The 126724-nt window shown below is 46.7% G+C and overlaps 1 protein-coding gene across 1 annotated transcript; it reads left to right on the top strand.

Annotated features, from left to right (window-relative positions):
- Positions 1–5146: 5146 nt before the first annotated feature.
- GABRA3 (gamma-aminobutyric acid type A receptor subunit alpha3) lies at positions 5147–83460 on the top strand. The gene is made up of 10 exons (XM_040322784.1): positions 5147–5247; positions 31371–31478; positions 46675–46796; positions 62841–62908; positions 65737–65957; positions 67946–68028; positions 73529–73672; positions 74908–75060; positions 78356–78567; positions 82595–83460. Exons 2-10 carry the CDS (start codon positions 31390–31392, stop codon positions 82904–82906), a joined length of 1404 nt encoding a protein of 467 aa, XP_040178718.1. The 5' UTR covers positions 5147–5247; positions 31371–31389; the 3' UTR covers positions 82907–83460.
- The last annotated feature ends 43264 nt before the right edge of the window (positions 83461–126724 follow it).

The following is a 126724-nucleotide window of genomic DNA, read 5'->3' as shown; positions in this document are numbered from 1 at the left end:
GCATGCAACAGTGTTCAAAGCTTCAAGAATCCTATTAAGCTGTTAGAATCTATCCCTTCAACAGGGGAGGGGGCTTTAAGGTGGCCATAAGCAGCAGAGGGCATTCAGACGGGCAGGCGTGACCCAACTGCTCCAGGATCTGTTGCCATAAATGTGCACATTGAGATTGCCTGGGCATGCATGTTTATGGCTGTGGAGGAGGGAGGAAGGGGTGGGAATGGGAAGACATCCCTGAAGCGTACTAATATAGCTACGTCAGGCGGTACCTCCCCAGCGCCCCTGACCCATTATCATTTTAATAAGTTGACCTTAATCAATGGTGTTCTGCTTCTTAGGAGAACTTCCTGGCCACCGCATTGATCTCCGGCCTGTCTCCACCAATTGGGCAACCCTTCTCCATCACTGCCGAGGCACAGCCAGGCAAACATTGGGGAGGTGGGGGCACTGGCTGGATATGAAGATGTGTATGGTTGCATAGGAGGGTCTTGGTGTGTATACATGGCTGGATATGGGGCTTCTAGAATATATACATATAGGCCCAGATTCTTAAAGGGCTTACGACGGCGCAACGCCATGTGCGCCGTTGTAAGTCCTAATCTGGGCCGTCGTATCTATGCGACTGATTCTTAGAATCAGTTACGTATAGATAAGCATTAGATCCGACAGGCGTAAGGCTCTTACGCCGTCGGATCTTACATTTTTTTTTTTTTTGGGCCGCTAGGTGTCGCCTCCGTCGTTTTCCCCGTCGAGTATGCAAATTAGCTAGATACGCAAATTCCCGAACGTACGCGCGGCCGACGCAGTGAAGTTACGACGTTTACGTTAGGCTTGTCCCGGCGTTAAGTTGCCCCTGGGTATTTGAGGCGCAGCCAATGTTAAGTATGGCCGTCGTTCCCGCGTCGAAATTTGTAAATTTACGTAGTTTGCGTAAGTCGTCCGTGAATGGGGCTGGACGCCATTTACGTTCACGTCAAAACCAATGACGTCCTTTCGACGTCATTTGGAGCATTCTTCGGACGGCGCATGCGCAGTACGTTCGGCGCGGGAACGTGCTTAATTTAAATGCTCCACGCCCCCTACCTGGCTAATTTGAATTAGGCGGGCTTGCGCCGGGTGATTTACGCTACGCCGCCGCAACTTTACAGGCAAGTTCTTTGAGCATAAAGCACTTGCCTGTAAAACTTGTGGCGGCGTAACGTAAATCAGATACGTTACGCTCGCCCAGTTTTACGCGATTCTACGAGAATATATATATATGTATGAAACTGGAAACAAGGACGGGGGCTGCCCATGTTTATAAATGGCTGCATTTGAGGTGGAAAGATTCTGATGTATATACAGGGCTGCACATGAGGGGGGGGGGGTGTATATACATGGCTGGTTATGGGGGCTTCCTTAAGATTTTTAAGGGCAAAGTGCAGAACTGGAGTATATACATAGGTGTGCGTACAGGGTGCGCCAGGTGGGCCCAGGCACACCCTAATCACCCTGTGCAGCACCAATCCCCCCCTACTGCCCTAGCTCCTCCCCTTCTCCCCACAGCCCTTCTGGCTTCCCTTCTCTCCTCTCCCGCCGGCTGTTGCTGTGGGGATGTTTTAGTATGAGTGGGGGAAGGGGCCGGTAAATATGTCATTTACTGGCCCCTTCCCTTTCAGAATGAAGATCGTGAGTGATCGGTAGCGTGTGTTTGAGCTTTGGGCTGCACACCCTAATGCAATAGGCAAGCGAACACCTATGAGTATATACATGACTGCATATTGGGGGGGGGGGTCAAATGGTACATATGAGGGGGAGGGGCTATTATTATATGACTGCATATGGGGGTCGGGGGTTGTCAATTGGTATATATGAGGGGGAGGGGCTATTGTTGTATGTACGGAGGTGTGTTATGAAATGGTTCATATGAGGGGGAGGAGCTATTGTATGTTCATGGCTGCATATGGAGGTGTTCGGGGGGGTGGGTTAGAAAATGGTTCATATGAGGGGGAGGAGCTGTTGTTGTATGTACATGGCTGCATATGGAGGTGTGTGTGTGGGGGGGGGGGGGGTTAGAAAATGGTTCATATGAGGGGGAGGAGCTGTTGTTGTATGGGAGTGGGGGGGGGTTGTCAATTGGTACATAAGGAGGGAGGAGCTTGTGTTGTATGTACATGGCTGCATTTGGATGTGGGGGGGGGGGGTATCAAATGGTTCATATGAGGGGGAGGAGCTATTGTTGTATGTATATGGCTGCATATGGGGGTGGGGGTGTCTTTTGGTATATATGAGGGGGAGGGGCTATTGTTGTATGTATATGGCCTGCATATGGGGGTGTCATTTAGTATATATGAGGGGGAGGGGCTATTGTTGTATGTATATGGCCTGCATATGGGGGTGTCATTTAGTATATATGAGGGGGAGGGGCTATTGTTGTATGTATATGGCCTGCATATGGGGGTGTCATTTAGTATATATGAGGGGGAGGGGCTATTGTTGTATGTATATGGCTGCATATGGGGGTGGGGGTGTCATTTAGTATATATGAGGGGGAGGGGCTATTGTTGTATGTACATGGCTGCATATGGAGGTGGGGTGGTTATCAAATGGTTCATATGAGGGGGAGGAGCTAGTGTTGTATGTACATAGATGCATATGAGGGTTGTCAATTGGTATATATGAGGGGGAGGGGCTATTGTTGTATGTGCATGGCTGCATATGGGGGTGGGGTTGTCAATTGGTATATACACAAGGGGAGGAGCTTGTGTTGTATACATATGGCTGCAAAAGGGGTGGGGTTATGATTTGGTATAAACAAGGGGGAGGGGCTATTGTTGTATGTACATGGCTGCATATGAGAAGGGGGCTGGTGCTTGATATGCAGGGGCTGATTTCCAAATATTGCCATGAAAGTAGAGCAGTTGGCCATTTACACTGGTTACGTTTTATATTCTCATATTCAAGTTCATACTATTCTCTTTGAAAACTAAAACAGGGATCTGATTTTGTAGAAAGGAAAAAAAAAAAAAAAATGGCACAGCCGTAAAAATAAAAAAAAATCTCCTCAATATTTCTAATATGTGTATTTCCTATAATTCATCAACTCCATCTAGTGGCCACCATGTGATATTTTCCTGATTGTAGTATTTCAGGAAAATGTCACATTATGGGCACTAGATGGAGCTGATGATCCTTTAGCAAACAAACATATTAGAAAACATTATGGGGATTGTTAGTGCTGTGCAATTATAGGGATTATTAAAGCATTTGCACAGCATATTTTTTTTTAAATAAATAGACATATATACAGTGTGTGTGTGTATTGTGTATGTATGTATATATATATATATGATTTATTTTTATTTTTTAATACTGTAGGGTTGAGGTTGATTTACTAATGGAGCAGAGACTAGATAGATAGATATAGATAGATATAGATAGATATAGATAGATATAGATAGATATCTCTATAGATACCGTATATATTTTTATATTATTTTAATTTTAAATACTGTAGGGTTGATTTACTAATAGAGCAGAAAATGTTCCTTATCAAAGTGAATGACCACTTTCCAAAATGTCTATTTGCTTTGCAAAGTGAATGATTGTAAATAACCTGTGTTCACTTCCAATATCCAATCATGTACCAGAGAAATGAAAAGAAAAAAAAAAAAAACAGGATATTTGCTTTGCTTTTCTGTCTGTTACAGCGTGATGAATGTGCTATCTCCATTACGAACGCTAGTTTTACCAGAACGAGTGCTCCCGTCTCATAACTTGCATCTGAGCAAGCGCGTTATTTTCACGTCGTTAAAGCCCACACACGACCATTTTTTATGGCGTTAAAAACGACAACGTTAAAAACGACGCGAAAATTAAGAGCATGTTCTAAATTTTTAATGCCCATTTTTAACGTCGCGAAACATGCTCTGGAGCCCACATACAATCGTTTTTAATGACATTAAAAAAAATGACTTTTTTTTACATCGCGAGAAACGGTCGTGTGTACGCGGCATTCGACTTTTGCTGCCAATTAAAATGACAAAACAAATGTGTCTTTTAACTGATTGCCGACCAGCCGCCGTAGTTCTACGGCGGCAGGTCGGCTCTCCTGCGCGAGAGCCCGTAGCTCTACGTCACCTCCTGAAGCGGGCACTAGGGGCGCGCACGCCCCCCGCTCGCTCCTGACTCCCGCGCGCGTGCCCGGCGGTCGCGATCACCGCCGGGCACCCGCGATCGCTTCTTACAGAGCGAGGACCGGGAGCTGTGTGTGTAAACACACAGCTCCCGGTCCTGTCAGGGGAGAAATGCCTGACCGTCTCTGTTCATACAATGTATGAACAGCGATCAGTCATTTCCCCTAGTGAGGCCACCCCCCCTACAGTTAGAACACACCCAGGGAACATACTTAACCCCTTCCCCGCCCCCTAGTGTTAACCCCTTCCCCGCCCATTGATTTTTATAGTAATCCAATGCATTTATATAGCACTGATCGCTATAAAAATGACAATGGTCCCAAAAATGTGTCAAAAGTGTCCGAAGTGTCCGCCATAATGTCGCAGTAGCGAAAAAAAAATCACTGATCGCCGCCATTACTAGTAAAAAAAATAATAATAAAAATGCCATAAAACTATACCCTGTTTTGTAAACGCTATAACTTTTGCGCAAACCAATTGATAAACGCTTATTGCAATTTTTTTTAATGAAAAATAGGTAGAAGAATACGTATCGGCCTAAACTGAGGAAAAAAAATGTTTTTTATCTATTTTTGGGGGATATTTATTATGGTAAAAAGTAAAAAATATAATTTTTTTTCAAAATTGTCGCTCTATTTTTGTTTATAGCGCAAAAAATAAAAACCGCAGAGGTGATCAAATACCACCAAAAGAAAGCTCTATTTGTGGGGGGAAAAGGACGCCAATTTTGTTTGGGAGCCACGTCGCACGACCGCGCAATTGTCAGTTAAAGCGACACAGTGCCGAATCGCAAAAAAGTGCTCTGGTCTTTGACCAGCATTATGGTCCGGGGCTTAAGTGGTTAAAGAATATGTACACCCAACATTTCAGTATACTAGCTGGTCAATAATTATTGTTTCCTTTTTAAATCTCCACAGATTAAAAGCCAAAATAAATAGACTAATATGCGCATTTATCTTTCAATTTTTAGGTTGGTAAAAAAAAAAAATTGTTGCTGTGGCGCAACTAACGCCTTCAAGATCGAACTTTTCTCGCCAATCAGACAATGAACACTCACACATAAAAAGAATAAACAGTAAGTTATTCTGTGATAATAAATTCTGGAAAAATATAGACCATATTGTATGTTATGAAATGAGAATTCTGTAAAACTTTTTATTTGAATTATTAACCACTTCCCGACGGCCGTACGACTTTGTACGGCCGCAGGGTGGCTCTACTTCTCTGGGAGGCCGTGTTTTTACGGCCACCCCTTTTCGCGTTCCCCGCGCGCGCTCCCGAGCGCGCAGCGGGGAACTGCTGTGCTGGCCGTGTCCCTTGGACACAGCCAGTCACAGATCGCCGTGAACGGCCAATCGGAGCGGCCGTTTCCTAGGCGATCTGTGCGGCCAATGAGAGACGATCTCATATGTTTACATATGAGATCATCTCTCATTCCCGGCTCTCGCAGACAGCGGTGCTGTCAGGGGAGAGAGGAGACGGATCTGTGTCTCTTGTACATAGAGACACAGATCGGTCACCCCCCCAGTCACCCCCCTCCCCCACAGTTAGAACACACCCAGGATACACATTTAACCCCTTCCTCACCCCCTAGTGTTAACCCCTTCCCTGCCAGTCACATTTATACAGTAATTAGTGCATATTTATAGCACTGATTGCAGTATAAATGTGAATGGCGCCAAAAATGTGTCAAAAGTGTCCGATGTGTCCGCCATAACGTCGCAGTCCCAATAAAAATCGCAGATCGCCGCCATTTCTAGTAAAAAAAAAATTTATACAGTAATTAGTGCATATTTATAGCACTGATTGCAGTATAAATGTGAATGGCGCCAAAAATGTGTCAAAAGTGTCCGATGTGTCCGCCATAACGTCGCAGTCCCAATAAAAATCGCAGATCGCCGCCATTTCTAGTAAAAAAAAAATTTATACAGTAATTAGTGCATATTTTTAGCACTGATTGCAGTATAAATGTGAATGGCGCCAAAAATGTGTCAAAAGTGTCCGATGTGTCCGCCATAATGTCGCAGTCCCAATAAAAATCGCAGATCGCCGCCATTTCTAGTAAAAAAAAAAAAAATAATAATAATAATTCTGTCCCTTATTTTGTAGGCGCTATAACTTTTGCGCAAACCAGTCGCTTATTGCGATTTTTTTTTTTTTTTTTTTTACTAAAAATATGTAGAATACGTATCGGCCTAGACTGAGGATAAAAAAAAAACGTAAAAAAAAAAAATTGAGCTATTTATTATAGCAACAAGTAAAAATATATTTTTTTTTTTCAAAATTGTCGCTCTATTTTTGTTTATAGCGCAAAAAATAAAAACCGCAGAGGTGATCAAATACCACAAAAAGAAAGCTCTATTTGTGGGGAAAAAAGGACGTTAATTTTGTTTGGGAGCCACATCGCACGACCACGCAATTGTCAGTTAAAGCGACGCAGTGCCGAATCGCAAAAAGTCCTCTGGTCAGGAAGGGGTTTAAGTGCCCAGTAAGGAAGTGGTTAATGTTGTTGAAATGTTAAAATACTTATTTGAGGGGCGGGGCGGCAGGGGGTAAGTATTGTTCTAATGCCGCGTACACACGATTGGAAATTTCAACAAGAAAAGTTCGATGTGAGCTTTTGGTCGGAAATTCCAACTGTGTGTAGGCCCCAATCTGCCGTATTTATCGGGGTATACCGCGCGCCGGTGTATAACGCGCACCCCAAGCTGAGAAGGGAAGTTTAAGGAAAAAACTTACATTTTGGATGTCTTGCCCGGCGTCCATCAGCGGCCTTGTCCAGCGTCCGTCTGCGGCCTTGCGTGGGGTCCATCCTGCCTTGTCGGTGTCCGTCTGCTGTCTTGCCCGGCGTCCATCGGTGGCCTTGTCCAGCGTCCCTCTGCGGCCTTGCGCCGGGTCCATCCAGCCTTGTCGGTGTCCATTTGCTGTCTTGCCCGGCGTCCATCAGTGGCCTTGTCCAGCGTCCGTCTGCGGCCTTGCGTGGGGTCCATCCTGCCTTGTCGGTGTCCGTCTGCTGTCTTGCCCGGCGTCCATCGGTGGCCTTGTCCAGCGTCCCTCTGCGGCCTTGCGCCGGGTCCATCCAGCCTTGTCGGTGTCCATTTGCTGTCTTGCCCGGCGTCCATCGGTGGCCTTGTCCAGCGTCCGTGTGCGGCCTTGCGTGGGGTCCATCCAGCCTTGTCGTGTCCGTTTGCTGTCTTGCCCGGCGTCCATCGGCGGCCTTGTCCAGCGTCCCTCTGCGGCCTTGCGTGGGGTCCATCCAGCCTTGTCGTGTCCGTTTGCTGTCTTGCCCGGCGTCCATCGGCGGCCTTGTCCAGCGTCCGTCTGCGGCCTTGCGTGTGGTCCATCCAGCCTTGTCGGTGTCCGTTTGCTGTCTTGCCCGGCGTCCATCGGCGGCCTTGTCCGTCGCGTACGTCTGCCGGGGGTTGCAGCATTGGGTGTTTGAATTTGGCACCTCGGTCGAGCTGTACAGAGACGGATTTCCGGTGTATTCGGCTTCTCTCGGCTCCTCTCGCGTGGCTGCGGGCGTAGCCCAGTGAGGCATGTATAATGGCACAGTGAGGCAGGCATACTGGCACAGTGAGGCAGGCATACCGGCACAGTGAGGCAGGCATACCGGCACAGTGAGGCAGGCATACCGGCACAGTGAGGCAGGCATACCGGCACAGTGAGGCAGGCATACTGGCACAGTGAGGCAGGCATAATGGCACAGTGAGGCAGGCATAATGGCACAGTGAGGCAGGCATAATGGCACAGTGAGGCAGGCATACTGGCACAGTGAGGCAGGCATACTGGCACAGTGAGGCATGTATAATGGCACAGTGAGGCATGTATAATGGCACAGTGAGGGGTCGTCTTATATAGTGAGTATATCCCAAAACCAGCATTTTAGCTGGAAAATTAGGGGGTCGTCTTATACGCCGGCAAATACGGTACATATATATATATATGTGTGTGTGTGTGTGTGTGTAAGGGGGGGGGAGCTGCAGGAGAAGTGCAAGGGCCAAATGAAATGGCCTGGAGGGCCAGATTCACCCCGCAGGCCTTGTGTTTGACACATGTTCTATGGAGACATATACTTTATTCATTTTTTATTTCAGAGATTTACAACCATTTTAATTTGTGTCTTTAATATCTGTCGGAGTTCAGCTGTAAAAAGACGACCAAAGCGTGTGTCTTTGAATGTTAGCTCCATGTAAAGTCCCCATGAAGCGGAATAAAAACTTCCCTCTAAGGATGGACCCTGGATCCTAAATCCTCGTATTCCATTGATACATTATTAAGCTGCTCTTGTAATACATGGATCACACAGTATGTAGTTTCATCGGTAGTGACAAATAACATTGGGCTAAGAGCACTCCTCCAAGTGAAGAATACAAAGTGTGGCCTAATATAAAGATCTCAGAGACCACCGGGCATGTCTTTGGAAGATGATCAGAGGTAAATCATAATCCCCGAGGTTGTTGGGGAATGTGGAAATGTGTAGTACCAAAAAGAAGCCACGATCTCAAAGAAGAGATGAAAAAGAAATAAAAAAAAAAACAAGAACTCTCAATAGTAACCAAGTATACAGTATTTATACCAACATGGTGTATCAATTAGATCAGAGGTTCTTCATTGTTACGAGAGGCCCCTCCAATGGATCACCCAGTATGTCCCCATATCCCCTTCACCAGAGTGTCTAAGTCAGGACCACCATTAGAATTCATGGGGCCTTGTACAGCCTAGCTGTCAGGTCCCCCTTGAACACCCAGAGGACAATCATGAAGCAGCCGCGTCAAGCGTGCCATGGTGGATTGTGGGTGCGGCAACATTTTTGAACCTCCTTAACATCCCATACTTATGGGTGGCGGACAGGGAACAATTAACCTACCTGTAACTGAATGACCCGGGACAAACAGAGACTTTGGAAGGATGAGGGGTACTCCTGTGCCAGCATCATTAATAACTCTTATGTCTAGGGTCACCTTATGTCCGATAGGGCCATAGGGTGACTGAGAAATTATATCCTAAATTACAGGACAGGGGACATTACTGATAGCTCATATTGCAATTGGAGATATTGCAAAGTGTTGGTTTATTCTATGACTCATCTCTCTGTGTAGACTGTTGACATGTTAAATAAGGCTGGCTCTTGAAAGGCCTTTCATTGTGTGATAACACTGTTTAAAGCCTATTGATGCTCAGAGGTGTGAATACCTTTCATGCGGAGACAGAACGTCTGTCTAAAGATGTGGATTGATAGGGATTTTTTTTGTGTGATGATGTTTTGTTTGAATTCTGTTAATGAAGGAATGTGACTAGTGAATACCTAGGGTAATTCACTATTTACATCTACTATACAGTAATGGACTCTTGAAATCCTTTGAGAATATAAACTCCGAGTTCGGTATTCCGTCCTCCAGATTCTACCAATATCTCCAACTTTGACATGTACTGGCAATACAGGCTAGGAATACGTCATTCAGACAGATATATGCTCCCCTTTTAGACCAATTGGCCACTACCCCAGATAAAAAAGGCCTTGTAACTTCCCTATATGGGTCATTATTGTACCGTCGACAAGGCAACGTGCAACTACCAGGCAAGAGAGGTTGGTCTAGGAATATCCCGAACTTAGATGGGGAAATATGGTAATCAGTGCTGAAACAGGTTCCTCTGGTGTCCATCTCACCCAATGCTTATAGCAACTCTTCATTATCCACAGAGTTCACCTCACACCTCAAACATTACATAAACGGTCTCGTAGAGACACCTCAGAGTGTCCTAGATGTGGAGATCTGGAAGCCAACCATATACAGTCCAGGAGACAGGGAAAGCCAAGATGACTAGGCAAGTCCAGGGACTGTGAAATCTGGAGGTGTCGGAGGAGTGAGAGAGCCTGGGCGCCAGGAGATCCCCTATTGAGAGGCCAGGAAGTGGGCCTATGCAGCAACTAAAAGGCTGAGAGAGCCAGGAGAACAGGGTGAGAAGGTCTGAGGGACCACAGAAAAGAGCAGCGGTTTTCTTGAAGAGGGAGCAAGGTGGTTGTGCATTATTTTTGTGCTACTTGCTTTGATGGGGGAATCCCTTGCCTGGGCAAGTTTTCTCTTGAACTTTTAATTTTAGGGGGAATAAAAGTGGTTGACAAGCCCTAAAATGAGGTTCAAACTGGCAGGATCTCACTAAAATTGCTACTACAGCTTTGGGAAGGAAGAATTGTCCAGGTCTTGCTGAAGACCAGCAGGGTGTGAATCAAGGTGCGCACAACCCTTATACCTTATAGCAGGGTTGCCCAACCCCCGTTCCGCGGCCCACTGCCGGGCCGTGGCCTATTTGCAACCGGGCCGCAAAGTGAGGTGCGGCGGCAGGCAAGCAGAGAGATGACATCTCTCACCGCCCGCCCGGATCACGGCACTTTCGCCCACACAGCGGGGCTGCTACACTGCAGCGATGCACGGAAGCAGAGATATGAGATCATCTCTCGCCGCCCGCCCAAAACACGCCACTTCCGCCCACACAGCGGGGCTTGCTTTACTGTGGCGAGGCGCGGGAGCAGAGAGATGAGATCATCTCTCGTCGTCCGCCCCAAACACGGCACTTCTGCCCACACAGCGGGGCTGCAATACCGCATTACCGTTGTTCTCCCTCAATGGCCTGTGCTGCCACCACGGCAGGTGACAAAAAAAATCTAGTGGCAGGTGGCAAACCACATCAGGTGATGTGGCAATCCATACATGGTGGCAGGTGACATGGCAAATATCAATCCACACCTGGTGGCAGGTGACATGGCAAGTAGCAATCCACACCTGGTGGCAGGTGAAGTGGCAAGTGGCAATTCGAACCTAGTGGCAGGCGTTGTGGCAATCCACATCTAATGGAAGATGATGTGGCAATCCCCACCTGGTGGCAGGTGATGTGGCAATCCACATCTGGTGGCAGGCGAGGTCTCAAGCGACGTGGCAATCCACACCTGGTGGCAGGTGTGGCAATCCACATCTGGTGGCAGGTGACATGGCAATCCACACCTGGTGGCAGGTGACATGGCAAGCGACAATCCACACCTGGTGGAAGGCGACGTGGCAAGTGACAAACCGCATCTGGTGGCGGATTCTGCATTATGGTGAGTTTGAACTATTTCATTTTATATTATAATGCAATGACAGAAATAATGTGCTTCAATCATCCCAGCACCATATCAGCCATTGTTCTGTGATGATTGAAGTGCTAACACCAGCCATTTCCCTGACAAATTGCCCGTGAAAAGCTACATAACAACCCAACCCCCCCCCCAGCGGGTCTTGGACCGATTCTATTCCACAACGTCGGTCCTCGGTGCCAAAAAGGTTGGGGACCACTGCCTTATTGTCATGGATATGCAATAATGTCTGGCAGCTTACCTTCTCCTCCATGTGTTCATTAGAGGCCTGGCTCTCTTATCTGGCTGCATTTTATCATCTCTCCTGCCTGTATGGCTCCACCCCAGGCCATCCCAGGAACTCTATATTAACTAGTGCACTGCAGGTCTGCTTTGCTGTTCAATGTTGTTTGTTAGCTTTGTGTTCCTGCTTGCCGTGTGCTATGTTAATCTCTCTGTGTACCGATTTTGGCTTGTCCCCGACTACTTCTGTTTGCCTGTAACCCTGACCCTTGGCTTGTCCCTTGGTTATTCTCGTCTGCCTGTTGCCCCGACCTCGGCTTACCCTTCACGATCCCTTGTGTCCTGATTGGCTGCTTCCCCTCTCTCCCTATGGAGCGTGACCTGGGGGACTCCGGGGGCCGCGACCTGGGTTCAGCGGGTTGCAGCGAAGGCCATCCTCACCACTAGAGGCTCTGGTGAACACCTGCTGGACCTTAGACTCTGCGTCCTGGGGAATCTTGGGCTCACGCTTCCTGTCCATCCGCAGCAGTCTGCTATAGGGTTCACTACCTTGCGGTGCACCCCTGACTCCGACGGGGTGCATTTGTCATCTGGCCACAGGTGACCTGACACTTATAGTGAAGGACTTGGGCAAAGCTCAGGGATCCCTTCAGGAGACCGGTGTGTGCTTCATCCAGACAAGCATACACCCATCAGGGGACTGGTGTGGGCTCCTGTTAGGAGAGGTTCTCCACTCAAAAGACAGCACTCCATACTGGATAAGAGATTCCTTACCCACAGGTCTGGGAGGATCAAGGCAGCTAATCGAAACCCAAGACGACCAGGCAAGTCCAGGGCACTGCTAAAATATGGAGGTCTCAGAGGAATGAGAGAGCCTGGGATGCCAGGAGATCCCCTATTGAGAGGCCAGGGAGTGGGCCAGTGCAGCAGGGTGCTGCAACTGAGAGGCTGAGAGAACCAGGAGAGCTGGGTGAGAAGGTCTGAAGGACCAGGGGAAAAAAAAGAGAGCCAGGTAGCTTTTGATGGTAGAAACCCCTGCGTGGGTGAGTTTTCTCTTGAATTTTTACTTTCGTGTTTAATAAAAGTGGGTTGACAAGTCCTAAAACAAGGTTCGAACTGGCAGGATCTCACAAAAATTGCTACTACAGCTTTAGGAGAGAAGGAATCTTCAACCCAATGTCCAGGTCTTGCTGAAGACCAACAGGGTGTGAATCCAGGTGCACACAACCCTTACATTGAAGGACTTGGGAAAAGCTCAGGGATCCCTTCAGGAGACCAGTGTGTCCTTCATCCAGACAGGCGTACTCCCATTAAGGGTCAGGTGTGGGCTCCCATTTGGAGAGGTGCTCTACTCAAGAAACCACACTACATATTGGAGGAGAGATTCCATACCCACAGGACTCAGTAGGGTCAAGGCAGCTAATTGAGTAAAGGAGACAGTGAAAACCGAGATTACCAGGAAAATCCAGGGCACTGCAAAAATTTGGAGGTCTCAGAGAAATGAGAGAGCCTGGGATGGCAGGAGATCCCCTATTGAGAGGCCAGGGAGTGGGCCCATGCAGCAGGGTTCTGCAACTGAAAAGCTGAAAGAACCAGGAGAGCTGGGTGAGAAGGTCTGAAGGACCAGAGAAAAGAAAGAGCCAGGTGGCTTTTGATGGTGAAAACTCCAGCGTGGGCGAGTTTTCTCTTGAACTTTTACTTTCTTGTGTAATAAAAGTGGGCCGACAAGTCCTAAAACGAAGTGAAGCAATGCTCAGATTGCCTTAACACAGTCCATTCTTAGAAATACATTGTTTTTTTTTTACATTTACTGTAAAACCTGTAGTTGCAGAGAACAGGCTCAATTTACCAAGCTTCCACGTGAGGATAAGTACTGTATCTTTATTTCTGACATGTGACAGTTATTTTCAGCTGACTCCGGCTTGGAAAATAACAGTCACTTTAAAAAAAAAACATAAGTATCTTTATCCCGATGTGTTAGCTTTGAGAATTGAGACAAATCTCTTGCCGATCCCCTGAGAGTCAGATACCCATTACGATCAGCCAGCCTTCATCTTTTTAGTGGCTAAATATAGCATTGTATCTTTTTGGTCCCTTTGAGAAGCTTCCCATTTGCCGGTCTTTTTTTTTTCTTTGCACGAGTTTTATTACAGATCATTCCCAGAAAAAATGTGTTCCAACCTAGTAATCCACTTTTTTTTTGTGATTTTTCTCAGATGCTTTTCATTTTGATTTTAGAACAACCATTCAGGTTATGGCAGAGTAAGGATGCAGAAATAAGTACCTAGCAACTGACCCTAGCAACCATCCACGAGAGCCCCCGTAAGCTTTTCTACATCCTTTGTTTGCATGTGATTGGCAAAAACTGTAAATAGAAAATCAGTACCTCCTTTATTCAGCAAATTAAAAAAAAAAAAAACGCAGTCGCAGGGGCTCGCTTGCCTAACAACCACCACTTTGCTTGAATAATATAGTGGATTTGCAATAGATAACCTGGCTGTAGAAGTAGCAGTGGTCAAATTCTGGATTATATGGACCTTTTGAGTCCTTGGGGTTAATTTATTAAAGGCAAACAGGCTCTTTACTTTGCGAGAGAGATTTTAATTTGTAAGGGAATCTTCCATTGGTTTGAAGTTCACCTTTCAAAGAATACCCAACCACGTGCAAGGACAACCACGTGCTATCTCCATATAGTGTCCCATCATTGGTATCAGTGGGAGGAATAGTGCCCCATCATTGGTATTGGTGGGAGGAATAGTGTCCCATCATTGGTATCAGTGGGAGGAATAGTGTCCCATCATTGGTGTCAGTGGGAGGAATAGTGCCCCATCATTGGTATTGGTGGGAGGAATAGTGTCCCATCATTGGTGTCAGTGGGAGGAATAGTGCCCCATCATTGGTATTGGTGGGAGGAATAGTGTCCCATCATTGGTATTGGTGGGAGGAATAGTGTCCCATCATTGGTGTCAGTGGGAGGAATAGTGTCCCATCATTGGTGTCAGTGGGAGGAATAGTGCCCCATCACTGGTGTCAGTGGGAGGAATAGTGTCCCATCATTGGTATCAGTGGGAGGAATAATGTCCCATCATTGGTATTGGTGGGAGGAATAGTGTCCCGTCATTGGTATTGGTGGGAGGAATAGTGTCCCATCATTGGTATTGGTGGGAGGAATAGTGTCCCATCATTGGTATCGGTGGGAGGAATAGTGTCCCATCATTGGTGCCAGTGGGAGGAATAGTGTCCCATCATTGGTATCAGTGGGAGGAATAGTGTCCCATCATTGGTATCAGTGGGAGGAATAGTGTCCCATCATTGGTATCAGTGGGAGGAATAGTGCCCCATCATTGGTATCAGTGGGAGGAATAGTGTCCCATCAGGGCTCAAGTCCTGCGGGAACGCGTGGGAACGGAGTTCCTGCACTTTTTTCACAGCAGGAAGTCAGTTCCCTTTGCAGGACTAGAGCAGCCAAGAGCAGCCGAGCCAATCCTTCACTAAGCGGCGATGCCCAGCTCGAGTCACTGTCAGGGGCAGGCGAACCTTAGTAACTTGCTTCTTTCTAAATCCCGCGATAACTCGAGACCTCCGCAATGTCTCCTGGGAACAATGACAAAAGCTCCCAGGAGACATTGCGGCATCAAGGAAGTGACGGAATCCATATACAGGAAGCGGCCAGTAACAAAGGATTACTAAGGTACAGTGAATCGGGAAAAAAAAACATGCGGTTTAGTAATTATGCATATGAGCGTATTTTTTATTTATTTTTTGGTGGGGGAGTGGATCTTGGGCGGGAGTTCCCACACTTTTTTCCCCAGAACTTGACCCCTGTGTCCCATCATTGGTGCCAGTGGGAGGAATAGTGCCCCAGAAGCCAGATAAAGGCAAGCAAAGGGGCCTGATTTAGGAGACAGGGGGGGAGTAGCAGAACAGCAGCCTGTAAAGCACTGAGCAGCCCTAAGCAATCAACCCCAGCTGTTTACAGAGGAGTTAGACTAATATGTACCTAGCAGCGTACTCTGAAGGAGGAAGGTGCTACATCCACACTATATCAGGATATGCTCTGTTTATTTTTCATTTCAGGGGTTTACAACCTCTTTAAAACCCACCAAGACCACTTTACATTCCCCTTGCCCATTCACCCAATGCATTTAATGAAAAAGGCGAAATTTCTTCAAAATCTCCTTATTCTTGCAGAAATTTCAGGAAAATAAAAACCTTTAACCACTTCCCGCCCGGTCAATAGTAATTTGACGTCCGGGAAGTGGTTCTGTAATCCTGACTGGACGTCTATTGACTTCCTGCAGGATTACATGCCGGCGCGCGCCTGTGGGGGCGATCGGTGATGCGGGGTGTCAGGCTGATACCCTGCATCTCCAAACTCGGTAAAGAGCCTCCGGCGGAGGCTCTTTACCTTGTGATCAGCCGTGTCCAACCACGGCTGATCACGATGTAAACAGGAAGAGCCGTTGATCGGCTCTTCATCACTCGCGTCTGACAGACGCAAGTAGAGGAGAGCTGATCGGCGGCTCTCCTGACAGGGGGGGTATACGCTGATTGTTTATCAGCGCAGCCCCCCCTCGGATGCCCACACTGGACCACCAGGGAGTGCCCCCCGATGCCCAATAGAAATAAAAGGCAAAAAAAAATAAAACAACAAGAAAAAAAAACATCGAGCACAATCAATGCCAACATGGGCACTGACTGAAGTGATACCCCTCAGTGTCCATCAGTGCCCATCTATGCCCAGTGCCCACCTATCAGTGCCCATCTGTGCCACCCATAAATACCCATCAGTGTCACCCATAAGTGCCGCCCATGAGTGCCCATCAGTGCCGCCAAAGAGTGCCTAGTGCCGCCTATGAGTGCCCATCAGTGCCGCCTATGAGTGCCCATCAGTGCCGCCTATGAGTGCCCATCAGAGCTGCATACCAGCACCGCCTATCAGTGCCCATCAGTGCCGCCCATCAGTGCCGCCTCATCGGTGCCCATCAGTGCCACCTCATCGGTGCCCATCAGTGCCGCCATATCAGTGCCCGCAATTGAAGAAGAAAACTTACTTATTTACAACAAAATGAACAAAAAAATATAAAAACAAAATTTTTTTCTGTTAATTTTTTTGTAAATAAGTAAGTTTTCGGTCTTTTTTTAGTTGTTGCGCAAAAAAATAAAAAATCGCAGAGGTGATTAAATACCACCCAAAGAAAGCTCTATTTGTGGGAACAAAATGATAAAAATGTCATTTGTGTACAGTGTAGCATGACCGCGCAATTGTCATTCAAATTGCGACAGCGATGAAAGCTGAAAATTGGCCTGGGCAGGAAGGTGCGTATGTGCCCGGTATGGAAGTGGTTAAAGCCCAACACCCCTAGTACCCGTTGTAGGAAGGATTGAGTAAAACAAATAAAAATAAACTCCCAGCAGCCAGGTACATGTGATTGTTAAAGTGCATTGGTGTCAGCAGGTGAAAAAAAAAAAAAGGAAGCGTCCCTCGAAATGTGTGTGCGTGCGATTTCAGTGCCTTCTTCTCATTCACAATATTACTAGGCTCGGCTTATTTTCCCTTCTTCTAAGACGTGTCCTGCCAGTGTGGCAGCATACAGTAGACGCACGCAGAAAGCAATGGAGCTTGAAATTGCAGCTGATCTGTGCCTGTGGGGGAGGGATGGAGAGGCCATTACATGTCTCTATGCACAGTAGAGAAGTCTCCGAGGAGATTCAGAGGCCTGCCGCACAAAGTTTAGGGGAAATAATGGAATGCTCGTTCTGCTGTGATTGTTTATCCACTTAAGCCCCGGACCAAAATGCAGCTAAAGGACCCGGCCAGGTTTTGCGATTCGGCACTGCGTGGCTTTAACAGACAATTGCGCGGTCGTGCGACGTGGCTCCCAAACAAAATTGACGTCCTTTTTTTCCCATAAATAGAGCTTTCTTTTGGTGTTATTTGATCACCTCTGCGGTTTTTATTTTTTGCGCTATAAACAAAAATAGAGCGACAGTTTTAAAAAAAATTCAATATTTTTTACTTTTTTCTATAATAAATATCCCCCAAAAATATATAAAAAAAAATGTTTTCCTCAGTTTAGACCGATACGTATTCTTCTACATATTTTTGGTAAAAATAAGCGTTTATCGGTTGGTTTGCGCAAAATTTATAGCGTTTACAAAATAGGGGATAGTTTTATTGCATTGTTATTATTATTATTTTTTTTTACTACTAATGGCGGCGATCAGCGATTTTTTTCATGACTGCGACATTATGGCGGACACTTCGGACAATTTTGACACATTTTTGGGACAAAATTGCAAAAAAAGCATTTAAATTGCATTGTTTACTGTGAAAATGACAGTTGCAGTTTGGGAGTTAACCACAGGGGGCGCTGAAGGAGTTAGGGTTCACCTAGTGTGTGTTTACAACTGTAGGGGGGTGTGGCTGTAGGACTGACGTCATCGATCGAGTCTCCCTATAAAAGGGATGACACGATCGATGCAGACGCCACAGTGAAGCACGGGGAAGCCGTGTTTACATACGGCTCTCCCTGTCCTTCAGCTCCGGGGAGCGATCGCGAGGGGGTGGCTAGAACGAATAGCCGCCCCCTCATCCCGGATCGCTCCCAGGCGATTTCCGACCGCCGCATGTACCGGGGGGGGGGTCCCGATCTGACCCCAGACCCACGTCTAGGCAGGGATGTACTGGTACGCCCATCTGCCTGTACGTGCCATTCTGTGGACGTATATGTACATGCGGCGGTCGTTAAGTGGTTAAGTAGAGAAAACCCATCAGCCTCTTCAAAAGTGGTGGTCGAAATACAAACACAAAACTAAAGCATATCATGGAAAGCCGCAAGGCCACCCACATTCACATTGATGGGAAATTCAGAGAAACCTGGATAGGCTTTGAGAACTCCACCCATGATAAAGACTTGCCGTCATAACTGACAAGGTGGATAATCGACCTACACAACTGTGTGGTGAAAGAGTACAGGAAAATGGAATTCGTTCACATTTCGACTATAACAAAATTAATCTTGGCATCCAAAGCCTGCCAACACCGTACAAGTTGCACATGTGTGGCAAAACATTGGTGGCAGGAAGAAGAGATTTTACAAAATAACGGGCACACCAGGTCTGCTCTGCAATAAATATTCACCATTTTTTTTTTTAACCACTTCCATACCGGGCACTTACGCACCTTCCCGCCCAAGCCAATTTTCAGCTTTCAGCACTGTCGCACTTTGAATGGCAATTGCGCGGCCATGCTACACTGTACCCAAACAAAATTGGCGTCCTTTTTTCCCCACAAATAGAGCTTTCTTTTGGTGGTATTTGATCACCTCTGCGATTTTTTTTTTTGCGCAACAACTAAAAAAAGACTGAAAATTTTGAAAAAAAATACGTTTTTATTTTTTTCTGTAATTTTTTTTGTAAATAAGTACGTTTTCTCTTTCAATTATGGGCACTGATATGGCGGCACTGATGGGCACAGATGAGATGGCACTGATGGACATCGATGAGGTAGTACTGACGGGTACAGATGAGGTGGCACTGATTGGCGGCGCTGGTATGCAGGACTGATGGGCACTCATAGGCGGCACTGATGGGCACACATAGGCGGCACTGATGGGCACTCATGGGCGGCACTGATGGGCACTCATGGGCGGCACTGATGGGCACTCATGGGCGGCACTGATGGGCACTCATGGGCGGCACTGATGGGCACTCATAGGCGGCACAGATGGGCACTCATGGGAGGCACTGTGGGGTGGCACAGATGGGCACTGGTGGGGTGGCACTGATGGACACTGTGGGGTGGCACTGATGGACACTGTGGGGCGGCACTGATGGACACTGTGGGGCGGCACTGATTTACTTATGTTGCCAGTCAGTGCCCATTTGTGGGCACTGATTGACATCTTTTTTTTTCCAGACTTTTTTTTTATTTTTGTTCAGACTTTTTTTAAATTTTTTTCCCAAAAAAAAAATTCCCCTCTTTTTTTTTTATTTTGCCCTTCCCTGGTGGTCCAGGGTGGGCTTCCCTGGTGGTCCAGTGTGGCGATCCGAGGGGGGGGGGCTGTGCTGATAAACAATCAGCACGAACCCCCCCTGTCAGGAGAGCCGCCGATCGGCTCTCCTCTACTCGCGTCTGTCAGACGCGAGTGAGGAAGAGCTGATCAACGGCTCTTCCTGTTTACATCGTGATCAGCCGTGGTTGGACACGGCTGATCACGGGGTAAAGAGTCTCCGTGAGAGACTCTTTACCGAGATCGGTGTTGCGGGGTGTCAGACTGACACCCTGCAACAACGATCGCCGCGATGTGCGCCCCCGGGGGCGCGCAGCGGCTCAGAATCCTGAGGACGTCATATGACGTCCGGTCAGGATTCTACAACCACTTTGCCGACGTCAATTTGTCATTGGCGGGCGGCAAGTGGTTAATTAGACCCCGGTTTCACTCTACAGTAAATATGTTACCCACCCCAATTACCCAATCCTAAGCACCACAGTGACCATGAACCAGATCTTCAGAGCCTTCAAGTGTCCACCCCAATTGCCCAATCCTAAGCACCACAGTGACCATGAACCAGATCTTCAGAGCCTTCAAGTGTCCACCCCAATTGCCCAATCCTAAGCACCACAGTGACCATGAACCAGATCTTCAGAGCCTTCTAGTGTTTTCCCCAATTGCCCAATCCCAAGCACCACAGTGACCATGAACCAGATCTTCAGAGCCTTCAAGTGTCCACCCCAATTGCCCAATCCTAAGCACCACAGTGACCATGAACCAGATCTTCAGAGCCTTCTAGTGTCCACCCCAATTGCCCAATCCTAAGCACCACAGTGACCATGAACCAGATCTTCAGAGCCTTCTAGTGTCCACCCCAATTGCCCAATCCTAAGCACCACAGTGACCATGAACCAGATCTTCAGAGCCTTCAAGTGTCCACCCCAATTGCCCAATCCCAAGCACCACAGTGACCATGAACCAGATCCTCAGAGCCTTCAAGTGTCCACCCCAATTGCCCAATCCTAAGCACCACAGTGACCATGAACCAGATCTTCAGAGCCTTCTAGTGTCCACCCCAATTGCCCAATCCTAAGCACCACAGTAACCATGAACCAGATCTTCAGAGCCTTCTAGTGTCTACCCCAATCCTAAGCACCACAGTGACCATGAACCAGATCTTTAGTGACTCCAAATGTCTACCGCAAGTGCCAAATGTCACATACACATGATCAGAATTTCCGTCAAGAAAAGTTTAATGTGAGCTTTTGGGCGGAAATTCTGACCGTGTGTAGGCCCCATCAGACTTTTTCTGTCGGAATTTCTCACAGCAAAAATTTGAGAGCAGGTTCTCAAATTTTCCGACGGGAAAAGTTATTGTCGGAAATTCAGATCGTCTGTATGCTATTCCGACTCATAAAAAAAAAACTGCATGCTCTGAATCAAGCCGAAGAGCCACACTGCCTATTGAACTTTATTTTTCTCGGCTCATCGTACATGTTGTACGTCACCGCGTTCTTGACGATCAGAATTTATACAACATTTGTGTGAACGTGTGTATGCAACACAAGTTTGAGACAAAATTCCGTCTGGAAAAAATCCACGGTTTTCTTCTCGGAATTTGCGATCGTGTGTACGCGGCATTATCCTAAGAACCACATTGACCATGAACCAGATCTTCAGTGCCTCCAAGTGTCTACCTCAAGTGCCTAATCCTAAATACTACAGTCACCATGAACCAGATCTTTAGTGCCTCCAAGTGTCTACCTCAAGTGCCTAATCCTAAATACTACAGTGACCATGAACCAGACCTTCAGTGTCTCTAAATGTCCACCCCAAGTGCCTAATCCTAAGCACCACAGTGACCGTGAATCAAATCTTTTGGGCCTCCACGTGTCCACACCAAGTGCCTAATCCTAAGCACCACAATGACCATGAACCAGATCTTCAGTACCTCCAAGTGTCCATCCCAATGTGCCTAATCCTAAACACCAAAGTTTAGGATTAGGATCGTGTGTACGCAACATAATCCTAAAAACCACATTGACCATGATGAACCAGATCTTCAGTGCATCCAAGGTTCACCTCAAGGGCCTAATCCTAAATACTACAGTCACCATGAACCAGATCTTCAGTGCCTCCAAGTGTCTACCTCAAGTGCCTAATCCTAAGTACTACAGTGACAATGAACCAGACCTTCAGTGTCTCTAAATGTCCACCCCAAGTGCCAAATCCTAAGCACCACAGTGACCGTGAATAAAATCTTTTGGGCCTCCAAGTTTCTACCCCAAGTGCCTAATCCTAAGCACCACAGTGACCATGAACCAGATCTTCAATGCCTCAAAGTGCCTAACCCAAAATCCTAAATACTACAGTCACCATGAACCAGAGCTTCAGTGTCTCCAAGTGTCGAACCCAAGTGCCTGCATCTAAGTACTACAGTGACCATGAACCAGACCTTCAGTGTCCACCCCAAGTGCCTAATCCTAAGCACCATGAACTAGATCTTCAGTGCCTTCAAGTACCATTTCTGGACACCATAGTGACTATAAACCAGATCTTCAGTGTCTCCAAATGTCCACCCTAAGTGCCTAATCCTAAGCACCACAGTGACCGTGAATCAAATCTTTTGGGCCTCCAAGTGTCCACCCCAAGTGTCTAATCCTAAGCACTAAAGCTACCATAAACTAGATCTTCAATGCCTCAAAGTGCCTAACCCAAAGTACAACAGTGACCATGAGCCAGATCTTCAGTGCCTCCCAGCGTCCTCAAGTGCCTAATCCTAAACACCACAGTGACCATTAACCAGATCTTCAGTGACACCAAGAGCCTAATCCTAAGCACCACAGTGACCATGAACCAGATCTTCAGTGACACCAAGAGCCTAATCCTAAGCACCACAGTGACCATGAACCAGATCTTCATTGACACCAAGAGCCTAATCCTAAGCACCACAGCGACCATGAACCAGATCTTCAGTGACACCAAGAGCCTAATCCTAAGCACCACAGTGACCATGAACCAGATCTTCAGTGACACCAGGAGCCTAATCCTAAGCACCACAGTGACCATGAACCAGATCTTCAGTGACACCAAGAGCCTAATCCTAAGCATCACAGTGACCATGAACCAGATCTTCAGTGACACCAAGTGCCTAATCCTAAGCACCACAGCGACCATGAACCAGATCTTCAGTGACACCAAGAGCCTAATCCTAAGCACCACAGTGACCATGAACCAGATCTTCAGTGACACCAAGTGCCTAATCCTAAGCACCACAGCGACCATGAACCAGATCTTCAGTGACACCAAGAACCTAATCCTAAGCACCACAGTGACCATGAACCAGATCTTCAGTGCCTACTATAAGTGCCTAATCCTAGGAACCTCAGTGACCATGAACCAGATGCCTCCATGTGCCCACCCCAAGTGTTTGATTCTCAGCACCACTGTCACCATGTCCCAGATCTTCAGTCCCTCCACTGACCATGCCACAATCCTCAGTGTTCCCTATGACCAGACCCCTGATCCGAATGACTTTCAAAATAACTAAATGCCAATTTAAATGCTAGACTAGCCTTTCTACGGTATAGAAGAAGCTGTTCAACAGCAGTCTTTCTCTCTTTCAAAGAAATTGCGACATGTAAAAAATGTGCTTTCATTTTCTAAGCACCTGTATTGCTCGGCGCACTATTAAACTCCTTTTATTGCAGCATTACCAAGGAAACAAAACTGCAAGCATTAAGATATCATCGCTAAGCAGAACTGAATTCATGAAAAACAATGTACACCTTCAATACAAGTCTATTCAAATCAAAAGCAAGGGCTGCAACAATAGGGTTTAACCTAAGCCGTTATATTTTCTGTATCTAGAGAGATTAAAAGTACAATGAAATAACATTGAAAATCCCGTCCTTAACTAGGGACTAATCATATATTCAAACTACTTGACTTCATTCAAAGAATCAGGAAAAAAAAAATGAATAAAGAGGTGCACATCAAAAGAAGGCAAATCCTCTCTACATCTAGGTCAAGGCAGCAGGAAGGGGGTTGGCCATGACCGTGGCCAAGGGGGTGCTGCTTGAAAAATGGATGGCGCAGCCATTAGTCTTTCATCTAGGAGGAGATCCCAATGAATGTTGCCTGTCTGCCCTAATATAAACAGAGGCGTCACTAGGGGTGACACCCGCTAGAGGGGTGACACCATCCCGTTTATTTTTTAGCTGACATGCCCAGCCTGCCCTGTGCAATCCCAGCCTGCCCTGTACCACCCCAGCCTGCTCTGTGCCACCCCAGCCTGCCCTGTACCACCCCAGCCTGCCCTGTATCACCCGGCCTGCCCTGTACCACCCCAGCCTGCCCTGTACCACCCCAAACAGCCCTATACCACCCCAGCCTGCCCTGTACCCCCCAAACAGCCCTGTACCACCCCAGCCTGCCCTGTACCACCCAGCCTGCCCTGTACCACCCAGCCTGCCCTGTGCCACCACAGCCTGCCCTGTACCACCCCAGCCTGCCCTGTACCACCCCAAACTTTCCCATGCCACCCCAACTTGCCCTGTGCCACCCTAACTTGCCCTGTACCACCCCAATCTGCCCTATGCCACCATAACTTGCCCTATACCTGCCCAATGCCACCCTAACTTGCCCTGTACCACCCCAACCTTTCCCATGCCATCCCAACTTGCCCTATGCCACTCTAACTTGCACTATACCACCCCAACCTGCCCTGTACCACCCTAACTTGCCCTATACCACCCCAACCTGCCCTATGCAACCCTAACTTGCCATATACCACCCCAAACTACCCTATATCACCCCAACATGCCCTATACCACCTTAACCTGTCCTATACCACCCCACTACACCAACCTGCCACTATACCACTCTATACTACCCTAACCTGCCACTATACTGCCCTATACTATCATTTACAGGGGCTGGTTTGGGGTGCGCCCCGTGCCCGTGCGCTGCCTGCTTGGTGCTGGGCAGCCTAGACAGAGGGGGGGGTGACACCATGTTTTACCGCACCGGGTGACACCAACCCTAGTGACGCCACTAAATATAAATTACATTTTTAAATTCCAAACCCCTTCAGGAGATCGTGAAATAAGATACATTTAAAAAAAAAATAACCTAGTAACCTATAACTTGATGCAGTAGAGGTCATACGCCAGGCCATGGCTTTTCGATAAATCTGCTATAAACGGGAGAACTGACCAACAGATTACATTCTGTAGCAAAATATAAGTCCTTAGCTCTAATACCAAGATGAGTTTAAGTATCCTGAACTCTGGAAAACAGCTGGCCATATGTGATAATCTGTTGAGCCGAAGCTTATTTTAAGCATGTCTTCGCTAAATGTACAGCGGAGCTATATATAGCAACATGACAGACATTATACATTCCGACCATGAAAGATGAAATCGCTTATATCAGCAATTCTTGTGATTTGGTTTGGTACAGTAGCTAAATGCATAACAATGTTATACTGTATATACCGTGTATGTATCTATATATATTGGCCCAGATTCACAAAGCACTTGCGCCGACGTATCTCCAGATACGCCACGCCGGGCCCACAAACTAAGATACGCCTAAAAATAGGCTTCATACGACCGACGTAACTTACCTACGCCGGCGTAGAGTGGGCACATATTTACGCTGGATGCATTTGGCGCTCCCATTGATTTTCTATTTACATATGCAAATGAGGGAGGTACGCCGATTCACGAAACGTACGTGCGCCCGACGCAGTGCGTGTAAAGTCATACGTCCGGCCTAAAGTTATGCCCCATAAAGGAGGTGTAACTCAGCAGCATCTATGCAAAGGGCTGCAGCAGGGAACACAAGTCGACGTATTTTACGTAGGACGTGAATATGACTAGGCGTAGGTTACGTTCACGCCGTAGGCAGTGATCCGACGTATCTTAGGGAGTAGTTCCGATGTGATTCTGAGCATGCGCACTGGGATGCATCCACGGGACGGCGCATGTGCCGTTCGTTATCCATATCTGTCTGGCGCTCGGCCCATCATTTGCATGGGGGTCACGCCTCATTTGCATGGCTCACGCCCACTTCCACCTATGCTGGCTTACGCCTAGGAAACTCAGCGCAGTTTTGGCAGCACTGGCTTTGTTAATTCAGTGCTTGGCTCTCTGTGCTGCATCGGTGTAGCGTAAAGGAGATACGCTTTTTTTGTGCTGAAAATGCCCCCCCTCGGCTTATACTCGAGTCACCTTTTTGCACCTGATCTCCTAATTTTGGGGACCCGGTACCGGCCAGCCTTAGGTCCCCTGGACCCCAAACTGGCACACATGCAGCCCCACTCTTCCTCTACAAGTGTGCAAAGTTTGTTGTCCGGGGGACCTACGGCCCGGAAGCACCGATTTTTCAAAGCTGGGCACCCCTTTCATAGACTCCATTGTTAAATGGTAATTTCTCTGGTGGCTTTGGGGACCCGGTACCGGCCGGTCGTAGGTCTCCTGAACCCCAAACTTGGCATACATGTAGCCCCATTTCTCATCTACAAGTGTGCAAAGTTTGTTGTCAGGAGGATTTACGGCCAGGGGAGCACCAATTTTTCAAACCCGGGCACCCCTTCTATAGACTTCCATGTTAAACGTCAGTCTAGTCATGGACACAGCGAGCAGGGCCGCTGATAGGGGGGGACCACCAGTCCTCCTGTAGGGGGCCCGGGCACACAGGGGGGCCCAAACACCAGAGGGAAGGAGGGGAAATTACAGGACGCCCTGTGCGGCTGAAAACCCTCCCGCCGACTTTTAGCTGTTGCAGGGAGAGACACAGACACAACTACCGGCTTCCTTGTCCTGTTAAAAAATAAATAAATGTAACCCTGTACTGTTTTCATCCCTTGTAAAAAAAAAAAATTGTAAAAATTGTAAAATAAAATAGTTTATTTATTTTTAATTTTTGGTTCAAAAATGTTGAAAACGATTTAAAAAAGGGCTAAATTACACAGCTTCTCTGTTATCTGTGTGTCCGCTAAGAATGATTTTAGTACATTTATTGTGAAAATGTTTTTTTATATATATTTGAGGGGGGCCCTGCCAGGTGGGATGTATGGGGCCCCGACAGCGAGCCCTGACAGCGAGGCATGGGCACAGTGAGGCGTGGACACAGTGAGGCGTGGACACAGTGAGGCATGGACACAGTGAGGCATTGACACAGTGTGGCATGGACACAGTGAGGCATGGACACAGTGAGGCGTGGGCACAGTGAGGCGTGGACACAGTGAGGCATGGACACAGTGAGGCATGCACATGGACACAGTGAGGCGTGGGCACAGTGAGGCATGGACACAGTTAGGCATGGACACAGTGAGGCATGCACATGGACACAGTGAGGCATGCAGATGGACACTCTAGGCTTATACTCGAGTCAATAACTTTTCCCATTTTTTGTGGTAAAATTATGTGCCTTGGCTTATACTCAAGTATATGTGGTATATATATATATACACACAGTAAAAACTTGGATTGTGCGAGCATATTTAGCTTCAGAAACATGCTTGTAATCCAAACCACTTGTATATCAAAGCAAATTTCTCCATAAGAAAAAATGGAAACTCAGATGATTCATTCCACAACCATTTATTCATAGATTCTTTAGTTTATAGTCCATATAAAAAGATTATAGCAATGTGATCGGTTGTGTAACCATAAAATGTCCATCCACAAATGGAAACCTCCACAAGGGGATTAAAAGCAAAATCCAGCAGGAGCTCCAGAGTATAAAATAGAAAGAGAGGCGCCTCTTAATGATCGGAATTTCCGATGAAAAAAGTCAGATGGACTTTTTTCATTGGAAATTCCGATCGTGTATGTGGGCCTCATTGAACTTTTTTCCGTCGGTGTTTAGAAATAGAACAAGTTTTATTTATTTTTTCCGATGGAAAAAAAAAAAAACGATAGAAAATTCCTATCGTCTGTGTGAAATTCTGTGTGAAATTCCTCATGTCGTTTTGCAGAGTCGCCCCTGAAGTCGTGCCGCCGGAAGTGTGAACCGGCTCTTAACAATATTGTTTTATTTTGAATTTTTTTTATTGTTCTTTTTTTGTTTATAGTGCAAAAAAATAAAAACCGCAGAGGTGATCAAATAGCACCAAAAGAAAGCTCTATTTGTGGGAAAAAAGGACGTAAATTTTGTTTGGGTGCCACGTCGCACGACTGCGTAATTGTCAGTTAAAGTGACGCAGTGCCGAATCGCAGAAAATGACCCGGTCATTAAGGGGGAAAATCTTCTGGGGCTAAAGTAGTTAAAGCGGGAGTTCACCCAATTATGTTTTTTTTTCTCCCCTTAGATTCCTGCTCGTTTTGTCTAGGGGAATCGGCTAGTTGTTTTAAAATATGAGCCGTACTTACCGTTTTCGAGATGCATCTTCTCCGCCGCTTCCGGGTATGGGCTGCGGGACTGGGCGTTCCTTCTTGATTGACAGTCTTCCGAGAGGCTTCCGACGGTCGCATCCATCGCGTCACTAGTAGCCGAAAGAAGCCGAACGTCGGTGCGGCTCTATACTGCGCCTGCGCACCGACGTTCGGCTTCTTTCGGAAAATCGTGACGCGATGGATGCGACCGTCGGAAGCCTCTCGGAAGACTGTCAATCAAAATAGGAACGCCCAGTCCCGCAGCCCATACCCGGAAGTGGCGGAGAAGATGCATCTCGTAAACGGTAAGTACGGCTCATATTTTAAAACAAATAGCCGATTCCCCTAGACAAAACGAGCAGGAATCTAAGGGAAAAAGTGTCATGTGCGGGTGAACCTCCGCTTTTGTTAGGTTTTGTTAGTTGTTAGGGCCCATTTTCCTTTCTTTTCATCAAATTACTTTTTTGCTGTAGTAATCACAGACATTTACATATATTTAGGCTGCCCATGCATTACACAATTTTCTTATTCAATTTCCTTTAGATTTACCTTTAACTGTGTAGTGCAAGAAAAAATAATAATAATATCATATAAATCATGATTTAAGTGATATATGACTCATATAACAAAAGTAATCAAGAATGACTAAAGACAACTTCCTCCTAAATCACAAGATAGATATGACAGAATGGGCTGATAGATCCTGAAAAATAATATCACAAATAATCAGAATAAATTCCCTTCCCAATGTTCATATCGCTGTTGATGTTGTAAACAGTAAGGGGTTAAATATGGGATCCCCACTGGGTGATTGTGGAATACAGTTTATACAAGATAAATCTTCAATGAAACGATCCACTGTGACTTCAAACAAACAAAAAAAAAAAAGAAGTGAGGCGATGAGATAGAAAAGAGATCCTCCACCTTTTATATCAATGCCGCTTACCATTTGATTTGATCTCTTTTTAAGGGAGATCGTTTCCACTTGTGGCTATTTCCCCAGCCCTGGGTCTTTGTAATGCACAGCAGGCACTCCTGAATCCCTTGCACTAGTAATCCTCAGTATATTCCATAATCAATGAATCCCCATGTAGGTGAAAAGAACTGACATAGTGCGATACTGCTTAACCACTTGCCGCCCGTCAATGACAAATTGACGTCGGCAAAGTGGTTGTAGAATCCTGAGTGGACGTCATATGACGTCCTCAGGATTTTGAGCCGCTGTGCAGCCCCGAGGGCGCGCATCGCGGCGATCGTTGTTGCAGGGTGTCAGTCTGACACCCCGCAACACCGATCAAGGTAAAGAGGCCGGCCTAGAATATGCAAATGAACACTTACGGCGATCCTAAATCTACGTCGTTTACGTCGAGTTACGCCGTGTAAAAATAGGGCTAAGTCCTATTTGACTAAGCCCTATTAAGTATGGCTGTCGTTCCTGCGTCAAAATTTTAAACTCTACGTCGTTTGCGTAAGACGTCCGTGAATGTCGCTGGACGCCATTTACGTTAATGTCTAAGCAAATGACGTCGGAGCGACGTCTGTTAGCGCAATGCACGTCGGGTAAGTTACCCGACGGAGCATGCGCAGTACGTCCGGCGCGGGAGCGCGCCTAATTTAAATGGGACTCGCCCCATTAGATTCGGCACGCCTTGCGCCGGACACATTTAAGTTACACCGCACCACCGCCTGGGCACTTAGGTAGAAATTTTGCGGCGGTGTAACTTAAATCGGAAGATTTAAGTTACGCAGGATATTTGTGGATCTGGCCCACTATGCTCAGGAATGCCCAGTGATGAACTCCAGGAGTCCCGATATAAAAACCTCCATCTTAGGATAGGGCAATCGCCAGTACTAAACAACCATTTGGCTTAGCCGCACGGTATATATAGTACAGCAATTTGGATCAATATATGTTACCCCTTTCTGTTTACAACATCAACAGTGATATGAACATTGGGAAGGGAATTTATTCTGATTATTTGTGATATTATTTTTCAGGATCTATCAGCCCCATTCTGTCATATCTATCTTGTGATTTAGGAGGAAGTTTTCTTTAGTCATCCTTGATTACTTTTGTTATATGAATCATACATCACTTAAAGTGGAGTTCCACCCATAAATATAACATTACATCAGTAGTTTTAAAAAAATGTCATTAGTCCTTTACGAAATTTTTTTTTTTTTTTAGATGCCTTCAAAGTGTTGTTGCTAGGCAGAATAGTTAATCTTCCCACTTCCTGCACCTAGGTGCTTAAGCTTCACCGCACAGACTCCTGGGAATGTAGTGGGTGTAACTTTCCAGGAGTCTGTGCACTCCCCAGTCTCAAAGAATCATGTGACTTGGACAGCACAGGTGCTGAAACCTGATCTGACACTGCTTGTGCAGCACTGAGCATGTGCGAGATTTGCAAGGCTGAAATCCAGGAAGTCATACAGTCTGGCTTCATGATGCCCACACTTAAGATGGCCACAGTCTATTTCTATTTTATAAAGTGTCTAAATGCTGTAACAACCTAACAAAACGGACCTTAGTTTACAGACTAACTTTACTAGAATACATTAAGCTTGTGTATTACAGGGGTATTTATATATAAAAAGTGAAATTGTGGCCGGAACTCCGCTTTAAGTCATGATTTATATGATATTATTATTATTTTTTACTTGCAGCGCAGCTTAGTTTGTCTATAGTTGTTCCAGTGTATGTATCTCACATTAGAGTTGCAGCAGCATATACATTACTTTGTCACCCAACACACCCATAGGGTATCACTCAGGCCTCGTACACACGGTAGGATAGCCAGAGGATAATGGTCTGAAGGACCGTTTTCATCGGCCAAAGCCGATCGTGTGTGGGCCCCATAGGTTAGTTAACCTTCGGTTAAAAAAAAAAGGAACTTGCTTTAAAATTGAACCTATGGACGCCTAACCGATAGGTCAAAACCGATCGTTAGTATGCAAAAGCATCGGTTAAAAACCCGCCCATGCTCAGAATCAAGTCGACGCATGCTTGGAAGCATTGAACTTTTTTCAGCACGTCGTCGTGTTTTACGTCACTGCGTTCTGACACGATCGGTTCATTAACCGATGGTGTGTGGGCGCGACGGACCATCAGTCAGCTTCATCGGTTAACTTAAGACAATGGTCCTTCAGACCGTTCTCATGGGATGGACTGATCGTGTGTACGAGGCCTCAGACAGCGCAGTATTTCACCTTAACTTGTGTAGTGCAAGAGCCTGCCCGATTGCATACAAATTGAAAATGTTTTAACCATTTTTTTTTTTAAATAAATAAATTGTATAATGTATGGCCAGTCTTAGGTTGAAAAAGACGCAAGTCAACCAATAGAAAAAATGATTTTTTTTCAATTATTGCTGGTTTATTTTATTACTATGTATAATTATTATGTATAACTAGCAAATGGCACTTATTATTAAATGACTGCGTTTACTTTCTACCACAGGTCCCGGTGATAGCCCCCAATGGCGCTGGGGCAGGAAGAAACATCTTGGCTGTCTTTGATTGCTTTTGCCTTTCTTCTGCAGATGTGTTTTCTGCCACCAGGAAGAGGGTAGGAGATGGAATGTGCTTCTTAAAAAAACGTACATCTTATCTACCCGTGGCCAAAAGTCGTGCCGTTGATTCAGTTAGATGTGCAGTTACCGGCGAGACTTACCTTAGATCGATGCCCCCGCAGTTGTCCTCGACCCCCCCCCCCCCCCCGGCCGCAGCCATCTCTCATGGAGCTTACGTCCGGGTAGCGTGGTTCCAGCCAATCACAGCGCCAAAGCCGGGATACCCGGAAGTAAGCTCCAGGAGAGATGCCCGTGGCCAGAGGGGGGGGGGAGGTCAAGGACAACTAAGGGGGCTTCGATCGAAGGTAAGTAATACATAATGAGCTAGTATGTTATGCATATGCCTTTGTCTTACAGTTTTTTTTTAAAGGTTTACAAACACTTTAAGCATATATTTATTAGTACTTTCAATAAAATAGATTTTAAAACAATAAGAAAACAAGTCACTGATCACAAAGCACACAGTACAGGTTCTGGGACACTGCCCGGGACAGCTTAGTAAAAAGCATGACTGTCCCGGCAAATCTGGAAGAGTTGGTAAGTATGATGTAATGCAAGATTATCATGGGGCCCCCATGCACCTGGGGCTCCTGTGCAGTACCCAGTGGTGCCCATGCATTAAGACAGCCCTGCCCAAAATTGGAACTTCTGCTTATCTGATGCCCCCTCCAGTGCCACATTTGGCACCTTTTTCCGGGGAAGGGGGAGCGAATACCTGTTTTTTACAGCTACCCATCCCCACTTCTGAGAGGCTGGGCCGTGGCAAATTATGTCAGCCGCTCTGTCCCCCTCCTCCTCCCTTAACTTCAGCCGGTCCAGTGAGAGAGTGCAGCGTGCTTCGTGCAATATGCAGTAGGGACCCGGTCGTGAAGCCGAAAAGCTACACTGCCAGGTTCCCTTACCAGCAATGGCGGAGGCAGCAGTGGTGCTGACATCGCTGGACTCCAGAACAGGTAAGGGTCTAAGGCCTCGTACACACGACCGAACATGTCTGCTGAAACTGGTCTGCGGAAACTGGTGAGAGAGAGAGAGAGAGAGACTTGTAAAGCGCAACACAAATGCGAACTGAATCGCCTCTGGGCGCTGTATCCATTTCATGGGTAAGGAACCCCTTGACCTCAGAAGAGATGGGTTTTAATCTTTCTCCTGAAGGCCAAGTGGTCCGACTCCAGTCGGATGGTGGTTGGTAGTGCATTCCAAAGGCGAGGTCCCTGGACTGCAAATCTTCGATCTCCTTTGGACTTGTATCTGGCCTTGGGTATCTGGAGGAGGTTTTGATTGGTGGATCGCAGAATGCGATTGGGGTTATGGGCTTTTATTTTTTCGCATAGATATTGGGGGGCGTTGCCTTGAATACACTTATGTATTAGGCAGAGTGCCTTGAAAGTGATTCTGCGTGATTCTGCGTCTATGGATCTAAAAACACTCAAAAAGCAGACTTTGTGGAAAAAAATATTTGTGTCACTCTCAAAACTTTTGGCCACGGCTGTAATTCATTCATATGGCACTATTCAACCTTATTTTAAAGTAGTTTTTCATTTATAAACTCTTGGGGATCCTGACAGCGAATCCCCTTCCTCCTGCAAGGTGACAACACCAATGACCCGCAGCTGTGTTGTCACCTTGTTCAGCAATATAGCGGCCTAGATAAGAGAGTTACATTGACATGCTGACATGGTCTCCTGGTACAAAGAGTGCAGCCAACTGGCTGTCAACATGACAATGGTGTCACACTGATAAATCAGAGAGAGCATTTTTAGAACAATAGGTCGCCGAAGGCCACTCTGGTGTTTATATCATGCCAAGTTTTCCTTACTGTGCATTCTTTCTTTTTTAAAACAGCAGTCAGATAGGTTTCAAGGGAAAATAATTCTTATTTAAATGACAATCTATACAATTAAAGTTATATTTACAGTGGAATGTGTGACAGTGAGTGGGCGAGAAAAAAAAAAGAGTGTTTTGTAAAAAGCTAAGAATACGACAATGACAAATAACCTACATTTAATATTATTTCAAATAAATCTGAGTTTTATGCCTTTATACACAATAAAATCTGATGTAGACCAAGGTGCTACATCCCCAGTATGTAAAATACCATCAAAAACAGTCCAAATTAAAAAAGACAATATAAGACAAATACATTTTTTTATAAAAAACTAAATTTACTAAATCGACCCCCCCCCCCATTTAAAACAAAATAACTGCAAACTGTAAAAATATTTTAAAAATATATATTTATTGTGCTACGGAATCCCTGAAGGAAGACTGGACCGAGGTGAAGCCGTTGGAACCAGAGTGGAACGCAAATAGCGCTGATATCGCAACTGACGTCAGTGTGATGCGCCGCTGGATGGATGCCTGGGCGTGGGCTTCCTTCTTTCTCACAGTGCGCCTGTCATGGTCTTACCTCTCTCCTGTCTCCTTCGTTTGACATGTGCTGGCGGCCATCTTGGTTTCTGGGACTCTTGTAGCCTCCCACCCTGCGGCTCCTCCTTCCCACTGGGAGGAGCTGGATGCCTGGCTCACATATATAGGAGCTCTGTGGCTTCAGTTCCTTGCTTGGTCCTCCTGTGTTCACATGCTTCTAAGACTGCTGCTGCTTCTGGTTCCGATCCTGGCTTCGTCTGACTTCCCTGCTGGTTCCTGATCCTGGCTTCGTCTGACTTCCCTGCTGGTTCCTGATCCTGGCTTCGTCTGACTTCCCTGCTGGTTCCTGATCCTGGCTTCGTCCGACTACCCTTCTGGTTCCTGACCTCTGGCTTCGCAAGACTCTGTTTAACCATCCGTTTGGACTTTTGCTTTACAGCTTGATTTTCAAATAAAGCCTTCTTATTTTCACTTATCTCTTGTTGTACGTCTGGTTCATGGTTCCGTGACATTAGGACCAAGCCATGAATTTTGACGGTACAGGGCCATCATCGCTACCCACGCTGGTTGCCAGACTTGATCAGCAGGATTACCTGTTGGGTCAGTTCGCCGTGGCGTTGCAAACCCTGCTTGAACGCACGGCTAATTTCGCTCCCGTTGCCGATGGGTCGGTTGTCGCTCCTGGGCCCGCTCCTACTGCCGCTCCGGTTGTTGTGCCAGAGTCTACCCCGACACCTGTTGTTGCGCCTGCGGTGTTTCGGGGTATGACCGGTTCTGCCCCCCTTCCACAGCGATTTGGGGGAGAGCCAACTCAGTGCCGAGGTTTCCTTAACCAAGTGGGCATTTATTTCGAGTTGCTGCCACATGCCTTTCCCACTGAGAGATCAAAGGTGGGCTTCTTGATCTCGCTGCTCTCGGACAAGGCCTTGGCCTGGGCCAGCCCTTTATGGGAGAACAACAATCCGGTGGTTGCCGAGTTTTCCGGTTTTGTTGCTTCTCTTCGGAAGGTATTCGATGTGCCGGCTCGCGCCGCCTCTGCTGCGAAGCTCCTTATGTCCGTCAGACAGGGTTCACGATCCGTAGCCGAATACGCCATTGAGTTTCGTACCCTGGCAGCAGAGGTGGGCTGGAATAATGAGGCTCTGGTCGCTGCTTTCTCTCATGGTCTCTCGGATGCCTTGAAGGATGAGGTTGCAGCTAAGGACCTACCAGTGGAGCTCGAGGCTCTTATTTCTTTCCTGATTTTGATTGACACCAGACTCAGGGAGAGACCTTCCTTTAAGGAGAGCCTGCGGAGGCCTCCTAACAGTTTGGCGCCTACGTTTGCTGTCCCACCCGTGCCTCCCTCTCCTCCCACGCCTCCTGGGGTTGACTTGTCTGGGGGTGAACCCATGCAGCTGGGGTTTGCTCGCCTGTCCGAGGGGGAGAGGGTACTCCAGAGACGCGAGGGCCGATGCACGTACTGTGGTCGCGGTGGGCATTTTCGGTTGGCATGTCCGAACCGTCCGGGAAACGCTCGCACCTGAGATCCTGTCGGGGGCAGATCTTGGGTGGAGTCTCCTCGTCCCCGGTTTCCCGTGTTGATAAACCACTGATCACTGTTGTCCTCTCCTGGGTCGGGGGCTCGGTGACGACCCAGGCGTTGGTGGACTCTGGTGCTGGTGGTTTTTTCATTGATAGTGAGTTCGCTGCCGCCAATTCCATTCCTCTGCAGGCTCGAGGTTCCCCGCTGGGTCTAGAGGCGATAGACGGCAGACCCCTCCAGCCGTCACACGTGACTCATGAGACCCTTCCAGTGGGGATAGCCATTGGTGCCGTTCACAGAGAGTCAGTCTGCTTCCAGGTTATTTCGTCTCCACACTACTCGGTGGTCTTGGGGTACCCCTGGCTCCAGAAGCATAATCCGACTTTTGACTGGAGATCGGCCGAGATCCTCTCATGGTCACCACAGTGTGGGGCTAGTTGCATCCATGGGCCTGTCAAGTTGCTGTGTACTTCCTCGGACTCTCTGTTGCCTCCTGAATACGAGGAGTACCGGGATGTATTCGATAAGGTGCGCGCAGTTGCCCTACCTCCGCACCGCCCATACGATTGTGCCATACAGTTACAACCTGGTGCCGTTCCTCCTCGCGGCAGGGTCTATCCACTGTCGGTTGCGGAGAATGAGGCCATGGAGGAGTACGTGATGGAGGCGCTGTCCCGTGGTCACATTCGCAAATCCTCGTCCCCGGCAGGGGCTGGATTTTTCTTTGTGAAAAAGAAGGGCGGTGAGTTGAGGCCTTGCATCGATTACAGGGGCCTTAATCGCATCACGATCAAGAACGCTTACCCGATACCCTTGATTTCCGAGCTGTTCGATCGCCTTAAGGGGGCCACGGTCTTTACCAAACTCGACTTGAGGGCGGCATATAACCTGGTAAGGATCAAGGCGGGCGATGAGTGGAAGACCGCGTTTAACACCAGGACCGGTCATTATGAATCCTTGGTTATGCCCTTTGGGTTGTGCAATGCGCCCGCAGTCTTTCAGGAATTCATCAACGATGTTTTCCGTGACCTGTTGCAGCAGTGTGTGGTGGTCTATTTGGATGACATCTTGGTATACTCTGAATCCATGGAGGCCCACATTCTGGATGTCAAGCGAGTGTTGCAACGGTTACGAGAGAACAAGCTGTTCGGTAAGCTTGAGAAATGCGAATTTCACCGATCCCAGGTAACCTTCTTAGGTTACATCATTTCCGCTGAGGGGTTCTCCATGGACCCTGAGAAGGTTTCGGCTGTCTTACAGTGGCCTCAGCCCAGTGGTCTTCGTTCCTTGCAGCGCTTTTTGGGCTTCGCCAATTATTATCGGAAGTTCATCAGGGACTTCTCCATGCTGGCCAAGCCTCTCACGGATCTGACCAGGAGGGGCAGTAATTCCCAGGTCTGGCCGCTCGAGGCCATCCGGGCTTTTGAGGCCCTAAAATCCGCCTTTGTGTCGGCCCCGATTCTGTCTCATCCCAACCCTGGGTTGCCCTTTGTCCTCGAGGTGGACGCATCTGAGACGGGAGTAGGCGCCCTTCTGTCTCAGCGTAGAACACCAGAGGGTCCGCTGCTTCCTTGTGGGTTTTACTCCCGGAAACTGTCTCCCGCGGAGTGCAACTATCAGATTGGTGACAGGGAGTTATTGGCCATAGTGCAGGCTCTCAAAGAGTGGAGGCACTTGCTCGAGGGCTCCGTGGTTCCGGTTCTCATCCTGACGGACCACAAGAATCTGACCTACCTTTCTGAGGCCAAGAGATTGACACCACGTCAGGCCAGATGGGCTCTGTTCTTGTCACGTTTTAATTACGTGGTCTCCTACCTACCCGGTTCCAAGAACATCAGGGCGGATGCCTTATCACGGCAGTACTCCGAGCTGTCCAGGGAGGAATCTATACCGACTTCGGTCATACCTCCGAATCAGATCCTGGCCGCCATTCGCACCAGCCTGACCTCTCCCCTTGGTGAGCAGATTTTGGCGGCTCAATCTGGTGCTCCCTCTGGGAGACCCAACGGCAGATGTTTTGTGCCTGAGGAGTTGCGCACTCGGTTGTTGCGAACCTACCATAACTCCAAGACCGCGGGGCATCCTGGTAAGAATCAGCTGTCCTGGGCTGTTTCACGTCTGTTCTGGTGGCCTTCCCTACGTTCCGACATCGCCGCATATGTAGCGGCATGCTCCGTTTGTGCCCAGAGTAAGTCCCCTCGGCACCTTCCGTTGGGCCTGCTGCAACCCATAGCCACCGGGGAGCGCCCATGGTCACACCTGGGGATGGATTTCATTGTGGATCTCCCTGCATCCCGAGGCCATACGGTCATTCTCATGATTGTGGATCGGTTTTCCAAAATGTGCCACTGTGTTCCTCTCAAGAAGTTACCCTCTGCACAAGAATTGGCCACGATTTTTGCCTGGGAGGTCTTCCGGTTGCACGGTTTGCCCAAGGAGATAGTGTCGGATCGGGGGAGTCAGTTTGTGTCCAGGTTCTGGCGCGCCTTTTGCTCCCAGTTGGGGATTCATCTCTCCTTCTCCTCGGCCTACCACCCTCAGTCCAATGGGGCCGCAGAACGATCCAATCAGGCCTTGGAGCAATTCCTTCGTTGCTATGTCTCCGATCACCAGGACAATTGGGTTGACCTCCTGCCTTGGGCTGAGTTTGCCAGGAACACGGCGGTGAACTCTTACTCTGGGACGTCTCCCTTCATGGCCAATTATGGGTTCCAACCTGCCGTGTTACCGGAGGCATTCTCTCCCCAGGATATTCCGGCTGTGGAGGATCACCTTTCCGTCCTACGCGCCTCTTGGGTACAGATCCAGAAGTCCCTTGAGGTCTCTGCGCAGCGCCAGAAACTCCAGGCTGATCGCAGACGAGCGCCTGCTCCTTCCTACCAGGTCGGAGACCGTGTATGGTTGTCCACTCGCAACCTCAACCTTCGAGTGCCCACTCCCAAGCTGGCTCCTCGCTTTGTTGGTCCCTTCCGAGTGCTTCGCAGGGTAAACCCGGTAGCCTATGCCCTTGCGCTTCCTCCTGGCATGCGGATCTCCAACGTGTTTCATGTCTCCCTGTTGAAGCCACTGGTGTGCAATCGCTTCACTTCCTCGGTTCCTCGGCCTCGTCCGGTCCAAGTGGGCAATCATGAGGAGTATGAGGTGAGCAATATCCTGGACTCACGCCTGGTCCGCGGTCGGGTGCAGTTTTTGGTCCACTGGCGTGGTTACGGTCCAGAGGAGCGTTCCTGGGTTCCCTCCGCAGATGTCCATGCTCCTGCCTTGCTCCGAGCCTTCCACGCACGTTTCCCTCAGAAACCGTTTTTTGCACCGCGGAGGAGGGGCCCTTGAGGGGGAGGTACTGTCATGGTCTTACCTCTCTCCTGTCTCCTTCGTTTGACATGTGCTGGCGGCCATCTTGGTTTCTGGGACTCTTGTAGCCTCCCACCCTGCGGCTCCTCCTTCCCACTGGGAGGAGCTGGATGCCTGGCTCACATATATAGGAGCTCTGTGGCTTCAGTTCCTTGCTTGGTCCTCCTGTGTTCACATGCTTCTAAGACTGCTGCTGCTTCTGGTTCCGATCCTGGCTTCGTCTGACTTCCCTGCTGGTTCCTGATCCTGGCTTCGTCTGACTTCCCTGCTGGTTCCTGATCCTGGCTTCGTCTGACTTCCCTGCTGGTTCCTGATCCTGGCTTCGTCCGACTACCCTTCTGGTTCCTGACCTCTGGCTTCGCAAGACTCTGTTTAACCATCCGTTTGGACTTTTGCTTTACAGCTTGATTTTCAAATAAAGCCTTCTTATTTTCACTTATCTCTTGTTGTACGTCTGGTTCATGGTTCCGTGACAGCGCCACCCAGTGGACTCAGGACAGCATCGTTCTCGTCTCCTCCTACATGTCAGCGGTCGCTGTCTCTAGTGGTTGCCGGCGGTATTGTGACGTGTCCGGTCACTTCCTGCTTCTGAGACTCAGGGTGGGACAGCAGAAGTATCTGAACAGCATTGTTTACCCTTCCTCACCTACACACCGTCATCATGACAGTAAGTGATTGGAGGGGAGCAAAGATCGGTCCCTGCCTCCCTTATGTCAGTGGCGGTTGCAGGGAGCACGGTACTCCCGGAGATGGATCGCCCAACCAGGAAGTGCCGGGCGTGGCCCATCTGTATTACTGAGAACACCCTATGGGTGATCGCTTGGATAGTGTGTATGCCCCCCCACCACATGTAATATGACAGGCCATGTTCTCTCATGTAATATGACGGGCCATGTCCTTAGTACAGGGTTAAAAAAAAAAATCTAAAAAAACCGACCTATCAACTCGATTTTTAAATCTAATCGATTTTTTCCCAGCACTACCTACCACCCATCCCTGATGAAGGGTCTTTTGAAATTGAAACCCGTCTGATTCACATGTAACAATTGGTTAAAGTCCGCCTGGTTGTAAAGAACGTATAAACATGCTGGTAGGGCCGGGGTCTGAACCGGGGTCTGCTGGTGTCTAGCGATGTCTCTTGGTGAGCCACCTGGGATGCTGGAGAGCTCCCTGGACAATTCCTTCAATGATCCTGCCTTGAACCTTGAACTCTTTGCTCCTCCCATGAGCTTCCTATTTTAGCCATGCTTCCTGTTTTGCCAGATTATTGTGCTCTCTCCAGCCAATATCTCACCTTTGGCCCTGATTTCGAAGGATTGTCCCTGATTTAGAGCAATGTCCCACTGTCCCTAATTTTGGTCAGATCTACATAGATGTATATATAATGCACTTTTTATCTATCAAAAAATGTTTCCCAGAGCTAAAACCATTCATCTAATTTCTACATTTCTGCATTTGTAAATCCCAAAAGCCAATAAAAAGGAATAGTGATGGTAAAAAAAAAAAATCACTTGTGGGTTTAACCAATCTTGTTTTTTTTGTATAATTCTCCTTTAAGGGGGTGTGGCAAGGGGTGTTTACCCATAGTTGTCTGCACTTCATATCTACAGTTTGCCCCCATTCTGCAAGTAGTTTGCCCCCATTCCCCCAGTGACTGATTCTTTAAGGTTTCCTTATTTTCAGATGCTCTAGGTCAAGCTTTCTCAAACGAGGTTCTGTGCAACCCTAGGGTCTCTCCAAAGTTTGCTAGGTGTCCACTGAGCAGGTAGCAATGTCTGCCTTTCAGTTATGTACCACTGACACCAATGGTCTTTTTAGTTATTTGTAAAGTGGGATTTTTCCCACTGACCACCAATGTAAGAGGCATTCTTCCTACTGACCACCATGTAAGGAACATTCTTCTCACTGACCACCAATGTAAGGAACATTCTTCCCACTGATCACCAATGTAAGGAACATTCTTCCCACTGATCACCAATGTAAGGAACATTCTTCTCACTGATCACCAATGTAAGGAACATTCTTCTCACTGATCACCAATGTAAGGAACATTCTTCTCACTGATCACCAATGTAAGGGACATTCTTCCCACTGATCACCAATGTAAGGGACATTCTTCCCACTGACCACCAATGTAAGGAACATTCGTCCCACTGATCACCAATGTAAGGAACATTCTTCCCACTGATCACCAATGTAAGGAACATTCTCCTCACTGATCACCAATGTAAGGGACATTCTTCCCACTGATCACCAATGTAAGGGACATTCTTCCCACTGATCACCAATGTAAGGGACATTCTTCTCACTGATCACCAATGTAAGGGACATTCTTCTCACTGATCACCAATGTAAGGGACATTCTTCCCACTGATCACCAATGTAAGGAACATTCTTCCCACTGATCACCAATGTAAGGGACATTCTTCCCACTGATCACCAATGTAAGGAACATTCTTCCCACTGATCACCAATGTAAGGGACATTCTTCTCACTGACCACCAATGTAAGGAACATTCTTCTCACTGATCACCAATGTAAGGGACATTCTTCTCACTGATCACCAATGTAAGGGACATTCTTCCCACTGATCACCAATGTAAGGGACATTCTTCCCACTGATCACCAATGTAAGGAACATTCTTCCCACTGATCACCAATGTAAGGGATCATTCTTCCCACTGATCACCAATGTAAGGGACATTCTTCTCACTGATCACCAATGTAAGGAACATTCTTCCCACTGATCACCAATGTAAGGAACATTCTTCCCACTGATCACCAATGTAAGGATCATTCTTCCCACTGATCACCAATGTAAGGGACATTCTTCCCACTGATCACCAATGTAAGGATCATTCTTCTCACTGATCACCAATGTAAGGATCATTCTTCTCACTGATCACCAATGTAAGGGACATTCTTCTCACTGATCACCAATGTAAGGGACATTCTTCCCACTGATCACCAATGTAAGGGACATTCTTCTCACTGATCACCAATGTAAGGATCATTCTTCCCACTGATCACCAATGTAAGGATCATTCTTCCCACTGATCACCAATGTAAGGAACATTCTTCTCACTGATCACCAATGTAAGGAACATTCTTCTCACTGATCACCAATGTAAGGGACATTCTTCCCACTGACCACCAATGTAAGGAGCATTCTTCTCACTGATCACCAATGTAAGGATCATTCTTCCCACTGATCACCAATGTAAGGATCATTCTTCCCACTGATCACCAATGTAAGGAACATTCTTCCCACTGATCACCAATGTAAGGGACATTCTTCCCACTGATCACCAATGTAAGGATCATTCTTCCCACTGATCACCAATGTAAGGAACATTCTTCTCACTGATCACCAATGTAAGGGACATTCTTCTCACTGATCACCAATGTAAGGAGCATTCTTCCCTCGTTCAGCCATGCTAATGTGCCATGAGCTGTAGATATAGTAATTATTAATAGTGGTTCCCTGAGACCCGAAAGTTATTTTATGGGTTCCTCCATGTTAAAAAGGTACAGAAAAGCTACTTTATGTTGTAAATTCTCACTTTGCAGGTTACCCTTTTTCTGGGTGAGCTCTTTTTCTGTATACTCTAGAGGGGAGATGCACCCCTTTCGAATTTTGTAGAAAAATGCTTTTCAAGACTGGATAAAATACAATTAAACTTAATAAGGAATTACACTATGGCCAAAGGTTGTTATTCACCTGACCATCCGACTTACCATATGATCAAGTGAGTGGACAGCCTACCACATTATTGAGTTCAGGTATTCCCAGCAAAGGGTACTGGTAATGTTACAACAAACAAAGACATATCAGACAATTGTGCTCTTCCTTGTGGTTAGTGGGGCAGGGCTGTCTTAATGAGAGGGCACACCTGGGTACTGCCCAGGGGCCCCAGCTGCATGGGGGGTCCCTGCACTTTCCCCAAAGCAGCTGGTCCTTGAGCCCACGGTGCCCCGAAATTGGGGGCCCCATGATGGTACTGAGAGTGAGGCCACATACACACGGTCGGTCCATCCGATGAGAATGGTCCGACGGACCCTTTTCATCGGTTCACCGCTGAAGTGGCCTGATGGTCTGATGTGCGTACACACCATCAGTTCAAAACCCGATCGGGTCAGAACGCGGTGACGTAAAACACACGACAAGCTGAAAAAAACGAAGTTCAATACTTCCAAGCATGCGTCGACTTGATTCTGAGCATGCGCGGGTTTTGAACCGATACTTTTGTGTACGAACAATCGGTTTGGACCGATGGTCAGCCGTCCATCGGTTCGATTTTAAAGCAAGTTCTAGAATTTTTGTCCGAAGGACAACAGACCGATGGGCCATACACACGGTCGGTTTGGACCGATGAAACTGGCCGTTTTCATCGGTTTGGACCGACCGTGTGTACGCGGCCTGATAGATACACAGGGGAGGCAGTCTGCCTCCTACCTACTTGATGTCTGTTTACCTGCACTGTCATTGTAGGGGCCCCAGAGCATTACTTTGCCCAGGGGCCCATGATGCTATTAAGACGGCTCTGTAGTGGGGTGAAGGTCCTTTTCCGTTCCAGCATGACTGTGTTCCTGTGTATAAAGCCAGGGTTTGGCAAGTTTGGTGTTGGGAATCTTGTGACCTCAATCCTACTGAACACCTTTGGGATGAATTAGAATGCCAATTGTCAGCCAGGTTTTCTCATCAAACATCAGTATCTGACCTTACAAATGGGCACAAATTCCTGTAGACATCCTCCACAATCTTGTGGGAAGCCTTCCCAGATGAGTGGAGGATGTTATAGCTGCAAATTCGCTCAACTCCCTATTAAAGAACACAGTTTTGGAATTGGATCTCCAACAGGCTCCTATAGGTGTGATGGTCAGGTGTCCACAAATGTTTGTAGTATGTAGTATGATAGTATGATTATATATGATTATAGAAGACAAGTTTACATACAGAAAACAAATCCATTACCGGAGGGGTCGCCAAACTTTATAAACAAAGGGCCAGTTTACTGTTCTTCAGACTTTAGGGGGGCCAGACTAGGGACAGTGGGAGTTCAAAATGTCCTGGCATACAGTGGGAGTAAACAATGCCCTATCTTTGATGTCGGCGGGGAAAATAGTGCCCCATTGTTGGTGTCAGTGGGAGGAATAGTGCCCCATCATTGGTGTTAGTGGAAGGAATAATGCCCCATCATTGGTGTCAGTGGGAGGAATAGTGCCCCATTGTGGTGTCAATGGAAGGAATTCTGCCCCATCATTGGTGTTAGTGGAAGGAATAGTGCCTGATTATTGTGTCCGTGGGAGGAACAGTGCCCCATAGTTCAAGTCAATGGGGGGAATCCTGCCCCATCGTTGGTGTCAGTGGAAGGAATTCTGCCACACTGTTGGTGTCAGTGCGATGAATAGTGCTCGATTGTTGGTGTCAGTTGGAGGAATGTTGATGTCGGTAAATAGAATATTGCCTCAAAGTCTGCATAAAGGCAAGCAAAGGGCCACATCTGGCTCCTGGGCCCCAGTTTGGAGACTCGTAGTCATATACAGTCATAGTAAAGAGTAATGTTTTTTATAGTAGCTATTTTTTCCTTATCTTGGCAGAAGATCCATCCATTTAATTTCAATTTCTTCACACAGAAAATTATCCCCCTTTAGGCTATACAAATTAGGAATTCTATCATTGGGTATCTGCCAGCCTTGTTTTTTTGCTATTGCCACTTTTCGCACATCTTTTTGGATTGTAGCCACACATTTAAATTACGGTGTCTCTTGTTATAGTCTGATGTTTCTTAACCCAGAAGGCTTATGTCAGTTTGAGGCAATTTGAGATGTTTTAATCAAAGACCCAAATATAGTTTATAATTGCCAAGATGCAGCTAAAATTGCTAAAATTTTGATAAAAGGTTTATTTCATCTGTCTGTCTAAAAATCTGAATAAACCTAAATTTCTGGACAGGAGTTTCAAGCCAGGGTTCCTCCAGAGGTTGCTAGGGGTTCCTTGGAGACCAAGGGTTCCTCCAGAGGTAGCTAGGGGTTCCTTGGAGAGCTAGGGGTTCCTCCAGAGGTTGCTAGTGGTTCCTTTGAGACCTAGGGTTCCTCCAGAGGTTGCTAGGAGTTCCTTGGAGACCTAGAGTTCCTCCAGAGGTTGCTAGGGGTTCCTTGGAGACCTAGGGTTCCTCCAGAGGTTGCTAGGGGTTCCTTGGAGACCAAGGGTTCCTCCAGAGGTAGCTAGGGGTTCCTTGGAGACCTAGGGTTCCTCCAGAGGTTGCTAGCGGTTCCTTTGAGACCTAGGGTTCCTCCAGAGGTTGCTAGGGGTTCCTTGGAGACCTAGGGTTCCTCCAGAGGTTTCTAGGGGTTCCTTGGAGACCAAGGGTTCCTCCAGAGGTTGCTAGGGGTTCCTTGGAGACCAAGGGTTCCTCCACAGGTTGCTAAGGGTTCCTTGGAGACCAAGGGTTCCTCCAGAGGTAGCTAGGGGTTCCTTTGAGACCTAGGGTTCCTCCAGAGGTTGCTAGTGGTTCCTTGGAGTCCCAAGGTGTCCTCCAGAGGTTGCTAGGGGTTCCTTGAGCAATGAGCAATCTCTGCCTCTCAGATAAGTTCCCACTGACACCCTTGATCTTTTCAGATATCTGTAATGGGGTAATTTTTCCCAATGACCACAAGTGTAAGGAGAACTCTTCCCACTGACCATCACACTAATGTATCATGAGTTGTATGTAGATATAGGATTTTTTTAGCAGGGGTTTCCTGAGACTGCAAAGTTATTTCAAGGGTTCCTCTGTGTTGAAAAGGTTGAGAATGCCTGGGTAACACAGTTTTTGTTATTACACAGCAGGGAACCCCTACATGGTTCAATCCTCATCCAATGATTACAAAGGATGAGCCTTTTTCCTGCAAAGGATGGACCAGGCACCCTAAGTTAAAGCTGACATTCAGGGAAACAGCTAAAAACAAATGAAATACATATTTAAAGCGGAGCTCCACCCTAAAGTGAGACTTCCGCTCATTGGATTCCTCCCCACTCCGGTGCCACAATTGGCACCTTTCGGGGGGAGGGGGGACAGGATACCTGTCTTTGACAGGTATCCTTTTCCACTTCCGGGAGTCCGGCCGCGACGTCACCGTGGAGCTCCCTCCTCCCCCTCCCCTGGCCGTCGGGCTAATAGGAGAGAGGAGCGGGGCCTCGCGCATGTGCAGTAGGGTTACCGGCGTGAAGCTGAAAGGCTACACTGCCGGTTCCCTTACCCGCAATGGCAGCGGCAGTGTAGCCTTTCGGCTTCACACCGGGAACCCTACTGCCAACATCGCTGGACTCCAGGACAGGTAAGTGTCCATTTATTAAAAGCCAGCAGCTGCAGTATGTGTAGCTGCTGGCTTTTATTTTATTCCCAGACCTCCTCTTTAAAGCGGATGTCCGCTGAAAAAAAAAAATTAAAAGCCAGCAGCTACAAATACTGCAGCTGCTGACTTTTAATATCAGCACACTTACCTGTCCTGGAGTCCAGCGCCATCCGCAGCACAGGACGAGCGATCGCTGGCACATCTATGGTACAATAAAGCTCAGACAGGGGTAGCCCAGGGTACATTTACAACCCCTTCCCCTCACAAGTCCATACTTATATCCTGCGACAGCTGTGGTCTGCAGCTCAAACGGTAAATATCAAGTGCCAGACTGCTACTGGGACGTTGCTCTTGCAGTATGTACCATTCACATCTATGGGACAATACAGCTCAGGCAGCATTCGATTTTAACCAACCAGGCTAAAGACAACAAAAGAGGCTGCAAATGCTGGAGGAGGTAGCTATGGACCCGTTGGGGGTTTGGGGGGTGGTAGAACACCTGAATGAGGGGACTAAGAAAGTGGGCTGGGGAAGTTTTTTGGAAAAACGTGGACTTCATGCACATCATTAATTAAACCCAGAAAATTATAATCCTGTGTTTATTTTTACAGGTTGTCACCCAAACATGCGCCTGAAGTCGTTGATGACAGCAAGGACAATATTACCTTATTCACAAGGATCCTAGACAGACTTCTGGATGGATATGATAACAGGTTAAGACCAGGCCTGGGAGGTAAGTGTAACGGTCACCACTGTTTACGATATCCCCATTCCATCGCCCCACGACAGCTTATCCGACAGTCCGACAATCCAGCAGACACGATCTATATGGATTTCCCCAGAATAAACGAGACATACGCTCTGTTCTCTGGTTTCAAAATGTATGAATGAACCCATTTTAATGGTATCTTAGCTTTCTTATATACAGTACAAGCATGTTACAGTTATTCACAGGGACAAAGACTCACTCCACCCACACATCACACATTGTCTTAGACAATGACATTCAGTTGAGTTAATTATTAGTCATTATCCAGACAGCCTGTCTCTGCATACAGCTTAAAAAGTAATATTCGGTGTGGAGGGGTAGGACTTCCGTTTCCGGGACGGTGGTGTGAGCATGGAGGAGTGAACGCACGCTAGTGAGGAGAGCTCTGAGTCCGTGGTGCGTTGAAGCAGGAGATCGACGGTTCCGGGACCCCTCTACCCCCATCGAAAGTCTGCGGTGAGCGGGGGGGGAGAGCGCAGCACCTGACCGACGGTTCCGATACCCCCATACCCCCATCTAAAGTCTGCGGTGAGCGGGTGGAGAGCGCAGTACCTGACAGAGGCTCCAGACAGCTGATGTCGCGGCGGGGAAAGAGCCAAGGAAGACGCGTAGGAGGTGTTCAAGCCCCCTGCCACTCATACATCACACGCTACATGACGGTGAGGAGGGGGGCTGAGCAGCAGGAGGAAGCCGTCGGAAGCAGGGTTCTGAGGAGGGAATCACTATCTGAAAGTCCCCTTAAAGCTGTAGCTGTAACTGTGATTCAGAATACACCTGTATCTGTATCAGACTTGCCGGTGATAAAAGGACAACAGTTGATTGCTGGTGAGGAGTTGGTAACTGCTTCAGACCCAGTCCTTAGTCCAGCTACCCCGGTGGTTAAAGCGGTGAACAATACAGGTGATTTACGCTACATAGGTGAGACTGAGAGACCCCCAGCGGAGGGGTGGACGGAGGTGGCCTCAGAAGCAACGGCGTGGAATAAAGGTACTTTTGAAACACCCATACTGTTACGGTCTGCTTTGCTGGAAATAGCTGACAATATAGCGGGGGATATGAATAAGGGGTCTAGAGAGTGTACAAAGACACCATCTATAGTAGCACTAATGTCTACAACCCCTATATCCCCTGCACCATCCCCACCTCTAAACCAGAGGGAGAAGGGTGCAACAAGTGGTGAAATATTAAGTTCTAAAGAGAGTGAACATACAGTGAGGAAAATAAGTATTTGAACACCCTGCTATTTTGCAAGTTCTCCCACTTGGAAATCATGGAGGGGTCTGAAATTGTCATCGTAGGTGCATGTCCACTGTGAGAGACATAATCAAAAAAAAAATCCAGAAATCTCAATTTATGATTTTTTTAACTATTTATTTGTATGATACAGCTGCAAATAAGTATTTGAACACCTGTCTATCAGCTAGAATTCTGACCCTCAAAGACCTGTTAGTCTGCCTTTAAAATGTCCACCTCCACTCCATTTATTATCCTAAATTAGATGCACCTGTTTGAGGTCATTAGCTGCATAAAGACACCTGTCCACCCCATACAATCAGTAAGAATCCAACTACTAACACGGCCAAGACCAAAGAGCTGTCCAAAGACACTAGAGACAAAATTGTACACCTCCACAAGGCTGGAAAGGGCTATGGGGAAATTGCCAAGCAGCTTGGTGAAAAAAGGTCCACTGTTGGAGCAATCATTAGAAAATGGAAGAAGCTAAACATGACTGTCAATCTCCCTCGGACTGGGGCTCCATGCAAAATCTCACCTCGTGGGGTCTCAATGATCCTAAGAAAGGTGAGAAATCAGCCCAGGACTACACGGGAGGAGCTGGTCAATGACCTGAAAAGAGCTGGGACCACCGTTTCCAAGGTTACTGTTGGTAATACACTAAGACGTCATGGTTTGAAATCATGCATGGCACGGAAGGTTCCCCTGCTTAAACCAGCACATGTCAAGGCCCGTCTTAAGTTTGCCAATGACCATTTGGATGATCCAGAGGAGTCATGGGAGAAAGTGATGTGGTCAGATGAGACCAAAATAGAACTTTTTGGTCATAATTCCACTAACCGTGTTTGGAGGAAGAAGAATGATGAGTACCATCCCAAGAACACCATCCCTACTGTGAAGCATGGGGGTGGTAGCATCATGCTTTGGGGGTGTTTTTCTGCACATGGGACAGGGCGACTGCACTGTATTAAGGAGAGGATGACCGGGGCCATGTATTGCGAGATTTTGGGCAACAACCTCCTCCCCTCAGTTAGAGCTTTGAAGATGGGTCGAGGCTGGGTCTTCCAACATGACAATGACCCGAAGCACACAGCCAGGATAACCAAGGAGTGGCTCTGTAAGAAGCATATCAAGGTTCTGGCGTGGCCTAGCCAGTCTCCAGACCTAAACCCAATAGAGAATCTTTGGAGGGAGCTCAAACTCCGTGTTTCTCAGCGACAGCCCAGAAACCTGACTGATCTAGAGAAGATCTGTGTGGAGGAGTGGGCCAAAATCCCTCCTCCAGTGTGTGCAAACCTGGTGAAAAACTACAAGAAACGTTTGACCTATGTAATTGCAAACAAAGGCTACTGTACCAAATATTAACATTGATTTTCTCAGGTGTTCAAATACTTATTTGCAGCTGTATCATACAAATAAATAGTTAAAAAAATCATACATTGTGATTTCTGGATTTTTTTTTTTTGATTATGTCTCTCACAGTGGACATGCACCTACGATGACAATTTCAGACCCCTCCATGATTTCCAAGTGGGAGAACTTGCAAAATAGCAGGGTGTTCAAATACTTATTTTCATCACTGTATATCGGAAGAAGTTATGCAGTCTAGCATACAGAACGCACAGAGTATGCCCGATACGGGGGATACATTTGAATCAGAGCTGATACCTGATATGCGCCAGTTAAGCAGGCTTATTCAGGCTCTCCCAACCAGAGACGATATCCAGAAAATGTTAACGCTAATGACGAGTGCTTGGAAAGAAGAGTTGGAAGAAGTCCGGATAAAAGTGGGGGTGGGGGAGCAAAAAGTGGGCATATTGGAGGAGCAACAAGTGGTCGTGGACTTCAGATTGGGGGTACTAGAAGAAAAGTGTGAGAAACAGCAACAGCAGCTGGTCAGATTGCAGTTAAATGCTGAAGAGGCAGATAACAGAAGTAGAAGGAATAATGTGCGCATAAAAGGAATACCAGAAAGTTGTGAGGGGGCGGCGTTAAGGGAAGCTGCTTTGGCTATCTTTAATAAAATTCTAAAAAAAAGCTCAGGCTCCCCCCTGGAGCTAGACAGGGTCCATAAGGTCCCAACAACAAGGAATCCAGACCAGACTAACCCTCGTGATGTGTTATGTCGTATACATTTTTATAGAGAAAAAGAAGAAATTCTCAGGGAAGCATGGAAAGAAGGACCGGTGATCTGGGAGGGGGCGAATATACAAATATTTCCGGATTTGTGTTGGCAAACTAAAGCCCGACGGCGCTTGTTAAGGCCCCTACTAGAACATATACGCGGTCAAGGAGCCATATACAGATGGGGGTTTCCGTTGGCCGTTAATGTGAAAAAAGAAGGAAGGAATTTTAATCTAAGAGAGCCGTCCCAGCTCCCAGCGCTTTTTGAATTTTTGGGGTCAACACCAATAGCAGTCCCTAACTGGTTAGAGCTGCCAGTCACAGCTGAAAGAGAGCCTAGATAAACTGTGGTGAGGGAAGGTTAAAAGGGGTAAGACTGTAGAGGACATGGGGGAGTTCCCCACCCCAATTCTGAAGAGAAAGAGGAGATGGAGAGACTTATGGAAGATGGCCCCTCCCAGGGGAATGTGTATTTTTATTTGTTTTTTTCTCCCCTTTTTTCATTTTTTTTTTTTTGTTGTACTCTCTCTCTCTTTGTCTCTACCCGACCCACTTGGGTGGAGGCCTTCTGGAGAGTATTTTTTTTGGTGATTCTTGAGGTTCATACCCATATCCGACTGTTTTTCTCGTTGGAGGTCTTTTTTTTTTTTTCTTTGGAGAACACTCGGACTTGGTTTTGGAGGGAAGGTACTATCCCCATGTGGGGAAGGCTATAAGTTAAGAGTGGAATATTTCTGAGTGGCGGGGCTTTATCGTCCCGCTCATATGTGTATATATGTGTATAAATTTACAGATGCTCCCTTTGCTCCTCTTCCCCGAGGTGGGTCTATTATGGGCCAAATAGAGCACTAGGAAAATGACAGAGGAAAGACCCAGAAACATAGGTGGGCTAGTAGGCCAGCATCTCCAGCCACGCTCTTTTTTTTTTTTTTGGGGGGGGTTAGGGGGGGGGTTCGTGAGGGGAGGGACAGGGAGGGGGGGTTGTCTTAAAAAAAAGGGGGGGGGGGCATTTGAGGAGAATGGTTTTTTTTTTTTGGGGCGGGGGTTTCACTAAGTCACTATGTCACTAGAGCCCTAGATCCGTTTGATTTAAGGATCAGGGAAGGTATAATATAAGACACACTGAGTCTATAATAGGGGGAGGGGATGGATGGGATGGGCAAAGGTATAAGGTGGTTCACTATTAGGGGAGACTAGGGACGTGGGGAAATTGAGAATTGAAGAAGGGGGGGGGGATTTTTCTTTCTTTTTTTTTGGGGTGATAGATAAGAGGGTTAGGGGGGATTAGAGGAGTCACAATAAAAGGCTGACACATTTACATTTACACACTTTGAAACACTAAAGGCCAATAGGCCATGATACTTTTTTGGAATAGGACATAGAGGTGGGAGGGAGGGGCAAGGGGTAGGGGAAGATGGTATAGGGGTAGGTGGGGAGGGTAAGAGTGGGTGAGCGAGTTTTGGGGATAACAGGGGCCTAATAAGATGACCTAATAGGAAAACGAAGGAAGAAGGAATAGGCAAGGGTAAGGGAAAGGGGAATAGAACCTTTTTTTTTTTTCTCTCCCTCTTTTTTTTTTCCTTTCTTGGTGGGGACATAAGAGGGGGGAGCAGACATAAAGAGTTAAGATGTTAATAGTTAGGAGGTTAGGAGAGAGAGAGTGGAGAGGGGGGAGCTCAGAAGTACGTCGGTGGTAACATGATAATAGGGGTTTAAAAGGTGAAAAAAAAAAAAAGAAGACAAAAAAAAGAAATTTTTACCTCTAAATGGTAGACAGTTAGACAGGTAGACAGAGATTTATATGTCTAAATGTGCTTATATAGTATATGTATACGACTGAATATGTCTAAGCGGTAAGGTCTTTATGATGGGGGGGATATCTCATTTTTCGTGTGCTCGACTAGAATTGGGGGGTGGAGGGGAAAAGGGGATTGAAAGGGGTAACTCAGGGAAGCGCACCCGGACTTATAATAGGGCGTGACTCTCCTCGGTGCTCACACACCTTAGCCCACTAAAGCGCCTCTCCTCCGTGTGGAGGGAAGTCGGAGACGCTTAAATTTTTTTTTTTTTTTATTTTTTTGTTTGTCCTCTCTGGGATCCTAGGGGATCAACCGGATTGAAGGACTAGAGAAAATATATATATATATATTTTTTTTTTTCCTTTCCTCTCTCTCGTCTTTTCTCCCTCTCTCCTCTCTCGCCCGTCTTTTCTCCCTCTTTTGGGGGGGATTCCCCTATCTTTAGCCCTTTATCTCCTCATTGGGCACCTCTATTAGTTTCCCAAGGAGCCACGTGATTGAGATTCTAAAATGGCTAAGATCAATTTGATGTCTTATAATGTAAAAGGGTTAAACAACCCTGAGAAAAGATCTAAATTGTTAGCAGAATTATGGAGACTAAAGACACAGGTCGTTTTTCTCCAAGAGACTCATTTTAAGAAAAATAAAAACCCAAAACTGGGCAATCATAGATTTCCAATTGTCTATCAGAGTTCCTCATCGACAACAAAGACGAAGGGGGTGGCAATTATGCTATCAAAGACGATTATATGGAAAGAACTAAAGGTAATTCAGGATGAGGAAGGGCGTCTACTTATAGTAAAAGGATATCTAAACGACCAGAAAGTAACTCTGGTTAACGTCTATATGCCTAATGAAGGACAGATTGCAGCGTTGGAGAAATACATTAATGTGATTCAGTTGAATGCAGAAGGAAGAATCATACTGGCAGGGGATTTGAATATGGCCCTAGATCCTATCCTAGATACATCGAAGGGAGCATCACACCTATCATATAGCAAATTAAGTAAAGCAAAGAGTCTGCTACAGAAGATACAGGTGGTAGATAGCTGGAGGACTAGTCATACCCATGAGAGAGACTACACTTTTTTTTCAGCCAAACATAAAACATATTCCCGAATAGACTATATATTTGTATCACAGAATATTTTACAGAATATTGTGGAGGCCTCCATTGGATCATTTACAATTTCTGATCACTCACCGACAAATTGTATACTGGAATGGGGAGAACCCGTAGCTCGCGAGTGGCACTGGAAAATCAACGAGTCCCTTCTGAAAGACCCAGAGTATGAGGAAAAAATAGTTCAGGAAATGGAAGGGTTCTTTTCTGATAATGAGGTGGGAGAGGTGTCGCCTAGTTGTATTTGGGAAACGCATAAATGCTTTATGAGAGGGATTTTAATTTCAATGGGAACACAAAGGAAACGTAGGATAGGGAGACAGATAGAAACATTACTGGGAGAAATTCGTAAATTAGAAAATGTACATAAAAAAACGTTGGCAATTCAGATTGAGGAGAAGTTGAGGCAGACGCGAGATGAACTGAATCTGTTACTAACAGACAATGCAAAAGCCTCACTAAAAAGATGTAAACGTGCCTTCTATGAATATGGTAATAAGCCGAGTAGAATGCTAGCGAGGGCATTAAGAGAAACGAGGACCCAAAATCATATAGATGGCATCAAAACAACAGGAGATAGGATAGTGAAATCCTCACAAGAAATTGCAAAAGTATTTAAAAATTATTATACGAATTTATATCAACTAAAAGAAGAGAGGGACACAGGAAAGATGAGTAGGCAGGAGGAGAAGATAAAGGAATATATAGAGAAGGCGGGAATGCCGAAATTAGCAGAGGAAATTGGGAGAGATATGGAAGGGCCGATTACGGCTGAGGAATTCACAAATACCCTTAAATTGCTAAAAACAGGTAAAGCCCCCGGCCCCGACGGGTTTACCCTTTTTTACTATCGGACCTATGCAGAAAAACTGATGCCAAGATTTCTAAAAGCATATAACGCGATAAGAGAAGGACAGGGGATACCGGATGAAGCCCTTATGGCACATATAGCGGTTATACCTAAGGAGGGAAAAGATTTAACACTATGTTCCAATTATCGCCCTATATCGCTATTAAACGTTGACTTGAAGATCTTTACAAAAATTCTAGCAAATAGAATATTACCACATATCCCTGATTTGATACACCAAGATCAGGTGGGATTTACCCCAGGAAGGGAAGGCAGGGAAAATACGATGCGAGTGATTAACGCGATCCATCTCTCCCAGGTATCTAAGAAAGCACTAGTTCTGGTATCTACCGACGCTGAAAAAGCGTTTGATAGGGTCGACTGGAAATTCTTAAAAGCAATTATAAAATATATCGGTTTGGGGGAGGGGATGCAAAGATGGGTTATGAGCCTATATTCACAGCCGAAAGCTAGAATAAAGATAAACGAGACTATGTCGGAACCCTTTGAGATACGGAATGGGACGCGGCAAGGCTGTCCTCTGTCACCAATTATTTTTATTTTGACACTTGAACCCTTTTTGAGGACGATAAGGCTGAATACCGATATCAGAGGTATCTGTGTAAAGGGAGGAGTATACAAATTAGCTGCTTTTGCGGATGATTTGATGTTTTCTCTTACGGAACCTATTTTATCTCTTCCCCCATTGCTGGCTGAGATTGCTAAATATGGCGCGCTCTCAAATTTTAAAGTAAACTATGACAAGTCGGAGGCAATGGGGGTGGAGATGAATGTGGTACAACAACGACAATTAGCCGCTTCTTTTCCATTTAAATGGACAAATTCTCATATCGGATATCTGGGGACTAAAATCCCGAAGAAACTAAATAGAATCTTAGAGCTAAATTTAGCACCGTTGACAAGGCAAATAAAACGTGATTTACAGAAATGGGATAAGGAGGTTTTTACCTGGTTTGGCAGGGTCAATATTATAAAGATGAATGCAATGCCTAGGATATTATATCTATTACAGACACTCCCTACCAGTATACCTCAAGGATTCCTGAAAGAGATTAGAACGAAGTTTGCGGGATTTATATGGGCAGGGAAACCAGCCAGAGTCAGGAGAGATATCTTAACTTTACCTAAAGAAAAAGGGGGCATAGGTTTTCCAGACCCACTCGCATACTATGAGGCTGTACATTTGTCAAGAGTTCTTGATTGGTGTGTTACTCCGAAGATCAAACCATGGATCCTCTTAGAACAGGCAATGATAGAAATACCGTTGGAAGGACTAATTTGGCTTTCTAGATCCATTCTACCACAATCAGTTAAAAAGCACCCAACAATAGGGACGACAATTAAAGTGGTGAAAAAAGTATTTAGAAAATCAAATGATGAAACAGAAGCAAATCCTCTGACTCCGGTCCTGGGAAACCCGGCATTTATGCCAGGTGTAAACAACCCAGGGTTCGAGAATTTAAAAAGACAAGGCAAAACTAGATTGATTCACTTCCAGAAGGAAAATCGGGTAATGACATGGGAGGAAATTGAAAGTGAATTAGCAGAGGTTTTAGAACCATTCAGGCGAAGACAGCTAAGGGGTTTCCTGCGATCAATACAGAGCCAGACAACAGTGAGGACGAGTTTGTCGGAATTTGAGAAATTGTGTCTCAAGGGAGAAGCGGTGAGACATTCGTTATCAATATTTTACTCCCTGTTAAATGAACTTAAAGCTCCACAAGAAATAGGTTTTATACATACTTGGGAGAGAGACCTAGGGGTAACTTTTACAGAGAACCAGAAGGGAAACATTTTTGAGTTCAATCATAAAGCCTCTCTAGCATCCAAATACCAGGAGGGAGGATATAAGATCCTGAGTAGGTGGTATAAGACCCCGGAAGTTTTAAACCAAATTTTTCCACAAACGTCAAATCTTTGTTGGCGATGTCTAAAAGAAGAAGGAACTCTGATACATATTTTTTGGAACTGTGAAGGAGTGAAAGAATTCTGGAGGATGGTGTCAGAGGAAATAGAAGAGATAACTGAAATGTCTCTTGGAGAGAATCCAGCGGTCTACCTGTTGTTAGACATCCCGATATCAGTAGTAAATTATAAAAAATCTTTGGTAAGACATTTACTAATAACAGCTAGAGCTTGCATTCCAGCTTTATGGAAGAGCACGTGCTCACCAAGTAGACCTCAATGGCATGAAAAAATCAGGGAAATCCAATGTATGGAAAATCTCACGATGGCTTTGAGGGAACAGGAGGGGAAGTATAGGGAGATATGGGCTCCCTATGATAGTTATAGGGAACGAGGGGAGTAGGGGGGGGGGAGAGGGAGGAACTGAAATTATTGTGTTTTTTGGTTTTTTTTGTTTTTTTTTTTGTTTTTTTTTTTTTGTTTTTTTTTTTCTTTTTTTTTTTTTTTTTCCGGGCTCGGGAAGGTTTTTGGACAAGGGGTCCGGACGTTGGGGTGGGTGAGGGGGAGACTGGGTTTCTCAATTTCTTAAACAGAGAGAGGACAGGTTAAATGTCCCGGGGGAATAGGAAATAAGAAGAGCGAGGAATTAGTTTTGGATCTATATGGTAGTATATGTGTTAGAAGCAGTTAAGTTTAGAGATAGGTCAGGAACAAGTACAACGTATAGTGGTTTGATTGTTGGCTTTTGTTTTCTGATATGATAACATCCCTGTTCTTGTGGAATTGTGAAATGAGGAAAAATGAAAAATAAAGAATTTATAAAAAAAAAAAAAAAAGTAATATTCCACATCTTATACTTTTCACACAAACAGTGTTATTAGCATACATAATGAAAGGTCTTAGGAGCAGACCTAATTAGCACAATGGACACAAAACAGTATTAGCATCACACAATGGAATGTCTAGGAGCAGACGCAATTAACACCTCAAAAGCATGTGTCCCCCCAGTGAATGAAAACACTCCATTTGGAGTCAGAATTTAACAACTTGTAATATTTCAAGATATCCTGGACAACATGAATTATCATTTATCAGTCACCCTATGCCCAAAAGGGGCACAGGGTGACCCTAGACCCAAGAGTCATTAGTGACGCTGGCACAGGAGTACCCCCCATTCTTCAAAAGTCTCTGGGTGTCACGGGTCATTCCGTTACAGTAAGGAAATGAGAATTCTTCTTCATGGCGATCAGTAAGCTAGCACGTCATTGGTTGATTGATACGGAAGGATAATGGGACTAAAGAAAATTTAATTTTATAAATTTTATTCATAATATAAATAAAATAATAATACAATAAAATAGAATACTTGGTCAAAATAAAATTCATAATTCATCAGAAAAAAATTATAATAATACTTTGTCCGTCTAATATGTATTGACCTCAATAGATAAGAAATTAGAATTTTGGCACCTACATCCAATCTATAACTGAATACAAAAAATGTACAAATTGTACTGGGACTTTAGAGCCGGCCATACATGGATCAAAATGTGGCCGGTTCACCAGGAACAGGCCGAATTTTGATATACTATATGTATATGCACCCTGGTTGTACAGAAGTCAATCTGACGATCAACTTCTGTACAACCGTCCTGACGTTTTCTTTTTCCAAATGGAAACGGGGGCACTGATCATTGGGTTCTGAAGGCAGGGAAGGCTCCCCGCCATTAGAACACAATAGGACAGCGGGAGTGATTCTCCCTATCCCCCTTGAATGTGCGGATGGGGGAATTCCACTGGTTGAATTATTTTTTTTTTAATGCATGGCCTGCCTAAAGATGAAATCCATGGCATCCAGCTTGGACCAATGTAACTATGTATCAATCATATTGGTGGGATCCCTCCAGAAGCTGGGAATCACCAGTCAGTACCAGGCTCCAAGGATGGCCACTTGACATGGGCAAGGTCCATAAACCCAACATCATGAAGCAGACCCATGTGCCTTAAGTCAGATGAATGGCAGACTCAGCCCAGCCACGCACCAACGCATTTTGCTCTGCCCCCTGGAGCTTAATTATGGGAATCTTCATTATTAACCATTTGCTGACCACCTTCCGCATATATACTTCGGCAAGGATGCTCGGCTGCGCAAACTGAAATACCTGTACGTCGGTCTGTGCATGTGGTACTGCCGCCGCACATGCCGTCTTGCGCTGCGAGAGCTCGTCTGCGGGGTCCGGTAGATGAGAGGCAGAACAAGGATCTGTCTAAGTAAACAAGGCGGATCCCTCTTCTGACAGGGGGAGGAGAGAGAGAGGTCAGCTGTTCCTAGTGATCAGGAACAGCGATCTCTCTGTACTCCAAGTCAGTCCCTTCCCTAACCCCTTGATTGCCCCCTAGTGTTAACCCCTTCCCTGCCAGTGTCATTTATACAGTGATCAGTGCATTTTTATAGCACTGATCACTGTATTGGGGTCACTGGTCATCAAAAAGTATCACTGAGGCCGGGTACTAACGAGCAAACAGGTACGATGAAACCGGTCCGTCGGACCGTTTTCACCGTACATGTCTGCCAGAGGGCTTCTGTACGATGGCTGTACTAACCATCGTACAGAAGTCCGCGCGTAAACAATACGCGGGGCGTGTCCGCGTCATCACCGCGACGATGACGCGGCGACGTGGGCGGGCCTGCCATTTAAAGGCTTCCACGCATGCGTCAAAGTCATTCGACGCATGCGAGGGACGGCGGGCTCTCGGACATGTACGGTAGGTCTGTACTGACGACCGTACATGTCCGAGCGGGCAGGATTCCAGCGGACGGTTTTAAAACACGTCCAGGAATATTTGTCTGCTGGGAAAAGGCCCGGCGGGCAAATGTTTGCTGGAATTCGGCCCGCTCGCGCCTACACACGACCGAACATGTATGCTGAAACTGGTCCGCGGACCAGTTTCAGCATACATGTTTGGTCGTGTGTACGGGGCCTTAGAGTCAGATTTGTCCGCCGCAATGTCGCAGTCCCGCTAAAAATTACTTATCCCCGCCATTACTAGTAAGAACAATAAAAAAAAGTCCCAAAATCTTTCCCCTAGACCAGTGATGGTGAACCTTGGCACCCCAGATGTTTTGGAACTACATTTCCCATGATGCTCATGCACTCTGCAGTGTAGTTGAGCATCATGGGAAATGTAGTTCCAAAACATCTGGGGTGCCGAGGTTCTCCATCACTGCCCTAGACACTGTGGGCCAGATTCAGAAAAGAGATACGACAGCGTACGGGAGGTCGTATCTATGCGCCTGATTCATAGAATCAGTTACGCATAGATATCCCTAAGATCCGACAGGTGTAATTGTTTTACACCGTCGTATCTTAGGCTGCATATTCAGGCTGGCCGCTAGGTGGCGCTTCCGTATGTTTACACGAGGAATATGGCAATTAGGTAGATACAGCGATTCAGAAACGTACGTTCGGCCGGCGCAATTTTTTACGTTGTTTACGCTAGGCTTTTTTTCAGCGTATAGTTACCCCTGCTATATGAGGCGTAGCTAATGTTAAGTATGGCCGTCGTTCCCGTCCCGAGTTTTGAAATTTTACGTCGTTTGCGTAAGTCGTTCGCGAATAGGGCTGGACGTAATTTACGTTCACATCGAAAGCAATGACGTTTTGCGGCGGATTTTCGAGCATGAGCACTGGGTTTTTTTCACGAACGGCGCATGCGCCGTTAAAAAAAAACGTAAAATATGCGCGCCCACATACGCCCGCCCACATACGTTACGCCACCGTAACTTAGGGCGCAAGTTCTTTCTGAATACGGAACTTGCGCCCAAAGTTACAGCGGCGTAACGTATCTAAGATACGTTACGCCGGCCGGATAGATACGCTCAGGTATCTGAATCCGGCCCTGTAACTTTTGTGCAAACCAATCAATATTACTTATTACTTACTTATTGCGTTTTTTTTTTTGTTGTTTTTACCAAAAATATGCAGCAGAATATATATTGGTCTAAACCAGGGGTCTCCAAACTTTTTACTTCGAGGGCCACATTCTATATTTTACACATATTCGCGGGCCGGAAACATAATTTATAAATAAATCCACAGAAGAAGAATAGAATAGAATTTGACTTACTGCTGACAGCAGGATTGGATGGTGCTCCTATATTCTTTGCTGGCACCTAAACGCTGGAGCATCATGCAGCGGGGCTAAACTTCCAGCGTGCATGAGGCTTTACATCCGTGTCACCATCATCTGTGTCCCCATCAGTCTTCCCATTCATCTGTGTCCCCATTCATCTGTGTCCCCATCAGTCTCCCCATCCATCTGTGTCCCCATCCACCTGTGTCCCCATCAGTCTCCCCATCCTTCTGTGTCCCCATCCACCTGTGTCCCCATCAGTCTCCCCATTCATCTGTGTCCCCATCAGTGTCCCCATCCATCTGTGTCCCCATCAGTGTCCCCATCCACCTGTGTCCCCATCCACCTGTGTCCCCATCCACCTGTGTCACCATCAGTCTCCCCATCCATCTGTGTCCCCATCCATCTGTGTCCCCATCCACCTGTGTCCCCATCAGTCTCCCCATTCATCTGTGTCCCCATCAGTGTCCCCATCAGTGTCCCCATCCATCTGTGTCCCCATCCATCTGTGTCCCCATCCACCTGTGTCCCCATCAGTCTCCCCATTCATCTGTGTCCCCATCAGTGTCCCCATCAGTGTCCCCATCCATCTGTGTCCCCATCCATCTGTGTCCCCATCCACCTGTGTCCCCATCAGTCTCCCCATCCATCTGTGTCCCCATCCACCTGTGTCCCCATCAGTCTCCCCATTCATCTGTGTCCCCATCAGTGTCCCCATCCATCTGTGTCCCCATTCATCTGTGTCCCCATCAGTGTCCCCATCCATCTGTGTCCCCATTCATCAGTGTCCCCATCCACCTGTGTCCCCATCCACCTGTGTCCCCATCATCTGTGTCCCCATCAGTCTCCCCATCTATCTGTGTCACCATCACCTGTGTCCCCATCAGTCTCCCCATCCATCTGTGTCCCCATCCATCTGTGTCCCCATCCACCTGTGTCCCCATCAGTCTCCCCATTCATCTGTGTCCCCATCCATCTGTGTCCCCATCCACCTGTGTCCCCATCAGTCTCCCCATTCATCTGTGTCCCCATCAGTGTCCCCATCCATCTGTGTCCCCATTCATCTGTGTCCCCATCAGTGTCCCCATCCATCTGTGTCCCCATTCATCTGTGTCCCCATCAGTGTCCCCATCCACCTGTGTCCCCATCCACCTGTGTCCCCATCAGTCTCCCCATCTATCTGTGTCACCATCACCTGTGTCCCCATCAGTCTCCCCATTCATCTGTGTCCCTATCAGTCTCCCCATCCATCTGTGTCACCATCATCTGTGTCCCCATCAGTCTCCCCATTCATCTGTGTCCCCATTCTTCTGTGTCCCCATCACTCATCAGGCTATCCCCACAAATTGGTGTCCCCATTAGAGCCCCCCCCCATCATTTATCCGAGTCTCCCTGCACATTTGTGTCCCCATCACAGCCCACCCCCGCCTGCATATTTGTGTCACCATTAGAGCCATCAGCCCCCCTCCTCACATGTTTGTGTCCCCATAAGAGCCACCAGCACCCCCACATTTGTGTCCCCATCAAACCCCACAGATATTTGTGTCCCCATCAGAATCATCAGCCCCCCACATTTGTGTCCCCACAGATATTTGTGTCCCCATCAGAGTCATCACCCCCCCCCCCATATTTATGTCCCATCAGTCATCAGCCCCCCCCCCACATTTATGTCCCCATCAGTCATCAGCCCCCCCCCCACATGTATGTCCCCATCAGAGTCATAAGCCCCCCAAAATGTGTGTCCCCATCAGTCTACAACCCCCCCTCCACGTGTGTCCCCAGCAGAGTCATCAGCCCCCCAAAATTTGTGTCCAAATCGGTCTGAAAAACCCCCTCCACGTGTGTCCCCATCAGAGTCATCAGCCCCCAGATGTTTGTGCCCCATCAGCGCCATTCAACCCACCCCCACTCAAGTGTATCAGCCCCCCTCCTTGCATGTGTCCAGCGCGTCTCCACTCTCCGTCACTGGCTGTGCAGACCTGCTGCATCTCCCGACTCCCGCCCCGCTGGTATTGCACACTCGCTACTGGTTAACAGCGAGGCGGGAGGCGGGAGCAGGGAGGCGGCAACCGGTCTGCCCTAAACACCTTATTGGCTGCTGGGATGCCGTGGTCCCAGCAGCCAACACACACAGTGAGATGCCGGGAGGGATTGCGGGACCTGCGCTGCATATTGCCTGGGGCGAATATGCAGCGCAGATTCCTGAACTAACAGGTGGACTAAGGAGTCACGCTGCGGGCCGGAAGAAATGGCCTGGCGGGCCGGATGTGGCCCGCGGGCCGTAGTTTGGAGACCCCTGGTCTAAACTAATGAAGAAATTCGTTTTTTTATATGTTTTTTGGGGATATGTATTATAGCAGAAAGTAAAAAAAATATTGTTTGATTTTTCAAAATTGTCGCTCTTTTTTTGTTTATAGCGCAAAAAAATAAAAACCGCAGTGGTGATCAAATACCGCCAAAAGAAAGCTCCATTTGTGGGGAAAAAAATAGATACATTTTGTTTGGGTGCAAGGTCGCACGACCGCACAATAGTCCGTTAAAGCAACGCCACCTGAGCGGCACATTTTGTCTTTTTGGGTCACACTTGGCATGGGCGCCATTGCAGAGAATGCTTTGCATTTTCTGAAAGAATGCAAAGGGTTCTCTGATTGGAGGTGAAGAGCATGATGTCAATGCCCCACCTCTCCACCTTGTCCAATCAAAGAACGCTTTGCGCTGAAAAACATTGCAAGCACATTAGTTTGTGATATACTTTTATATAGACATTTGTTATGATGCGTTATAGTTTGTAGTAATGCGATCGCTTCTTATTTTTTTAGAATCAGTAACAGAAGTTAAGACTGAAATATACGTCACCAGTTTTGGTCCTGTTTCAGACACAGACATGGTAAGTGATTTTGCAAGAATGCGAACTTTTCATAAAACATGAAAATGTACGCAGCGCTTTACATATTGTATATTCTCATCAGTCCCTGCCCTCAAGGATCTTACAATCTGAGGCCTCTAACCTCATATGCATACATACACATACCAGGGCCAATGTAGACAAGATGCATGTAACGTAGCAGCACGTCTTTGAAATGTGGGAGTACAGTGGAGCCTTGGATTACGAGCATAATCCGCTCCAGGAGAACTCGTAATCCAAAGTACTCACATATCAAAGCAAGTTTCCCCATAGAAATCAATGGAAACAAAAATAATTTGATCCGCATTGACTTTAATGGCATGCAATACCGTATGTGGCCAGAGGTGGGGGGTGCCGGAGAGCCTTGTAATCACTCGGAAAGGCCTGAGGACACCTCGGCTGAACTTGGAAAGGCTCGTGAACAGAGTATTTCCGAGATTTTCCAAGCATTTTTGAACACCTCGGCGCTGTTCGGCTCCCACCTCAGGCCAAACGCGGTATTGCACACCACTTTGGCTTGTATCCTGCTCGTTTTGCGAGACAACACTCACAAACCAAGTCAGGATTTAAAAAAAAAACAGCGCTTGTTAACCGCGTTACTTGCAATCCGAGGTTCCACTGTACTTGGAGTAAACCTCCACAAGAACAGGAAGAACATGTAAACTCTATGAGGGTCTTGTCCTGAGTTGGATTTGAACCAGGTACCTTAGTGTTGCAAGCCATTGTGCTGCCCCATGCATGTATAGAGGATCACTCTTTTAAGCAAAAGTTCCTGATCATTTTCCTGATCAAAATAAACAAATAATTAAACAGATGGGGCCAGATTCACGTAGCTCCGCGCATCTTTGTGCCGGCGTAGCGCATCTCATATGCGCTACGCCGATGTAACATTGAGAGGCAAGCTGAGTATTCACAAAGCACTTGCTCCCATATGCGCCGGCGTAACGTAAATGGGCCGGCGTAAGCCCGCGTAATTCAAAGTAGGCAGGTAGTGGGCGTGTTGTATTAAAATGAATCGTGACCCCATGTAAATGCATGGCCGTACGAACGGCGCATGCGCGCGCATGCTCAGATTCACGTCGCATATACTCCCTATGATACGTCGGCTCAATGCTTTCGACGTGAACGTAACTTACGCCCAGCCCCATTCACGGACGACTTACGTAAACGACGTAAAATCCGACGGCTGTTCCGACGTCCATACCTTAACATGACTTACCCCTGCTTTATGAGTCGTAACGTTACACCGGACGTACGCCTTACGTAAAACGGCGTAGCTTACTGCGACGGGCGCAAGTACGTTTGTGAATCAGCGTATATAGCTCATTTACATATTCAACGCGTAAATCAACGGAAGCGGCCCTAGCGGCCAGCGTAAATATGTACCCAAGATACGACGGCGTAGGAGACTTACGTCGGTCGTATCTTGGCAAAATTCAGGCGTATCTTGTTCCCTGAATACGGCGCATAGATACGACGGCGCATCACAGAACTTACGCAGCGTATCAACAGATACGTTGGCGTAAGCTGACTGTGAATCTGGCCCATGGTCTTTTTTTTTTTTTTTAAGATGGTCAGATCTTGAGCGTGTATTGAGGGGCATCTACCAAAAAGAATCACATCGCTGAAAATGTTCTTTTGAATCATTTACCAGTTAAAAGCATCTGATAAAGCCAACATGTTTCAGGGGAAAAGGGCCCCCTCTTCAGGGCTTCAGCAATGGTTCTTGGTATCACCATAAATTGCCCTTGAGGACCTTCATTATGATTTGATAGAGACTAGCATCTCCTAAAGAACAGCCACCTTGGTCCTTTGTACCTGGTGCTTCTCAATACCCCAAAAATGGAAGGAATGCATACAATATAGGTCGTGTAGTACAAATGTTAGACCTGAAATTGTGTTTTGTACATTTAGATCAGGGGTGTCAAACTCAATTTCATCAAGGGCCCTATCTGCATTATGATGGCCCTCAAAAGGGCCGGTTGTATCTGTAAGATTAGATGTCCAGCGTATCCCCTCCCCTTACATTAGATGTCAAGAGCCCCCCCACCATCAGAAGTTGAGTCCCCCACCCTCCCTTACATCACAGTGCACCCCCCCTTTCCTTAAAGCGGGGGTTCTCCCTAAAAAAATTTTTTTTCTAGCATGTCATTCAGCATAGCAGCGTGAGCTACAGTATGCCTTTATATTTTTTTTTGGCGCCATACTCACTGTTTAATCGCGTAGTAAAGTTTCAGGATAATGGGCGTTCCTATGCAGAGGGCTCGTGATTGACGGCCGGCAATGGCGCGTCACGCTTGACGAAAATAGCCGAAATAGGAGTTTGCTCTTCACGGCGCCTGCGCAGTCAGCTCCGATGTCTGTGCGCAGGCACCGTATAGCGCCGTGAAGAGCCGAGTCCTACTCCGGCTATTTTCGTGAAGCGCCATAGCCGGCCGTCAATCACAAGCCCTCTGCATAGGAACGCCCATTCCCCGCGGGGAGTCTGAAACTTTACTACGCGATTAAACAGTGAGTACGGCGCCAAAAAAAAAAATATAAAGGCATACTGTAGCTCGCGCTACTATGCTGAATGACATGCTAGAAAGTTGTTTTTTAGGGTGAAACACCGCTTTAAGCTGCTGCTGGGAAGAAGCTGGATGCATTGCTTAAAAGCAGAAAGTAAGGGTATAGAGGAGGACCAGAGGAGGGCAAGGGCCACATGAAATGGCCTTTAGGGCCGGACACGGCTCGCGGGCCTTATGTTTGACACCTGTGATTTAGACGCTTCATTTCTTGTACTTACATCTTTTGACATCTCTCTCTTTTAGGAGTATACTATAGATGTCTTCTTCCGACAAAGCTGGCTGGACGAGCGATTAAAATTCGACGGGCCTATAAAAACCCTGCCTCTGAATAACCTGTTGGCCAGCAAGATCTGGACCCCGGACACTTTCTTTCACAATGGGAAGAAATCAGTTGCTCATAACATGACAACACCCAACAAGCTGCTGAGACTCACATATAACGGGACCCTGCTGTACACTATGAGGTGACTTGTCTGGTAGCGGTTACTGAAACACTGTCCACTGTCCATAACATTGTCATGTGACTGAGCTCCCTGCCAATTATGAAGTGTTCACTGTAGGGGAACTCTGTAGGACACTGCAGGCTCCAGGTCGTGGCCCCGTGGCTCTGAGAAACCATTAAAGGCCATCTAAAACATGATCAGTTTATGGTACTTGCATACCTCCCAACATTTTGAGATGGGAATGAGGGACACCTGTTAGAAAACGTATGTAGGCATATGACACGCCCCCCTGCCACACCCCCTTAAAGGAGAATTAACCAAAAAAAAGGTTAATTAAATCCACTACTATTCCTTTATATTGGCTTTAAAATTTACAAATGCAGCAATTTAAAATTTGGATGAAAGGTTTAGCACTGGGAAACACTTTTTGATAGATAAAAAGTGTATTTGATATATAACCATAGCCGTCTTTACCGCAGGGCAAACGGTGAAGCTGCCCAGGGCCCTGTCTCTGTTAGGGGCCCAAAGCAGAGCCGCCCGTTATGCCCGCGTGCTGCCCGCAAATCGGCCCTGAAAATCATCAGCGGTGTGCAGCCAGTGCCAGTGCTGCTTTCTTTTTAGATAGAGTAGCGGCCCTGGCCATGGGTGGGTGGGGCCTTGAATTCCACTGATGCTATGGCCCGCCCCTTGCTATGCGTGCAGTGTTTAGTGACCAGTGTACCTCGGAGGAGTGAGACTGCGGAATGGAGAGGAGTGCTGCCTGGTTCCTGCTTTGTCAAGTGAAACTAGGCAGCGGCTAGCAGTGTGTGTGGACTGTGGAGAATTATTTAGATCAGAGGCTGGAGCTGAGCTTGCCAGGACAAGGTAAGGTCTTCTTTCTCCTTCCCTGGCTCCCTATCCCCATGCCATGCCATGTGTAAAATAGAGGAACTTTTTAAAAAAATGAACAGACCTGCAGTCCAGGCTGAGTGAGGCCTTAGAGGACACAGCATAATTTACAGCACATGGCATTACTGTCTATATTTAACTGCTTGATGGGCTTATTTTGGGCCTAGCTGGTTCACATGTATGTGTTTTGGCGGCCCACATTTGCGCAGGCACAGCAGCCCATTCATTGGTCCCGCGATCGGTCCCCGGAGCTGAAGAACGGGGAGAGCTGTGTGTAAACACTGTGTTCTTCACTGTGGCGCTGTGAACGATCGTGTGTTCCCTTATATAGGGAATCACAATCGATGACGTCACACCTACAGCCACACCCCCCCTACAGTTAGAAACACAGATGAGGTCACACTTAACCCCTTCAGCGCCCCCGTTGTGGTTAATTCCCAAACTGCAATTGTCATTTTCATAATAAACAATGCATTTTTAATGCATTTTTTGCTGTGAAAATGACAATGGTCCCAAAAATGTGTCAAAATTGTCCGATGTGTCCGCCATAATGTCGCAGTCACGTAAAAAATCGCTGATCGCCGCCATTAGTAGTAAAAAAAATTTTTTTTATAAAAATGCAATATTTTGTTAAAGCTATAAATTGTGCGCAAACCAATCGATCAACGCTTATTGATTTTACCAAAAATATGTAGAAGAATACGTATCAGCCTAAACTGAGTAAAAAAATAGTTTTTTTATATATTTTTGGGGGATATTTATTATAGCAAAAAGTAAAAAATATTGAATTATTTTCAAAATTGTCGCTCTATTTTTGTTTATAGCGCAAAAAATAAAAACCGCAGAGGTGATCAAATACCACCAAAAGAAAGCTCTATTTGTGGGGAAAAAAGGACGCCAATTTTGTTTGGGAGCCACGTCGCACGACCGCATAATTGTCAGTTAAAGCGACGCAGTGCCAAATCGCAAAAAGGGGCCTGGTCCTTTAGCTGCATTTTGGTCCGGGTCTTAAGTGGTTAAAAAGAAGAAATAAATGTAATGATGTATTATTGAATACAAAGCTGCACTAATGTGTGTCTTTTCTATCTGCCTGAAGTTCCTGTATTGTTTTATTGTTACAGGCTTACAATACATGCGGAATGCACAATGCACCTGGAAGATTTCCCTATGGATGTTCATGCTTGCCCACTGAAATTTGGAAGCTGTAAGTATCTGTGTATGCATTAACCACTTCCAGACCTTAGGTGTTTTTCAGATTTGGTGTTTGCAAGACTAAAACATTTTTTTCTGCTAGAAAATTACTTAAAACCCCCAAACATTATATATATTTTTTTCTAACACCCTAGAGAATAAAATGGCGGTCATCGCAATACTTTTTGTCACACCGTATTTGCGCAGCGGTCTTACAAGCGCACATTTTTTGGAAAAAATTCACTTTTTTGAATTAAAAAATAAGACAACAATAAATTTGGCCCAATTTTTTTATATATTGTGAAAGATAATGTTAGGCCGAGTAAAATGATACCCAACATGTCACGCTTTAAAATTGCGCCCGCTCGTGGCATGGCGTCAAACTTTTACCCTTAAAAATCTAGATAGGCGACGTTTAAAAAATTCTATAAGTTGCATTTTTTGAGCTAGGGCTATGATTATTGCTCTCGCTCTAACGATCGCGGCGATACCTCACTTGTGTGATTTGAACACCGTTTTCATATGCGGGCGCTACTCGCGTATGCGTTCGCTTCTGCGCGCGAGCTCGTCGGGACGGGGCGCTTTAAAAAAAAAATTTTTTTGTTTTCTTATTTCATTTTATTGATTTTATTATTTTTTACACTAAAATATAAAAAAAAAAAAAAATGATCACTTTTATTCCTATTACAAGGAATGTAAACATCCCTTGTAATAGAAAAAAGCATGACAGGTCCTCTTAAATATGAGATCTGGGGTCAAAAAGACCTCAGATCTCATATTTAGGCTTAAATGCAAGAAAAAAAAAAGGAAAATTTGTCATTTAAAAAAATGACAAAAAAAAAATTGTCTCTTTAAGAGGCTGGGCGGGACTGACGTTTTGACGTCACTTCCGCCCAGCAGAGCTATGGGGACGGGTGGGGGCCATCTTGCCCTCACTCAAGTCCTCACTCTCCAGGCGGCAACATCGGATCTCCTCCGCCGCTACCGACGGCTCCGGTAAGCGGCGGAGGGTGCGGAAAAGCGGCGGGAGGCCCTCTCCCGCCACCGATAACGGCGATCTCGCGGCGAATCCGCCGCGGAGACCGCCGTTATCGTTTACACGGCCGCCCGCTGAAAACATGGATATCTCAGTTGTGGCAGCAGCTGCTGCCGTTACTGAGATATCCATGTTTAAAAAGAGGACGTACATTTACAATACGCGGGTCGGGAAGTGGTTTACATTATTCATATTCACCTGTTCACTTTTTATGGTAAGACACTTTAAAAAAGGCAAATCCATAGATTTTTCTAATGTAACAAAATTGGGCCCACACGAGGAGTTAAATAGTTTGGGGCAGATCCACAAAAGGATTACGCCGGCGTATCTGTTGGCGTAATTTTAAAATTCCCACGTCGTATCTTTGTTTCGAATCTACAAAACAAGATACGACGGCATCTCGGGTCGATCCGACAGGCGTACGTCTTAGTACGCCGTCGGATCTTAGGTGCATTTTTTCCACCGGCCGCTAGGTGGCGTTTCCGTCGAAGTCCGCGTCGAGTATGCAAATTAGCTAGTTACGGCGATCCACGAACATACGTCCGGCCGGCGCCTTTTTTTTTACGTCGTTTGCGTTCGGCTTTTTCCGGCGTATAGTTAAAGCTGCTGTTATGAGGCGTACTCAATGTTAAGTATGGCCGTCGTTCCCGCGTACAATTTTGAATTTTTTTACGTCGTTTGCGTAAGTCGTTCGCGAATAGGAATTTGCGTAGAATGACGTCACCGTCGTAAGCGTTGGCTGGTTCCGGTTTAATTTCGAGCATGCGCACTGGGATACCCCCACGGACGGCGCATGCGCAGTTAAAAAAAAAACGTTGTTTACGTCGGGGTCACAACGTATTTACATAAAACACGCCCCCATTACATCCATTTGAATTCCGCGCCCTTACGCCGCCAGAGATACACTACGCCGCCGTAACTTACGGCGCAAATTCTTTCAGGATTCGAAATAAAATAAATAAGTTACGGCGGCGTAGTGTATCTTAGATACGATGCGCCCGGCGGAAGATTACGCGCAGGTACGTGGAACTGCCCCTTTGTCAATATTCGTTGATAGAGCTGCGCGATTAATCGTCAAGAATCGTTATGGCGATTTTTTTTTTCCCGTTGCGATCTTGACAAAGTACGGTATTTGCCAATCTTTCTATGCAGAGAATTCTCTCTGCTCTGCTGAAGCCACAGCTGTAAAATATGGGCAGTCTGTCAAATATCAGAACATTCTTTATCAGTGGAACAATTTATCTTTTACATCAAAAGAATAGACTTCTGTGTGTAAATTTTTGTAGAGACCCTAGAGAATAAAATAGTTGAGTTGAGTTGAGAGGTATCTTAACCACTTAAGACCCGGACCAAAATCCAGGGAAAAGGACCGGGCCAGTTTTTGCGATTCGGCACTGCGTCGCTTTAACTGACAATTGCGCTGTCGTGCGACGTGGCTCCTAAACAAAATTGGCGTCCCTTTTTCCTCAAAAATAGAGCTTTCTTTTGGTGGTATTGGATCACCTCTGCGGTTTTTATTTTTTGCGCTATAAACAAAAATAGAGCGACAATTTTGAAAAAAATTCAATATTTTTTCCTTTTTGCTGTAATAAATATTCCCCAAAAATATAAAAAAAAAACGTTTTTTTCCTCAGTTTAGGCCGATACGTATTCTTGTACATATTTTTGGTAAAAAAAAATTGCAATAAACGTTCATCGATTAGTTTGCGCAAAAATTTTAGTGTTTACAAAATAGGGGATAGTTTTATTGCATTTTTATTAATAATTTTTTTTTTACTACTAATGGCGGCGATCACCGATTTTTTTCATGACCGCGACATTATGGCGGACACTTCGGACAATTTTGACACAATTTTTGGGACCATTGTCATTTTCACAGCAAAAAATTCTATAAAAATGCATTGTTTACTGTGAAAGTGACAATTGCAGTTTGGGAGTTAACCATTAGGGGGCGCTGAAGGGGTTATGTGTGACCTCGTATGTGTTTCTAACTGTAGAGGGGCGGGGCTGGACGTGTGACATCATTGATCGTGTTTCCCTATATCAGGGAACACACACGATCAATGACAGCGCCACAGTGAAGAACGGGGAAGCTGTGTTTATACAGGGGGCTTTTAAAAAAAAAAAAATCTTATTTATTTTACTTGATTTTTATTTTTTTTACACTGTTTATAAAAAATTAAAAAAATTGGGTCACTTTTATTCCTATTACAAGGAAAAGTTTGGGCCAGATCCACATAGAAATGGATAGGCGCAGCGTATCAGAGATACACTACGCCGCCATATCTTACCTGGCTAAGTTAAATTTTTTGAACTTAGACGTGACTTACGTCCGACCCTATTCACGGACGACTTACGCAAAAAAAAAATAAAAAAATTCAAATTTCGACGCGGGGACGACGGCCATACTTAACATGGCAAGTCTATCTATAAGCCGCAAAATAGCAGCTTAAACTATACGCCGGAAAAAGCCGACGGCCGTACGTACGTTCGTGGATCGTCGGAAAAAGCTCATTTGCATACCCGACGCGGAAAACGACGCAAACTCCACCCAGCGGACGTCGAAGTATTACACCTACGATCCGAAGGCGTACGAAGCCGTACGCCTGTCGGATCGAACCCAGATGCCGTCGTAACTTGGTTTGAGGATTCAAACTAAAGATACGACGCGGGTAATTTGAAAGTACGCTGGCGTATCAGTAGATACACCAGCGTACTCGCTCTGTGGATCTACCCCTTAGATTTTATTTCCATCATTTACACTTTCAAAATTACAGAAAACAAAAAAATGGCGTCTGCAAAAGTTTGGGCACCCTGCAGAATTTATAGCATGCACGGCCCCCTTTGCAAAGCTGAGACCTGCCAGTGTCATGGATTGTTCTCAATCATCGTCTGGGAAGACCAGGTGATGTCAATCTCAAAGGTTTTAAATGCCCAGACTCATCTGACCCTCCCCCAACAATCAGCACCATGGGTTCTTCTAAGCAGTTGTCTAGAAAACTGAAAGTGAAAATAGTTGTCGCTCACAAAGCTGGAGAAGCTATAAGAAGATAGCAAAGCTTTTTCAGATGTCAATATCCTCTGTTCGGAATGTAATTAAGAAATGGCAGTCATCAGGAACAGTGGAAGTTAAAGCAAGATCTGGAAGACCAAGAAAAATATCAGACAGAACAGCTCGCAGGATTGTGAGAAAAGCAATTCAAAACCCACGTTTGACTGCACGATCCCTCCAGAAAGATCTGGCAGACACTGGAGTTGTGGTACACTATTCCACTATAAAGAGATACTTGTACAAATGTGGTCTTCATGAAAGAGTCATCAGAAGAAAACCTCTTCTACGTCCTCACCACAAAAATCAGCGTTTGAACTTTGCAAATGAACATAAAACAAGCCTGATGCATTTTGGAAACAAGTTCTGTGGACCGATGAGGTTAAAATATAACTTTTTGGCCGGAATGAGCAAAGGTATGTTTGGAGAACAAAGGACACAGAATTTAATGAAAAGAACCTCTGTCCAACTGTGAAGCATGGGGGTGGATCAATCATGCTTTGGGGTTGTACTGCAGCCAGTGGCACAGGGAACATTTCACGAGTAGAAGGAAAAATGGATTCAATAAAATTTCAGCAAATTTTGGATGGTAACTTGATGCCATCTGTGAAAAAGCTGAAGTTAAAGAGAGGATGGCTTCTACAAATGGATAATGATCCAAAATCCACGGGGGATTACATCAAGAGGCGTAAACTGAAGGTTTTGCCATGGCCTTCACAATCTCCTGACCTCAACATAATTGGAAATCTATGGATAGACCTTAAAAGAGCAGTGCGTGACAGACAGCCCAGAAATCTCAAAGACCTGGAAGACTTTTGTAAGGAAGAATGGGCAAAGATACCTCAAACAAGAATTGAAAGACTCTTGGCTGGCTACAAAAAGCGTTTACAAGCCGTGATACTTGCCAAAGGGGGCAGTACAAGATATTAACTCTGCAGGGTGCCCAAACTTTTGCAAACGCCATTTTTTTGTTTTCTGTAATTTTGAAAGTGTAAATGATGAAAAAAAAAATCTAACTTTTTTTTGACATATTATAAGAATGTCTAATCTGTAATTTGATGCATTTTGGAGATTTTTCCATCTTTCCTTGGCTTCGATATGCACATTAATACAAATTTTTTACCTGGGGTGCCCAAACTTTCGATCCCCACTGTAGATAGATAGAGAGATAGATAGATAGATAGAGAGATAGAGAGATAGATAGATAGATAGATAGATAGATAGATAGATAGATAGATAGATAGATAGATAGATAGATAGATAGATAGAGAGAGAGATAGATAGATAGATAGATAGATAGATAGATAGATAGATAGATAGATAGATAGATAGATAGATATTCTTAGATAGACAACAATAGTTTTTCTTACTTTGTAGATATGCGGTGGGCAGTTTGAACCCCCAGTAATCTGTGTGCTTGTCCTACAGATGCCTATCCCAGTACAGAAGTGGTTTATGCTTGGACGAATGGCTCTGACAAATCGGTTGCCGTAGCCCCGGATGGCTCTAGACTCAACCAATATGACCTGCTTGGCCTGGTGTTAGGGACTGAGACCATCCGATCGAGTACAGGTAACCTTTATTATATGTGAAGATGACAGACCGCATTGGTGACACTTATTTCATGACATTTTAGGATTATTAGCATAGGATGTGTACTTCTTGTTGGAAACTTGCTAAAGGGGGCAAATCAGGCTGCATTAATGGGGAATTATTTTTTTGCCAATTCTCATTATTTGGCGAGCTTTTCAGCTGTTCTTTACCTTTTCTTCTCCCTGGTGTGGATTGTCGTGCTCGCCCCCCTCCCTTGGACTACAGGAGAGTCAGGACGCTCTCTACGTTGCAGATAGAGAAAGGAGCTGTGTGTTAGTGGGCGTCCTGACTCTCCAGTAGTCCAAGGGAGGGGGCGAGCACAACACTCCACACCAGGGAGAAAGCCTTGCATTACTGTGTGGAGTAAGGCCCCGTACAGACGAGCGGACAGTCCGATGAAAACGGTCCGCCGGACCGTTTTCATCGGACATGTCCGCTGGGAGATTTCGGTCTGATGGCTGTACACACCATCAAACCGAAATCCGCGCGGACAGAGAACGCGGTGACGTAGATCGACACCGACGTTCTCTATCGCGCAAGTTCAATGCTTCCACGCATGCGTCGAATCAATTTGACGCATGCGCAGGATTTCTGTCTGCTGGTTAGACGTACTAACAAGCGGACATGTCCGCCGGACAGCTTCCCAGCGGACATGTCTAAGAAACATTTGTCCGCTGGAAATCTGTCCGCTAGGCCGTACACACGATCGGATCTGTCTGCGGACCAGTTTCAGCGGACATGTCCGGTCGTGTGTACGAGGCCCTACAGACAGAAGAACAGGAAGTGAGGATTTCTCAGAAGAAATAAGGACATTTAAAAGCAAAATGGAAGGATGAGGTAAGTGAAGGAGGACTGCACTAAGGTAAAGGAAGCTATTGAGGATTTTTTTTTTTACCTTTACAACCCATTTAAGGTGAAAAAACACAAAGCTTTACAACCCCTTTAATTATTTGTCATCATAATGTGACATTAGACCTATTCATTTTTGTTCGATTGAAAAGAATATCATCTGAAGTGGTCCTCATGGTATCCTACCAGCCCCTCCACATGTGTGCGCCCAGAGGTTCCCCTTGGTCTATTACGACCCAATAAACAACCCTGTCCATAGTTCAGTCGTTGTTTTCAAAAATGTCGCAACGTATAAATCTGAACTCTTAAAATGTTCCACTTATGTTTTAATTAAAGCATTATTTTTTATCCTACCTACCTGTTAGGTGAATACATTGTCATGACTACTCACTTCCACCTGAAGAGGAAAATTGGATACTTTGTCATACAGACCTACCTACCGTGTATAATGACCGTCATCCTTTCACAAGTGTCCTTTTGGCTCAACAGGGAGTCAGTCCCAGCCAGGACCGTGTTTGGTAAGTTGAACGCAACAGGAAGTACAGTAAAACCTTGGTTTGAGAGTAACTTGGTTTGAGAGCGTTTTGCAAGACAAGCAAAATGTTTAAATGCATTTTGCCTTGATATACAAGCGATGTCTTGATATACAAGTAGCGTCATGTCACAACTGAGTATAAAATAGAAAGAGAGGCGCCTCTAAGTGTAGCAATATGGTTACATTTAATAAAAGTACATTTGGCGACGTATTGCTACACTTAGAGGCGCCTCTCTTTCTATTTTATACTCTGGTGCTCCTGCCTGCATTTTGCTTCTAATCCCCTTGTGGAGGTTTCCATTTGTGGATGGACATTTTATGGCATTGCTATAATCTTTTTAACCACTTAAGACCCGGACCAAAATGCAGGTAAAGGACCCGGACAGTTTTTGCGATTCGGCACTGCGTCGCTTTAACTGACAATTGCGCGGTCGTGCGACGTGGCTCTCAAACAAAATTGGCGTCCTTTTTTTCACACAAATAGAGCTTTCTTTTGGTGGTATTTGATCACCTCTGCGGTTTTTATTTTTTGCGCTATAAACAAAAATAGAGCGACAATTTTGAAAAAAATTCAATATTTTTTACTTTTTGCTATAATAAATATCCCCCAAAAATATATAAAAAAAATGTTTCCCTCAGTTTAGGCCGATACGTATTCTTCTACCTATTTTTGGTAAAAATAAATCGCAATAAGCATTTATCAATTGCTTTGCGCAAAATTTATAGCGTTTACAAAATAGGGGATAGTTTTATTGCATTTTTATAATTTTTTTTTTTTTACTACTAATGGCGGCGATCAGCGATTTTTTTCGTGACCGCAACATTATGGTGGACAATTGTCATTTTCACAGCAAAAAATGCTATAAAAATGCATTGTTTACTGTGAAAATGACAATTGCAGTTTGGGAGTTAACCACAGGGGGCGCTGATGGGGTTAAGTGTGACCTCATATGTGTTTCTAACTGTAGGGGGGCGGGGCTGGACATGTGACGTCATTGATCGTGCTTCCCTATATCAAGGAACACACGATCAATGACAGCGCCACAGTGAAGAACGGGGAAGGTGTGTTTACACACAGCTCTCCTCGTTCTTCAGCTCCGGGGACCGATTGCGGGACTCCAGCGGCGATCGGGTCCGCGGGTCCCGCGGCCACGGAGCTTCGGACTGGGTCGCAGGCGTGCACCCGTGACCCACGGCTGGGCACTTAAAGAGGACGTACCTGTACGTGCTTGTGCCCAGCCGTGCCATTCTGCCGACGTATATGTGCAGGAGGCGGTCCTTAAGTGGTTAAAGGGTCGCTTAAAACCACAAACTTGAAAGTGGCTCCTGGAGCTCTACATGATGGGAAAGACTTCAGCCTCCTGAAACGGTAAGTACTAAAAGTATTATTTTTCTTTTTTTAAGGGTATCCTTTGTTTTTTTACAGAGGCACCTGGGCCTTAACCACTTGCCGACCTCCTCATGTAGATATACGTCAGCAGAATGGCACGGACAGGCACATGTACGTCCTCTGCTTGACGTGGGTCGGGGGTCCGATCAGGACCCCCCCCCCCCCCCCCGCTACATGCGGCGGTCGGTAAGCCTCAGGGAGCGATCTGGGACGACGGCGCGGCTATTCCTTTATAGCCGCTCCGTCGCGATCGCTCCCCGGAGCTGAAGAACGGGGAGAGCCGTATGTAAACACGGCTTCCCCGTGCTTCACTGTGGCGGCGTATCGATCGAGTGATCCCTTATATAAGGGAGACTCGATCGATGACGTCAGTTCTACAGCCACACCCCCCTACAGTTGTAAACACACACAAAGTGAACACTAAATGTTACAGCGCCCCCTGGCCCAGATTCAAGTAGAATCGCGCAATATTTGCGTGGGCAAAGAGCAAATTTTTTTCTCTACGCCCACGCAAATATTGCGCTTTGCCCGCGATTCACGGAGCAGTTTCTCCGTAAATTGCGCGGGCGATATGCTAAATAGCCGGGCGCAAGGCTGCCTAATGTAAATGATCCCGCCGGGGGCGGGAATCATTTAAATTAGGCGCGCTCCCGCGCCGAGCGAACAGCGCATGCTCCGTCGGGAAACTTTCCCGACGTGCATTGCGGCAAATGACGTCGCAAGGACGTCATTTGCTTGTAAGTGAACGTGAATGGCGTCCAGCGCCATTCACGGTTCACTTACGTAAACGACGTGAAATTTGAACGTCGCGAGCGGGAGGCGCAGCTATACTTTAGCATTGGCTGCGCCTGCTATTAGCAGGAGCAACCTTATGCTAAAGGCGCCGTACGGAAACTCCGTACCTTGCGTACGCAGGGCCCGCGCAACTTTTGTGAATCGGTGGTAGTATGCAATTTGCATACTACACGCCGATCACAAAGGCCGCACCCCCTAGCGGCCAACGCAAGAATGCAGCCTGGGATGTGAAGGCATAAGGAGGCTTATGTTTGTCACATCCTAGGCTGCATTCGGTGTAACGAGGTTCCTGAATCAGGAGCACTCGTTACACCGGAGCAAGTAAGCACTTGCGCCGCGCAACTATGGTTGCGCGGGCGCAAGTGCTTCTTGAATCTGGGCCCCTGTGTTTAACTCCCAAACTGCAACTGTCATTTTCACAATAAACAATGCAATTTAAATGCATTTTTTGCTGTGAAAATGACAATGGTCCCAAAAATGTGTCAAAATTGTCCGAAGTGTCCGCCATAATGTCGCAGTCACGAAAAAAATCGCTGATCGCCGCCATTAGTAGTAAAAAAAATAAAATAAATAAAAATGCAATAAAACTATCCCCTATTTTGTAAACGCTATAAATTTTGCGCAAACCAACCGATAAAAGATTATTGCGATTTTTTTTTACCAAAAATAGGTAGAAGAATACGTATCGGCCTAAACTGAGGAAAAAAAAATTGTATATATGTTTTTGGGGGATATTTATTATAGCAAAAAGTAAAAAATATTGCATTTTTTTCAAAATTGTCGCTCTATTTTTGTTTATAGCGCAAAAAATAAAAACCGCAGAGGTGATCAAATACCACCAAAGGAAAGCTCTATTTGTGGGAAAAAAAGGACGCCAATTTTGTTTGGGAGCCACGTCGCACGACCGCGCAATTGTCTGTTAAAGCGACGCAGTCCCGAACTGTAAAAACCCCTTGGGTCTTTAGGCAGCATATTGGTCCGGGGCTTAAGTGGTTATACAAATATTTCTTTATACAATGTATTGATTCCCTAATTGTGAATGCAGTGACTTTAAGCAACGTGCCTATATGACCGCTTTCTCTCTCTACCATAGGAGTCACCACTGTTTTGACCATGACAACACTGAGTATCAGTGCACGGAACTCTCTGCCCAAGGTGGCCTATGCCACAGCAATGGATTGGTTTATGGCGGTGTGCTACACTTTTGTCTTCTCTGCACTTATTGAGTTCGCTACGGTCAATTATTTCACTAAAAGAGGCTGGGCCTGGGATGGTAAAAGCGCCCAGGAAGGACAGACTTTCAAGGTAAGAAGGAGTAATAATAATAATAATAATCGGGTTGAGGCCAAGTTCCTCCACCCCAAACTTGCTCATCCATGTCTTTATGGACTTTGCTTTGTGCACTGGTGTGCAGTCATGTTGGAACAGGAAGGGGCCGTCCCCACACTCTTCCCACAAAGTTGGGAGCATGAAATTGTCCAAAAAAACTTGGTATGCTGACGCCTTAGGAGTTCCTATCACTGGAACTAAGGGGCCAAGCCCAACCTCTGAAAAACAACCCCACACCATAATCCCCATTCCAAAATGATTTGGACCAGTGCACAAAGCGAGGTCCATAAAGACATGGATGAGCCAGTTTGGGGTGGAGGAACTTGAATGGCCTGAGTCCTGACCTCAACCCGATAGAGCACCTTTGGGATGAATAAGAGCTGAAAATGCAAGCCAGGCCTTCTTGACGAACATCAGTGCCTGACCTCACAAATGCTCTTCTGGAAGAATGGCAACATTCCCATAGACACCCTCCTAAACCTTGTGGACAGCCTTCCTAGAATAGTCAAAGCTGTTATAGCTGCAAAGGATGGGCCAACTCAACATTGAACCCTACAGCAATAATTTTGGTAATATAGTGTGAATATATATATATTACATAATAATAATAGCTGTCCTTGCACTATTTTAAAGTAGCCAAGAAGGGCGCTACATCGAAATCTTGTACCCTGCCAGTATTCTGCATGCTTCAGAGATGGACCCTCACTCCCTGTGTTGAATAAGTGGTCTCTGTGCAAATGTCCAACATACACCCTGCTGAGTCAGACCTAGAACTATGCAAAACACAGAGAACATGTAGCTAGATTCACATAGAGTTAGGTCGGCGTATCAGTAGATACGCCTACCTTACTCGGAATCTGCGCCTAAGTTTAAGTGTATTCTCAAACAGAGATACACTTAAACCTATCTAAGATACGACGGCTTGCGCCGTCCTATCTTAGGGTGCAATATTTAGGCTGGCCGCTAGGTGGCGCTTCCATTGCGGTCGGCGTAGAATATGTAAATCACTAGACACGCCTATTCACGAACGTACGCCCGGTCGACGCAGTACAGATACGCCGTTTACGTAACGCTTTATCAGGCCTAAAGTTATTCCATCAAATAGTTGGAATAGTAATGTTAAAGTATGGCCGCCGTTCCCGCTTCGAAATTCGAAAATTTTACGTCGTTTGCGTAAGTCGTCCGTGAATAGGGATTTACGTCATTTACGTCCACGTCGAAATCAATAGGACCGATCGGCGTACTTAGCCGCAATGCACACTGGGAAATGTAGGCGGACGGCGCATGCGCCGTTCCAAAATAACGTCAATAACGTCAGGTCAAAGCAAATTATCATAAAAAACGCCCCCTTAGCCTATTTTGAATTAGGCGCGCTTGCGCCTGCCGCATTTACGCTACGCCGCCGTAAGTTAGGAGGCAAGTACTTTGTGAATACAGTATTTGCCTCTCTGACTTAAGGCGGCGTAGCGTAAATACGATACGCTACGCCGCCTTAAAGTTGCGGCAATCTACCTGAATCTAGCTAATGGTGTTTGCAGAGTAGAAAGCCCTACCTCTAGCTTGGCATTAGGCATGTCAGTGCCTACTTTCTACTTCGTATATTGCTGCTTTCTGAAGAAAACAAACTGTAAAACGGTGCACAACTTTTTGAAGCACAGAAAGTTCTGTTGGGCTTTAACCTTTTATTCTCTGGGAAACGAAAACAAAGAATAAGACTGGTCAGTATGAGCAATTTTTCCTATTTTTAAAGAAACAAAGCATACAATATTGTTGTTTAATATTTGTTTAATATATGCATGATGAAAAAAAACGATTGTGCACTATTTGTGGTGTATTTAAAAAGGAAAGCGTTTGTCTTTTTGGGTTGGGTAATTATGATATATGGTGTTTAAATGTTTTGTTTTTTTAACCAGTAGTAGAAGTTTTCTAATAATTTTCTCATTTTCCCCTCTCATCTCTTTACGGCCTGTTAAAATAAACAGCTATTAATAGAGCACAATAGCTGAAGCTTAAATTTAAACAAAGCTTAATGATTCACAGGGGTGACTTAATAACTAATCACTTATCAGGCAGCTTAGTTGGAAGTTTCAGTCAGATAATGCAGTGCCTTAAGGTAGGATGCTATTGTATGTTCTGTCTCTTAAGGCCTCGTACACACGACCGAACATGTTTGCTGAAACTGGTCCGCGGACCAGTTTCCGCGGACATGTTCGGTCGTCTGTACGGCCGACCGGACCGGATTCCCGGACGAGTGGACAGGTTTCCAGCGGACAAATGTTTCTTAGCATGCTAAGAAACATGTCCGCTGGAAACCTGTCCGTCGGACATGTTCGGTCGTCTGTATGACTCACCGAAGCATTGACCTTCCAGGGTCGCGCACGTCGCCGCGTCATCGTCGCGGCCACGTCACCGTGTATCCTGTCCGCGGGGAATTTGCTCTGATGGTGTGTACAGCCATCAGACCAAATGATCCCAGCGGACATGTCTGATGAAAACGGTCCGCAGACCGTTTTCATCGGACAGATCCGGTCGTGTGTACAAGGCCTAAGACAATCCATAGTGCTCTGGGAATCCTTTATGCACATGTAGTAAGCGGTTGGCAGTAAGCCCATTGAACACTACACATCCAAGTCAAGGGGGAAGTGCCACAAATGCCCCGCAACCGCGTGCAATGCATGCAGTTGTGGTGCGTTTGATGGCAAAAATGGGGTTAAAACAAGTGGTGAGGCGGCATCACATAGTTTCCTCACTGTCTGTCAGTAGCCTCTGGCGATTTATCTGATGGTGGATCAGGCTTCAGAGGCAAGGGAGATTTAGATGCACGTATAAATCTTCCCTTAAGCCTCGTACACACGATCAGTCCATCCGATGAGAACGGACCGATGGACCGTTGTCATCGGTTAACCGATGAAGCTGACTGATGGTCCATCGCGCCTACACACCATTGGTTAAAAAAACGATCGTGTCAGAACGCGGTGACGTAAAACACAACGATGTGCTGAAAAAAACGAAGTTCAATGCTTCCAAGCATGCGTCGACTTGATTCTGAGCATGCGTGGATTTTTAACCGATTGTTGTGCCTACTAACGATCATTTTTTTCCCATCGGTTAGGAATCTATCTGTCAAATTTAAAGCAAGTTGGCTTTTTTTTAACCGATGGCTAAATAACCTATGGGGCCCACACCCGATCGGTTTTGACCGATGAAAACGGTCCATCAGACCGCTGTCCTCTGTTTAACCTATCGTGTGTACGAGGCCTTAGGATAGCTTAAAGGGGAGGTTCCCCCTTAAAACAAATTTCTAACATTACATTCGGAAGACTGCTTACACTTCGGGTAGGCTGGCTTTTTTTTTTTTTTTTTCGTACATACCTCGATCATATCGCATATCGCCGTTTCATCCCTCGGCTTCCGGGTATGAGTCTTGCTGGACCTAGTTGATTGATGTTCCTCCGACCGGCGCATACTGCGCGTCACGACTTTCCGACAGAAGCCGAACGTCATTGCGCAGGCGCCGTATAGAGTCGGCTCTATACGGCGCCTGCGCAGCGACGTTAGGCTTCTTTCGGAAAGTCGTGACGTCAAGTATGCGTCGGTCGGAGGAACGTCAATCAACTAGGAACGCCCACCCCCACCAGACTCATACACGGAAGTCGAGGGATGAAACGGTGATATCGAGGTATGTACGGAAAAAAAAAAGCCAGCCTACCCGCAGTGTAAGCAGTCTTCCAAATGTATTGTTAGAAATTTGTTTTAAGGGGGAACCACCCCTTTAATTATTTGCAGAAATGCACAAAAATGTTGTGGTGTATTAGTAAAAAATTTGCAGAGCAAAATTGCATATTCATTCTTTCTGTGCAAATGGGGGCAAAAATCGAAGGGGATTTGGCTATTTTTTTCTCCAGACCGAATTTTGCTTATTCATCAAAGTGAATCATGAAAATCTGATATTGTGTGACAGCACTGATTGGCCCCATCATACTGTTTTGTCTTCTCCCCCTAGATAAAAGAACCTATAATCCTGGCAAAGAAGTCCAGCACGACCTACAACATAGTGGGGACAACCTACACACTGAACATCAAAGAACCGGCCTTGGCCACCATTGCGAAGAATGTTGCTCTCCCGCCCCCTCCTCTATCTCCGCCGCACGCTGAGCTAAAGCCATTGGATGGCAAAAAGACTTACAACAGCGTCAGCCGCATTGACAAGATTTCACGCATCGTCTTCCCAGTCTTGTTTGCCATCTTTAATCTGGTGTACTGGGCAACCTATGTCAACCGAGAATCATCAATCAAGGGAATGATTCCAAAATAATTACAAAAAAAAAGATTCCTTTTGAACTCCTAACTTTGTGTGGGACGTGTTACCTGTCTCTTCTCAAGGTATCACATACTGTTTTTTTTTGTTTTTTTTTGTAAGATGTCTGAAGGTTCCTACAGATGTAAAAGAACGTTCACTCGAAGAGTCCATTAAAAGTCAGGTTGGGGAACGTTCGGAATTTTGTAGGTCTGCCTTAACTGTGGCAAACATCCCCTGCCTGAGTCTTTTCAGAGCCTTTTTCCAGAAATAGGCCGGAGCCAGGGGATGTCTGCAGAGTGTTACCCTTCCCGCCTCCATAGGTGCATACTCGCACATTTGATGTGAACGTGCATGCTTGTTCGGCGATCTGTGGCCCGGGTCGTGCATGCACAGCCGGCGGCCATCTAACGTCTGTAGGCTGCTGAGTTTCTCTCTTTATTGCTCACTGTGATATCTGCCCTTAACAGGGTACTTTGCTTATTTGTTTTGAGGGCTTATGACTAGTAGGGTGACCACGTGTCCCGGATTGCCCGGGACAGTCCCGCATTTTGCAGGTCTGTCCCGGGCACCTTCATTCCAGGACAATACAGTGTCCCGGGAAGGAAACTGACACAGCCACCCCCCTGGGCCAATCTGATGTCCCCAAAAAGGCCACCACATCACCGCTTTACTCACTGACAGTACTTGTCCTGGCCTGGAGGAGCACAATCCCTCCCCCTGCTTGTGATTGGAGAAATCATAAATCCCGCCTTGTGTCCAATCACTGTGATGTGATTTGTTACAGCACAAGCTGATTTTTGGGAAGGGGGGGTGTCCCTGAATAGTAGTTTGGAAATGTGGTCACCCTAATGACTAGTGATGTTCGAATCCAGAGACGATTCGCTAACCTTCGATTGACCCAAATATCTGCATTATAATCTGTGTGGTCTGCAGAGAAGCATACAACTCAAACATTCCTGCAATAGTAATTTATAAAATTTTACAAAAATGTTAAAGATTGCATACGAGGTGAATCATAAAATCTTGCATTTGAGCAGCTCACCTATTTGCATGCCAATCGATTCGCTCATCACTATGTACAATAATAAAAAGGTACCCACAGATGTGAAACGATTGTCACCCGATCCAGCCAATGATAGCCAGATGTCTGTTGGAGGTTTGCACCACTAAATTGTTCACTATAAAATCCTATTCTTCGAGATTCATTGGAAGACGATGTACAATAATTGTTTCTGTGTGGGTTGACTGCCAACCACAAGACCTTTGGACGCCAGGGATGGACTGGCCATTGGGACTCACTGGGCCGGCTTCAGTGACAGTGGACCGCCGCCGCCCCCCTCCGCTCCTCTGTCTCTCCCTTCCCGCAGCGCTCACCTCCTCTCCCTCCCCGCAGCGCTCACCTGGGGGGGACAAAGAAGCAGGGGGAGGACCAGAGGAGCAGGCGGGTTGACAGAGGAGCATGGGGGGGACCAGAAGGAGAACGGTGGAGGGGACAGACTCAACAGGGCTGACTCAACAGCTATGGCCTGGGAGTTTCTCACGTCTGCCTAATCTTGTCCCATAAGGGGGGGCACCGAACTGATTCTTTGCCCCCGGTGAAAAAATGTCTAGCTTCCCCACTGGTACTGTCTATAAGAGGACCAGTACCAGCCGTTCTACTCTGATAAAGTAGAACGGCTAGTGGCTAGTGAAGAAGGGGGGGGCTTGGGTGGCCAGGGGGGAGGGGGTGCGGGAGTTGTCCGGCCGCCATTGGGAGAGACCTGTTAAAGTGGGCCAGTCTGGATGAAGTCCAGGGCCAAATTTTTGTCCCAGGCCAGCCCTGTTGGACGCTATGCACATAAAAAAGGGTCCAGCTCCCTTGAATAGTTATACTTCGGCTCAGGAGCTCAATTGTAGAAAACAGTGGAAGGTACAACATTCTTCCCACGACCATTGAATGCAACAATGCCCACAAGCCAACTAAGAGAGAACCACCAAATTGAAAAAACAATGTCCTCCAGTGAACTTCAGAGAAACTTTTACGTACAAAAAGTCTTAATTATGTCCTCATTTATTAGAGGACACAGTACTGGAATACTTTACACAAGGAATACCCAAAAGCAGGGAAGCCATGTACATCCAACAAGGCAAGGAAAAAGGTCAGTTTAGTCCAAGGAGCATATGAGTTATCACAGAGCAGGATCTAATGACCAAAAGATAGCTTCCACCTATGCAAGCACATCCACCCCATAAAACTTAATATAGGTGTAGCTGGGAGGACCAGGTCACAGCTTTGGAAACCTAGAAGACCAAAGCCATAGTAGGGAAAGTAGGATCCCGATGTTAAGGCATAGGTTTGATTTGGTGAATCATTTTAGAAATAGTTCATGAAAATCGATCCTGCACTCCAACATCAAAGACTCCTGGAATGGTTAGTAGGTGGTGGCACCACAAACTAACACGATACAATGAGCCAGCATGTCAAGATTCTTTATAGAGAAAACAGCAACAGGACTAGAGTGTATTTATCTAGAATTTGTCCAAGTAGGTCATTCCGCACTTATATCTGCAAGGCCTCTGGAATTGGCAGGTGCAAGGCAGGCAGTGGGTTACTGAGGGCATGGGCTCACCTGAGTTTTAGAGTGTAATGCCGCGTACACACGATCGTTTTTTGGCATGGAAAAAAAACGTTGTTTTTTTTCATGCCGAAAAACGATCGCGTGTACGCGGCATAACAGTTGGTCTTCACCAATACTCCCGAAGGTGGAGATGGGCAGGACACCCCAGTGGTCCTAGTTTGCATCCTTGTAACTGTCGCCAGACCAGAGCCCCTTAGGATCACCCCAACATGGGGTAGCAGAAACAGGGACAGCTATGGTTCGGAGAATGCAGTACGCAGACGAATATTCTGGTCCAAGCATAGGTTTTGGCAGGCAGAACGGTAGTCAGGTCTAGGCAGGCGTCTTGGTGAGCAGAATAGTCAGAGTCAGTCTGGGTCAGCAATGGTCAGGCAATCCCTTGGATAACTAATATAACTCTTGCGACAAAGGATAGCTTGAGAGAAGACAAAGCACCAGCCACTTCAAAGGTTGAAAATTGAATACCCTTTTGGTTGTGGAATACGTCTAGTGTAGTTTCAGGGAACTGTGGAAGTCCTGGCAGAGAACCTACAAGTACCATTAGACATACTGGCAGGAGTTCTGTAAGTACGATTGGGAGTACTTGCAGGGATTTTGGAGGTCCCAATAGGAATTCTGTAAGTATCATTGGAAGTTACATAGTTAGTCTGGATTAAAAAAGACACAAGTCCATCTAGTTCAGGGGTGTCAAACTCAATTTCATTGAGGGCCACATCAGCATTATGATTGCCCTCAAAAGGGTCAGTTGTATCTGTAAGATTAGATGTCCAGCGCACCCCCTCCCCTTTACATTAGATGGCAAGAGCCACCCCACCATCAGAAGTTGAGTCCCCCACTCTTTCTTACATCTGAGTGCACCCCCTTTCCTTATGCTGTTGCTGGGAAGAAGCTGGATGCATTGCTTGAAAGCAGAAAGTAAGGCCCTGTACACACGATCAGTCCATCCGATGAAAACGGACTGAAGGCTGAAGTCTGATGGTCTGATGTGCCTACACACCATCAGTTTAAAATCCGATTGAGTCCAACGCGGTGACGTAAAACACAAAGACGTGCTGAAAAAAACGAAGTTCAATGCTTCCAAGCATGCGTCGACTTGATTCGGGTTTTGAACCGATGCTTTTGCGTACTAACCATCGGTTTCGACCGATCGGTCAGGCGTCCATCAGTCGGGTTGGACGCCTGGATCAACGCGGTGACGTAAAACACAAAGACGTGCTGAAAAAAACGAAGTTCAATGCTTCCAAGCATGCGTCGACTTGATTTGGGTTTTGAACCGATGCTTTTGCGTACTAACCATCGGTTTCGACCGATCGGTCAGGCGTCCATCAGTCGGATTTTAAAGCAAGTTCTAAAATTTTGGACTGAAGTACAAAAGTCTGATGGGCCATACACACGGTAGGTTTGGACTGATGAAACTGAACTTCAGTCCATTTTCATCAGTTTGGACTGATCGTGTGTACAAGGCCTAAGGGTCTGAAGTAGGACCAGAGGAGGGCTGGAGCTGCAGGAGAGGTGTGAGGGCCACATGAAATGGCCTGGAGGGCCGGATTCGGCCCGCGGGCCTTGTGTTTGCCACCTGTGATCTAGTTCAACCAATAGTAATGGCAAGGATTCGGCAAGTCCCATTGGATGCACTGACAAGGATTCTTCAAGTACCATTGGAAGTTCTGGCAGGTCCTGTTGGTGATTTCTATGCTCAGAAGTAAACTGTCTTCTAAAGAACTTTGGACTGCTGGCTCAATGTATCTAAAAGTGGTCCCATCAAGATGGGACCGTTTCCACTGATCAGGTGTAGGGGGTATAACCACAACGGGGAAACTTGATTTTTTTTGGTTTGTAGAGTGTCCACACGTCAATAATCCCTGTACTGTGGCCTCCAATGAATGAAGAAGGAACACAGTGAAGCGATTGATTTCCACCCAGTGCATAACCATAAACATGCATGCATGCCGTTGGATCGCTGTACCTGCATAACATATCTACTGGCACCTTAACCTCGATATTTGGAGTTGTAATCATTATCTTTGTATCTTTGTATCTAGCATATGACTATAAGACAAACAAGCCTCTAGATGTGCTATGTCCTGTGTTACAACTTCTCCCTTTGCCGGCTGGTATCCCTAACAAACTTTATTTTTATATGATCTTTGCAGTGTTCTATTATATGCTGTGATTTTCTGCTAAAACATTGCTATTCACACCCCTTTCACACAAGTTTCTATCCACAGTAAGCATAGTCTCTACTTTTTACAAATGCTGCACAAGTCTTTGCTTTTTTCTGATAATGATATAAACGTATCCAAACTGCTTTATACGACGCACAGTGATTATGTCCTTTTTGCTATGAAATGGTCACCGGTAACACTGTTTCTTGTCCTTACCGATATTTGCTTTTCACTCCCAACGATTCCTTGCTCTTGCTTGTGTTTGTTCTGTTGTTATGTTTAGTGCTGTGCTTTTTATATCATACCACAACAGTAAATTGTGCATACAATGAATAAGACTTGCTGTTTAGATGCCCAAATAATACACATTGGGCTAGATTCAGCAACGATTTACGCCGGCGTATCCATAGATATGCCGCGTAAATTCAAAGCTACGCCGACATTAGCCTAAGGCCCCATACACACGGGAGGATTTATCCGCGGATACGGTCCAGCGGACCGTTTCCGCGGATAAATCCTCTCGAGGATTTCAGCAGATTTCAATGCGATGGTGAGTACATCACCATCGCATTGAAATCCGCGCCGAAATCCTCTGGCGATGACGTGTCGCGCCGTCGCCGCGATTATGACGCGGCAACGTGCGCGACGCTGTCATATAAGGAATTCCACGCATGCGTCGAATCATTACGACGCATGCGGGGGATCCCTTCGGATGGATGGATCCGCGCCGAAATCCTCTGGCGATGACGTGTCGCGCCGTCGCCGCGATTATGACGCGGCAACGTGCGCGACGCTGTCATATAAGGAATTCCACGCATGCGTCGAATCATTACGACGCATGCGGGGGATCCCTTCGGATGGATGGATCCGGTGAGTCTATACAGACCAGCGGATCCATCCGTTGGGATGGATTCCAGCAGATGGATTTGTTTGGCATGTCAGCAAATATCCGATCTGCTGGAATCCATCCCAGGGGAGAAATATCCGCGGAAACAGATCCGCTGGAGTGTACACACCATAGGATCTATCCGCTGAAACCCATTCGCTGGGATTTATCCGCGGATGGATTCTATGGTGTGTACGGGGCCTAAGATACGACTGGCATAAGTCTCTTACGCCGTCGTATCTTAGGGTGCATTCTCACGCTGGCCGCTAGGTGGCGCTTTCGTTGCTTTCGGCGTAGAGTATGCAAATTACCTAGTTACACCGATTCACAAACGTATGTGCGCCCGGCGGTAGTTTTTTACGTCGTTTGTGTAAGGCTTTTTCGGCATAACGTTGCTCCTGCTATTAGGTGGCGCAGCCAATGTTAAGTATGGACGTCGTTCCCGCTTCGAAATTTGATTTTTTTGCGTCGTTTGCGTAAGTCGTTCGCGAATTGGGTTGGACGTAATTTACGTTCACGTCGAAACCAATGACGTCCTTGCGACGTCATTTGGAGCAATGCAGACTGAGATATGTACACGGACGGCGCATGCGCCGTTCGTAAAACACGTCAATCACGTCAGGTCATCACATATTAGCATAAAACACGCCCCCCTTCCACATTTAAATTACGCAGGCTTACGCCGGCCCCATTTACGCTACGCTGCCGCAACTTACGGAGCAATTGCTTTATGAATAATGCAATTGCTCCTGTAAGTTGCGGCGGCGTAGCGTAAATACGATACGCTGCGCCGCCATAAGAAGGGGCGCAGCTACCTGAATCTAGCCCAATATATAGCTGAAAGCTTTTGGGCATCTGACCATTACACCTAGCTATTTGGCCAAAAGTATGGGGACACCTCTCCAAATTAAAGCCTGGTACACACGATCGGATTTTTTTGTGGACAAAGCGTAGGACTTTTGTCCGAAGGGCGTTGGCCATGAACTTGTCTTGCATAAAAATGGCAAAGAATTGTCGACAAACAAACACAACACAACGTGATTTTTCAGCTCTTTAGCGCCACCCTTTGGGCAACTTCTGCTAATGTTGCGTTATGGTTAGCATTGCTTCTGAGAATGCGTGTTTGTACTTTGGATTTTTTTCCGAAAGACTTATGTACACACGATTGGATAATCCGACAACACACATCTGTTGTCGGAAAATTTGAAAGCGTGCTATCCAACATTTGTTGGCGGAAAATCCTAAAACAATTTTCCGACACACACATTTGTTGTCGGAAAATTTGAAAGCATGCTATCCCACATTTGTTGGCGGAAAATCCGACAACGATTGTCTGATGGAGCGTACAAATGGTTGGATTTTCTGACAACAGCCTGCCATCACACAATACCCGTCGGAAAATCCAATCGTGTGTACAGGCCTTTAGGCATTCAGATATTTCCATTGAAGGGTGCTGCTAATGATACGGCATATGACAATATGTTTGACAATTGTATGCTTCCAACCTAGAAACAGTTTGGGGAAGACTGTGCGAGAATGGCTGTGGCCCTCTGTGCAAAGCCAGCTCCCAAAAAGACATGATTTGAGCAGTTTGGTGTAGAAGAACTTTAGTGTTCTGCACAGATCCCAGACAATCCTGATGGTAAAGGTATTTTGGGATGAATCAGAATACTGATTGTGAGCCTGGTCGTCTCATCCAACGTCAACAACTGACCTCACCAATGGGCAAAAATTCCCATAAACACTCCAAAATCTTGTGGAAAGCCTTCCCAGAAGAATGGAGGCCGTTAAAGCCACAAATGAGGGGTCAACTTCTTTTAATGTCCATGGCCAACACAGAGTCCTCAGGTCTTCGGAACACCTTTGAGATGTCCTAAAACACAGTTGGTGTCCAAGGCCTTCTCATTCAACATTTGTACTTTACTTTATACATTTTCTTTTGGCTAAATAGGCTTAAATTCCCACAGCCATGCTTCAAAATCTTGTGGAAAGACTTCCCAGAAGAACGGAGGCTGGTCTAGCCACAAGTGGGAGGTCGGCTTCCTAATAATGTCCATGACCTACAGAAGCCCTCAAGCCTTATGAACAACTTGGGGATGATCTAGAAAAGGGGTCTCCAAACTTAAAAAAAAAGGGACAATTTATTGTCCTTCAGACATTAGGGGGGGCCAGACTGTGGTCCCCCGGGAGTAGAAAACGCCCTAGCCTCAAAATGCCTCTGAGATGGGGGTCAGGGGGAGTAAAAAAAAAAAAAAAGACATAGCACCCCTGGTCAGTAGGAATGGGAATAGTGCCTTGTCATTGGTATTGGAGGAATAGTTCCCCATCATTGGTGTCACTGGGAGGAGTAGTGCCCCTTTGTTGGTGTAATTGGAAGGAGTAGTGCCCCATCGTTTTGTGTCATTGGGAGGAAAAGGCAAGAAAGGGGGCCAGAGTTTGGAGACCACTGATCTAGAACACCAATGGTCATCCAACATCAGTGCCTGGTCTGAGAAATTCTATTTGGGCTGAACAGGCACAAGTTCCCATATATGCACTCCAAATTGTTGTAGAAAGTCTTTGGGATGGACTGGAATGCCAATGGTGAGCCAGGTCTTCTTATTCAGTACCTGACATCATAAATTATCTTTTGGCTGAATGGGCACAAATTTCCACAGACACACTCCAAAATCTTGTGGAAAGCCTACCCAACAAAATTGAGGCAGTTATAGAGAAGTCCATTTCCTATTAAAGGGGTTGTAAAGTTTTGTGTTTTTTCACCTTAATGCATCCTATGCATTAAAGCGGAGTTCCGGCCACAATTTCACTTTTTAAATATTAATACCCCTGTAATACACAAGCTTAATGTATTCTAGTAAAGTTAGTCTGTAAACTAAGGTCCGTTTTGTTAGGTTGTTACAGTATTTAGACACTTTATAAAATAGAAATTGACTGGGGCAATCTTAAGTGTGGGCATCATGAAGCCAGACTGTATGACTTCCTGGATTTCAGCCTTGCAGATCTCGCACATGCTCAGTGCTGCACAAGCAGTGTAATAGGTTTCAGATCAGGTTTCAGCACCTGCACTGTCCATGTCACATGATTCAACGAGAGTTGGGGAGTGCACAGACTCCTGGAAAGTTACACCCACTACATTCCCAGGAGTCTGTGCGGTGTAGGTTAGGAAGCTTAAAGGGTCACTAAAGGAAAACATTTTTTTTGCTGAAATGACTGTTTATTGGGTATAGAGACATAAAAGTTAACTGATTCCTTTAAAAAATTATTAAAAATTGAATTTAATCTATCATATAATGTGCCTCTAGTTTCACTTTCGATTTTAAAGATACATACATGAAGTTCCGGGTGAGAGGTGAGTCGGGAAGACTCACAGAACAAAAACAAACAAATCCAGGGCAGTGTTTTGTTTTTAAAATGAATCTGATTGGTTCTGAGGAGTTTTAGACACACAGTAATGACAGCTTAGACCACCGTGAAAAGCTCCCAGTATGATGGTTATAAGGAAACAGGCAACCAGGAAGTGTGGAGATCACAGCAGAATTACAGCTACTTCAAAGCAAAAACGAACAATGAGGACATGAAACCAGTACTGCAGTAAGGTAAAGGAAGCTATTTAGCTAAAAAAAAAATTCCTTTAGTGACCCTTTAAGTACCTAGGTGCAGGAAGAGGGAAGATTAACTATTCTGCCTAGCAACAACACTTTGAAGGCATCTAAAAAAAAAAAAAATTTCTTAAAGGACTAATGACATTTTTTTAAAACTACTGATGTAATGTTATATTTATGGGTGGAACTCCACTTTAAGGTGAAAAAACATCTGATCCTTACAAGGCCCCCAGCCCCCCGGTTTACTTACCTGAGCCCTCGAAATTCCCACGTCGTGAACGCGCTGGCTACTCGCCCCTGTCTTCAGGCTGTTCTCGGCTCTACATTGGAGATTGATAGCAGCGCAGCCATTGGCTCCCGCTGCTGTCAATCTAATCAATGATGCGGCGTGCTGGGGACGAGTGATACACTTGGTGGCTATAGCCGCCGACTGTATCACAGGAGCTAACCCCCTTGGGAGAGAGCTTCCCAGAACGGGGGGTTAGCTCTTGCGGGAAGGAGCCAAAACAGCCGCTGAGCGACCCCAGAAGACCAGGATCGGGGTCACTCTGTGCAAAATGAACTGCACAGTGGAGGTAAGTATGACATGTTTGTTTTTGTTTTAAAAGAACCTTTACAACCCCTTTAATCTCCATGCCATACACGGAGCTCTCAAGTTTTCTGAACATTTTTGGGATGATCTAGAACACCAATGGTCAGCCAGGTATTCTCATCCAATACCAGTGCCTGGCCTCAGAAATTCTCTTTTGGCTAAACGGGCCAATAAAGTTCCCACAAGTGCACTCTAAAATCTTGTAGAAATTCCCAGAAGAGTGGATAGGTACAAAGGAGAGTCAACTCCACATAAAAGGTCACAGATTTGGATTGAGATGTCCAACAAGCTCATATAGGTGGGCAGGTCCAACAAGTTCATCTGGGTGAGCTGGTTGGACTTGTCAGGTGTCCAAAAACAAAGTTTTTTTCAACTTGATCATTAAAAACGGTCTTGCCTACACACGATCGTGAAAAAAAAATGCTCTAGCAAAGCGCGGTGACGTACAACACGTACGACGGCACTATAAAGGGGAAGTTCCATGCGGATGACGCCACCCTTAGGGCTGCTTTAGCTGATTTTGTGTTAGTAAAAGACGATTCGCGCTTTTCTGTCTGTTACAGCGTGATGAATGTGCTTACTCCATTACGAACGGTAGTTTTACCAGAACGAGCGCTCCCATCTCATAACTTGCTAGTGAGCATGCGCGGATTTTTCACGTCGTTAAAGCCCACACACGACCATTTTTTACAACCCGAAAACGACAACGTTAAAAACGTCGTGAAAAAATAGAGCATGTTCCAATTTTTTTTTGGCTGTTTTTCAGAACCCGAAAAATGCTCTGAAGCCCACACACGATCGTTTTTAATGACATTAAAAAAAAACGTCATTTTTTTCAACCCAAAAAATTATCGGCCCAGATTCAGAAAGGAGTTACGTTGGCGTATCTCCAGATACGCCATCGTAACTCTGAGTGTGAGGTGTCGCATCTCTGCGGCTGATTCATAGAATCAGATACGCCTCACTGTTGCCTAGATATGAGCGGCGTAAGTCTCCTACGCCGTCGTATCCTGGAGTGCATATTTACGCTGGCCGCTTCCTTAGATTTACGCGTCGAATATGCAAATGAGCTAGATACGCCGATTCAGAAACGTACGTGCGCCCGGCGCATTGATTTACGTCGTTTACGTAAGGGTTTTTCCGGCGTAAAGTTACCCCTGCTATATGAGGCGTAGCCAATGTTAAGTATGGAGGTCGGGACAGCGTCGAGTTTTGCGTCGTTTACGTCGTTTGCGTAAGTCGTACGCGAATAGGGCTGTGCGTAAGTTACGTTCACGTCTAAAGCATTGACTATTTGCGGCGTAATTTGGAGCATGCGCACTGGGATACTTTCACGGGCGGCGCATGCGCCGTTCGTTAAGAGCGTCAATTACGCGGGGTCACGATTAATTAGCATACCACACGCCCCCTACCAGCCTATTTTGAATTAGGCGGGCTTACGCCGGCCCATATACACTACGCCGACGTAACTTAGGGCGCAAGTTCTTTCAGAATACGGGACCTGCCTCACTAAGTTACGGCGGCGTAGTGTATCTGAGATACGCTACGCTCCCGCCTAAAGATAGGCGATTCTACCTGAATCTGGCCCATCGTGTGTATGCGGCATCAGAGCCAATCAATTGTTCTTCATGCACATTTGCTGATAAGGAACACCCTGGTTGGGAGGGAGAGCCGAGTGAGCAGAGAGATGACCTCATCATTTTATATCTGCCTGGAGTTCAGCTTTAAGCAGCATTAAATGCGTTATACATTAATACGGCGGCACTCAATCAGGCGTTTATCTATCGGAAGCTAGCCACACGCTCTGCTGTAATAATGAGATAATGTGGTTGGTTTAGTTTAAAAAAAAAAAAAAAAAAAGAGTAGAAAATGTCCACTGAGCCAAGTTAAACTGTGTTCACGTTGAATAGCCAATCATATGCGAGGGGAGGGATATATAAAACATAATTTACTCTTGACAATTTGGTAGATTCAGGTACCGCTGCGCACTCCTTACGGAGGCGCAGCGTCCCATTTTTGCCCTGCGCCCCCGCAAATTAACTGCGCTACGCTTCATTTACGAAGCAGTAGCCACGTAATTTGCGTGGGCGCTCCTCAAAAATGCCCGGCGTAAGGGCGCCTAATGTAAATGATCCCGTAGGGGGGCGGGAATCATTTAAATTAGGCGCGTTCCCGCGCCGAGCGTAGGGCGCATGCTCCGTCGGGAAACTTTCCCGACGTGCATTGCGGCAAATGACGTCGCAAGGACGTCATTTGCTTCAAAGTGAACGGAAATGGCGTCCAGCCCCATTCACGATTCACTTACGCAAACGACGTAAAATTTAAACTTCACGACGCGGGAACGACAGGGTATACGTAACATTGGCTGCCCCTGCTATTAGAAGGAGCAGCCTTGCGCGAAACCCGACGGACGTAAACGACGTAAACTGCGTACGCAGGGCTCGCGTAACGTTGTGAATCGGCATTAGTATGCAATTTGCATACTATACACTGACCACAATGGGAACGCCACCTAGCGGCCAACGCAAGAATGCAGCCTAAGATATGACTGGCATAAGAGCCTTATGCTAGTCATATCTTAGGCTGCCGTTGGCATAACGAGGTTCCTGAATCAGGAGCATTCGTAACGCCGGCGCAAGTAAGCAATTGTGCTGCGTAACTATGGTTACGCAGACGCAATTGCTTCTTGAATCTAGGCCAATGATTGCATTACTAAAATGATCGATTTACCCAATGGGTAAAAAAAAAAAATCTACCACCATACTGTGAATGAGACCGCAACGACTGCCATGTTTTTATAAGGGTAAAAAATAAAAAATAAATTGGAAACTCGATTTGTTGTTGGTTTGTGTGTTTAGGCCACACATGCCAATCTCTGGCACAAAGATGTTATTTAAAGGGTAGATTGGAAGGTAGCTATGCAAGTCTTTTCCCCCGAAGCTGCCTGCCATCCATGACACGTACGGCCAGCAATTTTTCATTGGGTGATGTTTCAAAGTGACCATGTCACCAGGGCCGTTTGAAGGAATTTGGGGGCCCCAAGCAAAATGGACATAGAGGCCCCCAAACACCCCCCCCCCCTGCACGCACAACCCCCCCATGTTCTTTTTACTCCCTCCCGGGCCCCCTCCCTCCCTATGTTCTTTTTACGCCCCCTCCTGGCCCCCCTCCCTACCGGGTCCATACCACGCGGCAGGAGATTCAGTTTCCTGTTCCCAGCCGGACTGAAAGGAAGTGAGCACTCAGTGTGCACTTCCTGTCAGTCCGGCCGGGAACAGAAAACTGAATCTCCTGTACCACGTGGTACCCGGCCGGAGTCCGGACTGATAGGAGGAAGGAAGAGGAGCTCGGCCACGCTATAGAGAAGGGGAAGTGACGACCCAAGGCAGCAGTGCTGCAGGCTCTCTATAGAGCGCTCAGGCGGCTGCAGCATATAGGAAGCGCGGCAAGGGCCCTGCTTGGGGCCCCAGGCCAATTCGGGGGCCCCAAGCAATTGCTTGGTTTGCCTGCCTTGTAGCCACAGGCCTGCATGTCACCCCTCCCAAGAACTTACCTAACTGTAATGCCCTGTTTAGACCTGTGCATGAGCAAAAGCGTGCGTGTATGGGTGTTTTACTTGCATTAACGTGCAGTGCATTTGGCCATCCCATTCATTTCAATGGTCTGCCAAATGGGTGACGATGGCACCAAAGAAGTGCATGCACCTTTTTTTTTTAAATGCGCTTCACCAAAACGCATGTTACCTTGTTGTCGTGTTTTTTTGGTGCACTACAACGCACACGTGAACAAGAAGCATTGAGGTGCCATTAAAGGCGTTGTAAAGGTAAATGTTTTTTCACCTTAATGCATCCTATGCATTAAGGTGAAAAAACATCCGATGGTACCGCCCCCCCGAGCCCCCGTTTTACTTACCTGACCCTTTGAAAGTCCCGGGCGCGTCCATGTGATCCTCTTCGGTTCCCAGCCTGGCCATTGATTGGCTAGGATGGACGGATTGATAGCAGCGCAGCCATTGGCTGGCGCTGCTGTCAATCACAGCAGATGACGCGGCGTGCCGGGGGGCGGGGCCGAGTGATACAGTCGGCGGCTATGCCCGCCACTGTATCACGGTAGAGCGCTCGCAAAAGCTTTCCACCATGCAAGCTCGCATGAAGGTGGAAAGCTTTTACGAGGAGGAGCCGAGACAGCCGCCGAGGGACCCCAGAAGACAGGGTTCGGGGACACTCTGTGCAAAACGAGCTGCACAGTGGAGGTAAGTATAACATGTTTGTTATTTAAAAAAAATTCTGCCTTTAGTGTTCCTTTAACCCTACTGAACATCTTAGTGATCAGGTCTTCCTATTCAACAACCTTAACCCTACTTAACACATCTGGGATCAGGTCTTCTCGTCCAACATCACGACCTGACCTCAACCCTACTGAACACCTTTGGGGTCAGGTCCTCTCATCCAACATCAGGACCTGACCTCAACCCTACAATGCACCTTTGGGGTCAGGTCTCCTCATCCAACATTAGGACCTGACTTCAGCCCTACTGAACACTTTTGGAATAAATTAGGGCCCAGATTCAGTAAGCAATTGCGCCTGCGTAACCATAGTTACGCAGCGCAATTGCTGACTTGCGCCGGCGTAACGAGTTCTCCTGATTCCGAGAACTCGTTACGCCGACTGCAGCCTAAAATCTGCGTGGCATAAGGCTCTTATGCCACGCAGATTTTAGGCTGCATTCTTGCGTTGACTGCTAGGGGGCGCTCCCATTGTGCTCAGCGTATAGTATGCAAATTGCATACTAACACCGATTCACAATGTTGCGCGGGCCCTGCGTACGCAAGTTACGGAGTTTCCGTACGGCGTCTTTAGCGTAAGGCTGCCCCTTCTAATAGTAGGGGCAGCCAATGCTAAAGTATACCCTCCGTTCCCGCGTCGTGAAATTTAAATTTCACGCCGTTTGCGTAAGTGATACGTGAATGGCGCTGGACGCCATTCACGTTCACTTTGAAGCAAATGACGTCCTTGCGACGTCATTTGCCGCAATGCACGTCGGGAAAGTTTCCCGACGGCGCATGCGCTTTACGATCGGCGCGGGAACGCGCCTAATTTAAATGACTCCCGCCCCCGGCGGGATCATTTACATTGCGCGCGCTTACGCCGGGCAATTTTGCCGGCGCGCCCTCGCAATTTACGGAGCTACTGCTCCGTGAATCGAGGGCAGCTCAAAATATTTGCGGGGGCGCAGGGCAAAATCGTTGCCCTGCGCCTCCGCAATTAGAACGCAGATCTCTTTGAATCCGGGCCTAGAATGCCAATGGCGAGCCAGGTCTTCTCAACCAACATTAGCACCTGACCTCACAAATGTTCTTCTGATTGAATAGACAAACATATCTACAGACACCCTAGAAAATAGCCAATGATATAGCCACAAAAAGGGACACCTCCATATTAATGGTCATGGTTTTGGAATGCAGTCCAGCAAGTCCAAGTCCAGCAAGCTCATACCGTGTTTCCCCCGAAAATAAGCCCAGGTCTTATATTAATTTTGGTAACAAAAAACACAGTAGGGCTTATTTTCAGGGTGGGTCTTACCATATAATGTGATGTCTTCTCTCCCCCTCTCCCTCCCTGCCTGTCAGGAATCCCCAGTGTGAGTCAAGTTAAAATGCTTGTAAAATCATATGATCTACTCTATTACAGTATTATATAATGTACACTCTGTACTTCCGTGACGCGCCGGAGCTCTTTCCCCCACTCCGAGCACTGCAGAGGGGGGCCCGTACCGAAGGTATTTGGCAAAATTATATTGCAGAAACACACACATTGTACATTATATACTCCAGAAATAGAGTGGATTATAGGATTTTACAAGCATTTTAAACTAGGGCTTATTTTCGAGGTAGGGCTTATATTGCAGCTCCCCTGGAAAATAATGCTAGGTCTTAATTTCGGGGTAGGTCTTATTTTCAGGGAAACACGGTATAGGTGTGATGATTAGGTGTTTACACATTTTTGACCATGTAGTGTAGCTGTAAACCCTTACTGAATGGCATAAAGGGGTACGACGAGCCGAGATCAATGAAGTTCAATAGGCAGTTCGGCTCTTCTGCTTGATTCTGAGCATGCGTGTTCTTTTGGTTGGAATTGCATACAGGCGAGCGGATTTTCCAATAGGAATTTTTTCGGTCAGAAAAATAGGAGAACCAGCTCTCAATCTTTTGTTGGGTGAAATTCCGACAGCAAAAGTCCGATGGAGCCTACAGAATTTACGACCAAAAGCTCACATGGGACTTTTCTTGTCAGAATTTCCGATCGTGTGTAGGTGGCATTAGGTTCCTCCAGAGTTTGCTTTAGGGTTCCTTAAACTACGGCTGGTTTCGCCTCCCATTTGATGGTGCTTGTATAATTCTGGAGCCTATGCCAATTGGCAGAGCCAACTGCATGGCATTAATGGTCCTTTTAGCTGTCTATAAGGGAGGCATTCAGACCACCATGGCAAAAGGGGAACTCTTCCCACCGATCTCCAAGAAATTGGTTTTAGAAGGGGGGGTAGATTCACGTACGGGCGCCTAAAATTAGGACGGCCTAGCCTACTCTTTTTAGGCTACACCGCCTTAAATTATTTAGGTTAAAAGTGATTCTCAAACCACTTACCTTCAAATTTTAGGCGGCGTAGCCTAAAACGAGCGGGCGTAAGCGCGCCTAATTCAAATGACTGGGAGGGGGGCGTGTATTATTGAAATGAGGCTTGACCTCACGTTTTTTGAAGTTTTTTACACTGCGCATGCGCCGGGCGACTACATTTCCCAGTGCGCATTGCGGCTAAGTAGGCCGTACGGGCCTATTGATTTAGACGCGTACGTAAACGACGTAAATCCCGATTCGCGGACGACTTGCGCAAACGGCGTAAAAAATTCGAACCTCGCGGCGGGAACGGCGGCCATACTTAACATTGTTATTCCACCTCATAGGTGGAATAACTTTAGGCGGCCTATCGCGTACGGAAACGACGTAACTCGACGGTGTAGGCCCGGCGTACGCTCGTAAATCGTCGGGAATCGGCGTAGCCCCTCATTTACATAATCTAGGCTGGCCGCAATGGCAGCGCCATCTAGCGGGCAAAAGAAACATTGCAGCCTAAGATAGAATGGCGCAAGCCAGCCTATCTTAGGTATGTTTAAGTGTATCTCTGTTAGAGAATACACTTAAACATAGGCCGGCTTAGATTCAGAGTTAGGTCGGCTTATCTGTAGATAAGCCGGCCTAACTCTTTGTGAATCTACCTAGGGGTTCCCCAAGGCCTGAAATTTACTTCAAGGGTTGCTCTTGGATAAAAAGGTTGAGAAAGAATAGAGGGCCATATTCTCAAATACTTTACGCCTGCGTATCAGCAGATACGCAGACGTAAGTCCGATCCTATGTTTAAGTGTATTCTCAAACAGAGATACACTTAAACATGCCTAAGATAAGACGGCCTGCGCCGTTGTATCTTAGGCTGCAATATTTACGCTGACCGCTAGGTTTGCGGTCAGCGTAGAATATGCAAATGACTAGGCACGCCGATTCTCTAACGTACGCTTGCCCGCCGTAGTGTTTTAACATCGTTTCCGTAAGCGATACGCGGCGTAAAGATAAAGATGCCCCCTAGGTGGCATACTCAATGTTAAGTATGGCCGTCGATCCCGCGTCGAAATTTGAAAATTTAATGTCGTTTGCGTAAGTCGTCCGTGAATGGCGCTGGACGCCATTTACGTTACAGTCAAAACAAATGACGTCCGTGAGACGTCATTTAGCGCAATGCACGTCGGGTAATTTACCCGACGGAGCATGCGCATTACGATCGGCGCGGGAGCGCGCCTAATTTAAATGATCCACGCCCCCTACCAGGATCATTTGAATTAGGAGGGCTTGCGCGGGTGGACTTTACGCGACGCCGCCGCAAGTTTACAGGTAAGTGGTTTGGGAATCAGGCACTTGCCACTTAAACTTGCGGCGGCGTAACGTAAAGGACATACGTTCCGCCGCCTCAGATATTTAAGAATATGCCCCAGAATTTCCCTTTGCTCCTCCCATGGCAGCTACAAAAAAAAAAAGGTTATGCAGAGAGGAAAAGGGAGGAGCATAGGAGCTGTGCCATCGCAGACAGTAATTGGACACTCCCAGAAGAGGAGAGGGCTATGACGTGCAAGGAAGAAGGGGGCTGCGCTAAGGAGCTGTCTCTTCCCCGAGTAGTCACATTTTCTAGCAAGTGCAAAGGCACAATGCAAGTGAACAACAATTAATTTCTGGAAAGAAAACATTCTGCAAGTAAGCATTTAAAAGAATTGGATTTTTATGTGCATTTTTTATTTTTTTTTGCATTGGTGACAGGGCCTCTTTAAACAACACTACTGGTCCAACGATCGGTTCACACACCAAAGCAACGTAATGGGAGTGTTGAACATAGTCGAGGTTATATCTTAGTTGCCTCCATAAACGGCATTAACGTACACCAGCAATTTGTCTGCGCACTGTGTGACGTCACGCGTTGCCTGGTCCGGCCTGTTTTGTAAAAATGTAAAATTATTTTTATGCAATATTTGTCTACGCAGATTTTTATTTTTTTTACCACTGTTAGCGTCGTCGTGTGCTAGATATGCCGGATCAGACTGCAATTTGCGCGTTTATGCGTTCCCGTTGAAATGAAATGTTTCGGCGTAGTATTTTTGTAGAAGGGATGACAAGTGTTCACGTGAGATGCAAGTGTTTTTTTATGATTTACTATCGTCGCCGCTGCTTTTTGTATTTACAGTCTAGTTCTCTATGTTGTCCTTTGCACCTGCACGGTATAAATTCTACACCAGGAGAGGGCGGTGTTTGCACTACAAGCTGCTGGAGTAGTTTAGTACAGTGGCTCTCAACCACCTGGCTGGGGCCCACTGCTGGGCTGTGGCCTCACCTCTCCCAGGCCTCGAGCCAGCTACAGATCCCTTAACCTTTCAGCTCCCGATAGAGCCCCCAGCCCTCCATAGTGCCCACAGTGCTCCCACCTAGCCTGCCACAGTGTTCCCAGCCATTCATAGTGCCCCCAACCTTCTACAGTGGCTCACAGCCACTGTAGAAGGCCCTAGAGAGCCTTCAGCCTCCACAGTGCTACCAACCTCCCGCAGTGCCATCTACCTTCCCATAGTGCCCCCCCAGCCTGCTGGAGAATCCCCAGCCCTTCATAGTGGCCACACAATGCCCCCAACCTCCCACAGTGCCTCATAGCCTGCTGCAAACCCCCTAGTCCTCCACAGTGCCCCAACCTACTATAGTGGCCCGCAGTGCCCACAGGCCCCCATCAGGGCGGCCATCACAAATTTTGGGGGCCCCATACATACACTGCGTTAGGCAGTGCCCCCCTGGAGCAGTGGGGGGGGGGTCCTGACGAGAGATAAAAAGCAGGGGGGGGGGGCCTGGGGACCACCGGGCCACTTACAGGTGTAATGCAAAAAATGTATAAAAAATAAACAGGAGGGGGGCCGGCCGGGCCTGTAAGAGGCCCTGGGGACCATTGGACCCCTCTGATGGCGGCCCTGGCCCCCATATTGCTTTCAGCCTCCACAGCACTCCCAACCTCCCACAGTGCTCCCAGCCTGCTGCAGAGCCCCCGGCCTTTCATAAGCCTCCCAACCTCTTATAGTGGCTCGCAGTGCCCACAGGCCCCCAGAGAGCCATCAGTCTTCACAGTGCTCCAAACCTCCAATAGTGCTATAGCCTCCCACAATGCACCCCAGTCTGCTGCAGAGCCATCAACCTCCAACAGTGTCACACTGTCCGTGCCCGCTCAACCTCCCACAGTGCTCCCCAGCCTGCTGCAAAGCCCCCAATCCTCCACGGTGCCTCAACCTCCTATAGTGGCTCACAATGCCCTCAGGCCCCCAGTGAGCCTTCACAGTGCTACCAACCTCCTACAGTGCCCCCTAGCCTGCTGCAGAGTCCCAACCTCCAACAGTGTCACACCGTGCCCTCTTAACCTCCCACAGTGCCTGCCAGCCTGCTGCAGAGCCCCCAGTCTTCCATAGTGCCCCAACCTTCTTAAGGTGGCTCACAGTGCCCACAGAGGGCCTTCAGCCTCCACAGTGCCACCTAACCTCCCACAGTGCCCCAGATTGCTGCAGAGCACCTCCAACAATGCCCCATCCTGCCCTCTCCACCTCCCACAGTGCTCCCCAGTTTCCTCCAACAACCCCACCCCCTACGGAGCCTTCAAGTCTGCTGCAGGGTCCCCTAACCCACTCTACTTGTTGTGTGAGTATAAAATTCATTCTTTACTGTAGGGGCATGAGAGGTTTTGAAAAATTTGCCAGGCCCTGGTCTCAAAAAACGTTGAGAACCACAGATGGAGATATATAGCCGGATTCAGAAAGACTTACGCCGACGTATCAGTAGATACGCCGTCGTAAGTCCGAATGTGCGCCGTCGTATCTATGCGCTCATTCTTAAAATGAGATACGTCTGAATTTTGCCAAGATACGACCGACGTAAGTCTTCTACGCCGACGTATCTTGGGCGCATATTTACGCTGGCCGCAAGGGGCGCTTCCGTTGATTTACGGGTCGAATATGTAAATGAGCTAGATACGCCGATTCACGAACGTACTTGGGCCCGTCGCTGTAATCTACGTCGTTTATGTAAGCCGTTTTTCCGGCGTAGAGTTAAACCACCAAAAAGCTGGTCTAAGTCGTTTAGGGTATGGACGTCGGAAGTGCCGTCGGATTTTACGTTGTTTACGTAAGTCGTACGTGAATGGGGCTGGGCGTAAGTGAGGTTTCACGAAGTACGCATTGAGACGTCATATGGTAGGGAGTATTTGCGACGAAATTCTGAGCATGCGCGCGCATGCGACGTTCGTTCAGCCATGCATTCACATGGGGTCACGATTCATTTCAATACAACACGCCCACTACCAGCCTACTTTGAATTACGCCAGCCCATTTACGCTACGCCGCCGTAACTTAGGGAGCAAGTGCTTTGTGAATACTGGGCCATATTCTGAGTATAGTTATGATGGAGTATCTCAGGATACTCCGTCGTATCTCTCTTTTATGGCCCGCGTATCTATGCGAGTGATTCTTAGAATCATTTTCGCATAGATACACTGAAGATCCGACATGTGTAAGTCACTTACACTGTCGGATCTTAAATGTAATTACCCAGCCGGCCGCTAGGTGGCGTTTACGTTCAGGTCTCATTTGTTTATGCAAATGAGCCTGATACGCCGATTCCCGAACGAATTTGCGTCGCATAACCATCGCTAACGTCGTTTGCGTAAGCGTAAGGTTACCCCTGCTATATGAGGGGTAACCTTACGCCAGTCCCACGTACGCCATGTTAAGTATGGCGTCGGGTCCGCGTCGTCTTTTCCCGTCGGGTACGTCGTTTCCCTAAGTCGTTCTTGAATACGACTTTACGTCAATGACGCACACGTCGGCGTCATTGACGTTTTCCGCCGAGAACTTGAGCATGCGCACTGGGCTATTTTAAGCCCGGCGCATGCGCAGTTCGTTCGAATCGGGGGCATGCTTAATTTAAATACAAGCCGCCCCCTTGGAGTTACGCGGGGATACGCCGGGCCAATTACACTACGCCGCCCCAAACTACGGAGCAAGTGTTTGGGGAATACAGCACTTGCTCCTGTAGGTTGGGGCGGTGAAGTGTAAATGGCTTACACGACGCCCGCCCGAAATCTAAGGGAATATGGCCCACTGTACTTGCCTCTGAGATGCGCTAAGCCCGCTTAAACATACGCCGCTCTACGTGAATCTGGCTATTAAGAGTCCAGAAACAAGTTTTTGGTCGCTAATTTTGTTCAGAACAGCCAAAGTGTTTCGGAGGTTCTAGAGAACCTCCCCTCATCAAGGCTCAAAAGCTTTTTGAACTGTGAAGAGCCTGCAATTGGAAATGTGTCAGGAATACAGAGCCAGCTTGGGTCGCTGGTCGAGCATCTTTGATTGATGCCAAGCTTGGGAAGGAGGAACAGCTACATCTCTTTCTATGCAGAGCCTCCAACATTCCCAGGAGTGTAAAGGCATTGCAATAGTTTAATATAGATCGTAATTTTATTTGTCCAAATTAACAAAGGCAGCCTAAATTATGGTTATGCGAGTACATTGACTTGCTATGGTTATCTTGGTAGGCTTGGGAGGTGACAGTGTCTCTTTAACCACTTCAGGCCCGGAGGATTTGGTTTGCCCAATGACCGTGCCTTTTGCGATTCGGCACTGCGTCGCTTTAACTGACAATTGCGCGGTCGTACAACGTTGCAGCCAAACAAAATTGGCGTCCTTTTTTTCCCATAAATAGAGCTTTCTTTTGGTGGTATTTGATCACCTCTGCGGTTTTTATTTTTTGCGCTATAAACAAAAAAAGCGACATTTTTGAAAAAAAATCAATATTTTTTACTATGTGCTGTAATAAATATCCCCCCCCCCAAAAAAAAAAAAAAAAAAAAAAATTATATATATATATATATATATATATATATATATATATATATATATAAAAAATGATAGATGGAACATAACCCTACAGTCAAGATTATAAGGAAGCTGTGTCCGTCCATGGACGAAAAAGAAAAGTAGTTTGAACGCAAGCAAAAGGTCTGGGTTTGTGTAGATTGGCAACCACTTTGAGGAACATTTGGCTTGCATTTGAGAAGCTTATCAGTTCCTTCACAAGTACTTCTGGCCTCCTCCCTGATGTTCAACCCGCCCCCCCCAAGCCCCAAGCTGTATTTGCAATTCCTTTGACATAAATTAACCACTTAAGGACCGCCTCCTGCACATATACGTGGGCAGAATGGCACGGCTGGGCACATAGCACGTACAGGTACGTCCTCTTTAAATGCCCAGCAGTGGGTCGCAGGCGTGCTCCCGCGACCCAAAGCTCCGTGACCGTGACCGCGGGACCCGCGGACCCGATCGCTGCTGGAGTCCCGTGATCGGCCCCCGGAGCTGAAGAACAAGGAGAGCTGTGTGTAAACACAGCTTCCCCCTTCTTCACTGTGGCGCCGTCATCGATCGTGTGTTCCCTTTTATAGGGAAACACAATCAATGATGTCACACCTACAGCCACGCCCCCCCTACAGTTAGAAACACAAATGAGGTCACACGTAACCCCTTCAGCGCCCCCTTGTGGTTAACTCCCAAACTGCAATTGTAATTTTCACAGTAAACAATGCATTTTTAATGCATTTTTTGCTGTGAAAATTACAATGGTCCAAAAAACGTGTCAAAATTGTCCGAAGTGTCCGCCATTATGTCGCAGTCACAAAAAAAAAACGCTGATCGCCGCCATTAGTAGTAAAAAAAAAAAATTGTAAAAATGCAATAAAACTATCCCCTATTTTGTAAACGCTATAAATTTTGCGCAAACCAATCGATAAACGCTTATTGCGATTTTTTTTACCAAAAATATGTAGAAGAATAAGTATCGGCCTAAACTGAGGAAAAAAATTGTTTTTTTATATATATTTTTGGGGGATTTTTATTATAGCAAAAAGTAAAAAATATTGCATTTTTTTCAAAATTGTCGCTCTATTTTTGTTTATAGCGCAAAAAAAATTAAAACCGCAGAGGTGATCAAATACCACCAAAAGAAAGCTCTATTTGTGGGGAAAAAAGGACGCCAATTTTGTTTGGGAGCCACGTCGCACGACCGCGCAATTGTCAGTTAAAGCGACGCAGTGCCGAATCGCGAAAACTGGCCAGGTCCTTTAGCTGGGTCTTAAGTGGTTAAGAGGAAAGTGGTTCGGACCTAAGCTCATCCAAAAAAAAAAAAAAAAAAAGCTCTCCGTAGGACATTCTCCATGTAGAACCGGGACAGAAATGTACGCACTTTTCATACAACTACGAATGAATGACGTGAATGACCCCCATGGGACTTGCAACTCTAACAGCTTCTGTGACATCAAATAAAAATTGTCCCGTCGTTTCCATGGACAGAGTTAAAGTCATTCTTGGTCTTACATCTCTCCACCATGCTCAAAAAACGCCGTTGATTTTTCAATTTTTTTCTGGCACTTCTTGAAGCGTTCACCTTCCTATGATCTCCGTAATAGTACATTGCTCTTTGTTTGTTTTTTGTTTTTTTCTGTGTTTGTTTCTCATTCTATGATTCGTGTTTTTATTGCCTCAAAATTTTAAATGAAATGTTTAAACTTGTGTGAATTTCTTGGAAAACATGATGTAAATCTTTCATTTCCAAATGTAAATACCAAAATTTGACAATAAAGATACATTTGGAATGAGCTGTTATTTTTGTGTTTCTTTTCAGTTGGCTACAAAAAAAAAGATTGTGTGAATGATGAACGCTGCACAACTTCACTATGCTGTAGAGCTGCGCGATTCTGGTCAAAATGAGAATCACGATTCTTTTGCTTAGACTAAAGATCACGATTCTCTCACGATTCTCAAAAACTGAATGTCAGACCCCCCCCCCCCCCCCAAAATAAATAAACCTGTGATTTATCTGAAAATATGAATATATAAAAAACAGACCAGTGATATGTCTATAATGTTAAAGACCATGGGCCATATTCCCGTAGTTTTTGGGCGGGCGTCGCGTAAAGCCATTTACACTCCGCCGCCCCAACCTACAGGAGCAAGTGCTGTACTCCCCAAACACTTGCTCCGTAGTTTGGGGAGGCGTGGTGTAAATGGCCCGGCGTATGGCCACGTAAATCCAAGGGGGCGGCTTGTATTTAAATTAAGCGCGCCCCCGATTCTAACGAACTGCGCATGCGCCGGGCTTAAAATAGCCCAGTGCGCATGCTCCAGTTCTCGGTGTGAAACGTCAATGACACCGACGTGTGCGTCATTGACGTAAAGTCGTATTCGCGGACGACTTAGTAAAACGACGTACCCGATGGGAAAACACGACGCGGACCCGACGCCATACTTAACATGGCCTACGTGGGACTGGTGTAAGGTTACCCCTCATATAGCAGGGGTAACCTTACGCCTACGCAAACGACGTTAGCGACGGTTACGCGACGCGATTTCGTACGTGAATCAGCGTATCAGGCTCATTTGCATAAACAAATGAGACCTGAACGTAAACGCCACCTAGCGGCCGGCGGAGTAATTACATTTAGGATCCGACAGTGTAAGTGTCTTACACTAGTCGGATCCTAGCCTAAATCCGGCGTATATTGTTTTGTGAATACAAAAATGGAAAATTGAATACCTACCTTTCTGTAATTTTCCTTTCCTGGTGCCTACCCATGGCAGCATACCAATGGTCATGGCTCCGCCCCCACTGACCCACAGGACCACGTAACTCTCTCAATAAAAAGAGCTCCCCCCCTCAGATAGGCATTCTAGTTACTAGCCCTCAGACCGCAGAGCAGTCCATAAGGGAGGGTGTATGCTGCCATGGGTAGGCACCAGGAAAGGAAAATTACAGAAAGGTAGGTATTCAATTTTCCATTTTCCTGGTGCCTCCATGGCAGCATACCAATGGTCAAATAACTCGCTTTACAGGGAGGGTACTGCTCAAAGAAAATATATTTAATAATTATAGAGTAGAGCGTTCTAGCAATTTTCTCCCAAAGTCTCTCGATGTGAGGGCTGCCGGATCAAGGCTATAGTGGGACATAAAGGTGCCGAAGGACGACCAGCTTGCTGCCCTGCAGATAGTTTCCGGGGAGACCCTTGCCAGGGCTGCCCAGGACGAGGCGACTCCTCTCGTTGAATGCGCATTTATTGCCTTGGGAATAGGAAGACCACTAGCCCGATAGGTTTTTTGGATGAGTCCTACAATCCATCTTGCCACTGTTGACTTGGAGGCTGCTTTTCCTTTCCTTGCCCCTTTTGGGATGATGAAGAGACGTTGGTCCCTTCTGAATTCCTGTGTCATCTTAAGATAATGTTTTAATGATCTTGCCACATCTAGCTCATGCAGGTTTGTGGATGCCTGCTCTCCTTCAAATGTTGGAAGTACCCATTCTTGATTGAAATGAAAAACCGAAGGTACTTTGGGAATGAACTGATGCATTGGCTGGAGTACTACCCTGTCTGGAAAGAATGTGATGTAAGGCTCCTGGGCTCCCAGGGCTTGGATTTCCGATACCCTGCGCCCCGATGTGATTGCAATCAGGAAGGCTGTCTTCCAGGTAATGTCCTCTAATGAGCAACCTTCTGTAGGAGCGAATGGGGAACGTGCTAGGGCTTCCAGCACAATTGTCAGATCCCATTTTGGGTATAGAGATTTCCTGGGCGGGCGAAGTCTCAGAACCGCCTTCAAAAATCTGTCCACCAGTGGATTAAGTGCCCATCTGACATCTGTTAAGGCTGAGATGGCAGACACTTGGACTTTTAGAGTGCTGTGTCCTAAACCTAGGTCTAGGCCTGACTGTAAAAATAACAAAATATTCTGAACCTCCGGAAACAGTGGATTGAACTGGTTGGATTCCGCTAGGGTCACAAACTTCTTCCAAATCCTGTAGTAAGTGGTGTTCGTGGAAGACTTTCTTGCGAGCAAGAGGGTTCGGATGACCTCTTGTGAACACCCTATATCCCCCAGCCTCCTCCTTTCAATATCCAGACCCTCAAATCCAGAATCTCTGGATTCGGGTGGATGAAACTGCCCTGCGTCAGCAGGTTGTTCTTGAGAGGTAGAGATGTCGGATTGCCCAGGGATAGACTGACTAATAGCGGGAACCACGGCCTCCTTGGCCAATATGGAATGATCGCTAGGATGGTTACTTCTTCCTTTGTCAGACGCTGGAGGAATCTCAGAATTAAAGGAGTTGGGGGAAAGGCATAACCCAATTGGAATGTCCAAGGCTGGATCAGAGCATCTGTACCCACTGCTGCCGGACATGGTGCTCTTGAGAAGAACCGAGGAGTCTTTGCATTGAGCGGTGAGGCAAAAAGATCTAATTGGGGAGTCCCCCACTGTTGGCAGATCCTGTTGAAGACCTCTTGGTCTAGAGACCATTCGTTGTTGTTGCAGAACGACCTTGATAGGTGATCGGCTAACTGGTTCTCCGGACCCGGAATATAACATGCCCGTATGTCGAACAGATTCTTCTCTGCCCACGATATTATTGGAGTTACTTCGCTGAATAATGTTCTGCTGTGCGTGCCCCCTTGGTTCTGAACGTAGGCCACCGCCGCCCGGTTGTCCATTTGAAGAAGGACTGGCTTGCCCCTGAGAAGAGGTGCTAGATGTAACAACCCCATCCAGGCCGCTCTTAGTTCCAGTATATTGGATATCACTCCCTCCGCACTGAATGGCCACCTCCCTTGAACTAATCTGTCTTGGGTGTGTGCTCCCCAACCTAGTTGGCTGGCGTCTGAAGTAAGAATGGTCCATGTTATTGGACCTAGGCGTCGCGGAGTTAATAGATTGGAGGGTCTTGTCCACCACCATAGACTGGCTTTCATCGAAGAGGACACAACTATCTTCTGCTTGAGATGTTCTTTCCCCCATTGGGCTAGGAACCCTAGCTGAAAATCCCGTAGGTGCCACCTGGCCCATTTCACCATTGGGATGCATGAAGCGAAGGAGCCTATGAGGCTCAGACACTCTGACGCTGACATGAAGCGGGAGCTCATTGCTCGTTTTACTTTCTGGACCACCATTGGAACCTTTTCTGGTGGAAGAGAGACCGATTTCTCCGGGGTGTTGAATAGAGCCCCTAAGTAACCCATCTTCTGTGTTGGCTTTAGCTGGCTTTTCGCTATGTTGATCAACCAACCGAACCTGACCAGAGTGCTTAGTACTATCTGGGTGTGCTCCTCTAAGCGGTCCTTTTGCTGAGACAAGATTAGAATATCGTCCAAATAATATAGTACTCGTATCCCCTTTTCCCGCAGAGGCACTAGAATGGCCCCTAATACTTTGGTAAACGTTCTGGGGGCTGATGAGATTCCAAACGGGAGGCATTGGAACTGTAGACGTAGGTCGCCCACCTTGAACCGTAAAAAGTGCTGGAACTGGCTGTTTATTGGAATGTGCAAATATGCATCCTGGAGATCTATGGAAACCATCCAGTCCCCGGGTTGGACTGATAAGATTACTGTGTTCAGGGACTCCATCTTGAAGCGTTCCAGCCTGATGTATTTGTTTAGTCTTTTTAGATCCAGTACGGGTCTCCATCCCCCCGTCCTCTTGGGAATCAAGAAGACGGGAGAGTAGAATCCCGAGTTCGTCTCTGAAGCTGGGACTGGTAACACTACCTTCTGTTGCAACAGTATTTGGATGTACTGAAATAATACTGCCCTTTTCTCTTTGGACGCCGGAATCTTGGTGTCTTGAAAAGAGTATGGAGGAGGGCGAGATTTGAACCTCCAAAAATGTCCCCTGAGGATGGTGGACACTACCCATGGGTCGGTGCACCCTTCCACCCAGACCTGCGCATAGGCCTTGAGTCTTGCACCCACTGGGCCGGTCTGGGTGGCAGGGGAGTCAAAAAGACTTCTGGGAATCTCCCACAGGAGTTGTGGGTTTTGGTTTCCCCATCTTAAGGAAAGAAGCCTGAGACCCCTTCCAGCCCCTTCTATAACCTGGGCGATAAGATCTTGAGTCTCTTCCTCTCTGCTGCGCTCCCGGTCTGGGAAAAAATCTCTTCCTATTGTTTCTATCTTGAGGGATTAGACCACTCTTTCCTCCTGTGACTCTTGAAATTGCCGAATCCATCTTCTCCCCAAAAAGAGCTTTCCCATCATACGGAATGCGACACCACGCTTGCTTCGAAGATGGATCTGCTGCCCATGGTTTTAACCATAGGGCTCTTCTGGCCGTGATTGAATACAACATGGCCCTGGAGGAGCTTCTCAAGACATCTATCGCTGCCTCTGCCATGAAATCTGATGCCAGTTTTAACTCATCTAATGCCTTAATGACTTCCTCAGTGTCTATGCCTGCTCTGAGAGCTGTCTCAATGTTGTCAGTCCACACCCTGGTGGCTCTGGAAACAGATGATAGGGCTACCGCCGGTTTGCAAGCCCCGCCAGTTGCTTGGTATATCTTCTTAAGATCTGCATCGATCCTCCGGTCTAAAGCATCCTTGAAGGAGCCCGAATCCTCTAACGGCAGGGTCGAATTTTTTGCCAGCCTCATGACTGAGGCATCCACAGTTGGAATGGACTCAAAGATCTTAGCATCCAATTCGGCCAACGGATACAGTTTTTGAAGACGATTAAAGGCGACCGGCCTCTTATCAACCTTCTGCCATTCTTCTAGAATGATCCCTTTAATCTCCTCCATAAGGGGAAAATTAGACACCTTTTTTGCTAAATGCGGAAAGTATTTTTTTGTTTTGGAAGGAGGTTCCAGACCCTCTTCTTCCCACTGAATGGCGTCCTTGACTGCCCTTACAAATGGCTCCACCAGCCCAAAGTCAAAGGCTGAAATCTCTTCTTCATTTGATACCAAGTCCTCGTCCAGGTCCTCTTCTCCCGGGTATGGGGTGGATGGACCTGCGATCTCTTGCTCAGCCGAGGGAGAAGGAGTTGCAGAAGTGCTTTGTGCTGCAGCCAATTCCCTGATGGATTCCTTGATAAGGTCTTTTATCGAGCTCGCAGACACCTGTTTTTCTGCCGTAGCCTCCAAGAAACATTGGCCGCAGGCTAACTTGCCTGGCAGGGCTTTTTTCCCACAGACCCAACAGTCATCTCCCCTAGGTTTGGAAGAGGACTGGTGGGCCGAACTTCGATGGCTGCTGGTATTGCGGCCTGAAGAGTGTGGATGGCCTGAGCTCCTATGGCCTCCTGAGCTTCTGTCACGGGAGGATCTGTAAGATGCGTCTCGTTGCGGGCTGCGGAGACATAATCCCAGAATATGGATTTATAGTAAGTCTGTGATAGTGCTCTTTTTCCTTCAAAATACCTTACCTGATCTGTAGCAGCCCTTACCTAGTGGAATGTTGAGGATCTTTTATTGGCAAGACTATGTCCAGGACAGCTAAGGGTAAATTTAAGAAATTTCCTATGATTACTATCTGGTCCTTGTACAAGGAGAGAGAGCAAAGAAGAAAGAGGAAAAAAAAAAAAAAAAAAAAAAAAAAATACATGATAAAACACACTTCCCATACTATTCAAAAAAGAGTACCTTGGCAAGGATCCATATCGCTCTGGTAGAGGGATTCCATCAGGAGACAAGTGCTGGCGATGCTACCCCACTGACAGTCTGCTCTCAACTGACCAAGACAGGCTGTTTTTAAAGTCTTGGGAGTACCAAGATGGCCGCCGAACGCGCAGTGCGCATGCGCGGCCGCGTCGCCACGCTCCGCCCCCCGAGATGACAAACTGCGTCATGTGACCCGCGCGAAGCGCTTGCAGCTCACGGAGAGGACAGACGCTCGGCGTCTCGCCGAGGAGAGAGACATACAGGCGGTAAGAGCTGGAAATCCCCTAACATAGTGGTAAAGCCCTATCCTGGAATAGTCAGCCTGAATACCTGAAGAGGAGATAGCATAGGCTTCTGGAGGTAATACAAGTGCCCCAAAAAAAATCCTCAAAAAAAATGGGCTCCTATACTTATCTGGCGCCTTTAGCAGCCTAAGCCATAGGACTCCGTCCTGCAGGAGAGCATGAACCTGCAACGGTTACACCATGGATGGTGAGGAAGGGCTGAAATCTGATCCTGCGGGATGAGGACAGAAAAAAAGAAAGCCTATCTGAGGGGGGGAGCTCTTTTTATTGAGAGAGTTACGTGGTCCTGTGGGTCAGTGGGGGCGGAGCCATGACCATTGGTATGCTGCCATGGAGGCACCAGGAAACAATGATACGCCGGCGGGAATTTCGAATTTCGCCGGTGTATCAGTAGATACACCGGCGTAACTTGTTTAAGAATATGGCCCACATAACTCCTATGAAAAAAAGCAGAATCAAACTTTGATTCTGCTTTTTTCATAGGAGTTACATGGTCTTTAACATTATAGACATAGGGCCAGATCCACGAAGCGCGGCGCTTCTTTACAGCCGGCATAGTCTATCTCAGATACACTACGCCGCCGTAACTTACAGCGTATTTCCCGTATTCTCAAGGAATTTGCGCTGTAAGTTACGGCGGCATAGTGTAACTGTGCCGGCGTAAGGGCGCGCAATTCAAATGGATGAGATGGGGGCGTGTTTTATGGTAATACGTCTTGACCCGACGTAAATGACGTTTTTTCTGAACGGCGCATGCGCAGTCCGTGGGGGTATCCCAGTGCGCATGCTCGAAATTAACCCGCAACAAGCCAATGCTTACGACGTGAACGTCTTTCTACGCAAAGCCCTATTCGCGAACGACTTACGCAAACAACGTAAAATTTTCAAAATTCGACGCGGGAACAATGTCCATACTTAACATAGGATATGCCTCATATAGCAGGGGTAACTATACGCCGAAAAATGCCTTACGGAAACGACGTAAAAAAATGTGCCGGACGTACGTGCGTGGATCGCCGTATCTAGCTAATATGCATACTCGACGCGGAAATCGACGGAAACGCCACCTAGCGGCCAGCGTAAATATGCACCTTAGATCCAACGGCGTACTAAGACGTACGCCAGTCGGATCTAGCACAGCTTCAGGCGTATCTTACTTTGTGGATACAAAACAAAGATACGCCGGAGCAAACTAGAAGTTACGCGGCGTATCAATAGATACGCCAATGTAACTTCTTTGTGGATCTGGCCCATATCACTGGTCTCCTTTTTTACATCAGAAGCAGTACCGCCAGCAACCATTGGGTGGCGCATGGATACACACAGTTGTACAGAACTGTGAGAAAGATTAATACATCAGAAGCAGTACCGCCAGCAACCACTGGGTGGCGCATGGATACACACTACAGAACTGTGAGAGAAGCCCAGGCATCCATCCAGCGGCGCAGGCTGCTGACGTCGGTTTCCGATATCGGCACCATTTGCGTTCTACGCCGGTTACGTGGAACCGGCGGTGACACAGAAGAATCGCGGGTCATCCCGCGGGGAGATCGCGGGCGGGGAGAATCGAGATTGCGATTCTCTCCGCGATTAATCGTGCAGCTCTACTATGCTGCAATGATAGAAGACGAGATCTTTGTACTCACTGTAAAATCTTCTTCCTCTGAGTTCAATGAATGACACAACCAAGGTCAATAGTGACCATTGGGTATTGCGCCACCTGCAGGAGTAAAACGCTAGGTACCACCAAATGATTTACGATTTTATCTAAAATGGGACTAAAACTAAAATGCCATTTCAGTCCTAAGACTAATGCCGCGCACACACGACCGTTTTTCATGGCAAGAAAAATGCAATTTTTTTAATTGGTCATTAAAAACGGTCGTGTGTAGGCTCCAGAGCATTTTTTCCCCGGCGACAAAAATGGGCATTAAAAATTTAGGACCTGCTCTATTTTTTTCTCTACGTTTTTCACGTCGTCGTTTTTATCGTCGTGAAAAATGGTCATGTGTAGGCTTTAACCACTTAAGCCCCAGACCATATTGCTGGTCAAAGACCAGAGCACTTTTTGCGATTCGGCACTGCGTCTCTTTAACAGACAATTGCGCGGTCGTGCGGCGTGGCTCCCAAACACAATTGGCGTCCTTTTTTCCCCACAAATAGAGCTTTCTTTTGGTGGTATTTGATCACCTCTGCGGTTTTTAGTTGTTGCGCTATAAACAAAGATAGAGCGTCAATTTTGAAAAAAATGAATATTTTTTACTTTTTGCTATAATAAATATCCCCCAAAAATATATAAAAAAAATTTTTTTTTTCATCAGTTTAGGCCGATACGTATTCTTCTACATATTTTTTGTAAAAAAAAAATCGCAATAAACGTTTATTGATTGGTTTGCGCAACAGTTATATAGTTTACAATATAGCGAGTAGTTTTTTCTGGCATTTTTATTAATATTTTTTTTTACTAGTAATGACGGCGATCAGCGATTTTTTTCAGTACTGCGACATTATGGCGGACACTTCGGACACTTTTGACACATTTTTGGGACCATTGGCATTTTTATAGCGATCAGTGCTATAAAAATGCATTGGATTACTATAAAAATGCCACTGGCAGGGAAGGGGTTAACACTAGGGGGTGAGGAAGGGGTTAAGTATGTTCCCTGGGTGTGTTCTAACTGTAGGGGGGGTAGCCTCACTAGGGGAAATGACTGATCGCTGTTCATACATTGTTCATGCATAGGCATTTCTCCCCTGACAGGACCGGGAGCGGTGTGTTTACACACAAGGCTCCTGGGCCTCGCTCTGTAATGAGCGATCGCGGGTGCCCGGCGGCGATCGTGCCCGGCTGGTCGGCAAGTAGTTAACGACGGGGAAAAAACGTGCATGCTCAAAAGCAAGTTATGAGAAGGGAAATTTGCATAATCAGCCCAAAGGGTAGCGCCATTTAAATGGAACTTCCCCTTTTTAGTGCAGTCGTACGTGTTGTGCGTCACCGCGCTTTGCTCGAGCATTTTTTATCACGATCGTGTGTAGGCAAGGCAGGCTTGAGAGGAATCACGTTGAGAAAAACTTTTTCCCATGACATGAAAAACGGTCGTGTGTGGCATAAGACTAAAACTACAGTGAATCGAAATTTGCTGCCAAAATTAACACTGCTCCTAAACACTAGGCAAAAAAAAATGCATAGGTGTTGCACATAGGGGGTTTGGCCACTGGCTGGGTTGTACTTTAATACTTTGGTTGTGCCTAGCATCCTACTCCTGCAGGTGGCATAATACCCAGCGGTTTTAGCCTACTAATCAGGCTTTGACCTTCAATAAACAAAAGAGAAAGGAAGTTTTGTTGATTTTAAAATGATTGTTTAGAACAGTACAGTCAACTGTCTATGGCAGCCTTTCTCAACTGTTTTACCACTGAGGAACGCTTGAAATCATTTTAACCACTTAAGGACCGGACCAATATGCTGCTAAATGACCCAAGGGGTTTTTACAATTCGGCACTGCGTCGCTTTAACTGACAATTGCACGGTCGTGCGACGTGGCTCCCAAACAAAATTGGCATCCTTTTTTTCCCCACAAATAGAGCTTTCTTTTGGTGGTATTTAATCACCTCTGCGGTTTTTATTTTTTTGCGCTATAAACAAAAATAGAGCGACAATTTCGTAAAAAAAATTTTTTTTTACTTTTTGCTATAATAAATATCCCCAAAAATGTATAAAAAAACATTTTTTTCCCTCAGTTTAGGCCGATACGTATTCTTCTACATATTTTTGGTAAAAAAAAAATCGCAATAAGCGTTTATCGATTGGTTTGCGCAAAAGTTATAGCGTTTACAAAATAGGGGATAGTTTCATTGCATTTTTATTAATTTTTTTTTTTTACTACCAATGGCGGCGATCAGCGATTTTTTTTCGTGACAGCGACATTATGGCGGACACTTCAGACAATTTTGACACATTTTTGGGACCATTGTCATTTTCACAGCAAAAAATGCTATAAAAATGCATTATTTACTGTGAAAATGACAATTGCAGTTTGGGAGTTAACCACAAGGGGGCGCTGATTGGGTTATGTATGACCTCATCTGTGTTTCTAACTGTAGGGGGGTGTGGTTGTAGGTGTGACGTCATTGATTGTGGTATATAAGGGAACAAACAATCGATGACGGTGCCACAGTGAAGAACGGGGAAGCTGTGTTTACACACAGCTCTCCCCGTTCTTCAACTCCGGGGGCCAATCGTGGGACTCCAGCGGCGATCAGGTCCGCGGGTTCCGCGCTCACGGAGCTTCGGACCGGGTCGCGGGAGCGCGCCCGTGACCCACGGCTGGGCACTTAAAGAGGACGTACCTGTACATGCTTGTGCCCAGCCGTGCCATTCTGCCGACGTATATGTGCAGGAGGCGGTCCTTAAGTAGTTACGGGGGATTGAGGCGGAAGATCGATTCTTCATTGATTATTGCTCATAGAACCCCTAGCAACCTGAGAAGGAACCCTACTTGGGAAAGGCTAATCTATAGACCACTGATAGTCCACAGATTGCAACAATGAAATCAAATTACAATTCCATTACTGTGTTGTACTGTCTTTGGACTTTAAGTGATACCCTCATATGATTAAACAGGAATTCCAGGTATGGAACATTTTACATAGCTACATTGTTCCAGCTTTTATCAGTGTAACTGTACATATACCAGATCTGTGGGATCTCCTAGAACTGCCTTTGTCCACCTTTTTTTTCCCAACACAGAGGAACCCTTTCAGTAACTTTTCAGCATCAGGGAACTCCGGGTAATAATGATTATATCTACAACTCATGACACATTAGTGTGATGGTCAGTGGGAAGAATGCTTCTAACACTTGTGGTCATTGGGAAGAATTATCGCCTTATGGATAGCTAAAAAGATCAATGGTGTCAGTGGGAACTTATCTGAGAGGAAAAAATTGCTCAAGGGACCTCTGGAGGAAACCTAGGATTCCATGGAACCCATAGCAACCTCTGGGGGAACCATACTGTTCCATTTAACCTCTGGCAACCACTGGAGGAACCCTATGGTTCAATGGAAGTATTAGCAACCTCTGGAGCAACCCTGGGGTTCCATGGAGCGCATTGCAATCTCTGGAGGAATCCTAGAGTTCAATGGAACCACTAGCAACCTCTAGAGGAACCCTTGTCTCCCATAGCAACCTCTGGAGGAACCCTAGAGTTCAATGGAAGTACTAGCAACCTCTGGAGGAACCCTTGGCTTCCATGGAACCCATAGCAACATCTGGAGGAAAAATATGGTTCAATGGAAGTACTAGTAAACCATGAAATCCATAGAAAACCCCGGGAGGAACCCAAGGGTTCTATTTACCCCCTCGCAACCTTATTGCAAACTCTAGAGGATGCCTAGAGTTCAATGGAACCACTAGCAACCTCTGGAGGAAATCTAGTCTTCCATGGAACCCATAGCAACCTCTGGAGTAATCCTAGAGTTCAATGGAACCACTAGCAAACTTTGGAGGAACGCTAGGGTTCCATGGAACACCTAGCAACCTCTGGAGGAACTTTTGGGTTTCATGGAACCCCTAGCAACCTCTGGAGGAACCCCTAGCAACCTCTGGAGAAACCCTTGGCTTCCATGGAACCCATAGGTTCCATGGAGCGCATTGCAACCGCCGGAGGAACCTTAGAGTTAAATGGAACCACTAGCAACCTCTGGAGGAACCACTAGCAACCTCTGGAGGAACCTTTGGCTTCCATGGAACCCATAGCAACCTCTGGAGGAACCCTATGGTTCAATAGAAGTACTAGCAACCTCTGGAGGAACCCTTGGCTTCCATGGAACCCGTAGCAACCTCTGGAGGAACCCTATGATTCAATAGAAGTACTAGCAAACTCTGGAGGAACCCTAGGGTTCCATGAAACCCATAGAAACCCCTGGAGGAACCCTAGGGTTCTGTGACGGTATCGGTATGATATCCCCGCCAAGCATTCCCTCCTCTCCATACAAGAACATCACAGGATCCCCCACACATGAGTCAAGACTGGATGCTGGAACCAAGACTCTTTATTGACACAAAAACTCAGCTTATATGTGGTTACAGCCTGTTAGGAACGCCCCCTCACACAGTGGGGTTTCCCATACAGATTATAGGAGACAAGTCGGAGCCGACAATGCAGACACGTTTCTTTAGATAAAGACATCACTGGAGTTAATTACTACACTGAAGCAATCAGAATAATTAACATACTACTTCTCTAATCATTTAGCCTGATGATACAATACACATCTTTTAAGGGTAAACACAGATCTTCTTTACACAACACAATAGATCAATTAACGTTTAGAATAGTGAGGGGACATTAGCACGTCAATAACCTGTCAGAGGAATGAATCACACATGAAATTCCTTTCTACCTCTACCCATGGCTAGCAGGGAGCAGTACACTGAGACATATAGGCAAATGTATCACAATGGCCCCCCTTTTGCTCCCTGCTCCGGCAAATCCGGTTGGACCTTCCCTGGTCCAGTAGGGTTGACGGGTTCAGAGCTTTTAGTCCGAGGTTAACTCCGTTTGGCATGACTGACCTCCCTTGACAACTGCTTCAGACTCAGGTATGTCACCGGGTCGTCAGATCACACGCCGGTCAGTCCCCAAGTCTTTGTGTGATCTGCAAAGTCACCAGAAGTCAGTGTGAAGACAGCGAATGGGTCTGTGCGCCGCCGTCTAGGTGTCCCGCTATGGGAGGGGGCAGGTTATGGCTCGGAAGTGACAATCACAGGAGATTCATAAAAAGGAAAAGTTATATTTGTTGTAGCACTGGTGCTCAGAGTCCGGGGGGGGGGGAGAGAGGGGACTCAGAGCCCCATAAGGTCAGCCACCCCCTGCTCCCTCCGCAGCCGCCGGTTCTCCTCTTGGAGCTTCTCCAGCTCCATCTCCAGTTCATGGAGCCTGGGGGGGTCAGCCTGCTGTGACCTCAGGTGGTTGTTCTCCTCCTCCATGCGGCTTATGCACTCCTCCAGCTCTATGTACTCACGGATCAGCTCCTGCTTGCTCATGTCCTGCAGGCTCTCCACGTGGTCCTTCATCATCAGGAACTGGGTGGTGGTGTAATGGGCCACCGGTGGGCCCTTGGCGAACATCTCGGCCCACATCTGGGACGCCCGCTGCGACTCCCTCTCCTCCAGTCGCTTCTTCTCCTCCCAGGTCCGCTGGTTATATGACTTCCAGGACCTCTTCTTCTTGAAGGGTGGCCGGCGGTGCCTCTTTCTGCCCAGCTCCCTCCAGGGCCCCTCCGGCTCAGGGCTGGAGCCCATGACCAGCTGACAATGGTGTTCCCTGTTGTCCGTAATAGCAGATTGTACCATGAGGGCTTCGTAAGGGGTGCCCAATGGTTCTTCCCGACCCCGCTCCTGGGGATCCCAAGCCGAGTCTACACAATGGGCTGCTGCTGGTGGGCGGTACCCAGGTTGAGACCAATTTGACCTGGTGTTGTCATTCATGGGGCAATTCTGCTTGAAGTGACCCAACTGTTTGCACCGGAAGCAGCGTTGTTCGTTGTCCTCCTGGCGTGGATAGCGAGGGCTAGATGTCACCGGTCTGTTAGGAGGTTGGTATCTAGCGGCTGGTGGGTGTGATGGCGCCGTTGGTCGTGGAGGTTGTACCCGTGGTGTGACCTGGTTTGTCTTGCGAGTATCCGCATATTCATCCGCCAACTTCGCGGCCTCTGGTAGAGTCATGGGCCTGCGATCTCTCACCCAATCTTTGACATCCGTCTGGATGTGATTGTAAAATTGCTCCAGGAGCATTAGTTGCAAAATGTCCTCTGCGGTGGTGGCCTGGCTGCTGTTAACCCAGTTAGAGGCCGACAGGGACAGCTGGCATGCCCATTCTGCGTAAGAGTCTTTTGTGGTTTTGCGTGAGTCCCTGAACTTCTGTCGGTGGGACTCTGGGGTTACTGCATAACGAGCCAGGAGCACTTCTTTAACCCGGGCGTAGCTATGGATATCCTGATCTGGCATGGTCCGGAAAGCATCAGAAGCTTTGCCTGACAGTTTGCCTGACAATATTGCAACCCACTCTCTTCTAGCTATTCGGTGCAGGTTACATTGTCGCTCAAAATCCGCCAGGTAGTTATCAATTTCACAGTCCTTTTCATCAAAAGCTTTAAAAGCGCTAAACGGAATCTTCCTTGTGTCTGCTGTGCTGTACTCACTGTTCGGAGAAGGTGCGGCTGCTTGTTGGACTGCTGCCAGTTTTAACTGTAGTTCTGCGTCCCTTATTTGTTTAGCCTTCTGTAGTTCTGCGTCTCTTATTTGTTTAGCCTTCTGTAGTTCTGCGTCCCTTATTTGTTTAGCCTCCTCCGCTAACAGGTCCATCACTTTCAGCACCACATCCGGCGTTGGGTTCGGGCCGAACCACGCTAGCTTCTCTCTCATTAGCTTGTTGGCTGGCGATTCCTCCTCCTGAATCACTGGTGTATCCATCTCTTGTACTGCTGGCGTTGCTGCAATCCCGTCCTCCTGGTCTATCTCCATTGATTCCGCTATGATGACCCGCTTGGTTTTGTTGCTAGCAATCCTTCCAGTAGTTCTTCCAGTGTCTGCTTGGAATCCGGGTGTGAAGGAGAGTAGAAGGGAAGATCCCGCTGCTGCCAACCAATTTGTGATGGTATCGGTATGATATCCCCGCCAAGCATTCCCTCCTCTCCATACAAGAACATCACAGGATCCCCCACACATGAGTCAAGACTGGATGCTGGAACCAAGACTCTTTATTGACACAAAAACTCAGCTTATATGTGGTTACAGCCTGTTAGGAACGCCCCCTCACACAGTGGGGTTTCCCATACAGATTATAGGAGACAAGTCGGAGCCGACCATGCAGACACGTTTCTTTAGATAAAGACATCACTGGAGTTAATTACTACACTGAAGCAATCAGAATAATTAACATACTACTTCTCTAATCATTTAGCCTGATGATACAATACACATCTTTTAAGGGTAAACACAGATCTTCTTTACACAACACAATAGATCAATTAACGTTTAGAATAGTGAGGGGACATTAGCACGTCAATAACCTGTCAGAGGAATGAATCACACATGAAATTCCTTTCTACCTCTACCCATGGCTAGCAGGGAGCAGTACACTGAGACATATAGGCAAATGTATCACAGGTTCCATTTACCCCCTTGCAACCTTATTGCAAACTCTGGAGGAACCCTAGAGTTCAATAAAACCACTAGCAACCTCTGGAGCAAATGTAGGCTCTCATGGAACCCATAGCAACCTCTGGAGTAATCCTAGAGTTCAATGCAACCACTAGCAACCTCTGGAGGAACACTAGGGTTCCATGGAACACCTAGCAACCTCAGGAGGAACCTTTCGGTTTCACGGAGCCCCTAGCAACTTCTGGAGGAACCTTAGAGTTCCATGGAACCCAATGCAACCTCTGAAGGAACCCTGTTTTAGAAACCCCCCTCTAGAAGCTGGAAATCAGAAAGTAGACATCCCTACTCAAGGGGTCTCTTTTAGCTTTTGGGTCCCACCATTCAGAGAATACTTAGAATTTTCTTAATGAATACAAAGTGTTCTCGGATTGAAAGAGGTGGAAAAGTGATGTCTCTCTCTTTCTCTCGCTCTACCTCATCCAATCAGAATATGCTTTGCATTTCTTCAGAAAATGCAAAGTGTTTTCTGAATAGTGCCTGTGCTAAGCTGCTAACTTCGCTAATCTCAGCCGGATTGCACCACACACCTGCCGTTGCACTGCAGCCCTGAATGTTTATAGAGTTGGTGGATAGAATGGATTTTTTGCTAATATTATAATACATGGTCACCGACTTTTATATTGGCAAGGTAGCGCAGTCAGCTCTATACCTATATCAGCGGGTACGAAGGCACATTTATCTCCGAGGGACTCGGCCACATTTCCGCCTCTGAAGTCGGTAAATCCCAGATGACAGCGCCTGATACACCAACAGCTCCACGGTGGCGAGACCCAGGGATGGACTGGCCATTGGGACTACAGGGAGTTTCCCGGTGGGCCGATGGCTCAGTGGGCCGGCTTCAGTGACAGTGGACCGCTGCTCCCCTCCGCTCCTCTGTCTCTCCCTCCCCGCAACGCTCACCTGGGGGGAACAAAGAAGCAAGGGGAGGACCAGAGGAGCAGGGACGACGACAGAGGAGCATGGGGGGAGGGGACAGACAGCTAACTCAACAGCTATGGCCTGGGAGTTTCTCACTTCTGCCTAATATTGTCCCATAAGGGGGGGGGCACCGAACTGATTCTTTGCCCCGGGAGAAATAATGTCTAGCTTTCCCACTGGTACTGCCTATAAGAGTACCACTACCAGCCATTCTACTCTAATAAAGTAGAACAGCTAGTGGCTAGTGAAGGGGGAGAGGGGGTGTGGGTGGCTGGGGGGGGGGGTGCGGGAGTTGTCCGGTCGCCATGGGAGAGACCTGTCAAAGTGGGCCAGTCTGGATGAAGTCCAGGGCCAAATTTCTGTCCCAGTCCAGCCCTGGCGAGATCCCTCCGGTGGACAATGCCAACCAGGCTCTGCAATGAGAAGACCACACTGAGAATATTTTGGGCTTATTTAATACAGTTGTCACTAGAAATCGGGCAATGCCACGGAAGTTATCAGCAGGAAAGGGGGGGAAAAAATCATAGAAGGTGCAAACTATGCAATGAAAAGGAAGCGTGTTTTTTGACTCCGCCCAGCTGTCCAAGACCCAGTTTCCCCATTATTAGTGAGCAGACCTCCGCTGTTCTCCTCCCCGGCCCGTGGGGTGCACCCTTCTCTGGGGTCTGTTCCTCCCATACACCTCAAGAAGTCTCTCCGGAGCTGCGCACCACTTCCGTGAAGTAAAAATATAACTTAAGCCAAAACTTTTTTTTTCAGTTCTGGATGGAGTGGGGAGGGATTAGACCTCCTGTCAAGTTTTTATTGCTGTGTTTGTCCCCGTTGGGAAGATTCACCCTCTCTATTTGTCCTGTTTAACATTTTGGGCTCCCCCCCCCATGAGCAACAACCCCCATGATCGATGGCCATACCTTAGGACAAGGACGCGGTTTTGATGCTCTGCTGAATCCGGGGTAGGAAGAAGAGACTGCTGCTGCCGGGGCATTGCTTTTCCGAACAGGAGGCGGGTCCTGAGACCCGTCCTAAGTATCTATGCGCCCGGCCCATAATCTCCATGTAGGGCACCGGACGCATGGATTCCAATGTTTTTTTTGTTTTTTTAAAGCACGTGATTACAGCTGGAGGCTCTAATTGGCTTCAAAAAGGGGTGGGCTTGGGGCACAGAGCACTGCGCCCCCGAGCCCACCCACTCGTGTGACATTAGCAAATTAATATTTGCAAATGTCTTCCTGCTTCTCCTCCCGGCCAATCAGGAAGCGGGTCCTGAGACCCGTCCTAAGACTTCTGGCCAATCGGGTGTCAGGACCTGCTCCCTGATTGGCCGGGAGGAGAAGAGATTAGCGAATATTTATTTTGCTAATGTCCCAAGTGGGTGGGTGGGCTCGGTGCGCCCCAAGCCCACCCCTTTTGAAGCCAATCAGAGCCTCCAGCTCACGTGCTTCAAAAAAAAAGAAAAACACCATGGTAATCCATGCATCCGGTGCCCTATATGGAGATTAGGGGCCGGGCACATGGATCGGGGGGGGGGCCCTAATGGACAAGCGGGGGGGGGGGCCCTAATGGACAAGCCACCACTGACAGGAAGAGGGGAAATCTTCCCAACGGGGACAGGGATTTCCTCTCACATTTACTGTTGTGACTATATGGGACAGGAAGTGAAGGGAAATCACAGATGGCAAAAAAAAAAAACCCAAGAGGGGCCACAACCTTCCCTGACTATATTGAAAATGAAAACGTTTTGCCTTTAGTTAAATGGGTGCCCAACCTGCGGCCCTCCAGCTGTTGCAGGACTACAAGTCCCATGAGGCATTGCAAGGCTGACAGTTACAAGCATGACTCCCGAAGGTAGAGGCATGATGGGACTTGTAGTTCAGGGCCCCAGGTTGATCACACATAAATAATTATTTTATCAAATCAACTTTATTGTCACAGCACATACACAAACGCCCCCCCCTCTCCCCCAAGCTGCCTTTCACTGGGTGTACTGCCAATGACTCCCCGACCAGGGTTTGACAAATTAGCTTGGAATCTAGGAGCCAGCTAAAAAAGTTAGGAGCCAGAAAACGCGCCCCCGTCCCGACGAGCTAATTAGAAGGAAGAAGATGGCAGTGAAAATAGTGAAAAATTACATTAGAATTGCTGTTTAACTTGTAATGCTTAACTTGTAATACCAACGGCCACCACCAGATGGCGCCAGCTTACACATCTGGTGGTAATAACTTGTAATACCAACGGCTCACCACCAGATGGCGCCAGCCCCCTTCCAAGCCAAGTCGCCAGGACCCTATTTCTAGTCACCATGGCAACCTGGCGCCCGGGATTTGTCAAGCCCTGTCCCCGACAAGGGGCGCATTCGCAGGACTGGCAATGCTTTTGTTGGTGTTACTATGGCAACGTCTAACCAAAATATTCCTGCTAGAGCGCGGGGTGCGCATGTGCAAAATTGAATCAAAAAGGGCTGACAACTCGGATGCTCTCGAATAAAGGTATTTTATTGGTTACATGGGTACAGGCTATACGCCGACGCGTTTCAGCTAAGAAGCCTTCATCAAAGCTTAGGTGCAAAATTGGTGGCGATTCCTATAGCACTGGGGCTGATTTACTAAAACTGGAGAGTGCGAAATCTGGCGCGGCTCTGCACGGCAGCCAATCAGCTTCCAGGTTTTTATGGTCAAGCTGAGATTAGAAGCCGTTTGGCTACCGTGCAGAGCCGCACCAGATTTCGCAATCTCTCCAGTTTTAGTAAGTCAGCCCCATTATGCAAACGTAGATCGCTGGGTGCGCCGCCAATCCTGTGCATGCGCAACAGGGTGGAGCGCTTTGCTTTGCACGTGGTTGCTATGGGAGCAGGCAAAGCAGTTGATTCCTGTTAAGAGGGCTGAGTGCGCATGCACGGGATTGGCGGTTCTTACATGCATAGCCTATGCAGTGAGCCGGATTCAGATAGAATGGTCTATCTGTCCGCCCGGCGTAGCGTATATAAGATACGTTACGCCGCTGTAACTTTGGGCGCAAGTTCTGTATTCAGAAAGAACTTGCGCCCTTAGTTACGGCGGCGTAACGTAAGTGTGGCGGCGTAAGCTCGCCTAATTCAAATGGGGATGTTGAGGGCGTGTTTTATTTAAATTTTACTTGACCCCGCGTTTTTGCCTTTTTTTTTTAACGCCGCATGCGCCGTCCGTAAAATATCCCAGTGTGCATTGCTCTAAAGTACGCCGCAAGGACGTATTGGATTCGACGTGTACGTAAATGACGTCCAGCCCTATTCGCGAACGACTTAACGCAAACGACGTAAAATTTCAAAACTCGGGAACGACGGCCATACTTAACATTAGCTACGCCTCATATAGCAGGGGTAACTATACGCTGAAAAAAGCCTGACGTAAACGAGGTAAAAAATTGCGCCGGCCGAACGTATGTTTCTGAATCG

Source organism: Rana temporaria, chromosome 9, assembly GCF_905171775.1.
Source record: "Rana temporaria chromosome 9, aRanTem1.1, whole genome shotgun sequence".
Classification (NCBI taxonomy): Eukaryota; Metazoa; Chordata; class Amphibia; order Anura; family Ranidae; genus Rana; species Rana temporaria.
This window is presented reverse-complemented; position numbering and strand designations above follow the sequence as displayed.

Coding starts and splice junctions, on each gene's coding strand:
- GABRA3 (XM_040322784.1), top strand. CDS start 31,390: ATGGCGCTGGGGCAGGAAGAAACATCTTGGCTGTCTTTGATTGCTTTT. Junction 31,479..46,674: donor TTTCTGCCACCAGGAAGAGG/GTAGGAGATGGA, acceptor TTATTTTTACAG/GTTGTCACCCAAACATGCGC. Junction 78,568..82,594: donor AGGAAGGACAGACTTTCAAG/GTAAGAAGGAGT, acceptor TTCTCCCCCTAG/ATAAAAGAACCTATAATCCT.